At 42.6% G+C, this 143,746-nt stretch overlaps 3 protein-coding genes, 2 long non-coding RNA genes, 1 other non-coding gene and 1 pseudogene across 7 annotated transcripts; all 7 read right to left on the reverse strand.

Moving 5' to 3' along the window:
- Positions 1-2,191: 2,191 nt before the first annotated feature.
- LOC139562845 (cadherin-16-like) lies at positions 2,192-39,632 on the reverse strand (annotated as a pseudogene).
- A 4,490-nt stretch (positions 39,633-44,122) lies between these two features.
- LOC139563055 (GTP-binding protein RAD-like) lies at positions 44,123-47,078 on the reverse strand. Its single transcript, XM_071381313.1, has 5 exons — positions 46,974-47,078; positions 46,268-46,633; positions 45,686-45,759; positions 45,283-45,487; positions 44,123-45,090 (listed from the first exon to the last, which is right to left on the reverse strand). Exons 2-5 carry the CDS (start codon positions 46,620-46,622, stop codon positions 44,813-44,815), a joined length of 912 nt encoding a protein of 303 aa, XP_071237414.1. The 5' UTR covers positions 46,623-46,633; positions 46,974-47,078; the 3' UTR covers positions 44,123-44,812.
- Positions 47,079-62,346: 15,268 nt separating this feature from the next.
- On the reverse strand, positions 62,347-62,419 carry trnaf-gaa (transfer RNA phenylalanine (anticodon GAA)). The gene has a single exon. It is a non-coding gene; the product is annotated as a tRNA-Phe (tRNA).
- A 4,614-nt stretch (positions 62,420-67,033) lies between these two features.
- LOC139563061 (uncharacterized) lies at positions 67,034-72,651 on the reverse strand. Of its 2 annotated transcripts, none has more exons than XR_011672482.1 (3): positions 72,437-72,651; positions 67,589-67,692; positions 67,034-67,360 (listed from the first exon to the last, which is right to left on the reverse strand). It is a non-coding gene; the product is annotated as an uncharacterized lncRNA (long non-coding RNA). The 2 variants fall into 2 exon arrangements; XR_011672483.1 differs by lacking the exon at positions 72,437-72,651 and adding an exon at positions 71,795-72,231.
- Positions 72,652-75,498: 2,847 nt separating this feature from the next.
- On the reverse strand, positions 75,499-79,133 carry LOC139563202 (uncharacterized). Its single transcript, XR_011672504.1, has 2 exons — positions 76,079-79,133; positions 75,499-75,845 (listed from the first exon to the last, which is right to left on the reverse strand). It is a non-coding gene; the product is annotated as an uncharacterized lncRNA (long non-coding RNA).
- A 7,612-nt stretch (positions 79,134-86,745) lies between these two features.
- Positions 86,746-94,415, reverse strand: LOC139563060 (fibroblast growth factor 4B-like). The gene is made up of 3 exons (XM_071381321.1): positions 93,830-94,415; positions 90,963-91,066; positions 86,746-90,266 (listed from the first exon to the last, which is right to left on the reverse strand). The coding sequence occupies exons 1-3, from the start codon at positions 94,122-94,124 to the stop codon at positions 90,090-90,092; spliced, it is 576 nt and encodes a 191-aa protein (XP_071237422.1). The 5' UTR covers positions 94,125-94,415; the 3' UTR covers positions 86,746-90,089.
- Positions 94,416-100,743: 6,328 nt separating this feature from the next.
- LOC139563158 (fibroblast growth factor 3-like) lies at positions 100,744-105,779 on the reverse strand. Its single transcript, XM_071381480.1, has 3 exons — positions 105,249-105,779; positions 103,749-103,852; positions 100,744-103,174 (listed from the first exon to the last, which is right to left on the reverse strand). Exons 1-3 carry the CDS (start codon positions 105,523-105,525, stop codon positions 102,788-102,790), a joined length of 768 nt encoding a protein of 255 aa, XP_071237581.1. The 5' UTR covers positions 105,526-105,779; the 3' UTR covers positions 100,744-102,787.
- Positions 105,780-143,746: the final 37,967 nt, after the last annotated feature.

The raw sequence follows: 143,746 nt of genomic DNA on the forward strand, positions 1-143,746 counted from the left end.
CATGTCGTTTAGGCATTTCTAGAACTTTTTACTACATCAAAACGATTGCTAACCGAAACGGTATTAGCTGATAGCCGTTGTCATAGAGATGTATTGAGTTTAGCTTAGCTGTTTGCTAGCCACATTGAAATCTAGATATGTAGCCTCTGTTTTTTGTCATGCTAGTTAATCAGTATGTGTGTTTGTATGCAAATGTTGGGTATGTTCATATCGGTATATTTACCCGTTCGACTTACCTCTTTTGACATAAGAAGACTGGAGATCACTCTTGGTAAGATTAACATTGTTTATCAAATGTGTTTCTGTGTTGTCTTATGTGACCTCTGTTAGCAGATGATTGATAGTGGCTTATTATTGGTTGTCTCTTCTGCTTGTCTGTATTTTCTAAAAGGTGATGTGTGGCTGCAACTAAAAAGAGGATCTGAAGATAGTCAAGTCAAAGCTGAATGAAGACAAGGCCTCAAATGGCTTATCAAAAAAGTGTAAATGTGTAATTTAATATGTAATTAATTGAATACAAATAAAACATGTATACTGTATATAATTGTTTGATGATATAACTACAGTTAGCAACTTGAGGAAATAACACGTGCACTAGTCTAGTAGTGACACAGTAGTGAAACACGATCTCAATAGTGATTTTGAATAGGCAAACAGTAATACTTTTTTTCAAAAGGGTTTATGTAGGAAATGAAAAGGGATCCGGAGCAATTCGGTAGTGATCAGTAGTGACACAACACTACACACACAGATGGCAGTAGTAACTCAATAGGGTTGAGTAGGCATGCAGTACAGCAGTAATGTAGTAGATACCCAAAAGCTCAGAAGTTACACAGTAGTCGTTAAGGGAGAATTATGTCGTGATTTGAGTAGGAGATATTGTGTGTTCACCAGTAGTGAAATGTCCCAATGTATCACTCATTACTACTTAAATTACTACATAAACCACTACTGGTTTACTACACATCAATAGAAATCAAGTAGTAAAACCAGTAGGTTGTGTAGTAATTCAGTAGTACTTTTTCATGATGGGTCTGTAAACAAGCACAACAGAGCAGCAAATTTGTACAGATGTTTTTAATGATTAGCATTCAGGATCATGTGTATCCATGTCTTTACTGTGTTGTGGTGTCAACCAATTGCACATCTGCTTTCACTGGACATCTTCATAGGTTTAGAAAATAATCCAAAATAGACATTACAACGTAGATGCATCGATTATCACTTAGCAATGGCTATGGAGGAAAACGTTCAGAAAGAAATCACATTGGCCAAACTCTATATACAGTATACTGTATGGCTCTGGTTGTTTTCTGACATGTTTTTGAGGGTTTAGAGATATCTATCTATTATATTTACTGCTAGAAAGTAAACAAAAGTATTTAACATACTGTATATATCTATAAAATCAAAGTATGCTATTAAAATACAAATGTATTTACTAATATAATGTGTCCCTCAGTTTTATGTCATTGGTGTTACCGCCTTGAAAATCATTCATTACATAATGGATAATTAACGATCGGCATGCGTTCTATGCAAAATAATGAACGACTTGGAAGGTGTGTTCCACGACGCGCTAGCGGATTCCCTCCAAGGGCAAACTGTTAACGGGGAAGTGGTCTATATTAAATACAATTACAAGCTAATCATACCCTTTTAGTATATCATACATTTGAGGATTCCATTGACAATTTGGTGTGTATAAATCCAAAGTGTCACTTGGTGTTACTCTATTTAAATGAAGGGAAATTACATTGTGAGCAGAATTATTAATCATATCACTTTAGTAAGGGATTTTTAAAGGGGTAATGACCTTAGATTTTAGTATATGTGGCCTCCATTTCAGAAAATCCTCATTTGCCAAAAATGTATCATTGGTGTTATCGTCATTGGTGTTACTACTCCTACTGGTGGTATAATGTTATCATTATTGTGAAAATTATTTAAAGTCATTAACCTGCCATTAGTTGATTTAGACTGGGAAGATGTACCCAAATACATTTACTGTAAATACAATTTTAAAATCTAGACAAATTAAGTGGACTTTTCCCCCAAATGCACTGCCTAAATACCACCGCAATCCAAGAACTACTCACTAGGTAAATAATATGCAAATTACTGAATAAACATTCTCACTATATCATCGCTCTACTAAGGGCAAAGTCAGAGACATATGCAGGCAGTACCCTCACAGTGAGATCCTCAGGGGCTCTCTCTCCTGGTTGGTTTTGCACGGCGGTTTAGGGTTCTGGTAGGACAGCCTCACAAACACAACGATTAGAATGATTCCTGGGATAAATAAGAAAGATAAAATCAAGCCCACCGTACTAAAATCTCCCATGACTCACTCAAGTGTAAGATCCTGAAAAAAGATCCTAAGTGAACTCAGATCATCATGACACAAAATTACACAAAGGACCATATTGCTTCTACTTTAGGCTCGGTTTCTGTACAAGCACTTTGTGACAACTGCTGATATAAAAGGGGCTTTAGAAATACATTTGATTGATTGATTAACTTTGCCGTTTTAACTTGGTAGCTTAAAGGTGTTCAGTCTACAATCCAACAGCAGCTACTCTAACCTATGACCCCCAGGGTTCCCAGTAGGATGCCAACGGTGGACTGGACAATTGGCATGCCTTGCTGCTGCTTAACGGCGGTCCTGCAGTTTCCTCTCACATTTGACGGGCACACCGTCACTGGGATTTAAGACACAGTCAACACCACTCACACAGTACAGGGACATATTCAGCCCTCATAAGAAAATCACAGCTACCCTGAGCAGACCACGATGACAGGGAGAGAACGTCTCCATGCCCCTGAGGCCTCAGGGTTTTACTAAATCACTAAACCTGCGGCCCAACCTGCCCTGAGACTGAGTCAGTACTCTATTCCAACATGCTGCCATACATCAGGCGTATAAGGAAACAAATCGCCAGGGATCTATGAGATGTCCTTTTCTATTTACAGAGCAGATGCTGTCGACAAGATTGAGTTGTGGAGATATTCTGAGGGGAGGGAGGGCCAGGAGAAAACACATTTACATTTACATTTAAGTCATTTAGCAGATGAACACAGACCCAGCATATGCCCAACCCAGTCCTATTTGCTTTCAGAGAAAGGACAGACATTACAGAGTAATTACAGCTCCAATGGCCCAGTATGAAAGGAAAGCCCAGAAGTGACATTGATTGTAAACACTGCATGTTTCTTTTGATAGTTCAATAATCCATTGACAAGACTGTAATAACAGCACAGCTACCAGAGCGAACAATGGTGGTGCTGACAGAAATGTATATTCTACTGAAAGGAATGCACAACAAATAATGGCCATCTATTATTGAGTCCTCGGTTGCAACACTCACTACCGAGTTCCAAACTGCCTCTGGAAGCAACATCAGCACAAGAACTGTTCGTCTGGAGCTTCATGAAATGGGTTTCCATGGCCTAACAGCCTCAGACAATGCGCAATGTCAAGCGTCAGCAGGAATGGTGTAAAACACGCAGCCATTGGACTCTGTAGCAGTGGAAACGCGCTCTCTGGAGTGATGAATCACGCTTCGCCATCTGGCAGTCCGACGGACGAATCTGGGTTTTGCAGACGCCAGGAGAACGCTACCTGCCCCAATGCAGAGTACCAACTGTACCGTTTTGTGGAGGAGGAATAATGGTCTGGGACTGTTTTTCATGGTTCGGGCTAGGCCCCTTAGTTCCAGTGAAGGGAAATCTTAACGCTACAGCATACAATTACATTTTAGATGATTCCATTCTTCTAACTTTGTGGCAACAGTTTGGGGAAGGCCCTTTACGGTTTCAGCATGACAATGCCCCTGTGCACAAAGCGAGGTCCATACAGAAATGGTATATCGAGATCGGTATGGAAGAACTTGACTGGCCTGCACAGAGCCCTGACCTCAACCCCCTCGAACACTTTTGGGATGAATTGGAAAGCCGACTGCGAGCCAAGCCTAATTGCCCAACATCAGTGCTCGACCTCACTAATGCTCTTGTGGCTGAATGGAAGCAAGTCCCTGCAGCAATGTTCCAACATCTAGTGGAAAGCCTCCCAAGAAGACTGGAGGCTGTTATAGCAGCAAAGGGGGGACCAACTCCATATTAATGCCCATGATTTTGGAATGAGATGTTCGACGAGCAGGTGTCCACATAATTGTGATCCTGTAGTTTACTTATAAGACCAATTTGACTGACGATACACAGAGGTATTTTGTCCATTTTGGCTAGCGTCTAAAAGCAAAGTAAACATCAGAGGGAAATTCCAAAAGCTCCAAAGCCTGTGCGAGAACGAAAAACATTACCTCAAATATATTTTTAAACATCTGCTTGTACTCAGTAAAGAGTCCTTGGATACAGGCTAATTCATTGGAAATGTAATTCACAGCAATGTATAAATAACCATGGCTGATAGATTAACTAGGTTTTGGCAAACACGAGTAAAATACTGGCATGATCAACAGCCCACATCAACATTATTCTAACAGAGGAAAGACCTAGGTCTATTTATCATACACATACTGTATGTGTGAGGGACCCTGTCACCTGTGTGTGGTGGAGCCTCTGTAACTCAAAACAAACAAACTGGCCAAAGGGTGACAAAGGTTTGGAGGGGGGAGGGTTCTAGTACAAATGCTCTGATACTTTAACTAATCTATGAACGAATTCAAAATACAGCGGCATATAACATAGAGGCAGGAGCTCCCGTCTCGTAAACAGAGGGTTAGCTGTTATCTGGGTGTGCAAAAGCCCCAGGCTGGCCTCTGACACTATTCCCCTTCATGTGCCTCTGTTCTGAAAGAGATGGAGAGACTGTGACACACCTCTGGACCAACACAAAGAACATTTTTATCTTCTTCTAACTTCTACTATTATCACGACAGGTCCTCAGGTCTGACAGACATTATAGTATATTACACTTTACACAGCCTTACACAGTTTGACGTGTCATTATGTACCGTATGTAATGTCAGATGCACAGTGCATTCGGAAATTATTCAGACTCCTTCCATTTTTCCACATTTTCTCGTCAATCTACACACAATATCCCATAATGACAAAGCGAAAACAGGTTTTTGGAAATGTTTGCAAATGTATTACAAATAAAAAACAGAAATACCTTATTTACATAAGTATTCAGAACCTTTGCTATGAGAATCGAAATTGAGCTCAAGCCCATCCTGTTTCCATTACTCACCCTTGAGATGTTCCTACAACTTAATTGGAGTCCACCTGTGATAAATTCAATCGACTGGACATGATTTGGAAAGGCACACACCTGTCTATATAAGGTCCCACAGTTGACAGTGCATGTCAGAGAAAAATCCAAGCCATGAGGTCAAAGGAATTGTCTGTAGAGCCCCGAGACAGGATTGTGTTGAGGCACAGATCTGGGTAAGTGTACCAACAAAAAATTCTGCAGCATTGAAGGTCCCCAAGAACACAGTGGCCTCCATCATTTTTAAATGAAAGAAGTTTGGAACCACCAAGACTCTTTCTAGAGCTGGCACACAGCCAAACTGAGCAATCGGGGAGAAGTGCCTTGGTCGGGGAGGTGACCAGGAACCCGATGGTCACTCTGACAGAGCTCCAGAGTTTCTCTGTGGAGATGGGAGAACCTTCCAGAAGGACAACCATCTCTGCAGCACTCCACCAATCATGCCTTTATGGTAGAGTGGCCAGACAGAAGCCACTCCTCAGTAAAAGGCACATGACAATCCGCTTGAAGTTTTCCAAAAGACACCTAAAGGACAAACAAGAGTCTCTGGTCTGATGGAACCAAGATTGAACTCTTTGGCCTGAATGCCAAGCGTCACGTCTGGAGGAAACCGGGCACCATCCTTACGGTGAAGCATGGTGGTGGCAGCGTCATGCTGTGGGGAACGGAGCAAAGTACAGAGAGATCCTTGGTGAAAACCTGCTCCAGAGCGCTCAGGACCTCAGACTGGGGCGAAGGTTCACCTTCCAACAGGACAACAACCCTAAACACAGAGCCAAGACAACACAGCAGTGGCTTCGGGACAAGTTTCTGGATGTCCTTGAGTGGACCAGCCAGAGCCCAGACTTGAACCTGATCGAATATCTCTGGAGAGACCTGAAAATAGCTGTGTAGCGACGCTCACCATCGGACCTGACAGAGCTTGAGAGTATCTGCAGAGAAGAATGGGAGAAACTCACCAAATACAGGTGTTCCAAGCTTGTAGCGTCATATCCAAGAAGACTCGAGGCTGTAATCGCTGCCAAAGGTGCTTCAACAAAGTACAGAGTAAAGGGTCTGAATACTTATGTAAATTTGATATTTAGGTTTTTTGTTTGTAATACATTTGCAACCATTTCTAAAAACCTGTTTTTGCTTTGTCATTATGGGGTATTCTGTGTTGATTGATGAAGGGGGAAAAACAATTGAATCCGTTTTAGAATAAGGCTGTAACGCAACAAAATGTGGAAAAAGTCAATGGGTCTGAATACTTTCCGAATGCACTGTATATCATCTTGTTAGGTAAGGTTGCAGCCGGCAGGCGTCAGTGACATAAATAGTAGAGGAGCCCTTGGTCTGCCGCGTCCTCAATGGCTCTTATTGTGATGGTTATTATTTCCGGCGCCGAAAAGAGATGGCTGCCTCGCTTCGTGTTCCTTGGAAAATATGCAGTATTTTGTTTTTTTACGTGTTATTTCTTACATCGGCATTCCCAGCCGCGTCCTCAGAGCATGCGCAGACCAGCTGGCTGGTGTGTTTACGGACATATTCAATCAATCCTTATCCCAGTCTGCTGTTCCCACATGCCTAAATATCAATTTGCTTACCGACCCAATAGGTCCACAGACGACGCAATCGCAACCACACTGCACACTGCCCTAACCCATCTGGACAAGAGGAATACCCATGTGAGAATGCTGTTCATCGATTACAGCTCAGCATTTAACACCATAGTACCCTCCAAACTCGTCATCAAGCTCGAGACCCTGGGTCTCGACCCCGCCCTGTGCAACTGGGTCCTGGACTTCCTGACGGGCCGCCCCCAGGTGGTGAGGGTAGGTAACAACATCTCCACCCCGCTGATCCTCAACACTGGGGCCCCACAAGGGTGCGTTCTGAGCCCTCTCCTGTACTCCCTGTTCACCCACGACTGCGTGGCCATGCACGCCTCCAACTCAATCATCAAGTTTGCGGATGACACTACAGTGGTAGGCTTGATCACCAACAACGACGAGACGGCCTACAGGGAGGAGGTGAGGGCCCTCGGAGTGTGGTGTCAGGAAAATAACCTCATACTCAACGTCAACAAAACAAAGGAGATGATTGTGGACTTCAGGAAACAGCAGAGGGAGCACCCCCCTATCCACATCGACGGGTCAGTAGTGGAGAAGGTGGAAAGTTTTAAGTTCCTCGGTGTACACATCACGGACAAACTGAACTGGTCCACCCACACAGACAGCGTTGTGAAGAAGGCGCAGCAGCGCCTCTTCAACCTCAGGAGGCTGAAGAAATTCGGCTTGTCACCAAAAGCACTCACAAACTTCTACAGATGCACAATCGAGAGCATCCTGTCGGGCTGTATCACCGCCTGGTACGGCAACTGCTCCGCCCACAACCGTAAGGCTCTCCAGAGGGTAGTGAGGTCTGCAGAACGCATCACCAGGGGCAAACTACCTGCCCTCCAGGACACCTACACCACCCGATGTCACAGGAAGGCCATAAAGATCATCAAGGACAACAACCACCCAAGCCACTGCCTGTTCACCCCGCTATCATCCAGAAGGCGAGGTCAGTACAGGTGCATCAAAGCAGGGACCGAGAGACTGAAAAACAGCTTCTATCTCAAGGCCATCAGACTGTTAAACAGCCACCACTAACATTTAGCGGCCGCTGCCAACATACTGACCCAACTCCAGCCACTTTAAAAATGGGAATTGATGGAAATTATGTAAAAATGTACCACTAGCCACTTTAAGCAATGCCACTTAATACAATGTTTACATACCCTACATTACCCATCTCATATGTATATATACTGTACTCTATATCATCTACTGCATCTTGCCATCTTTATGCAATACATGTACCACTAGCCACTTTAAACTATGCCACTTTATGTTTACATACCCTACAGTACTCATCTCATATGTATATACCGTACTCTATACCATCTACTGCATCTGCCATGCCGTTCTGTACCACCACTCATTCATATATCTTTATGTACATATTCTTTATCCCTTTACACTTGTGTGTGTGTGTAAGGTAGTAGTGTGGAATTGTTAGGTTAGATTACTGTTGGTTATTACTGCATTGTCGGAACTAGAAGCACAAGCATTTCGCTACACTCGCATTAACATCTGCTAACCATGTGTATGTGACTAATAAAATTTGATTTGATTTGATTTGATTTGATTTGATTTGTGACTTTTCTTTGACGTCATCATTGACAGGAATAGTGTATGTGAGAGGGGGGTTTTTAATATACCTGGTTTTATCACGGCCCAGGAATAATGGGAAATATAGAGGTAAATGATTGCTGTATGATTAATTATAATTGACTGACTGTCTGTTCTGTGGTGGAAAGGAACAGTGGAGTCTACTGGTACCCTCTCAGAACAAGCACGGCACAGATGCTGCGTCACACCTCCGTCACTCTCTCCAGCCTCCCCAGTTGTCAGGGAGGAGGAGGGCGAAGCACCACAAAGGTGAGGTAAATAGGTGCACCATGGCACGTCTGCAGCAGGTGTTATTAGGGACAAGTCTTGCAGCTGCTAGGCACTGCTGGGAAAAACACACTTTTAGACTCTTAGCCTTTCAGCCCAGCGGGCCCCAGCTGTGACATCACACAAATTAAAGGGGAAATATAATTACGGCCAGCCTCCGCCGCTTCCATTAATAACGCGTCAGAGAGAAAGGGCGAGAGAAAGAAAAAAAAAAGAGAAAAGGTTGTCACAGTGAATCAATTAGAGACTATGTCAGCACAGCAAAGTGGACAAGTCTGATTAATGTATGTCAGCCTGACACATTACAGACAAGTACAGCGACAGGAAGAGGGCCATTAGGCGTATTACTGACACTGCCTAGTCAGAGCGCCTCAGAAGAAAGGATGGGGGCCATTTACTTCCACTGCCAGTCAGTGTCTCAGTGCCACTCACTCCAATCTTCTCTACATGTGACTGTGGATCTACAGGTGGCCTGAATGGATCCCTGAATTACATCCTATACCCCATTCATCACACTGTAGCAAAACACCCTGCATTGTTTTTACACGTACATTCTTTCTATTTTGAAAAGCATTTTATTGTCGGCGACGTCACCCGATACACAGGTAACCACAGTGAGAGTGTCAGGTCTAATATCACCACGACGACTCAAATAGAATGGTCTAATTTGTCACTTTAATTTAGCTGCCTGGTAGTGGTTCTTACACAGGCCTGACTCAACCAATACAACACCTCGATCTAGAATGGCGCCGGAGAGGATGGCTGACTTTTTACGTGCTCCTAACAAACTGTGCTATTTTGCCATTTTTTGGGGCGTTGTTTGTAACTTTTTTTTTTAAACGTATTTTGTACATAATGTTGCTGCTACCGTCTCTTATAACTGAAAATAACTTCTGGACATCAGAACAGCGATTACTCACCTCGAACTGGAAGAAGCTTTTTCCTTTAACGAGTCCGACGCAAAGGATATATTCCTTTCTCGGGAACAGGCCCAGATCCCCGTCATTTGCATGAAGAAAAGATGGAGAAAAAGGGTGCGGATGTTGGGCTGCCTTCTGAGAAATCATGGGCGAGCGAGTAAACTCCCACTGCCATCCGTTCTATTGGCCAACGTGTAATCATTGGAAAATAAAATTGACCTACAATCAAGATTATCCTACCAACGGGACATTAAAAACTGTAAAACCGTATGTTTCACCGAGTCGACACGGATAATATAGAGCTGGCGGTATTTTCCATGCACCGGCAGGACAGAGAAGCTACGTCTGGTAAGACAAGGGGTAGGGGTGTGTGTCTATTTGTCAATAACAGCTGGTGTGCAATGTCTAATATTAAACAAGTCTCAAGGTATTGCTCGCCTGAGGTAGAGTACCTTATGATAAGTTGTAGACCACACTATCTACCAAGAGAGTTCCCATCTATATTATTCGTAGCCGTCTATTTACAACCACAACCCGATGCTGGCACTAAGAGCGCACTCAACCAACTCTATAAGGCCATAAGCAAACAAGAAATTGCTCATCCAGAAGCGGTGCTCCTAGTGGCGGAGGACTTTAATGCAGGCAAACTTAAATCTGTTAAAATGTGCAACCAGAGGAAAAAAAACTCTAAACCACATATACTCCACACACAGAGATGCATACAAAGCTCTCCACTGCCCTCCATTTGGTAAATCTGACCATAATTATATCCTCCTGATTCCTGCTTACAAGCAAAAACTAAAGCAGGAAGTACCAGTGACTCGCTCAATACGGAAGTGGTCAGATGACGCGGATGCTATGCTACAGGACTGTTTTGCTAGCACAGACTGGAGTATGTTCCGGGATTCATCCAATGACATTGAGCAGTATACCACCTCAGTCATTGGCTTCATCAATAAGTGCATCGACGAAGACATCCCCACAGTGAACGTACGTACATATCCCAACCAGAAGCCATGGATTACAGACAACATCCGCATCGAGCTAAAGGCTAGAGCTGCCGATTTCAAGGAGCGGGACACCAATCCGGACGCTGATAAGAAATCCCACTATGCCCTCAGACGAACCATCAAACAAGCAAAACGTCAATACAGGATTAAGATTGAATCCTACTACACCGGCTTTGACGCTCGTTGGGTTTGGCAACTATTACGGACTACAAAGGGAAACTTAGACGCGAGCTGGCCTGTGACCCGAGCCTACCAGACGAGCTAAATGCCTTTTATGCTCGCTTCGAGGCAAGCAACACTGAAGCATGCATGAGAGCACCAGCTGTTCTGGACAACTGTGTGATACGCTCTCGGTAGCCAATGTGAGCAAGACCTTTAAACAGGTCAACATTCACAAAGCCGCGGGGCCAGACGGATTACCAGGACGTGTACTCAAAGCATGCGCGGACCAACTGGCAAGTGTCTTCACTGATATTTTCAACCTTTCCCTGACCGAGTCTGTAACACCTACATGTTTCAAGCAAACCACCATAGTCCCTGAGCCCAATGGAGCGAAGGTAAACTGCCTAAATGATTACCGCCCCGTAGCACTCACGTCGGTAGCCATGAAGTGCTTTGAAAGGCTGGTCATGGCTCACATCAACAGCATCCTCCCGGATACCGTAGACCCACTCCAATTCGCATACCACCCCAACAGATCCACAGATGACGCAATCTCAATCGCACTCCACACTGCTCTTTCCCACCTGGACAAAAGGAACACCTATGTGAAAATGATGTTAATTGACTACAGCTCAATGTTCAACACAATAGTGCCCACGAAGCTCATCACTTAGCTAAGGACCCTGGGACTAAACACCTCCCTCTGCCACTGGATCATGGACTTCCTGACGAGCCACCCGCGGGTGGTAAGGGTAGGCAACAACACGTCTGCCATGCTGATCCTCAACACTGGGGCCCCTCAGGGGTGTGTACTTAGTCCCCTCCTGTACTCCCTGTTCACTCATGACTGTGTGGCCAAACACGACTCCAACACCATCATTAAGTTTGCTGACAACACAACAGTGGTAGTCCTGATCACCGACTACGATGAGACAGCCTAAAGGGAGGAGGTCAGAGACCTCGCAGTGTGGTGTCAGGACAACAACCTCTCCCTCAATGTGAGCAAGACAAAGGAGCTGATCGTGGACTACAAGGAAAAGGAGGGCCGAACAGGCCCCCCATTAACATCGACACGGCTGTAGTGGTGCGGGTCGAGAGCTTCAAGTTCCTTGGTGTCCACATCAGCAACGAACTATCATGGTCCATACACACCAAGACAGTCGTGAAGAGGGCGCTACAACACCTTTTCCCCCTCAGGAGACTGAAAAGATTTGGCATGGGTCCCCAGATTCTCAAAAGGGTCTAGAGCTGTACCTTCGAGAGCATCCTGACTGGTTGCATCACCGCCTGGTATGGCAACTGCTCGGCATCTGACCGTAAGGCGCTACAGAGGGTAGTTCGTACAGCCCAGTACATCACTGGGGCCAAGCTTCCTGCCATCCAGGACCTATATACTAGGCGGTGTCAGAGGAAAGCCCAAAAATTTGTCAGAGACTCCAGTCACCCAAGTCATAGACTGTTTTCTCTGCTACCGCACGGAAAGCGGTACCGAAGCGCCAAGTCTAGGACCAAAAGGCTTCTTAACAGCTTCTAACCCCAAGCCATAAGACTGCTGAACAATTAATCAAATGGCCACCGGACTATTTACATTGACCCCCCCCACCCCTCGCTGTTTATTAACTATTATGCATAGTCACTTCACCCCTACCTACATGTACCCCCGCACATTGACTCGGTACCGGTACCCCCTGTATATAGCCTTCGTTATTGTTATTTTATTTTGTTACTTTTTTGAATTATTTTACTTTAGTTTATTTGGTAAATATTTTCTTAAGTCTTTCTTGAGCTGCACTGTTGGTTAAGGGCTTGTAAGTAAGCATTTCATGCTAAGGTCTACGTTTGTTGTATTCGGTGAATGTGACAAATACCATTTGATTTGGTTTGATTTGATTGATCCTGCAGAGAGGTTAATGTTTCCGGGGTCTTACTTCCTACAGTGTGGTGCTAGCCTACAATGTCATAGCGTTGGGTCACCCTGTCGCTACTACAGTGACTAAATCAAATCAAATCAAATGTATTTATATAGCCCTTCGTACATCAGCTGATATCTCAAAGTGCTGTACAGAAACCCAGCCTAAAACCCCAAACAGCAAGCAATGCAGGTGTAGAAGCACGGTGGCTAGGAAAAACTCCCTAGAAAGGCCAAAACCTAGGAAGAAACCTAGAGAGGAACCAGGCTATGAGGGGTGGCCAGTCCTCTTCTGGCTGTGCCAGGTGGAGATTATAACAGAACATGGCCAAGATGTTCAAATGTTCATAAATGACCAGCATGGTCAAATAATAATAATCACAGTAGTTGTCGAGGGTGCAGCACCTCAGGAGTAAATGTCAGTTGGCTTTTCATAGCCGATCATTACACCTATAGTATTGTCATGGTAATATACACAACTATTTCCACTCCTGGATTGGTTACTAAAATATCTGATGGGCTAAGAGGTTTGGTCTGAGCCTGTGTTGATTTTTCTGGGGGTCAAGATAAAATAAAAAATGTCTTAGTGAAAAAACGGAAGATGGATGATGAGGCAGACCATTGATGGTGGTGAGTTTCCAGTTGCCGCGCACGGTGGCGTCACTGCGGAGGGAGAAATTGAGCCTGCCACCGTGCTGGGGACCATCGCCGTCCCGGGATGCCAGCACCAAGAACTGGTCCTCCCAGCGAGGGGTACACAGGTACTTCCAGGAGTAGTCCCCCAGCAACACAGGACTGTTGTCATTCACATCCAGGATATGGACTGTCACCAGGGTGGAGGCTGACAGAGAAGAGTTCCCTGGGAGGCAAATAGTACAGTTTTAATAAACTTTATCATTGTTAACAACGGTCCTCGTGGTGTACCGTATTGGGTGGTGCTGGACTGGCTTTGACAGGCACAGAGAAGGACATTAGAAACCACAACCTCTCTGAACTACAAAGCAGATTTTTAAATGTTTCTGATACCTGTACACTTCGATCCAACCAACATAATACAGTATCTCCACCAATTAACACCACTGTTCTCTCTAGCCTCTATAGGTGTGGACTCAAGATGTGAGTCAGAGCCCCCATTCTTCAGGTAATGGACCAGTCTGAAAAGATTTTTCACTCGATGTGATAATAAGTGCAGGCGAGGGATAAGGGCAGCAAGGTAATTGGGGAGGTGCCGTGTGCAGCTCTCAGACCCTGCGAGTCTGTCTTCTGTTCTGTTCTGAGTCATGCCTATCTAGTGTGGGGGAGGATTGGATCTGAGTTTTCTATACAACATAAACCCCCTCCTCACTTCCCACTCTACACCCAGCAGCTAGCTAGCGACACACTGGCTGTCACTTCGCATGACTCACTCCCTGCTTATTACTTTGTCACTGAATACTGTCTGGTCTTGAATTGTCAATGGAAGTAATGCTTTAGCCTTGCCTTATTAAATTTGACACTCACTGGGGCAAACAGAAGGCCGAGGTCTAAGCTGCCCTGAAGCCTCTGTCTGGAAACATAGAAATATACATTATTCTCAGAAAACCATCTTCCGTCCATTTAGCCATGGCCTCCATGGTGTAGGTGCTGTTTTCCTCTCTGTCCAAGGCCTAGATGGTCTTCAGCTCACCTGAGTACTTCCCATTAGAGAAATACCTCTTTGTGTCTCCTCTGAGCGAGTATCTGGAGAAAAACAAAGTATAGGCGGGGTGGGATAACACCATGATTAATGCCTTTAAACTGTGAATTCACAGTTTAATTTGTTCATTGTTTCCAATGAATGATGTTTCACCTGATTGGGTGTGAGTCTGGGTCATATCCAAGAATAGTGGCAATAACCCGTCCTGGCTCCTCCCCCTCTCTGACGAGGTCACCGTCAGAGAGGGGGAGTTCAAATGGAGTTCAAATGTTCAAATGGAAGTGCATGCACTAACATACAGTTGAAGTCGGAAGTTTACATTCACCTTAGCCAAATACATTTAATCTCAGTTTTTTCACAATTCTTGACATTTAATCCAAGTAAAATTAACCTGTTTTAGGTCAGTTAGGATCACCACTTTATTTTAAGAATGTGAAATGTCAGAATAATAGTAGAGAGAATGATTTATTTCAGCTTTGATTTATTTCATCACATTCCCAGTGGGTCAGAAGTTTACATACACTCAATTAGTATTTGGTAGCATTGCCTTTAAATTGTTTAACTTGGGCCAAATGTTTCACGTAGCCTTTCACAAGCTTCCCACAAAAAGTTGGGTGAATTTTGGCCCATTCCTCATGACAGAGCTGGTGTAACTGAGTCAGGTTTGTAGGCCTCCTTGCTCGCACACGCATTTTCAGTTCTGCCCACAAATCTTCTATAGGATTGAGGTCAGGGCTTTGTGATGGCCACTCCAATACCTTGACTTTGTTGTCCTTAAGCCATTTTGCCAAAACTTTGGAAGTATGCTTGGGGTCATTGTCCATTTGGAAGACCCATTTGCGACCAAGCTTTAACTTCCTGACTGATGTCTTTAGATGTTGCTTCAAAGTATCCACATAATTTTACTTCCTCATGATGCCATCTATTTTGTGAAGTGCACCAGTCCCTCCTGCAGCAAAGCACCCCCACAACATGATGCTGCCACCCCCGTGCTTCACGGTTGGGATGGTGTTCTTCGGCTTGCAAACCTCCCCCTTTTTCCTCCAAACGTAACAATGGTCATTATGGCCAAACAGTTCTATTTTTGTTTCATCAGACCAGAGGACATTTCTCCAAAAAGTAAAATATTTGTACCCATGTGCAGTTGCAAACCGTAGTCTGGCATTTTTATGGCGGTTTTGGAGCAGTGTCTTCTTCCTTGCTGAGTGGCCTTTCAGGTTACGTTGATATAGGACTTGTTTTACTGTGGATATAGATACTTTTGTACCTGTTTCCTCCAGCATCTTCACAAGGTCCTTTGCTGTTGTTCTGGGACTGATTTGCACTTTTCGCACCAAAGTACATTCATCTCTAGGAGACAGAACGCGTCTCCTTCCTGAGGGGTATGATGGCTGCGTGGCCCCATGGTGTTTATACTTGCGTACTATTGTTTGTACAGATGAACGTGGTACCTTCAGGCATTTGGAAATTGTTCCCAAGAATGAACCAGACTTGTGGAGGTCTACAATTTTATTTTCTGATGTGGCTGATTTCTTTTAATTTTCCCGTGATGTCAAGCAAAGAGGCACTGAGTTTGAAGGTAGGCCTTGAAATACATCCACAGGTACAACTCCAATTGACTCAAATGATGTCAATTAGCCTATCAGAAGCTTCTAAAGCCATGACATCATTATCTGGAATTTTCAAAGCTGTTTAAAGGCACAGTCAACTTAGTGTATGTAAACTTCTGACCCACCAGAACTGTGATACAGTGAATTATAAGTGAAATAATCTGTCTGTAAACAATTGTTGGAAAAATCACTTGTGTCATGCACAAAGTTGCCAAAACTATAGTGACTTGCCAAAACTATAGTTTGTTAACAAGAAAGTTGTGGAGTGATTGAAAAATGAGTTTTAATGACTCCAACCTAAGTGTATGTAAACTTCCGACTTCAACTGTATATGTAGTGTTCGAATAGCTGTAAAACATGGGAACATAGTGTTCTACGGTGCAAGAATGAACACCAGGAAAATAATCACGGGAGGGCTTTACTAACATTTCCCAGAAAACAGCAGACTTAATCTAAAAAGCAAAAAAGCAATCAATGAATCTGTTGTGAATGTGCCATTTCAGTACTCCATGAGACACACAGCTCATTTAGACTGAGCAACATATCGAACCGCCCCCTCCAACAGAGGCATGGGATTGTATTACGCTCACGGAGCAAACACAGGAGGTCAGAAAGAGCCTGCATATGTCTGCTGCTAATCGGCGTGTTCCACAGATTTACAGACTGATCCTACTGGAAAGGAGAGGGTTGAGGAACAATACACAGTGACTCTAAACAAGGCCTCTATAATACCGTCACCTGCATAATTCGGTCAGACAAGCTGATTTTCCGGCAGAGAGGAGTTTTATTCCCACTGTAAAATGGAAACTGGAATGACAGGGACGGCCATTTGATTCAAGTGTCACCTGACATGAATCCTGAGTGTGACGGAGAATCCCGTTAGTGGACAGCCGTTGCTATGCTTACTCTGTGAGGTCACAGCCCAGGATTGTATCCCCTGTGTTGTCTACGTTCGGGTGAAATGAAGTGATTGCTGTTGCTCATAACACGTCGATTGGCCCAAATAGCTACCTCTGTTGCTAGAGAGAAAACACAGACAGTGTTGATCAGTGTTGGAGTGACTAATGGTGCTGACTGGAAGTGAAGTGCAGGTTTGTATCAGGCAACAACCGGAAGAATCCAAACACCACTCAGCTGCTGTTGCTGGCCTTAAGTTGCTGTGTGGAGGGTGGCCCACTGGGTTAAATGGGGACACTTGAAGCATGAGAGTCTCCAGCTCAATGGGTATAAAAGGAGGAGACGATTACTAGTGATCCCCTCTTTCATATCAAGATCGTAATAAGATCAAAGAAGAAGTCCTGTGTGTGTGTGTGTGTGTGTGTGTGTGTGTGTGTGTGTGTGTGTGTGTGTGTGTGTGTGTGTGTGTGTGTGTGTGTGTGTGTGTGTGTGTGTGTGTGTGTGTGTGTGTGTGTGTGTGTGTGTGTGTGTGTGTGTGTGTGTGTGTGTGTGTATGGCATGTGTTCGTCTGTAATCTCTATTCTTCCCTTCTGAAAATGATTGAATCAGCTACAGTATGTGCACCTGCCACCTAGCACACGGCCACCGACCACGCACTTTTCGACGCCATCCTCTCTCATTCACCATTCATGACGGCAGGTACTGTATGTACGCGTGTAGGAGACATTTGAACAGAACACATGCTTGACATGGGTCTGGTAAAAAAAGGCCTGGAGTTTTTCCTGACCAGGTCACGTGGATTAGCATGCTACACCCAACCTCAGACACATCCGCCTACAGCACAGCAGGAGCTGAATATTCTAATTGATATTATCCTCACGCTATCAAAACAACCGTAGCACAACACCAGAGAGACAGATTAGCTAGTGTTTAGTTAGCGGTGCCCTTGCCTGTGTGGTAAACAGGTAACTACTTTCTACAGACTAATGGCACTGTGTCATTATTCAGTTAGACGTTGTGCAAGCTGCTGTTATTGAGACAACGGGACGACCCTCTGGGTTGTCTCAGTCTTGCCACAAGGTCACGTGTTAGTGAGCGTGCTCGGATGTACTAACAAGCTATTTTATCAGACGGACGGTCGTTGGCTGGCTTTAAGCCTGTAACTCCTGCACTAAATATACACCGTATGTGGTGCTTCAAAATTGGATACAGTAGGCCTATGTCAGAGCCATACATTTGATATCATTACTGTATGGCAGGGTTCATCAGAGACAAAGGGGTTGTGCTCCAGTCCTGTATCAGTTTAGACAATACCGGAGGCAACTCCTGGTTTACCTCTGCGGAATATAGGTAACATTCCTCTACTCCCATAGAGAAGTAGAACATAGTTGCCCCGCTTCCAGAGAATGGGGACACAAACAATGACAAACACCCCCTCTTTGTCTCCAAAGCCCTCCTGTCCAGACCAGGGGAGAGAGCTGAGGCAGGGCGGTGCTGGGGCGGGGCTGGGATTACAGGAGACCAGGGAAGAGCCAGAGAAACACCCCAGGGATGGGCTGAGATTATTTTGCGATAAACTATTGTTTGTGTCATGGCTTATTTTTGGGACACGTGCCGTTGAAATACCCACATGTGAGTGTATGAAGAGACACAGAACGTGATATAGAAAGCAAGATTCAATATGCATGTATCTTTTCCTTATGGTTACTTACCAAAATGCATAATTATTAGAGTCAATATTGAATATTTCTACGTAGTTATTATTACCATGTTGAGATCATGTTCAAATGCATCCTATTCATCGACGTCTAGGGCTCTCTGGGTTGTGTCTTATTTGTGAATGAACAAGAGAGAATAGAGACGGTTGAATGAAGGAGATTGCCGTACCTTGGAGAGGATGAGTGAAACCTCATTGGTCTGCTTGTCTGTGACCGGTGTGAACACCTCCTCATTGCCAGACTCCAGCCTGTAACTCACCTGCCAGCTGTCTCCTCCCCTCTCATCAGCATCACATGCCAACACCGCTGTTATCGTGGCTCCCAAAGGAGCATCCTCTGCCAGGTGGAAGGGGCCGTACTAAGAGAGAGGGGGAGGAGGTAGAGAAAAAGGTGAGAGGAGAAAGGGGGAGAGGAGGGGGGATGAGAACATGGAGAAGAAAAAGATAATGAAGCAGGGGCTACTATCTGCATATTTTTCTCTCTGGGGTTTTAGGCTGGGTATCTGTAAACCACTTTGTGACAACTGCTGAAAAGGGCTTAATAAAATAAATGTGATTGATTGAGAAATAGTTTAAAAGTATATTATTTAGTATTAGATTGATTTATCTTGGAATTTGCATTTTTAGGACTACTCCATTGGTTCCGTTGTTCCAGGCAAACCACATCAAGTGCAAAAATTTGAACATATTTGACATAATCTAGGTTATGTATTTGACCCAGGTCTGGTGTGTGTATGCAGGCATGTCCCGTGTGGTCCTGTGTTGTTGACCTTCATTCACACACCTCCTATCTCTCTGCTTGGGAGTCCTTTAATCAGCCACTCACTGTGGCCCTCCACTGAAGTGGCTGAGTCTCTGATCTGCCTGCCCGGGCTAGAGGGTCGCTGATACCATGGGTCTCACCACTCACCTGCCAGCTCCCTACAAACCCGTTCACATGTTGCTGGAAAAAGCAGGGGCACTCTGGCGTGACCCACTCAAGAGCTTTTTCCACCTCAGTGTGTGTGTGTGTGTGTGTGTGTGTGTGTGTGTGTGTGTGTGTGTGTGTGTGTGTGTGTGTGTGTGTGTGTGTGTGTGTGTGTGTGTGTGTGTGTGTGTGTGTGTGTGTGTGTGTGTGTGTGTGTGTGTGTGTGTGTGTGTGTGTGTGTGTGTGTGTGTGTGTGTGTGTGTGTGTGTGTGTGTGTGTGTGTGTGTGTGTGTGTGTGTGTGTGTGTGTGTGTGTGTGTGTGTGTGTGTGTGTGTGTGTGTGTGTGTGTGTGCGCGTGTGTGTGTGTGTGTGTGTGTGTGTGTGTGTGTGCGTGTGCCAGAGTGAGAGAACATGAGCCTGAGGCTGGCATCGACTCAAAACATGATTGACAGCATTGTTGAGGTGCATAGAGAATCCAAAATGAGAATCCAAAATGAGCTGTAAATCTTGTCATGGCTTGCACCCAATGAAGAAGACACTGGATGACTCTGGAATGACTCTAGAATATGAAGGCAGGGCACGTCTACTGTATCTTAACAGTACCTTCTCTCACTCCGAGAGCATCTGAACTTAACAAGCACAGTTGGGGTTTACATTGACTCAGTCTTGCACCAGTGAGGACAACGAGAGCTTTGTGTTCCATTGTCACGTCCCCATCTTAAGATGACTATCCTGTCTCCTGCATTATTCAGGAGGTGTGGGTGTAGACTGTTTTCTGTTCCGTAACAGTGTGTGAGAAAAGGGTCTATCTTTGGCCCGTATACTGCATACCTTGAGGCCAGCGCTAACCCAATGTTGTCTCATGGAGACCTCAGCGGTGACTTCATTATTCATGAGGACCGACTATGGAAAAGACCACTGGAAACACTAACTGTCCCCAAAGATGCTCTCATAGATCAGAAATAGCCTTTATGTTAAGACTAAGGTCCATTTCATTGGTCGGTTCAGTGACACTCCCCCCGAACCAGAGGAGATGACAACACTGTGCGGCTAATGAGAGCTCTTATGAGTCACTTCAGAGGCTTTTTTATTGACAAATTCCAGAACGATGCAGTTCATTTCTGTACTAGAAGGGATGCATTTTTTCACTTTTAACAAAGTATTTCATATTTCATTTAAAACTGCTTTTTTTTAACCAGTGAGCTCAGACATAATAGTAAATATTGCTCAGTGCAACGATTTTCCTATAAAGATGTGAAATGTTCTGACTGCCGCAAGTGTCAGGGATATCATTTAGAGCTTTCTTATGGTGACGCTGGGGATTTGCCTATTCTATAAATAAAGGATTCTCACAGGACTCATCTGAGGCTTATTCAGATTAACTCAGAGAACATTGTCCATTTTGGAACACAATGAGAAATAAACCCTACAATAATATGGTTCCATCTCCACAGATGTAGCATGTTAATTTGATCACCCTGTTGTAGGAGAACTTTCCTGCAATGCAGGAAATGTAAAACGTGTCGTGTATTTGAGATTTTTTTTAAATGCTTCTGAAGTTTGTAACTTCCACTTTTACATTTCAGACTTGACTTAATTCATTGTCCATTAATTATAATCCACGTAATAATTCACATGTTCTGTTGCTGAAGGATTAATTTACTGCTGTAGCAAACTGGCTCCAATGAAGGTCCTACATTTGTATAAGCCTGAGATTAAAGCTTGGATCCCCCTAAAAGCACTCCATCTCTCTCCCCTCTGGGAAATCAAATCAGTGACCTGGAGGGAGAGTTCACACAGCAGCCGTCCAACAGAAAAGAAAAAACGAATATACTGTATAAGCAGATAGATTTGCAATGAGGGCTCTGAATCACTTCTATCCCCCAAACCAAAAATCACGCTGTCAGTCGTCAGCCTGGGTAAAGGTACCTCGTGTTGATTGAAGATGGTTGGGTTGTTGGTCTCGTCCTGCACGGTCACAACCACAGTGCAGGAGCTGTTTAAGCCTGCGAACTAAATCATCATCAGAGAGAGAAAGGCTCCGTTAGTGAGTCACTTAGTTTGGCATGCCTCTGTCATACTGATGCCTTCAGTCTTAATCATGATCATCAGTCACTGCAGTGTCATATTTAAACAATATTCTCCTCAGAAGAAGCAGAGGGAAAATCTCCAACATTACATCTGCCAGTCTAAAACTAATTTACCCTACCACTGCACCCGTCTACATATCACAATAGGTTACTACTATAGAGTATCTCTGGATTATCTTTACATTGTACTATGTATACATTATCTTTGTGGAAGTAATCCCTCAACCCTCTCCCTAACACCACAGAACCACATTGCCATGCAGTACTGTTGGTCACCTTTAGCGTCCTCAGCAGTGATGGTCAGTGTGTACTGTGGGGCAGCTCCCTCCAGGTTGCCTGCCTGCACTGAGATCACCCCAGAGTCACGGTCCACCTGGAACAAGGCACGAGAGCTCTCTAGGATCTGGCCAACCAGCCGGTAGAAGATTCTCACGTTATCGGTTTTCGGATCATCGTTGTGGGCTGCTTGAACTGTGAGGATTTCTGTCCCTGGGAAAAGAGCAAAGTCCTCACAGATTAGTGTGTGGGCAAAAACAAATTTTCTTTGAACCCTCAAGTGAGAAACACAGAATCCTATTTTGAGCATCCTGATGAATTTCTCCATAGTTTTTTTATTTCGGAGTATTTCGTTTTAAGCGTAAACAAAAGGCCTTTGTGATCCAGTATGTTCCAGAGTTGTCTGTAGGAGTGTGTCATATGAGTGTTCCGAGGGTTGCGCCTCACCCCGTGGGGCGAGCTCCTTGACCACGGTGTGGTACTGTGTGGTAGGCAACGTGGGCCTGTTGTCGTTGGCATCGCCCGCCATCACTCTCAGCTCCACAGGCTTGGCGATCGCCCTGCCGTCCGGACGCTCCACCACGATGCTGGTCTGGAACTATCAGCCAGAGCCACATGGGGTCATGTGCTTTCACAAAGTGTCCAGATCAAATCTCCCTGTGTGGACGCACAATGAGACCACAGACAGTCACACTGGAATAACACAAAGTGCCAGTTCTCAGCCATGGAAAGAGCTTCGTGTTCTGTATTGAGCGATGCACAATTACACACTGGAACCCCAGTCTGAGATAAAGCCCCAACGATTTTGTATTCATTATTTATTGAGCTTTCTTAGAATAGATAGGGGGATGAGAGGTGTGTGGGGTGTATGTGTGTGTGAATGAATGAAATTGCTTTTTTAGAGTGCAGATTGCTCACCCCCCTCTCCCCTTTCACTCTGACCTGTCTTTAGAAGATGAAGCCATTAGGTGACCGATAGGCAGTGACAGTGCTAACACTCAGTGTGTCCATTGATTCCTGGACTGCTATTCAGCTCACAGCACTGAGCCATTTCGCTTGTGTAGCGCCTTCTTTGACACGTCCAGAGATGATTCATCATACGGGCACGCAACTCTGTCAACACCAAGGCGAGAGGTACTGTACATGTGCATGCATCCACTCCTCCTCTCCTCCCTCTTCCCTCCATCAGCTGTAAGAGTCACATGGCACTGACATATGAGTCTCAGTCAGTCAGCGTGGAACCGTCTCAATCAGGGAACCTGGAGTGCCTCACTCGTGTTGTGTTGCGTGAGGAGGTGGATCAATAGGCTGTGACTCATGTGTGATGCATGCTGGAACATGACAGCTCCATCATGATAGGTGACAGTCACTGCCAGGCAGGGAGAGAGGAGAAGGAGGGGAGAGGGGGTGTATCTGGCTTTATAATTACTGTACTATAGGTATAGTTCAGACAGAATAGACTCTGAGGGCTTTCTGTAGAAACAGAACATCCAATAACCTGATGGATTTCTCCTTACTTGTGTCAGACCAGTGAGCAGTTAAGGTCTCTGGCCAAACACGTTGCTTGCTACTCTGCAGAATGACCCCAAAGTCAACCTGTGCCAAACAAATGGATGTTTATCTAATCCTGTACAGCTTTGGAGCTTAGCTTTTTGGAAAACTGCCGAGGAGGAAAAAAGACACGTTGTGATTTGAGTCATGATCCTCCTTTTCTTGTTTACCCCGATTTTCCTCTGTCCTTACAGTGTAATGCCGTACATCACAGGACATGACTATGCTTTCACAGCCCTAACAAGTCCTTACTATATGTTAAAGACAAGGAGGTACGATACAATATGAATGAAAACTCGCCTAGTCCTGAGCCTCTCTGACTAGTGGGGCATTGAGAGAGATGACTCCCTTTCTGCTGGCAGTGAACAGCATCTCTGGGAATTCCCCCTCCAGGCTGTACCCTACCAGACCCCCCCCCACTCCACTTCACATAGACACAGCACAGGGAAGCAGGGAAGGCACAGAACAGCTCAAACTGAACATAGGTCTCTCTGCACTGCAGGATTGTAGGATTGAGCCCCCCTTCAGCTGTTCCCACTCTCTCCTTCTCTCTCTCTCTAGTAAAGTATAGATACCTAGGCTTTACTAGAGAGGGAAACCCCTGACATTTAGTAAAAACCTGTGAGGTGTTTAAATTATAAAGTGCTGAGTCAATGTACAAAAGCTCATACATGTTGGATGGGGGGTGGGCTTCCACTGATTTAAAGCACAGGGCCGGACAGGGAGCTGTATGATTAGCTCAGAGGACCCCATGAAACAGCACCCAAGAAGGAGCAGTCACCGGCAGAGACACAGGGGGCATGTGCATCTCCTCAACCCACTGTCACACTCCACTCCATTGTTTTGGAGATGGCTCCCCAAACGCCAAGGCTGTGTATACACAAGTCCCTCTTCTCACGGCTTCTCATAACCAGTGTTATGGTGTTTCTGGGCCTCAGTGCTTTGAAGAGATGTAGTATATAACAGCGTGATTAATGACTTGGTTGCTCTAAAAATGGATGAGTAGAGTACACCGTAGCCGATGTAATGTGTTGCTTTCATTGCTTTTTTAACAGCTTGCAGTGCACGCTCTGTCTTCTATGTCACCTTGTGAATAAGCAGTCTTAAAGGGCAATTCCGCCACTTTTCAACCTCATGTTCATTAGCTCCAGCACCATACCGGTGTCTACGTATGTGAAAACGGCGCGTTTCTATGACCTGTAGTTAAAAAGACGAGAAGAAATGTAAAGAAAAGTCCTACATTTTCTTTTTTTTAAATCAGTGATTTTCAAAACCTACAACGAGTTTCTAGCCAGATGGAGGGTATTTTCTTGCTCATCACGTCATCAAGAAATTCTCATAGTGTTTGAAAATCACAATTTTTAAAATGTTTTCACCTTTGATGATGTCATCATGTAGAACCTTTTAACTTTGTATAGGAATGCGCTGTTTCCACATTTGTAGACACTGGTACTGTGCTGGAGATAATGAAAATGGGGGTGAAAAGTAGTGTAATTGCCCTTTAAGTGCACAACAACTGTATTTATAATACAGCAATTTCATTTTACAAATCTGACTTACATGTTTAAGAAGTATCCACAATGTGGAATTCTCCTGCCTTGATTTAGCATAATTGTTCTTTTGGAAAAAGACCAAAGATGAGCAATGCTTCTTGAGATCAACAACCAAAGTGCACCTACATCAATATCAATGACTGAAGGAAAATATTTTGAAAGAAAAATGCATAATGGAAGAAAAACCCATCAGCATAATGCATACGTGTTGCACAACATTTCACTGAGTAGAGAAATGACTTTCCATACTGCCGATAGTAAAGGGCTCCCAGCTATACTCAGAGTCTTTCAACATGACCCCCCATCTGTTTGGTAACAGCACAGCTGTGAGTCCTACCACCTACATACACATGGTGGTAAAGGCAGAGTGGGTGGAGAGAGGCTTTTCCCATCATGTAGGCACAGTCGACCAGTGGTGGATTCTATACTGTTACCTCTTTACATGGACATGCAGATATGGTGTTGTGTTCTGCCCCTACAATACAAGTTATAGCCTAATTAATTGTAATATAGTAATAGCATTTTGACAAGCAGATTATATTTTTTATGAGGGTTTGAGAATCTCAAGGACAAAGTAGTCTTGTACTTTAAACATGAGGCACGCACTCACTCACTCACTCACTCACTCACTCACTCACTCACTCACTCACTCACTCACTCACTCACTCTTATGTTCCGGCAGAGATTTGTATGACTTGTTTGAGATTTTGCCTGTCCATATTTTAGGTTGGTAAATTGGCATTGAAAATGTGAAAAAAAGATCAAATCTGCCCACGTTTTGATACCACATGTTTTGAGTCCACACGTTTTCAGTGGGCGGATGGAGCTGGCGTGAGTGAGAGGAGGAGAGGAGGAGGAGAGGGGGAAGAGGAGGAGGAGGAGGAGGAGGAGGAGGAGGAGGAGGAGGAGGAGGAGGAGGAGGAGGAGGAGGGGAGTTACTGTGGCGACACCCACAGACCACAATGCAATGTAGAAATACACATTTTCACAGCAAATCATGACTTTATGTTCTCGAGTTTGCATTACTGTCTTGAGGTCTTGAGTTTGCATTTCTGACCATGTTCCATTGTTGTAAGCCCCTATAACTAGAAAACAGACTATTGTTCCATTGTCGTAAGTATCTACATATAGAAAACAGACTATTGTTCCATTGTTGTAAGTATCTACATATAGAAAACAGACTATTGTTCCATTGTCGTAAGTATCTACATATAGAAAACAGACTATTGTTCCATTGTCGTAAGTACCTACATATAGAAAACAGACTATTGTTTTCCAGACTAATAAATGTTGATGGAGATGCAGATAAGATCCATACCACTGAGCAGTAACAGAACTTCCTGTTTTCCTCTTTTTGATCATGTCAGATGTTTCCAGTTATTTACACAGCTTTAGTGATTTGATGCTGATGCAAGCGCTAGGCCGTGGCTAATATTATAAATGTTGAATAACAAGCTAAAGGTCCGACTGTAAAAGAGGCCAGGTGGAGATACAGAGACGCTGGCCCGGCACAGAGCACAGAGACTGATCCCTGATTCAATAACAACCGCTAAAAAAAAATAGGTTTGATTGAACAATCTTCGACATTATGGACACACACACACAGACACACACACCAACAGCGGGAACGGAACCTCAGGCTACAGGGACTCAGGCAGGGGAAAGCCTAGGGGTATGAGTGACATTAATAATGCACACCTTGGTCGCTTAGGAAAGCCCAGGGGGGGACTAAAATGACAACAGCAGTATCCTGATGCTTCACCCATTCCATTACATAATGACATTTTACAATGAACAGTCAAATAAAACATTGGATGAAAGTTCGCAGTGTTTGAAATTTGTCAGATGACCGCTTTCCATTATTCTAGACTAGAGGCAAAGGACACCTGGGCAGGGACACATGTAGGAATACACAGGACACCTGCAGGAATATACAGATATCTCTGTGATTCCTGAAAGCATCACTGTGTGTTACGTATGAGATGGGGATGGAGATGGAGCATGATACTATGTCACCTGTGAGATGGGGATGGAGCAGGGGCCAGGGAGGTTCTACCTGTGAGATGGGAATGGGGTAGGGGCCAAGGAGGTTCTACCTGTGAGATGGGAATGGGGTAGGGGCCAGGGAGGTTCTACCTGTGAGATGTGAATGGGGTAGGGGCCAAGGAGGTTCTACCTGTGAGATGGGAATGGGGTAGGGGCCAGGGAGGTTCTACCTGTGAGATAGGAATGGGGTAGGAGGCAGGAAGGTTATACCTGTGAGATGGGAATGGGGTAGGGGCCAGGGAGGTTCCACCTGTGAGATGGGAATGGGGTAGGGGCCAGGGAGATCCTCCTGTGAGATGGGAATGGGGTAGGGGCCAAGGAGGTTCTACCTGTGAGATGGGGATGGGGTAGGAGCCAGGAAGGTTATACCTGTGAGATGGGGATGGGGTAGGAGCCAGGAAGGTTATACCTGTGAGATGGGGATGGGGTAGGGACCAGGGAGGTTATACCTGTGAGATGGGGATGGGGTAGGAGCCAGGAAGGTTATACCTGTGAGATGGGGATGGGGTAGGGGCCAGGGAGGTACCTGTGAGATGGGGATGGGGTAGGAGCCAGGGAGGTTATACCTGTGAGATGGGGATGGGGTAGGAGCCAGGAAGGTTATACCTGTGAGATGGGGATGGGGTAGGAGCCAGGAAGGTTATACCTGTGAGATGGGGATGGGGTAGGAGCCAGGAAGGTTATACCTGTGAGATGGGGATGGGGTAGGGAACAGGGAGGTTATACCTGTGAGATGGGGATGGGGTAGGAGCCAGGAAGGTTATACCTGTGAGATGGGAATGGGGATGGGGCCAAGGAGGTTCGACCTGTGAGATAGGAATGGGGTAGGAGCCAGGAAGGTTATACATGTGAGATTGGGATGGGGTAGGAGCCAGGAAGGTTATACCTGTGAGATGGGGATGGGGTAGGGGCCAGGGAGGTTATACCTGTGAGATGGGGATGGGGTAGGGGCCAGGGAGGTTCTACCTGTGAGATGGGGATGGGGTAGGAGCCAGGAAGGTTATACCTGTGAGATGGGAATGGGGTAGGGGCCAAGGAGGTTCTACCTGTGAGATATGAATGGGGTAGGAGCCAGGAAGGTTATACCTGTGAGATGGGAATGGGGTAGGGGCCAGGGAGGTTCCACCTGTGAGATGGGAATGGGGTAGGGGCCAGGGAGATCCTCCTGTGAGATGGGAATGGGGTAGGGGCCAAGGAGGTTCTACCTGTGAGATGGGGATGGGGTAGGAGCCAGGAAGGTTATACCTGTGAGATGGGGATGGGGTAGGAGCCAGGAAGGTTATACCTGTGAGATGGGGATGGGGTAGGGACCAGGGAGGTTATACCTGTGAGATGGGGATGGGGTAAGAGCCAGGAAGGTTATACCTGTGAGATGGGGATGGGGTAGGAGCCAGGAAGGTTATACCTGTGAGATGGGGATGGGGTAGGAGCCAGGAAGGTTATACCTGTGAGATGGGGATGGGGTAGGGGCCAGGGAGGTTATACCTGTGAGATGGGGATGGGGTAGGAGCCAGGAAGGTTATACCTGTGAGATGGGAATGGGGATGGGGCCAAGGAGGTTCGACCTGTGAGATAGGAATGGGGTAGGAGCCAGGAAGGTTATACCTGTGAGATGGGGATGGGGTAGGGGCCAGGGAGGTTATACCTGTGAGATGGGGATGGGGTAGGGGCCAGGGAGGTTCTACCTGTGAGATGGGGATGGGGTAGGAGCCAGGAAGGTTATACCTGTGAGATGGGAATGGGGTAGGGGCCAAGGAGGTTCTACCTGTGAGATATGAATGGGGTAGGAGCCAGGAAGGTTATACCTGTGAGATGGGAATGGGGTAGGGGCCAGGGAGGTTCCACCTGTGAGATGGGAATGGGGTAGGGGCCAGGGAGATCCTCCTGTGAGATGGGAATGGGGTAGGGGCCAAGGAGGTTCTACCTGTGAGATGGGGATGGGGTAGGAGCCAGGAAGGTTATACCTGTGAGATGGGGATGGGGTAGGAGCCAGGAAGGTTATACCTGTGAGATGGGGATGGGGTAGGGACCAGGGAGGTTATACCTGTGAGATGGGGATGGGGTAAGAGCCAGGAAGGTTATACCTGTGAGATGGGGATGGGGTAGGGGCCAGGGAGGTACCTGTGAGATGGGGATGGGGTAGGAGCCAGGGAGGTTATACCTGTGAGATGGGGATGGGGTAGGAGCCAGGAAGGTTATACCTGTGAGATGGGGATGGGGTAGGAGCCAGGAAGGTTATACCTGTGAGATGGGGATGGGGTAGGAGCCAGGAAGGTTATACCTGTGAGATGGGGATGGGGTAGGGGCCAGGGAGGTTATACCTGTGAGATGGGGATGGGGTAGGAGCCAGGAAGGTTGTACCTGTGAGATGGGAATGGGGATGGGGCCAAGGAGGTTCGACCTGTGAGATAGGAATGGGGTAGGAGCCAGGAAGGTTATACCTGTGAGATTGGGATGGGGTAGGAGCCAGGAAGGTTATACCTGTGAGATGGGGATGGGGTAGGGGCCAGGGAGGTTATACCTGTGAGATGGGGATGGGGTAGGGGCCAGGGAGGTTCTACCTGTGAGATGGGGATGGGGTATGAGCCAGGAAGGTTATACCTGTGAGATGGGAATGGGGTAGGGGCCAAGGAGGTTCTACCTGTGAGATAGGAATGGGGTAGGAGCCAGGAAGGTTATACCTGTGAGATGGGGATGGGGTAGGAGCCAGGAAGGTTATACCTGTGAGATGGGGATGGGGTAGGAGCCAGGAAGGTTATACCTGTGAGATGGGGATGGGGTAGGGAGGTACCAACTTCCGGCGCCGACCGAGATGGCCGCCTCGCTTCGCGTTCCTAGGAAAATATGCAGTATTTTGTTTTTTTATGTGTTATTCCTTACATTGGTACCCCAGGTAATCTTAGGTTTCATTACATACAGTCGGGAGGAACTACTGAATATAAGAGCAACGTCAACTCACCATCATTACAACCAGGAATATGACTTTCCCGAAGCGGATCCAGTGTTTTGCCTTCCACCCAATACAATGGATCTGATCCCAGCCGGCGACCCTAAGCGACGCCGAAAAAGGGGCAAACGAAGCGGTCTCCTGGTCAGGCTTCGGAGACGGGCACATCGCGCTCCACTCCCTAGCATACTACTCGCCAATGTCCAGTCTCTTGACAATAAGGTTGATGAAATCCGATCACGGGTAACATTCCAGAGAGACATCAGGGATTGTAACGTTCTCTGCTTCACGGAAACATGGCTCACTCAAGAGACGCTAACGGAGTCGGTGCAGCCAGCTGGTTTCTTCACGCATCGTGCCGACAGAAACAAACATCTTTCTGGTCTGAAGAGGGGCGGGGGTGTATGCCTTATAATTAACAAGACGTGGTGTGATCATAACAACTTACAGGAACTCAAGTCATTCTGTTCACCTGATCTAGAATTCCTCACAATCAAATGTCGACCGCATTATCTACCAAGGGAATTCTCTTCGATTATAATCACAGCCGTATATATCCCCCCCCAAGCAGACACATCGTTGGCCCTAAACGAACTTTATCTGACTCTTTGTAAACTGGAAACCACACACCCTGAGGCTGCATTCATCGTAGCTGGGGATTTTAACAAGGCTAATCTGAAAACAAAACTCCCTAAATTCTATCAGCATATCGATTGTGCTTCCAGGGCTGGTAAAACCTTGGATCATTGTTATACTAACTTCCGCGACGCATATAAGGCCCTCCCCCGCCCTCCTTTCGGAAAAGCTGACCACGACTCCATTTTGTTGCTTCCAGCCTACAAACAGAAACTAAAACAACAAGCTCCCTCGCTCAGGTCTGTTCAACGCTGGTCCGACCAATCTGATTCCACGCTTCAAGACTGCTTCGCTCACGTGGATTGGGATATGTTCCGCATTGCGTCCAACAACAATATTGACGAATACGCTGATTCGGTGAGCGAGTTCATTAGAAAGTGCATTGACGATGTCTTACCCACAGCAACGATTAAAACATTCCCAAACCAGAAACCGTGGATTGATGGCAGCATTCGCGTGAAACTGAAAGCGCGAACCACTGCCTTTAACCAGGGCAAGGTGACCGGAAACATGACCGAATACAAACAGTGTAGCTATTCTCTCCGCAAGGCAATCAAACTAGCTAAGTCCCAGTATAGAGACAAAGTAGAGTCGCAATTCAACAGCTCAGACACAAGAGGTATGTGGCAGGGTCTACAGTCAATCACAGAATACAAAAAGAAAACCAGCCCCGTTGCGGACCAGGATGTCTTGCTCCCAGACAGGCTAAATAACTTTTTTGCTCGCTTTGAGGACAATACAGTGCCACTGACACGGCCCGCTACCAAAACCTGCGGGCTCTCCTTCACTGCAGCCGAGGTGAGTAAAACATTTAAACGTGTTAACCCTCGCAAGGCTGCAGGCCCAGACGGCATTTCCAGCCGCGTCCTCAGAGCATGCGCAGACCAGCTGGCTGGTGTGTTTAAGGACATATTCAATCAACCCTTATCCCAGTCTGTTGGTGTCCTGTGGGAAGCTGTTCCCACATGCTTCAAGAGGGCCACCATTGTTCCTGTTCCCAAGAAAGCTAAGGTAACTGAGCTAAACGACTACCGCCCTGTAGCACTCACTTCCGTCATCATGAAGTGCTTTGAGAGACTAGTCAAGGACCATATCACCTCCACCCTACCTGACACCCTAGACCCACTCCAATTTGCTTACCGACCCAATAGGTCCACAGACGACGCAATCGCAACCACACTGCCCTAACCCATCTGGACAAGAGGAATACCTATGTGAGAATGCTGTTCATCGACTACAGCTCAGCATTTAACACCATAGTACCCTCCAAACTCGTCATCAAGCTCGAGACCCTGGGGCTCGACCCCGCCCTGTGCAACTGGGTCCTGGACTTCCTGACGGGCCGCCCCCAGGAGGCGAGGGCAGGTAACAACATCTCCACCCCGCTGATCCTCAACACCGGGGCCCCACAAGGGTGCGTTCTGAGCCCTCTCCTGTACTCCCTGTTCACCCACGACTGCGTGGCCATGCACGCCTCCAACTCAATCATCAAGTTTGCGGACGACACTACAGTGGTAGGCTTGATTACCAACAACGACGAGACGGCCTACAGGGAGGAGGTGAGGGCCCTCGGAGTGTGGTGTCAGGAAAATAACCTCACACTCAACGTCAACAAAACAAAGGAGATGATTGTGGACTTCAGGAAACAGCAGAGGGAGCACCCCCCTATCCACATCGACGGGACAGTAGTGGAGAAGGTGGAAAGTTTTAAGTTCCTCGGTGTACACATCACGGACAAACTGAATTGGTCCACCCACACAGACAGCGTTGTGAAGAAGGCGCAGCAGCGCCTCTTCAACCTCAGGAGGCTGAAGAAATTCGGCTTGTCACCAAAAGCACTCACAAACTTCTACAGATGCACAATCGAGAGCATCCTGTCGGGCTGTATCACCGCCTGGTACGGCAACTGCTCCGCCCACAACCGTAAGGCTCTCCAGAGGGTAGTGAGGTCTGCACAACGCATCACCGGGGGAAAACTACCCGCCCTCCAGGACACCTACACCACCCGATGTCACAGGAAGGCCATAAAGATCATCAAGGACAACAACCACCCAAGCCACTGCCTGTTCACCCCGCTATCATCCAGAAGGCGAGGTCAGTACAGGTGCATCAAAGCAGGGACCGAGAGACTGAAAAACAGCTTCTATCTCAAGGCCATCAGACTGTTAAACAGCCACCACTAACATTTAGTGGCCGCTGCCAACATACTGACTCAACTCCAGCCACTTTAATAATGGGAATTGATGGAAATTATGTAAAAATGTACCACTAGCCACTTTAAACAATGCCACTTAATATAATGTTTACATACCCTACATTACTCATCTCATATGTATATGTATATACTGTACTCTATATCATCTACTGCATCTTGCCATCTTTATGTAATACATGTATCACTAGCCACTTTAAACTATGCCACTTTATGTTTACATACCCTACATTACTCATCTCATATGTATATACTGTACTCTATACCATCTACTGCATCTTGCCTATGCCGTTCTGTACCATCACTCATTCATATATCTTTATGTACATATTCTTTATCCCCTTACACTTGTGTGTATAAGGTAGTAGTTGTGGAATTGTTAGGTTAGATTACTTGTTGGTTATTACTGCATTGTCGGAACTAGAAGCACAAGCATTTCGCTACACTCGCATTAACATCTGCTAACCATGTGTATGTGACAAATACAATTTGATTTGATTTGATTTACCTGTGAGATGGGGATGGGGTAGGATTCAGGAAGGTTATACCTGTGAGATGGGGATGGGGTAGGAGCCAGGGAGGTTATACCTGTGAGATGGGGATGGGGTAGGAGCCAGGAAGGTTATACCTGTGAGATGGGGATGGGGTAGGAAGGTTATACCTGTGAGATGGGGATGGGGTAGGGGCCAGGGAGGTACCTGTGAGATGGGAATGGGTTAGGAGCCAGGGAGGTTATACCTGTGAGATGGGAATGGGGTAGGAGCCAGGGAGGTTATTCCTGTGAGATGGGGATGGGGTAGGGGCCAGGAAGGTTGTACACGTGAGATGGGGATGGGATAGGGGCCAGGGAGGTACCTGTGAGAAGGGGATGGGATAGGGGCTAAGGAGGTTCTCCTGGAGGCAAACAGGGTTTGTTCACCATGACAGCGCAATACACAAGTGTTTCAGGTGTTTCCCGTCACCTCCACTGTCATGATGCCCGTGGAGAAGAAAGCGTTGGGTTTCCCCCCCATGTCCTTCACCATCACTGACAGCTTGTAGCGGCCACAAATCTCTGGGTCCAGGTTGGAAGCCCCTGGAACACACACACACACATCAATATATTAAAATCAGACATTTAGACACATGTACACAAACACACACAAGAAATCCCTGAGGTCAGCAGGAGCATACGCCATGATTATTATCATATATAACGATGACCGGGGGCTGTATGGTATAGGCTATATATAGCAGTTGAATATACAATAACCTCCACAAGTGGGGCAGGAGGAAATAAACAAGGAGAGACATTGGGTTGTTGAATGATTGTGGTGGCATATTAGGTGTTAAACTGAAAGTGTTTTCCGTCTGATTTTATAGGATACGTGTCAGTGCCCAGAAACACACAGCTGACCTGTAAAATGTAAAGCCCTGCTTTACGTTGTTCACAGACAGCACGTTGGGAAAAAAGCGGGGAAACGTTGTTAATAACCCTCAAACAAGGCCATCAGAGTCATAAAGACGTAATTAGACCATTTCACATTTAATGGCCCTATGGTGGCAGCCAATGGGGTGGATTGGGGTTGTTAGTGTTGTCTAGCTTCAGTCAAGCTGTAACATAGGGGCACCATGGTAACCAGAAGTCCAGAAATAGCACCAGCACTGCCCAAATAGGGACTTTTGTATCAGAGTTACCTGGTGTACGTATGTGTGTGTGTACGTGCATGTGCGTATGTACATGCGTGTGTGTGTATGTGGATTGAGAAGGGGTGTACTAAGTAATATTTTTAACAGGGAACGGAGAAACGTAAGACAATACTATGTCGAATTAAACAGGGCAGTTGAGTTAGGGGCCTGTAACTCACCGTCCTTAGTGAGAGACACCTCGCAGGTCACAGAGTCTATGAAGAACATGTGACCGGAGGGGATCCTGGGGGTCTGGTCCATCAGGCTGATGCGCAGGTCAGCACGGGCTGTGTTACGGTCGTCACGGTCAGATGCCCCCACTTGCATGAATGAGATCCTCAGCCAAGAGAAAGATAGACAAGCTTCTGTACAGCTGTGTACATTCACACTGTGACTTGACTAGTCAATCATAAGCAAGGATGACAATAGCTAGTTCTTATAGTTAAACATCCTTACTCAGTTCAAACGCTAGTATTCCTCCTGGACAATCTTGATTTAATCATGATAACCTTCTGGCTTTATTCTAACAAAATTTTACATTTGGATAAAACATGAGTTGTTTAACATATTCATATCTACTGTTGTTCATTTGAATAGAGGCACACTTTATAGGGTTATTACTATAATATATTCTCAACGTGAAGTCTGCTCTATCATTTCCTGAAAGTCATGTCACAATGTAATCGATGGTAACCCACGATTATCTGGTGGCGTGATGCTCACACACGCACACAGCTCCCTCTGTTCATCCACTCAAACGCGAGTCCCCTCAGTCACATAAATCCAGACGCTTGAGTCATCTCTGACGCAAAAACTCAAAGAACTAACCCACAATAGCCCAAGGTCAGACTGTAGTAAGACAAAAAAAAGGAAGTACTGTTCATCACCTCTACTTCTAATACACATAGCGTGTATGTCCTTCACCAGAGACATGTGGATAGTTCAAGTGATGCTATTTCTGTACAAGTCATGAAGATTCAGACAATGCAAACATCACTCATCAGGATGTATTGAAAAATAAACTCACTCACACATAAACTGTCATCAATTACAATCCCTTCTGTGAACTAACAATGTTTTCTCCTGAATGGCGAATTACCTGGATTTCTGCATAAGTTGGTCATAATGTTTGATCTGATCTTCGTCTAAGTCACAACAATAGACAAACACAGTCTGCTTAAACTAATAACACACAAACAATTATAATTGTTCATGTCTTTATTGAACACACTGTGTAAACATTCACAGTGCAGGTTGGAAAAAGTATGTGAACCCTTGGATTTAATAACAGGTTGACCCTCCTTTGGCAGCAATAACCTCAACCAAACGTTTTCTGTAGTTGCGGATCAGACCTGCACAACGGTCAGGAGGAATTGTGGACCATTCCTCTTTACAAAACTGTTTCAGTTCCACAATATTCTTAGGATGTCTGGTGTGAACCGTTCTCTTGAGGTCATGCCACAGCATCTCAATCGGGTTGAGGTCAGGACTCTGACTGGGCCACTCCAGAAGGCGTATTTTCTTCTGTTCAAGCCATTCTGTTGTTGATTTACTTCTGTCTTTTGGGTTGTTGTCCTGTTGCATCACCTAACTTCTGTTGAGCTTCAATTGGCGGACCGATATCCTTACATTTTCCTGCAACATGTCTTGATAAACTTGAGAATACATTTTTCCGTCAATGATAGCAAGCTATCCAGGCCCTGAGGCAGCAAAGCAGCCCCAAACATTGATGCTCCCTCCACCATAGTTTACAGTTGGGATGAGGTTTTGATGTTGGTGTGCTGTACCTTTTTTTTGTGTGTGTGCCTTCCAAACAACACAACTTTAGTTTCATCTGTCCACAAAATATTTTGCCAGTAGCGCTGTGGAACATCCAGGTGCTCTCTTGCAAATTTCAGACGTGCAGCAATGTTTTTTTTGGATAGCAGTGGCTTCTTCCATGGTGTCCTCCCGTGAACACGTTTCTTGTTTAGTGTTTAACCTATTGTAGACTCGTCAACAGAGGTGTTAGCATCTTCCAGATATTTCTGTAAGTCTTTAGCTGACACTAAGCATTGGGCATTCTGCAATGTGCTTTTGTAGTCATCTTTGCTGGGCGGCCACTCCTAGGGAGAGTAGCAACAGTGCTGAAATGTCTCCATTTATAGACAATTTGTCTTACAGTGGACTGACTTTTAGAGATACTTTTGTAACCCTTTCCAGTGTTATGCAAGGCAACATTTCTTAATCTTAGGTCTTCTGAGATCTCTTTGGTTAGAAGCATGGTTCACATCAGGCAATGCTTCTTGTGAATAGCAAACTCATATTTTGTGAGTGTTTTTTATGGGGCAGGGCAGTTCTAACCAAAATCTCCAATCTCGTCTTATTGATTCGACAGGTTACGTCGATATAGTGCTCGTTTTACTGTGGATATAGATACTTTTGTACCTGTTTCCTCCAGAATCTTCACAAGGTCCTTTGCTGTTGTTCTGGGTTTGATTTGCACTTTTCGCACCAAAGTACGTTCATCTCTAGGAGACAGAACGCGTCTCCTTCCTGAGCGGTATGACAGCTGTGTGGTCCCATGGTGTTTATACTTGCGTACTATTGTTTGTACAGATGAACGTGGTACCTTCAGGCGTTTGGAAATTGCTCCCAAGGATGAACCAGAGTTGTGGAGGTCTACAATTTTTTTTCTGAGGTCTTGGTTGATTTCTTTTGATTTTCCCATGATGTCAAGCAAAGAGGCACTGAGTTTGAAGGTAGGCCTTGAAATACATCCACAGGTACAGCTCCAATTGACTCAAATGATGTCAATTAGCCTATCAGAAGCTTCTAAAGCCATGACATCATTATCTGGAATTTTCCAAGCTGTTTAAAGGCACAGTCAACATAGTGCATGCAAACTTCTGACCCACTGCTATTGTGATACAGTGAATTATAAGTGAAATAATCTGTCTGTAAACAATTGTTGGAAAAATCACTTGTGTCATGCACAAAGTAGATGTCCTAACCGACTTGCCAAAACTATAGTTTGTTAACAAGAAAGTTGTGGAGTGGTTGAAAAACGAGTTTTAAAGACTCCAACCTAAGTGTATGTAAACTGCCGACTTCAACTGTAGGTCTGTCTTCCGTTCCTGTAATGACTGGCTATGCCTGTCACTCAATTCTGGGCTAATGTGTGTGACATTCATTGACTTCCTGTGCTAATTATTTTCTTGAGTGGCAATTACAGCTGAGAAGCTGGGGGGAAAAACTTACTTCCAGCTAAAAATAAATGCAACTGTAAGTATGAATGGCGAATGTAAGTGAATTAAGACACATACGGTAGCCTAAAGATCTAATCGGATTGTAATTAACTAAGGATACTGTGTCTCATTTGGTCTTGCTAGACAGTACATTGTTTGAGGACAAGCCAGAGATAATACACCCCAATTAAAACAAATCATTGCAATATATTGCATTCAATTTTATGGTATTTTTGTTACAGTATCGTTCCATCCCATCCAATCTCATAGGTCACATTGCATTTCATCTTTGCCAATGGCCATAATAACCGCATGGATGACGAATCACATGTATTGTAAACATATCACTACATGCATAGATAATGCCATAAATGTGTGATTGTCAACCTGCAGAGAGTAAGATGGCTGCTTCTCTCTGTCCAGAGGCTTCAAGGAGTAAAGAAATCCTGCCTCAACAAAGATCCCCTCACCGTCCCCTGTCACCACCACGTCAGTGGAGGGAGCTGGGAGGTTAGGGAGCTGTGTTGGACAAGGACAAAATATGATTTCAATCTACAATTCCCCCTTCATTACAATTAGACTTTTAGTTTAGTATTCTCGGCAAGAGTAAGATTGGAGTTAAAATAAAACTTCTTCTTACTGTGTGTTGGCAAATGTTGACCTTTCACATCAAAGCTGAGAGGATAACTATATGTCGCTGCAAGCACACGAGATCTCTGGGCCTTGTGTAATGGATTTTTGCTCTGCTCATTTAAAGTCAATTGAACATTCACCCATTCTATGATGTGTAAATGGTTGAGTATATGTATAGCTCCATCTGGCAATCCTTTTGAATCTTTTGAGTGAGCGGTTATGTGTCAAAATGGCCGTTGATATTTTCCCCCTTATGGAAAACGTGTTCACCGCTGACAGTTTTTTCTCAAGGATGTCACAAGTTGCTGGCAGAGGGGCTGTCACGAAACAGACACCCTTCTGTTCCAGATCCACAATGCCCGTGTCTGGCCCAGCCGTGGTCAGGTGTGAATGGTCATGGTATCCTAGTCATGGTGCTGTGTGACTGAATGTCGTAGAGGACTGTCATGCAGCCTGGCTTGGCATGGTGTGACTGTGGCATGGCTAGAGCAGCCTATGAAACAGGAACATGCTGGTGATCTCGTGCTGCCACTCAGCACTGCATGTTTTACGGCTTCACATACCACATAGCAACTGGCTCTCAGCTGCCACAGCCGTGCCAATGATCTCGGCATGCGTTCAACTCCTGAGAACCAAACATTTTGATTTGGTCTGGGAAACTTATTTTTTGACTGCTCCATAACCTAATTTTAGACCAACAGGCTGAAAAGTCTATATTTAAGGCTGTGCCGTGTTTGACAAAGTAGCTAATCGTTCACACCAAACATTCTTCTCTTGTTATGCCTCTAATGCGTTGACATGAAATGCAAATGTTTTCATAACAAAAAAGTATCTTTGTCATTCTTAGGCCGGTAGCCTAGTGGTTAGAGCGTTGGACTAGTAACCGAAAGGTTGCAGGATTGAATCCCCGAGCCGACAAGATAAAAATCTGTCGTTCTGCCCCTGAACAAGGAAGTTAACCCACTGTTCCTAGGCTGTCATTGAAAATAAGAATTTGTTCTTAACTGACTTGCCTGGTAATTTTTTTAATAAAAAACATTCATGGTATGATTAAACACCAGCTATCATGTGCCAGAGCAGAATACCTGAGAAGTTCAGAGTCATTCAAAAAGTCAAGCGGGTGAGAAACCAACTCTGACTCATAGACCTGTCTGTCAGTGCCGTTTCTGCTCAAGAACACACATTTTTGAGTAATAATGTTGTCCTTTCCACCCGAACACAAAGTAGTGCCAATCATCCGACCTCCACACCTTCACCACGTCCGCCATTAGAGTGAATCTGAGGTGTGTTTTGATCATACATCATGCAAAAAGGAAGAACATTGACTGGACCGCGGATTTAATTTGACAGCTTCAAAAGGCCTCCAATTACATGTGTCAAACACATGCGCTGACAGGACAAACCTGGTGATTTCTAGGTGGCATTTCGAAAAGAATCCCCCTGCCATGAATGCAGTGCTGGCGGTCTAGCATTGAACAGACAGCCAGAGGCGCTCCAATTTTTGTTTAGTGATGAGGGGGCTGTGCGGGAGTGGTTCCGTAATAATTATATATTGAGCGCTGAGAGCCGTGCAACAGCGAAACGTAGCTTTTTTTATGGCCCTTCTCCCTCTTTCATTTGCATATAGCCATTAATACATCAATCTCAGCAGGACCAGGGTATGATGCATCACATAGACTGGCAGAAATATGGAGAGAATTATTCCTTCGTGATTATTTCCCGATAAGCGAGCTGCTTTGATGTAAATGTAAAAAAAAAAAAAAATGTTCAAACTAACTGAAAAGTCTTACCTTGGCCAGGTACCATGGGAAAATACCATTGTAGTTTTCAGGGATGCCAATTTTAAGATTGGCCCCTGAGCACTGTGCAGGAGTCTGAAGTACCACCAACCACACAATTCCAAAGAGACAATGGACCGCATGAATTTCAATCATTTAGTTGAAGTTTGTTTTCCCAAAAACAGTATAAATAATAATACTAATCTGAGATTGCTGTAATAACTTGTGAAGGCCACATTAAAAGGAAGCATACTTCCAGTCAATGTAATAATAAAGATGAACATAACTTATCTTCTAGTCATGTGTTTCTCTAACTGTATATCTGTAAAGTCAGGATGCGCAACATTTCCAGTCAAACAGTGGCAATCTTTTACGTTTGGGAACACATGGTTTCTATGATTTCTGTCTTGTTACTGATTGATTCTCACTGTTATGAAGCAGAGAAAGAAAGATGGAGAAAGACAGAGAAAAAAACAATGTGAATGCTAACTATTCTATTTTATTCATCTTTTAAATTGTTTTAAAAAAAATGACACCTGCCAATCTGCGGAATCAACCATCTTTACACTGTAAAGACAACTTCAATAGGCCTACACTTGTGCAAGAAAATGTTGCATTTAAAATGCCTGTTAGGTTGAACATATACTCAGTAACCACAGGCAGTAGGCCTACATGGTACATTAATGTTGCAGCATATTCACAGACTTAACAGCAGAACTAGCCCTGCAACCTGGAACCTGGGTCACTCAAATTAGTATGATATGTTGCAAATTACAATTTGTACATGCTACAAATTACAATTTGTGTGATATGTTATGAATTGCTCATTTGTACAATATGTTACAAATTTGAAATACATATGACATGTAACGAATTCCAAATTTGTTTCGGCTAATGTCAGCTAGGTGGCTAAAATTAGCTAGGTTATGGGTTAGGGTTAAGGTTAGGAGTTAGGTTAAAGGGTTAAGGTTAGGGGAAGGGTTAGCTAACATGCTAAGTAGTTGCAAAGTCACAAAAAAAGTAGTAAGTATTTGCAAAGTTATACACCTGACCAACCACCCTCCTTTAGTTGTTGCCTTAATAATTAAGTAACCTTATGTAACCATACCAAATCCATACTATTTTGAGTGCACTATGTTACGTCTAGTCTATGAGACCAGGGTGCACTCTATGTTTCCCAGCACACGATTACACCTGCGACGCAAAACAGCCTAGCAATGAATTCTTCTCTCTATAACAAGAATACATAAATAAATATTATGACTTTATAGTATGTGTTAGATGGTCACAAAAGACAAGGCAATAGGCACAAGAAATAGTTAATGATGAGATTTGGCACTCCAATAAATCCCCCCAAAATAAAACAATGCTGGGCACAAGACGCGGGAACCTCTGGGCCTCACTGATGGCCCATCGAGCCGCAGACAGCAATTCACAACATCCATAGGCAATTCGCTTGCAACAATATTTACATGTCTCATTATGATTTACAAAGACCAGCGAATGAAAACAAACTCACTCTCTGAACCTCAACCTGTAGGCCAGAATAAGAGCCTATACCTCACAAAAACTGAATCAATGATTGGCAAACATCACTTATTTACCTAACACTCCACGATCATTTTTATAATAAAATGTTCATTCGAAAACGTTGTATTTATTTTGTCTTACCTTCTCTCAACCATATGCGTGTTCCCTATGAAAGTGGGAGAATGGTTTGAATAGTGTGGAAATACGAAGTGCGTTTGCAGGACTCTCCAGTTTAATGTTTTTCTACCTTTTTTCTTTCCAGTAATGCTGTTAGTCAACAAGACTCCAGTCCACTGAACAATCTAATGAATTAATATTTATGAGAACATTACATTTACATTTAAGTCATTTAGCAGACGCTCTTATCCAGAGCGACTTACAAATTGGTGCATTCACCTTATGATATCCAGTGGAACAACCACTTTACAATAGTGCATCTAACTCTTTTAAGGGGGGGGGGGGGGCTAGAAGGATTACTTTATCCTATCCTAGGTATTCCTTAAAGAGGTGGGGTTTCAGGTGTCTCCGGAAGGACAGTGTAACAGATGTATAATGTACTCTCCATGCGTTGTGTTTTCACAAAATAAATAACTTCGGCCAGTAGTCCCAGTTGAGCATCATTTATTTCTGCTGTTGTTAAATTGGAAACAGCACGTTAGTTGTGCAGGGCTTAACAGTGTTGATGGCTGTCGATGGCAAAATCCCTTGCATCACATTTTCATACTAAATACTAAAACATAAATCAAATAACAAGGAAGTCTGTTTTATATATACACTTCCGTTCAAAAGTCTGTGGTCACTTATAAATGTCCTTGTTTTTGAAAGAAACGCACATTTTTTGTCCATTAAAATAACATCAGAAAAGATTTATCAGAAATACAATGTAGACATTGTTAATGTTGTAAATGACTATTGTAGCTGGAAATGGCTGATGTTTTTATGGAATATCTACATAGGCGTACAGAGGCCCATTATCAGCAACCATCACTCTTGTGTTCCAATGGCACGCTGTGTTAGCTAATCCAAGTTTATCATTTTAAAAGGCTAATTGATCATTAGAAAACCCTTTTGCAATTATGTTAGCACAGCTGAAAACTGTTGTGCTGATTAAAGAAACAATCAAACTGGCCTTCTTTAGACTGGTTGAGTATCTGGAGCATCAGCATTTGTGGGTTCAATTACAGGCTCAAAATGGCTAGAAACAAAGACCTTTCTTCAGAAACTCGTCAGTCTATTCTTGTTCTGAGAAATGAAGGCTATTCCATGCGAGAAATTGCCAAGAAACTGAAGATCATGTACAACGCTGTGTACTACACCCTTCACAGAACAGCGCAAACTGTCTCTAACCAGAATGGAAAGAGGAATGGGAGGCCCCGGTGCACAACTGAGCAAGAGGACAAGTACATTAGTGTGTCTAGTTTGAGAAACAGACACCTCACAAGTCCTCAATTGGCAGCTTCATTAAATAGTACCCGCAAAACACCAGTCTCAACGTCAACAGTGAAGAGGCAACTCCGGGATGCTGGCCTTCTAGGCAGAGTTGCAAAGAAAAAGCCATATCTCAGACTGGCCAATACAAATAAAAGATTAAGATGGGCAAAAGAACACAGACACTGGATAGAGGAAGATTGGAAAAAAGTGTTATGGACAGACGAATCTAAGTTTGAGGTGTTCGGATCACAAAGAACATTCAGGAGAAGCAGAAAAAATGAAAAGATGCTGGAGGAGGGCTTGATGCCATCTGTCAAGCATGGTGGAGACAATGTGATGGTCTGGGGGTGCTTTGGTGGTGGTAAAAAGGGACTTGTACAGGGTAAAATGGATCTTGAAGAAGAAAGGCTATCATTCCATTTTGCAACGCCATGCCATACCCTGTGGACAGGGCACTTAATTGGAGCCAATTTCCTCCTACAACAGGACAATGACCCAAAGCACAGCTCCAAACTATGCAATAACTATTTGGGGAAGAAGCAGTCAGCTGGTATTCTGTCTATAATGGAGGGGCCAGCACAGTCACCGGATCTCAACCCTATTGAGCTGTTGTGGGAGCAGCTTGACCATATGATACGTAAGAAGTGCCCATCAAGCCAATCCAATTTGTGGGAGGTGCTTCGGGAAGCATGGTGTGAAATCTCTTCAGATTACCTCAACAAATTGACAACAAGAATGCCAATGGTCTGCAAAGCTTTAATTGCTGCAAACTGATAATTCTTTAACGAAAGCAAAGTTTGAAGGACATAATTATATTTCAATTAAAAATCATTATTTATAACCTTTTCAACATCTTAACTATATCTCCTATTCATTTTGCAACTCATTTCATGTATGTTTTCATGGAAAACAAGGACATTTCTAAGTGACCCCAAACTTTTGAACGGTAGTGTATTTAACTTTCGTTTATGGTGTAGTCTCATTGTTTTATGATCTGGGCAAGAAAAAATATGGAATAGTTGTATTTCATTTTTTTATTAGAAAAGTAAACATAACAAAATGATTGAATATTAAAAGGAAGTGAAAATCAACTGTATTTGAAACAAAACATTAAATTCACATGACAAATATAACTTATTATTGCTTTCTTCATTCACATCTGGACTGAAGGTTAGGACAATAGAATAATATATTTTTCCAAAACCTGACCTAACCCCCAGTACACATTATTCCTGTCCTTAGTATCATGGCCAAAGTACGAACCTGCGTACCCAGTTTCAAGTAAAAATGACTCCATGTGACAGAATGCAATGACATCACTCATGGTGCTTACAGTTCCATTGCTTTTCAGGACCATAATCTAATCTTTAATGAGGGCTATATACAACTCTACCAACACTAAATGGAGTAGAACCAAACACACTGTCCCCCATTATCAAGGCAATCTTACAACTCATGGTTGAAAATAACAAGCCTTGTGGATTGAATATACATACACAAGAAGTATCAACATCTATACATAATCAAGACAAAAGACTAAACTGAAACCTCATGCAGATCATTAACATAGACATGTCTGTTGTGTTTAATGAATATAATAAAATATATAATTTCTGTACAGCTCTATCAGTCCTTGGGGTTAGTGTTAAAAACACACAGCGTCTGGTCTTGAAGGCCAAAGAGAGAACAGCAGTCCAGATACTGTACTCTCAGAGGACCGAGAGGTCATGGCAGGACTTGGACTTCTGTCTGAAGGCCATCTTCTTGTTCTTCCGGGCCACCATACGGCCCAGGAAACGCTTGGCCTTCTTGCCGATGCTCTCGCGTCGTTTCCAGTTGGCCATACGGCGAGCGTTCTCCTCCTTGCTGTCTTTGCGCAGTCGGATCTGCCGGACGATGCCATCGAACAGGTCCCTGACGTTGTGGTGGAGATTGGCTGAGGTCTCGATGAACTTGCAGTCAAACACCACAGCGCAGGTGCTGCCCTCTGCAACAACAAAAAAGGAGGGGAGGCGCATGTGAGAATCTATAGTGTTCCCTGGGGACAGTGACTTCACCCTCATCATTATGCCTTCGCATAACACCTTGATACTAGCTTTAACTACAGCAGTCATTCTTAAAGAAGTAGCACTATGCAAATACAGAGATGCCTTGGACAGAAGAGATCACCGTCACTTACCATCCACAGAGACTTCTCTGGACCGCACCAGGTCGCTCTTATTGCCCACGAGGATGATGGGAATGTTCTCAGACTGGCGAGCTCTGCGTAGCTGGATGCGTAGCTCTGACGCCTTCTCAAAGCTGGACTTGTCTGTCACTGAGTAGACGATTATGTAGGCGTCACCTATCCTCATGCACTGTTCCTTCAGCCACTGACTGTTATCCTGTAAGCAAAGAGAAATATAATTTGATTAGTTACAATCCTTATCTAATCAAAAGCTGCAGGTGCTCAAATTAAAGTTATTATAGTGGTATTTTATATTATACACCAGCATTAGAGCACTACACATTACATCAAATGATATGCTACGACTAAGACCAATTTCCTGAGGGTCAAACTGAAATTGCATTATACGCCTCACCTGTTCCCAAATGTCGTACAACAAGATGGACGCCTCCTCCTCGTCCACCTCAATCGATCTGTCATACGTGTTTCCTGAAACAAAAGCAAGCAGACAGATAAATACTCCTGGCCAAAATGATATATACCCACTAACTGGGTCAAGTGTGAGGTCTCACTCACTATTGCCCATTTCATGATGCCTTTAGTACAGCTCATTAACTTTCAATTAACCTATATCTGTGATGGGTACTACTGTGCATTACTGTCTCCTTCCCTCGGTCATTAATTTTCATATCTCCCATCCACTATGTCTGTGGCTGTATATGTCAACAGCAGTACTTTGATATGTGTGGCGCCTTACTGACTGGATGGAAATAGCAATAATCAATGTACTTCAGCCTGTGTGCCAAGATGATATGGAAACCAATCCTATATTTACTTAGTTTGGAGCCTATGTGCATTAGCTCTAATGGGGTGCTGAGGACAGCCACAGTCAAACAGTTATTGTCTTTGCTTTAAAAAAGTATTGCTTTGTGGTGGATTCTCAATGTCATATAAACTTCAACGCCACCATCATCAGCAATGGTCGTCAGACACACACCTGTCTCGTCGCAGTCGTGACCATCCTCGACTCCACCGAAAATACGTGCCAGGCTAGACTTGCCGACACCCTGCTCGCCGAGGAGAACCACCTTGTACACCTGTCCCTCGGAGTCGCTGCCGGAGGATATAACCGAATCGGACGAGTCCGATACACAGCTGTCTCTGTGAGGGTCGCCGGGAGTGTAGGACATGCGGCGCATGAGGTTGGACAGCTCTCCAGTTTGCGCCTTGCGCATCTCGCGGTCGTCCACTGGCATGCTTCTTCTGTGCAGGTTCTGCAGGTGCATGGGAAATGGCATGCTCCCTCTTCTTTTGTCCATGTTCCGCAATTTGTCACTTTTGTTCAAAGTCATTACTTTTTTGTCTGTGAAATAGATGCACTCTTTAGTAAGATTGGGCTGTAAAAATGAAAAGCAACCAACTCCGACAAAAATAAATGCATTTCGCATCACTACGCCTAGCTGTTGATTTTTTTTTTTTAATCCTTTATTAGGCCACAGTTTATATGAACTTTTGTGTCATATTTATTTGAACAAAGTCATTTAAGACAATAATGTGCCTGTATCCTATAATATTAATTACGGTTTGATGGAGCATTGAGCAATGTTAAAATTGAAGTTGAACTCAAATGATTTGAAACAGTCATAGCCTAATTAATGTATTATCACGACTGTAAAATCATTAAATTCCATAAGAAAACTTACATTTGATGTGGGTCTGACGTATTCCAAAATCCTGAACCAGGCAATCCACTTGCGATCTATCCTTCAGTGAAGAGAAGTTTCGGTTTGATCCAGTGAAACGTACGGATCCCCATATTTATCTAGTAGCCGAGCGAGTGACGTCACCACGAGGCAGGGTTTGCCTCTGGAGAGTCACGTCTCGAGGAGGAGAGGGAGTGTGGACCGCTCTACAGAGACGTGATTGAAAATGATGCGCAGGCGGGCTGAGGGATTCTCCTCTTCTGCAATGCAATGCCATCATGCCAGTGATGTAATTATTTTGCCGAATAAATCGGCCATTTACTCTCCATAAGTTATAGCCTACCTGCGTTGAAGGGGTTGGCTAACTAGCATAGTTTTAACACTAGTTGGCCCAGAGCCATGGAGAGTTGGTGATGGAGGGCGCTAAAATTAATTTGGACAGGTGAGGTTTTTACCAGCCATTCGCAAGGCTGACCATATTCAATCAATCCTTTTAAATAACACGATTTGTTTGTAATTGATAAGTTATGTGCTACAAATTGTCAGTGGATTAGCCAAGAGCATCTGAGACATCAAGCATTTCCAATAGATGCTTCTCAGCATTTCGGCCCATAGGTCGCGTAGCCTTGGTGACACGAGTTGTGAATGAGGCTAATGTGAGAAAAAAAAGCAGCTGTTCACCACAGAAACAGGACACATTATTTCTTAAAACGACGCCTAGACATTTCACTGGGGACACAGGTATCCCACAAGACTCAGCAGGCGACAGGAAAGAAAGACCATGAAAGAAAACCATTGCGATCCAAATGAATGATGATTTCACCTGCATCAGTCTGATTGAGGTTATTTAACCTAGTCTGTAGTCGCCATCTGGTGGTGATTATGTAGTAGGCTGCTGAGAAGGAGAGAAGACCAGTGACAAAGGAAGAGTTACTTAGCTTGCTTCATTATTATCTCTGGCGAGTTGGCAAGCCTCATTCCTCATGACAATGCTCAATGCATAAAGTCAATTGGGTGGTGTATTGGTGGACAGACTAAAGTTAAACACCTTCTCAAGTGACATTAACAGTAACCCAGTTTCCAAAGGTTTTCAGTTGAGTAGCACAATGTTTCCAAAAACATGTATTGATCAGATCTTTTCATTGATAGATTTTTTTATTTGTTGCCAGGGCTTCTTTAGGTGCTCTATGAAACGTGTTTGACTCACTGGGTTGCTCTGATTCAGTGGTAGCCTGTACTTTCTAAATGGATCAGACACTGCCATATATACACTACTGAAACAGTTATTTACAGGAAGAGAAGAACGGGCCTTCCTCCCCCAGGGTTGGATAAGCGTCTCTGGTTCCCCATTAGCGGGAGGATCAACATGACCTGTCTCTTTAACAAGGAAAGTGACCTTGCATAGGGGCTCTTTAATCAAAAATCCCACTCTGTGTATGTGTTCAGTACATGTTTTTATCTTCTGTCTCCATCACTCACATACACATGCAGAACAGTCTGGAGGAGGAGATGTTTTTCTCCATTCTTATAAACAGTCCACATTAAGCTACCAGCTGTTTTGTCCTCAGTGACTCTAGCTATATTGGGTTGCTCCTGTAGTTTCATTAGCATAACATTTTTAACATTGAATAATAGAACAGTCAGTGTTTACGTAGCCTGCTGAAGCCTGCTGAGTGGTGTCAGTGGTGATCACTGATTGTGGGCTATATAAGTATGAACACCTCAGCGTGAGAACCCAGGGTGTAAGCTTGTTGTTATTTACAGAAGTACATTTGCATATTTCCGTTAGGGAACGCCTACTCTGTGAAGTGCGCGTGTGCAATAACGGAATTCGCCTTTGCACTCCTTCTAAACAACGCAATTTAAAAAAAACTTTGGCGAAGGAAGGGTAAAGTCTACAAATCTTAGTCCACTCTGTTCGGAACAGATTCTAGATTTGGGAACAGAAATCTGTATTGAGATCAAATGATTCATCGATGAGAAAATGTGCGGAATGTTGGCCAAAATCCATCTCGTTCCATCTTCTCCCACTGCCGCCCACTGGGTTTCCCCTCACTACCATATTTGGCATATTTTATTAATAAATTATTTCATCAGTTGTCTTCCTCAAATGAATGAAGCGGATTACGACGCAATCTTTGCGAGAGGGAGGGAATCTGATTTAATTGGTCCTCAACTCGCGGCTCAGACACTTAATTCATGATAAATGTAGTTAGGCCTGAGTTAGCCTGCCTTGGAGCACGTTAGATCTGAAGATTTCGGTGACATGTAAATGTACCTGGCTAAAAGGAGAGCGACTTCATTGGTAGCAGTTATCCCGAGTTGAACTCAGAGTTGACCAAAGTTACCTCGCTAACTTCTCAAACTACATTCGTAGAATAAGGGTCTGCAGGCTGGCTCTGGCATTTTCAGGTATTTACTTTAAAAATAAATGGTAAAATGGTAATAACACAATAATAACCTATGTCACAAGGAATAGTCTTATGTACTTAAATGTCCCATAGGGAATGAAGCGGAGTAAGTTAGTAGTTGTGCAAGGAATAGTCAGCTCCACTGAGACATGCTGTATATAAGAAATCTTCATGTTGCTTTTGTACAATACTACTCAACCAATGCAGCTCGGATAGTCTACCCCGTCACCTCCAATGCAATGAGGAGACTACTTCAGAATAGGCAGATTGTATCTACAGGAGTCTGTAACAACTCTTCTCTAGCCCCCAATCTAAGACACCACATGTTAGCTGGAAATGCAATGGTAACTTTTAAATTAGCCCCAGTGTTGCCAACTCCTCAGTAAGGAATGTAGCTATTGGCTGTCCTAAAAGTCGCTGAATGACGTCATCGCCTAATTTGCATAATTGGCCATGTGCATGTAATTGTGATGGACGCTGTAGGAGAGAGGAATAACGTCGTGGGAGAGACAAAAAGTGAGTATGTTTAGAACTACAAATGAGCAAGCTGCAAAGCGTGGCACACACAGCGAATAAGAACCAGATATTTGAGACCAGATATTAGAGGCCAGATATTTGTTCATCCCCGTCATAACAGAGGCATTGTCAGTCCCTATCCCCAGGAGTTTCTCTTTTTTAAGACAACACTTCTTGAGGAAAGCCACAACAGCACGGGCTATAGATTTGGCAGCTTGTTTTGGGTGGAACTGTTATAAGGCTTTGCCTTTTGAGTATGTTTTTGAGTTGGCATGTGTTTTTTTACATCACTAAGTTTGGCGTAGAAATCAGCCTTACAATACAGGCAGTAAGTATGCCTGTGTATCATCTCCAATAAACGACTTCAACCAGACTTTGAATTCAGGGTTTGATTCCCACTCCTTTCTGTATTTTTGAGTGTACAGTTAGGCAGCTAGATGTTTAGCTTATGTCACATAGAGGCACACACACAGTGGACAAGGTGAGTAAGTGACTGAGGCTGTGTGAGTCAAATGCAGTGATTTATTTTTGTGCAGTGATTTATTTTAGACAAAGAACATTTTACATTTACATCCCGCCCTGAATGTAAGCCAGGGCGGGATCAGCCAGCGACGGCTTCCCGCATGCGCGATTCATTTGCAATCTGGACGCGGAGGGGTGAACATCTCTTGCTCTGACTGCAGCTGGGAGGGACTGCTGCGCGAGGACTGGGCCGCCTGTGAGTGCTTTGGGACGGGGGTGGGGACCACGGCAGCACCCGCTGCTCATTGAGAAGAGTAAGAACGATACGTGCTTTCACGTCAGAGTCTCAAAGTCTCCAATAACACCAGAAAAAGTCGCTATATTTGTCGCCAGTCTATTTTTTTTGTCGCTAGAGGGGTCTGAATACTTGCTAAATATAGCGACAGTTGGCAACACTGTGTAGCCCATCAAACTGACCCCCATTCTGACCTCTGATGACCATTCACACAAAACAGCCTTTCAGGTGAACACAAACTAGTGGACTTTTATATGGGTAAATTACCTCAAATAGCTAACATTTACATTTACATTTTAGTCATTCAGCAGACGCTCTTATCCAGAGCGACTTACAAATTGGAAAGTTCATACATATTCATCCTGGTCCCCCCGTGGGGAATAAACCCACAACCCTGGCGTTGCAAGCGCCATGCTCTACCAACTGAGCCACACGGGACCGCTTGGTTGTTGTGCATCGGTAACAGCATAGTGTCACACCTGCTCCCGCTCCCCCTCTCACTCCAGGCTGCCCATCATTACATACACCTGTCACCATCGTTAAGCGCATTAGCGCTTCATTGGACTCACCTGGACTCCATCATTTTATGATTGCCTCCTCTTTATTTGTCTATTCCTGTATTCCTGTATTCTTGTTATGTTTCCCATGTCCAGACACTGTCCGTGTTTTGTTTCATGTCTGTTATGAAATTTTCACTCCCTGTACTTGCTTCTCGTCTCCCAGTGTCTGTCCTCACACATAGATTTGGTGCTATTTTGGTGGAAGGCACTGACAACCCTCAGGGAATTGGAGATGGTCTTTAAATGGGCAAAATGGAACAAGAAACCGTATCACTCATCCATTTTTAATGCACAGCAATGGCAGCAGATTCGAGTGGTAACAGAGAAGTCTCAGAGGAAAATAACTCTAGAATATTTCTACAATTTTATTTCATTTTGCTTTGTTTCAAACAAATTATAATCACACATTTTATTAATCACAGTAGGCTAGTCCTAAATTAACTACCGCATTTAACTCTAAAAAAGGTAGCATGCAATGTTAAAACTTCTTATGGCTGCATCCCGCTACCGGGATCGATATGACAGCAGCCAGTGAAAGTGCAGGGCGCCAAATTCAAACAACAGAAATCTCATAATTAAAATTCCTCAAACATACATGATGTGTCTTATATCATTTTAAAGGTAATCTTGTTGTTAATCCCACCAAAGTGTCCGATTTCAAATATGCTTTTCAGCGAAAGCACTACAAACGATTATGTTATGTCACCACCAAACCACAATAAGCACAGCCATTTTTCCAGCGAAAGATAGCTTTCACAAAAAGCAGAAATAGAGATAAAATGAATCACTAACCTTTGATTATCTTCATCAGATGACACTCATAGGTCTTCATGTTACACAATACATGCATGTTTTGTTTGAATAAAGTTCATATTTATAACAAAAAATCAGAGTTTACATTGGCGCGTTACATTCACTAGTTCCAAAAACATCAAGTGATTTTGCATAGCCACATCGTTTCAACAGAAATACTCATCATAAATGTAGATGATAATACAAGTTATACACATGGAATTATAGATATACCTCTCCTTAATGCAACCGCTGTGTCAGATTTCAAAAAAACTTTACGGAAAAAGCAAATCATGCAATAATCTGAGACGGAGCTCAGACAATAGCCAAATTAGCCGCCATGTTGGGGTCAACAGAAACCAGAAAATACATGATAAATGTTTCCTTACCTTTGATGAATGCAGTCCTAGGAATCCCAGGTCCACAATAAATGCTTGATTTGTTCGATAATGTCCGTTATTTATGTCCAATTAGCTACTTTGGTTAGCGCCTTTGGTAAACAATTCCAAAGTCACAAAGCTCCTCCACTATAACGTGACGAAATGTCCAAAAGTTCCGTAACAGTCAGTAGAAACATGTCAAACGATGTACTGAATCAATCTTTAGAATGTTGTTAACATACATCTTGAATAACGTTCCAACCGGAGAATTAGATTGACTTCAGAAGAGCGGTGGAACGGACGTCCTCCTCATGTGAAGGCGTATGGTGAATGTGTGATCAGCTCGTGGCAGTGATTACTCATTCCTGTCTCCTTCGGCCCCCTTCACATTAGAATCATCAGACAAAGTTCTATTGACTGTTGACATCTAGTGGAAGCCGTAGGAAGTGAAAACTCATCAATATCTCGCTGTAATTTCAATGAGAGCTTGGTTGAAAATCTGACACCTCAGAAACAATTCAAACAGGAAGTGGAACTTCTCAGGTTTTTGCCTGCCATATGAGTTCTGTTATACTCACAAACATAATTCAAACAGTTTTGGAAACTTCAGAGTGTGTTCTATCCAATACGAATAATAATATGCATATATTAGCAACTGGGACTGAGGAGCAGGCAGTTTACTATGGGCACCTCTGTGCACCTTTCATCCAAGCTACTCAATACTGCCCCTGCAGCCATAGGAAGTTAAAAGGTATGGTTTACTTTATCCTCAGTTTAACATGTTTAAAGAAGAATACTTTATTGCCCATGTTTACAGAAAACAGAAATTTGTCTTGTTTTACGTTTCAATTGTCAGGAGATGGCATCTAGGTCTAGGATCGCTCCCCACCAGATTTTCCCATTGGACCTGGGATTCAAAGCCTTACCACTAACCTTTAGGTTGCTGCTGCCAGAAAAACGCTACCTGCCGAAACCGAAGCAGAGACCATTAGATTTTCAGTCTAACTCTTTCCCTACTGCATCAAGGATATCGCTCATTAGATGAGGTTGTGACACCAGGAATTAACAAGTGAAGGGAATTCGGGGGGGCATTTTCTACCAAGAAGGAACATACTCGCCAATGCCACCCCTTGTTCGAATCCCGACACGGCTGCTGTATTTAGCCTTGAATCTTAGTTTTTTATGCTATCTTTTCCTACTGTGAAAATCTGACAGTAGAAAAGCATCGGGCTTCTTCTGACAATTCTCGCTCCTCTTACCCCGTAAATCTGTCATCATCACCCATACATTTTTAATATGAAAACCTGTTTCTTTTTGTCAAACCGCTCTCCTTCGTCAGGATTGAAACTTGTAAAAGGGTAAATGTGTTAAATCAAAACACCACAGGAGTTCAATCTTGTTTATCTCTATTAAGAGAAAGGGCTTAATCTATACATTTAAGTTCATTTTCACACCGAAAACCTAATGTTAGCTAAATTGTTTTGAGTGTAAATCAAGGAAGTAATTGAAGCCGTGAGAATGACAAATCTACCCGTATTGTTTGAAATCAGTGCACATAGCACACATGTTGGGGAAATGAAATACACCGAACAAAAATATGAACGCAACATGTCAAGTGTTGGTCCCATGTTTCATGAGCTGAAATAAAACATCCCAGAAAAGTTTCATTTGCACAAAAAGCTTATTTCTCTCAAATTCTGTGCACAAATTTGTTTACATCCCTGTTAGTGAGCATTTCTCCTTTGCCAATATAATCCATCCACCAGACAAGTGTGGCATATCAAGAAGCTGATTAAACGGCATGGTCATTACATAGGTGCACCTTGTGCTGGGACAATAAAAAGCCACTCTAAAATGTGCAGTTTTGTCACACAACACAATACCACAGATGTCTCAAGTTGAGGGAGCGTGCAATTGGCATGCTGACTACAGGAATGTTCACCAGAGCTGTTGATAATTAAATGTTAATTTCTCTACCATAAGCCGCCTCCAACGTCGTTTTAGAGAATTTGGCACTACGTCCAACTGGCCTCACAACTGCAGACCATGTGTAACCACGCCAGCCCAGGACCTTCTCGTCCGGCGTCTTCACCTGCGGAATTGTCTGAGACCAGCCACTGTGGGTTTCCACAACCGAAGAATTTCCACACAAACTATCAGAAACCATCTCAGGGAAGCTCATCTGTGTGCTCATCAAACTCCCCAGGGTCTTGACCTGACTGCAGCTTGGCGTTGTAACCAAATGTTGTAACCAAAAGTATGATATGTTACGAATTCCAACTTGTTGTGGCTAACGTTAGCTGGGGTGGCTAACGCTAATGTTAGCTAGCTGGGGGATAGGATTCAAGGTTAGGAGTTAGGTTGAAGGTTTAAGGTTAGGGTTAGCTAAAAGGGTTAGGTTAGGTTTAGGGTAAGTAGCAAGAAAATGGTAAGAAGTTACAAAGTTGCTAAGTAGCTAAAGTTGTCCATAATGAGATTCAAACACCAACCTTTGGGTTGGTAGACGTTCGTAACCTTATGTCTTATGTAACCATACTAAATGTAACATACTCATGGGGCCTCCCGGGTGGCGCAGTGGTCTAGGGCACTGCATCGCAGTGCTAGCTGCGCCACCAGAGTCTCTGGGTTCGCGCCCAGGCTCTGTCGCAGCCGGCCGCGACCGGGAGGTCTGTGGGGCGACGCACAATTGGCATAGCGTCGTCCGGGTTAGGGAGGGTTTGGCCGGTAGGGATATCCTTGTCTCATCGCGCTCCAGCGACTCCTGTGGCGGGCCGGGCGCAGTGTGCGCTAACCAGGGGGCCAGGTACACGGTGTTTCCTCCGACACATTGGTGCGGCTGGCTTCCGGGTTGGAGGCGCGCTGTGTTAAGAAGCAGTGCGGCTTGGTTGGGTTGTGATTCGGAGGACGCATGGCTTTCAACCTTCGTCTCTCCCGAGCCCGTACGGGAGTTGTAGCGATGAGACAAGATAGTAATTACTAGCGATTGGATACCACGAAAATTGGGGAGAAAATGGGATAAAATTTAAAAAATAATAAAAAAATAAATAAATGTAACACTCATTTGAGTGTCCCTGATTTATGTTTACCATGTTATGTCTGGTCTATGAGACCAGTCTGCAGACAGAGGCCCAGCCGGGCACAGATGTCGAGGGGACGGACAGAGCCCCATCCAGGCACAGGTGTCGAGGGCTTGGACACAGGCCCAGCAGCGCACAGGTGTTGAGGGCACATACAACAGACAAAGGCTGGTGTCTTTCAGGCTCCTATCTGGCAACTTTTTGAAGATGGGCCGCTTCATGTCTGGAAAGTTTGTAATTATGACTATAAGATGTAACATTTAATCACAGTGACCAGATCGGATGTATAGATGGAACATTAAATGAATAGTGTTTAACCTTTAACATCTCAACTTGCTCAGCACATTAGAACACACACAAGCATAAGCAAGTGCATGTTTAAGTGCATATCAACAACTAGTTAGCTGTAGCGTTTGTTGAGTCATTTCAAAGTATCTAATGTTAGCTAGCTGGGTGTGACAATACATAGGCCTAAAATAAAATCACACAATGATTTCAGCCCAGTATGGAAATATTGGGGCTGACAGATTATTTTGATGATGATGTGACAAACTATTCTAACAACCTGTCAAAACACGCAGCTAGCTTCTGTTACTGTAAATAATGTACAGTGATACTAAGTTGTTAGCCAACTGTACTAACGTGATGTTGCCTAATGCACTGATCTTACCTGCTGGTGCTAGTTATTCCAATCGAAAACAGCAGACAACAAAACTTCTGATTTCAGAAAAAGATCACATAAGCCGCGAAAGTTTTAAAACGTATCTTCTATAGTAGTTCCGTGAATTTATATACCTGTGTTCTCATTGGTCAATTCTTGGTTATTGCTTGGTTGCAGACACCGATATGTAGCAACCAGAAATTTCCTTGACTCACCATTGCCAGGGGGACTGCAATTACTGAGCTCTGTTGTCCATGTTTACAGAGAACAGAAATGTGTCTTGTTTTGCAATGCAATTGTCAGGAGATGGCATCTAGGTGTAGGGGAGATTCTCAATTGGTTTGCTCAACTCCTCCATCCTCTCCTCGCCTCTTTTTGAAAAAGGTCAAACGTAACCAAGGAGAGGAGGGGAGGGGAGGAAATGTGGAAACAAATGCGCTGGAAGGAGATGAGACTCCTTCACTCAAGCGGCATCGTTCAAATTACATTTAGGCTACAAGGGTTTAATCACAATTTAAATGTGTAAAGTAAAAGTAGTAGTTGTGCTAGACATTTTATAGAGAAAAGGCTAAGTAGCATAATGTTTTGAAATATGTGCATGCTTTTCTCCTCCCAGTAAACAACAGCTGTTTCAAATGTGTTGTAGCGGATCTCAAAACGCTTCCGTGAAGGACAGGTAAGATACTATTGCGCTTCCTCTCTGTGAGGAGGCTATCGCGCAGGCGAGGGCACTCCTCCGTTCGCCTGCTAACTAATTGGCCCTTTCTCAGTTATGGAACGCCGTTTGGGTCTTAAAGCACGTGGTCAAAACGCGATAGTTTTAATGCTGCGTGTGTAAAGTAAGCAGATGCAGGCGCTAAATTAACGTGTGCACGCGTTAAATTAACTTCTTCACGCGCTAAATTAAGTTCTTAGGGCCCTTCTAAGTTCTACTTAGAAAGCAGGATACGGGATGCTCTTGAGTAGTGAGTTTCCATATTTCTAAGGAATCTCAAGTTTAGTTAAATTCTTCAGGGCAAATTCATTGACTTTTTTTACTTTATAGATTCAAAAAGGGTCTGGAATGTCTAGGTCTCCTGCCTTACATGAATAGACACTCAAGCCTCTTCAGAGAGGTTTTCAACTATGCTGAGAAATCTCTTTTGGCCAAAGACATAGCTTCTCTCTTTAAAGCAGAGCGCTCCCCACCTGGTACCAATCAAAGAGCAATAGAGAGAAGAGTCATATGTTTCTGGAGGGACTGACTTCTGGAGGTGGAAGGTTAGATGCAAAACCATGATCATTGAAGTAACACGGCCCACATCAGTAAAACATCACCTAATCACTCACACAACTGTGGGACAGCATTTTATAGCCTTATTCTTCCATAGGCCCCCTAAGAATGTAATATATTAAATCCCAAACTACTTTCACTTAGAGTATTGTGTTCTCCAATAAGTGTTACTTATGGACTTTAATGTTCCCCCCTTCCCTTTTTCAGGGGGGAACACATACCCTTTAACCATGGAGAAGGTTTTCATTTTCACGTCAGGGGCTTCAGCATTCCTAGGCTGGGATTGCCAGTGGAGACACAGCTACAGTTCTCTCTGCTACTGCACGGCAAGCGTTACCGTAGCGCCAAGTCTAGGTCCAAGAGGCTTCTAAACAGATTCTACCCCCAAGCCACAAGACTACTGAACATCTAATCAAATGGCTACCCAGACTATTTGCTGCTACTCTATCTATGCATAGTCACTTTAATATCTCTACCTACATGTAGGTAGACATGACTAACCGGTGCCCCCACACATTCTCTGTACCGGTATCCCCTGTATATAGCCTCGCTATTGTTATTTTACTGATGCTCTTTAATTATTTACTTTTATTTTTATAAGTAAGCATTTAACTGTAAGGTCTACACCTTGTATTTGGTGCATGTGACAAATACAATTTGATTTGATTTAAAGAATTCATTTAAGGGTAATTATCCTAAACGTTTATTGCATGACTACCTAGTAAGTTCGCAATACTGCAGCCGATGTTAATTGGTGAAAAATAATTGATATTATGAAAGTTTCCGACAGGATTGTCCATCAGCAAAAAAAAGTTATGTGGTGAAAGTTTTCAAAAACATTACTCAAATCAAATCAAATCAAATTTTATTTGTCACATACACATGGTTAGCAGATGTTAATGCGAGTGTAGCGAAATGCTTGTGCTTCTAGTTCCGACAATGCAGTAATAACCAACAAGTAATCTAACCTAACAATTCCACAACTACTACCTTATACACACAAGTGTAAAGGGATAAAGAATATGTACATAAAGATATATGAATGAGTGATGGTACAGAACGGCATAGGCAAGATGCAGTAGATGGTATAGAGTACAGTATATACATATGAGATGAGTAATGTAGGGTATGTAAACATAAAGTGGCATAGTTTAAAGTGGCTAGTGATACATGTATTACATAAAGATGGCAAGATGCAGTAGATGATATAGAGTACAGTATATACATATACATATGAGATGAGTAATGTAGGGTATGTAAACATTATATTAAGTGGCATTGTTTAAAGTGGCTAGTGGTACATTTTTACATAATCTCCATCAATTCCCATTATTAACCATTACAACCAACCAGAATCAATTGGACACAGTAATACATAATGCAGCTTTAATATTTTAATACAAGTATGATTTCTTAGAGTGGGTAAACTGAGCATTATGCAAAGTAGTTAAGTCATGTATGTCAAGGGACTATGTTACAATATGTTCAATGTTACCATAAATAAATCTTACAGTAAATATGAACATTTCATTTACATGTGTTATGGCAATAAAATACACTGTAGTTGGTATATAGGTCGTGGTGCAGCAAGTTTAAGGGTAGTGGAGAAGCACAAGTGGGACTTTGAGTGAAGTAACTGAGGGCAGAAAAGGATATCGGGGTGCCCAGGAACTTGAAGCTGCTGATCATCTCCATGTCAATGTACAGTAGATGGGAGAATGGTCAAGTATCACCATCTACTTTGTTTTGTTTACGCTGAAACTGTTGACGTATCACCATTATGTCAGGTCCCACAGCTCCTTCATGTACTCATGTGTACCATGGTAGTGTCGGGTCCATTCTGGGGATTCAAATTCTTATGATAATGTAAAAAATCTAAATCTGTTATTACAGGATTTACACCCAGAGCCCTGAGTCTGCTAACCAGTTTGTGGGTAAGGATGGCGTTGAAAGCAGAGCTATAAAATAAACTGCACTCTGACGTATGTAAAAATGTATAATTGACATTTGTTGGGACAATAGGCAAACTGGAGTTGTACATTGTGCTACACAATCTATTGTTCCAGTTTTTTTAAATCGATATCGACTGGGCTGCAGTGGAAATGGTAAGAAGCTTCGATATCATGGGGCCCTAACTTCTAACGTCCTTTCCTGGTACACCCACAGACACTGCAGTCACATGCCAACCAGCGGCTATCCGTCCTACAGTGGCTGAAGACATTTTGCCTGACGTCAAACATTAACAAGAGTGTCAGATTGAAGTGTCTGGAAAAAATGTAAACAGAACCATAAGAGCAGATTACTTTTTTGTCATCTTTACTGGCACAGTTTTAGTATGTCTAATTGTAGTCACTTTCAATTGATTCATTGACTCCAAGAACCATAGATTGCCTGTAGTTCATAACATTAACACAACTGACAAACGTTGCTTGACTGTAAATTGGAATACATGTTTTAATAACATTGGCTATTTGATTGGGCTTAATGTTGCATACCTTGTGTTGTGCATGCATGCCAACCAGGTAAGAATCACCAGAATTAATTGATACTCGATGAATCAGGTCTTCTCTGCTGCTTTATCAGCCTCCTCCTTGCCCACTCCAAGCTCCTCTTCATGGTTCCCTTCTGCAAGACACAATTGTGTGAAAATAAAGCGGAAGGAATGGGAACCCTATTCCTTTGAAGAAGTACTGGGTATATGCCTGAAGTTATTCTACCCTAATAAGCTTCGATGTAATATAAATATTCAAAAAGTGAATGTGCACATTAAAGTCTACTCTGTTCGAAAGCTGACAAGTATGCTAACTTCTAAGGTTTTACAAGGTTGTCACTAGCCAAATTTGCTTGATGTGAGCTTTTCTGTGTTTTCATGCTAATCATGAGCTAGCGCGACTAACGCTAGCATTTAAATGAAAGCCAGTCAGGCTGAAGAAGTTGCCTAGCTTAAGTTGTTTTGCTTAAATACACAGCTTTGGGCTAAAAACGTAACTCAAAACCATGTCCTGCTTCAGTACTAGCCGATAAGTCACATTTAGGTAGCTTGTCTTCCTTAAGTCAATGATAAAGCAAAATAAAGACAATAGTCCAAAAATCGAGAACTACCAGGATTTTGAGCATCTCCGTTGTCTAATCTACGTATGCCTGGCCCTGCATTCAAGCAACAATCTTGCTAGTATGTAATTTACCTTGTTGTGTGAAAAAAGCAATTTTCCCACACAACATCTCTCCTTCTCACTACCACGCATTAGTTTCGCTTCCCCACCCGCCATTAAAAAAAAAAAAACAACGGGGCGCATTGCCTTCTTGAATCATGCAGAAACGGGCAGTGTGGGGGTCATGTAATTGATTCTGTTGGAAAGGGGAGAAATTGTGCTTTACAATGGTATTGACATTACAGTTGATCTGGAAGTATTACGTTTTTGGGGCGCTAAAATAAGGTAAATTGTACTGACCAAGGCGATGTACAAAAGTGAGTGAGTTTACGTTATCTGACTTAGCTTATGCTAAGCACTGCTGATCCTGGTGCTAGATTAATGTTAGCTGCATTTTATAGCCAGTGATGAGAAACAGATCCTTCCACTGTAAACTAGCTGATAAACTTTACGATTCAGTAACAACAAATTTCAAAGACAAAACTGTTACCTTGTAAAGGTTCAAACTGCTTGCAGTGGAAAAGGAAGTTCCTTCAAACTGAAATCTGGTTGAAAGGAGGAGCTAGGGAAATTGGCTAGTAAAATTAGCATATTAAAGAACGAGTTAAATTAGCCTGTGTAGGTGTATATTTAGCAGCTGTAGGCCTTAACTTGACGTGTGCAGGACCGCTTGAAGCCGCTTACTTGGCTTACTTTTGAATCGCCTGCAAGAACATTTGCATATGCTTATTTGACGTGTGAAAACGTTAATTTAGCGCCTGCACCTCTTTACTTTACACATGTAGCATTAAAAAGATTGCATTTTGACCACGTGCTTTAAGACCCAAACGGCGTTCCATACTCAATTACATTTGCTCAAGTTTTTTTAATTTTTTTATTTTTTTATTTATTTTTAAATTTTAACTTTAATTTTTTTATTCATAATACAAAAATCTACTTACATTGCTACATCAAACATGTCTAGCAAACCAAACACAGGTATTAACAATACTCAAACATAGAAAAAATATAAATAAAAATAAAATAATACAAAAAGTAAACAATTGAAGTGCAATTATATTCACTCTGAAAATATCTTATTATAATGATTCATGAAGATGTTATTCTTGTTGTTATTCACTAGGGTTAATGTTTTAATAAGATAATTAAATTCAATTAGAAAAACTACTCATGGTAGTACTCACAGTTCCAATTTGGTTAATGTCAACAGAGTTACCCAGTAATCATTCTTCCTTCGATAAACATTTGCTCAAGTCCTGCGTCCTCTTTTCTGGGTCCTCTCTCGCCTCCTTTTGAAAAAGGTCAAATTTAATCGAGTTACGGCGGCAAGGAAAGTCAACGTGGACGAAAATGCGCTTGTATGAAATGAGAAGCTCGTGGGTCATAAGGAAAATTACGTTTACAGGGTTGGATCCCAAAATAAATGTGTAAAGTCATAAAAGCAAATTAAGTCAGTTGTGTAAGACAAATTGGAATTAATAACATATCATATGTTTTTCAAAATCTTAACATATTTGGCTTATTTGGCTAATTCGTAATGTATAGTAAGTTTTTTAAATTCGTAACATCATACGAATTATAATTCATAACATATCATACGAAATGGATAATGGACATTCCCAAATATTACTACAATATGAAACGTAACATATACTAAATGTATATTTGATATACATACAGATGGAGGAGTTGAGGAGAGGATGATCTTTGTCCAAACGATAATCTCACTACAATCACTTCCCTTTCGTTTTTCAGGCCAAATTTAGATTTTACAACTCTCGCAAAAACAACACCTGCCGAAACCCGGGATCGAACCAGGGACCTTTAGATCTTCAGTCTAACGCTCTCCCAACTGAGCTATTTCGGCTGCACTATGTAAACGTACCAAAAATCACTACATAAATAGACATCAAAACACTTTCTCATTATTTTCTAAGGTGTGTAGTTGGCTGTTCGATGTATTCAGTTGACTTCGGGACCATTAATATTTTCTAACAGGGAGTGACAAATGCCTCCACATTAATTAAATAATCACGCACACGTTCTTTTTCAAACTGCTAGAAAGACAATGCTGCCACCTCAAAAGCACTCACAAACTTCTACAGATGCACAATCGAGAGCATCCTGTCGGGCTGTATCACCGCCTGGTACGGCAACTGCTCCGCACACAACCGTAAGGCTCTCCAGAGGGTAGTGAGGTCGGCAGAACGCATCACCCGGGGCAAACTACCTGCCCTCCAGGACACCTACACCACCCGATGTCACAGGAAGGCCATAAAGATCATCAAGGACAACAACCACCCAAGCCACTACCTGTTCACCCCGCTATCATCCAGAAGGCGAGGTCAGTACAGGTGCATCCAAGCAGGGACCGAGAGACTGAAAAACAGCTTCTATCTCAAGGCCATCAGACTGTTAAACAGCCACCACTAACATTTAGCGGCCGCTGCCAACAAACTGACTCAGCTCCAGCCACCTTAAAAATGGGAATTGATGGAAATTATGTAAAAATGTACCACCAGCCACTTTAAACAATGCCACCTAATATAATGTTTACATACCCTACATTACACATCTCTTATGTATATGTATATACTGTACTCTATATCATCTACTGCATCTTGCCATCTTATGTAATACATGGACCACTAGCCACTTTAAACTATGCCACTTTATGTTTACATACCCTACAGTACTCATCTCATAGGTATATACCGTACTCTATACCATCTACTGCACCTTGCCTATGCCGTCTGTACCATCACTCATTCATATATCGTTATGTACATATTCTTTATCCCTTTACACTTGCGTGTATAAGGTAGTAGTTGCGGAATTGTTAGGTTAGATTACTTGTTGTTATTACTGCATTGTCGGAACTAGAAGCACAAGCATTTCGCTACACTCGCATTAACATCTGCTAACCATGTGTATGTGACTAATAAATTTGATTTGATTTGATGGTCCCCTGACAAGTCTCACATACTTTTAGTTTGAACTTTTGTTAAAATTAGGCTAACCTTTTACCGACTACATGTACGAAAAGGAGCCTTAGTTGATCTGGTCTGGAGTCTTCTTGCTAACAGACACAGCCTCTCATTGTGTAATGAAAGTTCTCGAACTGCTCAGATAAAATGACCTGTTATTTCATCCATTGTCCATGAGAAGGTGGTAGTGAGCACCTCAAATGTGCACTTAACCTTCAGGATGATGCAATATTAATGTGGTCTAACTCAACCATTCTAATAGTTATAGTTTATGTATTATATATATATATATATATATATATATATATATATATATATATATATATATATATATATATATATAAATAAAAGGAGAGATTTGTTTTCAAAGAATGTGTTAAAATAGTGTTCGAAAGCAAGACTATATATATATAGTCTTGCTTTCGAACACTATTTTAACACATTCTTTGAAAACAAATCTCTCCTTTTATTTTGTCTAATCATAACTGCGTAGGTATCATCTCCATTGCATAAAGATGTTTTATATTATCTTTTTAATTTGTGTTTTTTTTTCCTTGCTGAATTGTCCACATGTAAAAGACATAGCAGAGGATGGTTTCGATCCATCGACCTCTGGGTTATGGGCCCAGCACGCTTCCGCTGCGCCACTCTGCTGTCTGGCGAATACGAGATGAAATGTAGCATTTGAAATGTATCCTTTGAACTATCCTTCTTTCACTGCTATGGTACAATAAATATAGACAGTTATAATGACAAAATGTATATCATTAAACTAAATTATCGCTACACTCACATTAACATCTGCTAACCATATGTATGTAACTTTTAAAAAATGTATAAACTAAGACCTTTCTTAGTATGTGGTTAAACTCAAATATACTAATTGATTACAAAATACGTATTTTTCGATAAAAAAAAAGGTATAATCTTTGTAAATCATATCATAAATAGTACTGGTGGAGTTATGTCACACATGCAGCTAACACAGACATACGGAAATGTCTGCTCTACCCAAAATTAAAACCAACTAATTGTAGCATTACCACAAAAATGGAAGAGGCAAGTGGAAGGTGCAACCAATAGAATGTTATATGCAGTTGAAGTCGGAGGTTTACATACACCTTATTCAAATTCTGTTTTTATTCACCTTTTCCTGACATTTAATCCTAGTAAAAATTCCCTGTTTTAGGTCAGTTAGGATCATCACTTTATTTTAAGAATGCAAAATGTCAGAATAATAGTAGAGAGAATTATTTCTTTCAGCTTTTATTTATTTCCTCACATTTCCAGTGGGTCAAAAGTTTACATACACTAGCCTTCCACAAGCTTCCCACAATAAGTTGGGTGAATTTTGTCCCATTCCTCCTGACAAAGCTGGTGTAATTGAGTCAGGTTTATTGGCCTCCTTGCTCGCACACTTAATCAGTTCTGCCAACAAATTTTCTATAGGATTGAGGTCAGGGCTTTGTGATGGCCACTCCAATATCTTGACTTTGTTGTCCTTAAGCCATTTTGCCACAACTTTAGAAGTATGCTTGGGGTCATTGTCCGTTTGGAAGACCCATTTGCGACCAAGCTTTAACTTCCGGACTGATGTCTTGAGATGTTGCTTCAAAATATCCACATAATTTTCCTGCCTCATGATGCCATCTATTTTGTGAAGTGCACAAGTCCCTCCTGCAGCAAAGCACCCCCACAACATGATGCTGCCACCCCCGTGCTTCACGGTTGGGATGGTGTTCTTCGGCTTGCAAGCATCCCCCTCTGTCCTCCAAACATAACGATGGTCATTATGGCCAAACAGTTCTATTTTTGTTTCATCAGACCAGAGGACATTTCTCCAAAAAGTACAATCTTTGTCCCCATGTGCAGTTGCAAACCGTAGTCTGGCTTTTTTATGGCGGTTTCGGAGCAGTAGCTTCTTCCTTGCTGAGCGGCCTTTCAGGTTATGTCGATATAGGACTTGTTTTACTGTAGATATAGATACTTTTGTACCTGTTTCCTCCAGCATCTTCACAAGGTCCTTTGCTGTTGTTCTGGGATTGAATTGCACTTTTCGCAAAAAAGCACGTTCATCTCTAGGAGACAGAACGCGTCTCCTTCCAGAGCGGTATGACGGCTGTGTGGTCCCATGGTGTTTATACTTGCGTACTATTGTTTGTACAGATGAACGTGGTACCTTCAGGCATTTGGAAATTGCTCCCAAGGATGAACCAGACTTGTGGAGGTCTGCAATTATTTGTCTGATTTCTTTTGATTTTCCCATGGTGTCAATCAAAGAGGCACTGAGTTTGAAGGTAGGCCTTGAAATACATCCACAGGTACACCTCCAATGGACTCAAATGATGTCAATTCGCCTATCAGAAGCTTCTAAAGCCATGACATCATTATCTGGAATTTTCCAAGCCGTTTAAAGGCAGTCAACTTAGTGTATGTAAACTTCTGACCCACTGGAATTTGTGATGCAGTGAATTATAAGTGAAATAATCTGTAAGTAAACAATTTTTGGAAAAAATTACTTAATTAAGTAGATGTCCTAACCGACCTGCCAAAACTATATTTTGTTAACAAGAAATTTGTGGAGTGGTTGAACAAGTTTTAATGATTCCAACCTAAGTGTATGTAAACTTCCGACTTCAACTGTATACATTACCTGAATTACCTCGACTAAACATTGCCCCACACATTGACTCTGTACCGGTACCCCCCTGTATATAGCCTCGCTATTGCTATTTTACTGTTGCTCTTTAATTATTTGTAACTTTTATTTCATATGTATTTTTCTTAAAACTGCTTTGTTGGTTAAAGGCTTGCAAGTAAGCATTTCACTCTAAGGTCTACTACACCTGTTGTACTCGGCGCATGTGACAAATAAAATTTGCTTCTTAACTACGAAATAAAAACAATTTCAATAATGTATAAAAATTTGACAAGTGCAAGTATTCACAAGAACTCCGAATACAAAAAGGGATAGTTTGATCATTTGTTTTGATTCGCTTTGTAAACAGTGGGCTCCCGAGTGGCGCAGCAGTCAAGGCACTGCATATCAGTACTAGAGATGTCACTACAGACCCTGGTTCAATTCCAGGCTGTATCACAACTGGCCGTGATTGAGAGTTCCATAGGGCGGCTCACAATTGGTCCAGCATCGTCTGTGTTAGGGTTTGGCAAAGGTAAGGCTGTCATTGTAAATAAGAATTTGTTCTTAACTGACTTTCCTAGTTAAAGAAAACAGTGATGTGAGAATATCCTCACTCTCTGTGTTTAACTGATCATGTCTAGACTGTCACCCAGCTGTAAGATTATCACACTGAGAATGGGGTCAAGCCATTCAACTGTAGTCCCTCAATCAAAAAGACATCAAACTATGCACTTCAGAATAAACTTTAACAGAACTAATCTGTGGTACTTTTACAAGAACGTCTGTCATGTGATGACTTTTCCCTGGAGTTTGAAAATGTTTCATTTGAACAGTGAAAAATATAGAGTCAAAGGAAATACCTTAAATCTTTATTTTTACTTTCTGCCGAAGAACAACCATGTCCATGCAGTACTCATTGGTTTGCATTGGTTTTAAATCGCAACATTTATTGGAGGCCAAGCTCCCCTCCTCCCCAGTATACAGGAAGTGAAGGGGCTGCTGCTGGCTGAGAGGATATGATTATTGACAAAAGAATAGAAGACACAGTGCCCAGACCCCAACCCATATCCTGATCACAAACGTGTCGTAGGAGAACTTGTGCCGGTGGAGCAGGTGCTGGAGGAAGTTGGAGCTCTTGTAGCTGGGGTCCCCCCGGCATGGCTGAACATACAGGACACACCTGGAGGCACACCAACCAATCAACAACCCTGTCATTACCTCACCAGTACACCAAAACAGAATGCAGTAGAATCTCTGTTGGTTTAGGATGCACTCTCATGCAGTTACGTCAACATTGCGTAACACTTCATATCAGCACATACATGCTTGAGGAAATTCATACTAGGACAGTGTCCATGTTCAGACTAGGACAGTGTCCATAGTTCAGGGTATCACATAGCATACTAACCACTATGTTGAGATCGTTGCGGTGGTTCTCCATACAGCTCCTGTTGGTCCAGATTGCGGGCTCCACAGAACGGGCATGAAAAGGTGGAACGGTTTGGAATATTGCTGCAGGCAGGGAGAAAACACACATTTAGTAGGAGCCATAATGGAAACAACATGGGTATGCACACACACTTTGCCAGACACACATTGATGGTGTGTTGTTGTGTGTGTGAATTTAGCTCCAAAGTCTGAGGTCCAGTTTCCAGACATTAGCAGGATGCCAATCATGTCTAGCAGCACACCTGGAAGGACAGCTGGTCTGTGTGGACATGAGGGTCAGAAAGCAATGTGCTGCAGTGACATTTACGCTAGCTGAGCCACACACACGTAGAATAGGGTCCTTAACAATGTGTTCATTAACTCACTGCTCCATCAGCACTACACCAAGACAACAGGGCCTATTCACACACTACCGTCCACAGCTGACCAGGGGCAGCCCATTAGAGTCCCATCAGACTTAAGGTTGACAGGTCTCTCAGGTAGGACAGTCTACTAGCTAATGGGAAATGTCTAATTTACAGACATGTCTATTTGAATAACTGATAAAAAGGTACACACTGTACTGTAAACTGGAAAAAATCCAAACATTATTTCAGCCTTGGTTTAGAAAAACTGTCAGTTTACACGGAACCCAAACCGGCTGCGCGCGTGCGCCATCGTGCATAAATGTACACTGCTCAAAAAAATAAAGGGAACACTTAAACAACACAATGTAACTCCAAATCAATCACACTTCTGTGAAATCAAACTGTCCACTTAGGAAGCAACACTGATTGACAATAAATTTCACATGCTGTTGTGCAAATGGAATAGACAAAAGGTGGAAATTATAGGCAATTAGCAAGACACCCCCAATAAAGGAGTGATTCTGCAGGTGGTGACCACAGACCACTTCTCAGTTCCTATGCTTCCTGGCTGATGTTTTGGTCACTTTTGAATGCTGGCGGTGCTCTCACTCTAGTGGTAGCATGAGACGGAGTCTACAACCCACACAAGTGGCTCAGGTAGTGCAGCTCATCCAGGATGGCACATCAATGCGAGCTGTGGCAAGAAGGTTTGCTGTGTCTGTCAGCGTAGTGTACAGAGCATGGAGGCGCTACCAGGAGACAGGCCAGTACATCAGGAGACGTGGAGGAGGCCGTAGGAGGGCAACAACCCAGCAGCAGGACCGCTACCTCCGCCTTTGTGCAAGGAGGAGCACTGCCAGAGCCCTGCAAAATGACCTCCAGCAGGCCACAAATGTGCATGTGTCAGTCTGTTTCTGACCGTTTGAGCAGACACATGCACATTTGTGGCCTGCTGGAGGTCATTTTGCAGGGCTCTGGCAGTGCTCCTCTACTACCTGAGCCACTTGTGTGGGTTGTAGACTCCGTCTCATGCTACCACTAGAGTGAGAGCACCGCCAGCATTCAAAAGTGACCAAAACATCAGCCAGGAAGCATAGGAACTGAGAAGTGGTCTGTGGTCACCACCTGCAGAATCACTCCTTTATTGGGGGTGTCTTGCTAATTGCCTATAATTTCCACCTTTTGTCTATTCCATTTGCACAACAGCATGTGAAATTTATTGTCAATCAGTGTTGCTTCCTAAGTGGACAGTTTGATTTCACAGAAGTGTGATTGATTTGGAGTTACATTGTGTTGTTTAAGTGTTCCCTTTATTTTTTTGAGCAGTGTATTTTGTCCCCCCACACCAAAAGCGATCACGACACACAGGCTAAAATATCAAAACAAACTCGGAAACAATTATATTAATTTGGGGACATGTCGAAAAGTATTAAACATTTATGGCAATTTAGCTAGCTAGCTTGCACTTGTTAGCTAATTTGTCCTATTTAGCTAGCTTGCTGTTGCAACATCGCCCAATTAAATTGTGTTTTGGAATGTGGTAAAAACAACAACCTTGAAAAGACACAGATAAGCTGTTCTGTGTTCACCTGTGAGTTCCAGATGGTCACTATAGACGTCACAGAACCTGATCACAGACTAGTAACTCGGTGCTTCTAGCACATGTTGGGAGTGGGACCTCCTCTGGCTGAGTTGTTCACAGACCCTCCAGACAAATCAGTGAACACCTTCCCGCTGCCCTTTGGTCCCCTGTCCTCTCCGCTGCCTTCCTTCAATTGAAAATGAATGGGAAGCGGTGTTTCACCGCGCGGCACCACGTGGTGCATCAAATGAACACAGGGCAAAAAACTTTTCTCATATTCAAATCACCAGCGGCGACCGCTGGGCGAGGACCAATCATATCGAGTGGTTCCCCATGACGAACTCGACGCTATGCGACCCAAGGCTGGAGACTTTCTTCAGCAAAGATGGCTGACCAAAATGCTATGACGGAAGCACATGTAAATGACTATAACGTCATAACGAATCATGCAAAAAATTTACAATTAAGAGGAATATGTTAGTTAATGTAGAGACAAACGATTATGCATATTCTTGTCATAAAGTTAATTAACGAAAATCACGATTTAGCAAGCTAGTCATGTTGTAACATGAGTATGAAATTGTAATTCTGGCTGTTAGGGACTCCTGAAACAACCAGCAAACCAGGCTGCCATCTTGTGAAACAATGGATGTAAAGAATCTAGTTAGTGCAAATTGAACGTACAATTTCGTAAGCTTGCCTTGCCAGGCTGTATCACAACCAGCTGTGATTTCTAACGCTTTTTTCTGATAAAAACTAGTTAATTGCATCCGTAGTTTTGAAGTAATCGCGAAAAACAGGTCTTATTTTAGGGGATTTTTTCACGCCTTCAGAACGTTATATTCCCAGCCCATTGTTCTACGTCACAATGACTGCTTCGGTGCTATTGGCAATGAGACACGTTGATCTTACCTCAAGTAATGTATCATTAACTAAGTTACAGCTACTTAATGAGTACGCTCATTGTTTACCTAGGTACATGTTATGATTGGCAGTTTTAATTAATGGTTGGCGCAATGCCATCAAACGTTAAACATTTTCTTCTGATGGTTAACCATATTTTCATTCAGAAAAAGGTGTAAACCTAAACAAAACTCATGTCCCTGTCCTCTTTTTCAAGATGTGGCCGATTTAAACAGACAGAATACAGTTTTAAATTAAGAAATAACCACATTTTTGGACAATTTGTTGTTTTGAAATGGCTGCTGGGTAACTTGATATGCGTCGAAATCTGTTTGTTAGTAGGCATCGAATGAAGCGAATGCTGCGCAAACTAAATGGATCGGTCTAGCTCATTGATTTGTAGATCTGGCGCAGTTGCTACCTCAGATTATGAGCCTAGCAAGTGTCACGAATGAGTTATGTAGTACCCACAGAAGTTCACAGAGCAGAGCAAGAGAGCTATAAACCCATACTGTTTTCCCCCCTTAATTAGCCTTAACCCTAACCCTTATTTTAGCCCTAATAATAGGTATAACCTATTTTAACCTTAACCCTAATTATTGGGTAGGGTAGCCTAGAAACTTTTAAAAACGATTTTAGTAATATTATGTTAGTAAATACCATTATAGTACTAAATAGCATTTTGATTGTTCTTTTTTTAATAAAAACATTTAGCAATTTTTTTGTTATTAGTTATTTATGATATTTATGATTGCAAGGCAGAACACTTGATAAGCCACATTTTATTTTTCAAATGTGGTTTGAACTGGGTGTGACCTAGTAACCTATATGTGAAAGTCCAGTCTCAAACCTGCCCCACCTATCCCAGCCAATTGCTGATCTCAGGAATTAATAAGAAAAATACACTTTATTTCTCAGCTGCTTCACCAATGTCTTTATGTGAATTAATAACTTTGAATTGCTAAATATTTCCAATAGATGGCAGCATAAGACCACGAAACATCAATTATAGGCTATAGCAGCAATATGATTGACATAAAATAGCAATGCAACCAAAGACTATGTCCCACGTTACTTATCTCGTATTAGGCCTGTGTTGCTTTTGGGAGAGCAAAGAAAGTGTGACTATAGCACGTATTGAACCGCGGCCAAATAATCACCAGACAGGTGCGCTAACCTCAACACTAGTAGACATGTATTATAAAAAAGTTCTGAACTAGAAAATTATATTATGAGTATGATATGAGTAAACAGCCTCGAATAGAAAAGACGAGTGATTCTTCCAGCCCGCCAATAAATAACATCATGCAACCTTAGCGGTTAGCAAATTTACCTCAAGATGCCCATCGCTTGTTCGAGAAGACAGAGTGCTCGCTGCCGCTGACAGCACAAGCTTTTGGCGGGTCTTGTAGAGTTGGCTACTTTTGCGAGAAGGCAGAGCCGGTCGAATGCTGGTTGATGAATTTGACAATGAATGTGCGAGGAAAATACGTTTTTGTCGACCAGAGGTGACTGAATTAATGTTCAGGCTTATTGATAATCGTTATAGTAATGAAGTATAATTTCAAAACATGAGCATAAAAACAGGTAATAATAAACATGAATCATCATCATTATATTACTTCACAGTAATCTGTTAAATGCTTTTTCAGGCCTTCTTGCGTTTGCAGCGTGGAAAGGGACAGGAAAAAGGGTGCACAGAAGTTTTCCTGTGACACGGAACCCAAACCGCCTGCGCCATTGTGCGTAAACGTATTTTGTCCCCCTACACCAAACGCGATCACGACACGCAGGTTAAAATATCAAAACAAACTCTGAACCAATTATATTAATTTGGGAACAGGTCGAAAAGTATTAAACATTTATGGCAATTTAGCTAGCTAGCTTGCACTTGCTAGTTAATTTGTCCTATTTAGCTAGCTTGCTGTTGCTAGCTAATTTGTACTGGGATATAAACATTGAGTTGTTATTTTACCTGAAATGCACAAGGTCCTGTACTCCACCAATTAATTCACACATAAAACGGTCAAATGAATCGTTTTCTAGTCATCTCCTCATTCCAGGCTTTGTCTTCTCTTGACTTTATATTGCGATTGGCAACTTTCATAAATTAGGTGCATTACTGCCACCGAGCTACTTCTCTTTCAGTCACCCACGTGGGTATAACCAATGAGGAGATGACATGTGGGCACCTGCTTCTATAAACCAATGAGGAGATGGGAGAGGCAGGACTTGCAGCGCGATCTGCGTCTGAAATAGAACTGACTTCTATTTTAGCCCTTGACAACTCAGACGCTCGTTTGCGCGCTCGAGCAGTGTGGGTGCAATAATTGAATAACATGGATTTCTAAATTTATTTTGCAACGCTCGTGCACACGACGCGAGCTGTGTAGTCAGCCTGTGAGGGGAGTGGTGTATCCAGGGAGAAAACTAATCTTCTGAAATGTCATTTGTGATCTTATGCTGCCATATATTACAATTATTTAGCAACTGCAGTAGTACTGAATAAATTGTATATCCTTACTAAAGTGGTAATTATTCCGAATTGCAAAATATAACATTTTCTAGTTCATTTTATCACTTACAACCATAAAATAACCATTTAAACCATAACAAACAATGAAACTGACATAAACACCATACATTTAGTTAATTATTTTACATTTAAAAAACTATTTATTTAGATGGGTGACATTATCTGCCAAAGTAACACCCCCTTAACATATTGTAACGACCCTGGGTTTATAAGAGCAAGCTCGAGCGGCAGAGTCGATATCCGCGCTTATAAACCCAGGGTCGTTACAATATAAACACAGACACTGGACACAGACAGTAAAATTTTGTTGTTTTTAATTATAAATCTGGTAGCTCTCAAAAGAGCCTTTGCTTTGCTAAGCAGTTCGTTTTCGTGAGTGTGCTGCCTGCCTGTCATCAGAGGAGTCTGTCTGCCAACCTGCCTGCCATGACATCAGAGGAGTAGATCTGTGAATAATGAAAAGTTAATAAATTATTGCCACGCTTTCACATAGAGGCCTAGTTTACATATTAGTCATTTAGCAGACGCTCTTATCCAGAGCGATGAAGGTTAAGTGCCTTGCTCAAGGTTTTGACAGATCTTTCACCTAGTCCGTTTAGGGACTAGCCACCTTTCAGTTACTGCCCAACGCTCTTAACCGCTAGATTACAAACCACAAAATGTTAAACACAAAAAGACAAATGGTAGTAAATAAATGTTAAACTGGTTAAATAAAAGACTGTTCTTAGAACTTTCATACTGCCATTGTTTTGGGGAAATAGGGGTATGTATGTCTATTTCGCCAAATATCTCTCAATGTGTATACAGTATTTAGATTTTTTTCAAGTAGGACACCATTTGAATCGGGAAAATCTCTTCTTTCTAATTATGTAAGGCTGGGCAGTGTATCTCGTTGTCATCGATCGCTAGCCCCGAAATAGTTTTTGCACTTGGAACGCTGAGCTTCCCCCATTGTTTTCCTACGGAGATGCAAGCCGGTATATTTCGCCAAATATCTCGCAATGTGTATATTTTGATTTTTTTCAAGTAGGACACCATTTTAATCAGGATAATCTCTTCTATCTAATTATGTAAGTCTGGGCAGTGTATCTCGTTGTAATCGATCGTTAGATCAAAAATAGTCCTTAGTTGCAATTCGTTTCCTACTTCCTCGTCATGCAGACATGAACACAGTTGACACCATCGAGGTGCGTATGTTTACTTTCTACACTAGTTTTTGTTTTCTTCAGTTTCGTCCAAAGAACAAATTGTAGTGGTATCGCTCTGGATAAGAGCGTCTGCTAAATGACTAATATGTAAACTAGGCCTCTATGTGAGAGCGTGTAAATTTTTTTGAGCCATTTAGGCGACATGGAATTCTAAACATAATTCCAGTCAAAATAGGGTCTGCGAACGCTCGTTTCAATTAATTTGCTATGGACTCGCGTTAGTGTTCCAGTTTAGCCAACGTTCTATTTCCGTTTTTCAGCCTTGGGTGAATTTTGACTCGTTCTATTGTCCAGCCTGCCATAGCGCGGCGCACAATTGGCCCAGCGTTGTCCGGGCTTGGCAGGTGTACTGTAGGCGATCATTGTGAATAAGAATTTGTTCTTAACTGAGTTGCCTAGTTAAATAAATGTTACATTTTATAAATATAAATAAATAAAAATCTTTGCCATGCTATGCAGATGGATGAAGTAACGTAGCTAGCTAACTATTTTCTTGCTTATTGTTCAGTGGAGGATAAAAATACCTGTATGCCTATGGATGTGTAGCTAGCTAAGTAGCCGATATGTGTATGGAACAGAACACGTTTGGTATACATATTAGTTCAGAACCTAGCTATGAATCTCAGCTATCATAGCCAGTTGTATCAACTTCAAAACAGTCTGAATGACATTAACGAAGCCTATGGATTGAATAGAGTATAATATAACTTTGTGCCAAGGATGCAAGTCGTATATACATGAGATCCCCACATTGTAGCCTGTACATTTAATATATTCACTGATCATGCACTCTACTTTGGCAAATAAAGGTGCAGTTCAGGTATGAATGTATATCATAAGGTGAATGCACCAATTTGTAAGTCGCTCTGGATAAGAGCGTCTGCTAAATGACTTAAATGTAATGTAAATGTAATGTCTTTGAGATTATTTTTCAGTCATATCCATTACCAGGAGTGTCAAATTCCAGTCTTTGAATGATGCTGTGTCTGCATGTATGTATTACAATTATACACTTCAACAGTGTTTACCAATCTTGGTCCTGGGACATCAATGGTTACACATTGTAACTATGCAATAAGCTAGAAACAGGATTTAACTAGTTAAAGGCTGATTTGTAATTCATATATACAGAAGCATAATTTAAAAAACAGTACACTACACTTTCTATGCATCATGTAAATACTCTAAAACCAGTTCATCTCAATATCTAATTTCCTTCATCTGCATTGATCTGATAAACACAGGAAAGGTGTAGCATTTCATCAAATGAGAGACTTAATTTCAACCAGTAGAGAATGTGAAATGCTTTATTGAAAGAAGTTCATTATCCAAGTGTTATAAATACATAATACATGTATTTATAATATAATATTTATAATGCAAGTTCAAACTGAACTTCAATGCACATCTGTTGTGCATTATAAAATCAGAGGAAGAAAGAGGAGGTGACGAGAGAGGTGTAAAAGACAGAAGGGGAAGGCAGCATATGAATCACAGTGCTACCCTAATATTCTCTGTTCATCACAATTACATAATAGTGTCTCTAGTGGTGTCTCCTAAACAGCCTTGGGCTCCCAGTCAGCTCGAAGGTTATCTTAAGAGCGGGTGAGGTGGCGATGACGGGACTCGGGGTTGGCATCCTCTCTCACATCAAAACATACATGCAGATGAGAAACAGATGGAGAAAGAGAGAGCATGTTTAAGCCTTGTGTTTTTTCTTTATTCTAACACTGTCAGTCATCAATCATCAGGAGGTGAAATGCAAACTGACCTTGGATCATTAACTCTGGGTCTACTGCATCTCTATCTGTATTTCAATGTCAAGCATCTCTTTAATAATACTTCCTGTTGACCCGACCAAGTGACCTCTCACCTCTGATCATGCTGTGCCCTCTATGTAGCAGGTTCAGATGCAGGAGGGGTTCACCGACACAGCTGATATAACCTAGAGGATTTAGGGAGAAGGGGGGAGAGAGGGATGATGTGAAGGAGAGAGACTGTTATTGAGAAAATAAGGTAGTTAAAGAGACAGTGTTCAACAGGAATCTGTGTGTGTGGCCTCACCTGGTGTCCACGCTAAGTGGCTGCAGAGTACTTTATGCTGAAAAACATGCACAGACACACGAGGACAAACAATATAGCATAATTATAGAAATAATGAAGTGTCTTACTTTTCTCCATGGTTGGCCCTCTTGCCTATTCTTTGAAGGTGGAAGGAGCCACAATTCAAATCAAATTCTATTAGTCACGTGTGCCGAATACAACAGATGTAGACCTTACAGTGAAATGCTTATTTACGAGCCCCTAACCAACAAATACGGATAAGAATAAGAGATAAAGTAACAAGTAATTAAAGAGCAGCAGTAAAATAACAACAGCGAGACTATATACATGGGGGGAACCAGTACAGAGTCAATGTGCGAGGGCACCGGTTAGTTGAGGAAGTATGTACATGTAGGTAGAGTTATTAAAGTGACTATGCATAGATGACACCGCTCCGGTACCACTTGCCGTGCGGTAGCAGAGAGGACAGTCTATGACTAGGGTGGCTGGAGTCTTTGACAATGATGCAACCAGTCAGGATGCTCTCGATGGCGCAGCTGTAGAACCTCTTGAGGATCTGAGGACCCATGTCAAATCTTTTTAGTCTCCTGAGGGGGAATAGGTTTTGTCGTGCCCTCTTCACGACTGTCTTGGTGTGCTTGGACCATGTTAGTTTGTTGGTGATGTGGACACCAAGGAACTTGAAGCTCTCAACCTGCTCCACTGCGGCCCCGTTGATGAAAATGGGGGCGTGCTCGGTCCTCTATTTCCTGTAGTCCACAATCATCTCCTTTGTCTTGATCACTTTGAGGGAGAGGTTGTTGTCCTGGCACCACACGGCCAGGTCTCTGACCTCCTCCCTATTAGAGGTCGACCGATTAATCGGAATGGCCGATTAATTAGGGCCGATTTCAAGTTTTCATAACAATCAGAAGTCTGTATTTTTGGACACCGATTTGGCCGATTTTTTTATTTAAAAAAAGAATATTTTTTACACCTATTTAATCTCTATTTAACTAGGCAAGTCAGTTAAGAACACATTCTTATTTTCAATGACGGCCTAGGAACGGTAGGTTAACTGCCTCGTTCAGGGGCAGAACGACAGATTTTTACCTTGTCAGCTCGGGGGATTCAATCTTGCAACCTTACAGTTAACTAGTCCAACGCTCTAACCACCTGATTACATTGCACTCCACGAGGAGCATGCCTGTTACGCGAATGCAGTAGAAGCCAAGGTAAGTTGCTAGCTAGCATTAAACTTATCTTATAAAAAACAATAAATCAATCAATCATAATCACTAGTTAACTACACATGGTTGATGATATTACTAGTTTATCTAGTGTGTCCTGCGTTGCATATAATCGACGCGGTGCGTATCGTTGCTCCAATGTGTACCTAACCATAAACATCAATGCCTTTCTTAAAATCAATACACAGAAGTATATATTTTTAAACCTGCATATTTAGCTAAAAGAAATCCAGGTTAGCTGGCAATATTAACCAGGTGAAATTGTGTCACTTCTCTTGCATTCATTGCACGCAGAGTCAGTGTATATGCAACAGTTTGGGCCGCCTAATTTGCCAGAATTGTACGTAATTATGACATAACATTGAAGGTTGTGCAATGTAACAGGAATATTTAGACTTATGGATGCCACCCGTTAGATAAAATACGCAACGGTTCCGTATTTCACTGAAAGAATAAACGTCTTGTTTTCGAGATGATAGTTTCCGGATTCGACCATATTAATGACCTAAGGCTCGTATTTCTGTGTGTTATTATGTTATAATTAAGTCTATGATTTGATAGAGCAGTCTGTCTGAGCGGTGGTAGGCAGCAGCAGGCTCGTAAGCATTCTTTCAAACAGCCCTTTCCTGCGTTTTGCCAGAAGCTCTTTGCTGTGCTTCAAGCCTATCAACTCCCGAGATTAGGTTGGTGTAACGATGTGAAATGGCTAGCTAGTTAGCGCTAATAGCGTTTCAAACGTCACTCGCTCTGAGACTTGGAGTAGTTATTCCCCTTGCTCTGCATGGGTAACGCTGCTTCGAGGGTGGCTGTTGTCATTGTGTTCCTGGTTCGAGCCCAGGTAGGAGCGAGGAGAGGGATGGAAGCTATACTGTTACACTGGCAATACTAAAGTGCCTATAAGAACATCCAATAGTCAAAGGTTAACGAAATACAAATGGTAGAGAGAGAAATAGTCCTATAATTCCTATAATAACTACAACCTAAAACTTCTTACTTGGGAATATTGAAGACTCATGTTAAAAGGAACCACCAGCTTTCATATGTTTTCATGTTCTGAGCAAGGAACTTAAACGTTAGCTTTCTTACATGGCACATATTGCACTTTTACTTTCTTCTCCAACACTTTGTTTTTGCTTTATTTAAACCAAATTGAACATGTTTCATTATTTATTTGAGGCTAAATTGATTTTATTGATGTATTATATTAAGTTAAAATAAGTGTTCATTCAGTATTGTTGTAATTGTCATTATTACAAATAAAAAAATATATATATAAAAAAAAAAAATAATAATAAAAAAATCGGCAGATTAATCGGTATCGACTCTTTTTGGTCCTCCAATAATCGGTATCGGTATCGGCGTTGAAAAATCATAATCGGTCGACCTCTACTCCATATAGGCTGTCTCATCGTTGTTGGTGATCAGGCCTACCACTGTTGTGTCAAATTGAATGATGGTGTTGGAGTCGTGCCTGGCCGTGCAGTCATGAGGGAACAGGGAGTACAGGAGGGGACTGAGCACGCACCTCTGAGGGTGGCGGATGTGTTGTTACCTACCCTTACCACCTGGGGGAGGCCTGTCAGGAAGTCCAGGATCCAGTTGCAGAGGGAGGTGTTTAGTCCCAGGTTCCTTAGCTTATTGATGAGCTTTGAGGCCACTATGGTGTTGAAGGCTGAGCTGTAGTCAATGAATAGCATTCTCACATAGGTGTTCCTTTGTCCAGGTGTGAAAGGGCAGTGTGGAGTGCAATAAAGATTGCCTCATCTGTGGATCTGTTGGTGTGGTATGCAAATTAGGGTTGGTTTAGGGTTTCATGGAATGATGGTGTTGATGTGAGCCATGACCAGCCTTGCAAAGGACTTCATGTCTACAGATGTGAGTTCTACGGGTCAGTAGTCATTTAGGCAGGTTACCTTAGTGTTCTTGGACACAGGAACTATGGTGGTCTGCTTAAAACATGTTGGTATTACAGACTCAGACAGGGAGAGGTTGAAAATGTCAGGGAAGACACTTTCTGGTTGGTCAGCGCATGCTCGAAGTACACGTCCTGGTAATCCGTCTGGCCCTGCGGCCTTGTGAATGTTGACCTGTTTCAAGGTTCTTACTCACATCGGCTGCAGAGAGCGTGATCACACAGTCTTCCGGAACAGCTGGTGCTCTCATGCATGTTTCAGTGTTATTTGCCTCGAAGCGAGCATAGAAGTAGTTTAGCTCGTCTGGTAAGCTTGTGTCACTGGGCAGCTCTTGGCTGTGCTTCCTTTGTAGTCTGTAATGATTTGCAAGCCCTGCCACATCCGACGAGCGTCAGAGCTGGTGTAGTACGATTCGATCTTAGTCCTGTATTGATGCTTTGCCTGTTTGATGGTTCGTCGGGGGGATAGCGGGATTTCTTATAAGCTTCCGGGTTAGAGTCTCGCTCCTTGAAAGCGGCAATTCTAGCCTTTAGTTCAGTGCGGATGCGGCCTGTAATCTATGGCTTCTGGTTGAGGTATGTACGTACGGTCACTGTGGGGACGACGTCATCGATGCACTTATTGATGAAGCCAATGACTGATGTGGTGTACTCCTCAATGCTATCGGAGGAATCCCGGAACATATTCCAGTCTGTGCTAGCAAAACAGTCCTGTAATTTAGCATCTGCTTCATCTGGCCACTTTTTTATTGATCTTGTCACTGGTGCTTCCTGCTTGAATTTTAGCTTGTAAGCAGGAATCAGGAGGATAGAATTATGGTCAAATTTGCCAAATGGAGGGCAAGGGAGAGCTTTGTATGCATCTCTGTGTGTAACGATCTTCGTCTTCATCGGATGAGGAGTAGGAAGGATCGGACCAAAATGCAGCGTTGTAAGTGTCCATGATAATTTATTATATCAGAACACGAAAAATACAAAATAACAAAGTGAATGAAAGAAATGAAAATCGAAACAGTTCTGTATGGTGAAAACACAGACACAGAAAACAACCACCCACAAACAAAAGTGGGAAAACAGGCTACCTAAGTATGGTTCTCAATCAGAGACAACGATTGAGAGCTGTCTCTGATTGGGAACCATACCAGGCCTAAACATAGAAAACAACACCTAGACATACAACATAGAATACCCACCCACATCACACCCTGACCAAACAAAAAATAGAAACATACAAAACAATCTACGGTCAGGGCGTGACAATGTGTGTGGAGTATAGGTGGTCCAGAGTTCTTTTTCCTCTGGTTGCACATTTGACATGCTGATAGAAATTTGGTAAAATGGATTTAAGTTTCCCTGCATTAAAGTCCCCGGTTACTACGAGCGCCGCCTCTGGGTGAGCGTTTTCTTGATTGCTTATGGCGGAATACAGCTCATTCAATGCTGTCTTAGTGCCAGCCTCTGACTGTGGTGGTATGTAAACAGCTACGAAGAATACAGATGAAAACTCTCTCGGTAGAGAGTGTGGTCTACAGCTTATCATGAGATATTCTACATCAGGCGAGCAATACCTCTAGACTTCCTTAGATATCGTGCACCAGCTGTTATTTACAGAAATACATAGTCTGCCGCACCTTGTCTTACCAGACGCTGCTGATCTATGCTGCCGGTTCATCGTATAACTAACCAGCTGTATGTTGATATTGTCTTCGTTCATCCACGACTCTGTGAAGCATAAGATGTTACAGTATTTAATGTCCCATTGGTAGTTTAATCTTCCGCGTAACTCGTCAACTTTATTCTCCAAGGATTGCACATTTGCTAGCAGAATGGAGGGAAGTGGGGGTTTATTCAATCGCCTACGAATTCTCAGAAGGCAGCCCGCTATTCGGCCCCTCTTTCTCAGCCTCCTCTTTACGCAGATCACGGGTATCGGGGTCTGTTCCCAAGGAAGCAGTATATCCTTTGTGTCGGGCTTGTCAGAGTCGTGAAAGGAAAAAAAGGATTCTGCTCGTCCGTGGTGAGTAATCACAGTCCTGATGTTTAGAAGTTATTTTCGGTCATACGAGACGGTAGCGGCAACATTATGTACAAAATAAGTAAACAAACAAGTTACAAACAATGCAAATAAACAAACAAAAAACACAATCAGCTGGGGGCACGTAAAACATCTGCCTTCTCCAGCGCCATCGTATACACCTGAGCCTGCCCACCTGAGCCTGCTTATTACTGCACAACAAAATCCATCAATCAGATTGATACATGAGTGTGTAGGTGTGGGTTATGTCTAATAGTTCTACATTTTTTCAATGTGGGTGACTTAAAATAGCCTGTTTTGTTTTTGTACAGACATCACACCCTTACCTAAACAGCACCCTCACCTGAGAAGTAGAAATCAAAGGGAGAGAAATTGGGAATTGAGTAACTGCAGTTGACATAGCTAAGTAAACGGTAGAATACTCTTATTGCATTGTGGATGGCTCTTAAAAGAGGCTTTGGTTGTGCATAGTGTAGCCTATGGTGTTGCCAGGGAACAGTACCCTCGTTGAAGAAGTAGGAGGTGAAGATCTCCCGCACACGGATTGCCTCGCTTGCTGCATTGTTGGACCCCATCCTTGAAACATCCTGCAGAGCAGCAGACTTCTCCTCTGGCACACAGCGGCGAGCTGCAGATCCCCTCCTGGTCCTCGTGTCCATCCTTATAAAGTTATGCAGGAAACAGGTAGCCTTCACACGCCTGAATTCCTCCAGGAGGCAGTCCCAGATGGCCCCGGTCACCCAACCTTGCAGTGCCCTACACGGTAACTGTAGGCAATCGTTTTGAAGGAAATCTCCAGTGACAAGGTATCTGTAGGAATATGGAAGATAATGTCATTATTAGACTTACATCATGAGGTCATTGTGGATTACTGAAGTATAATATCCCTTATAACAAATCATGATAACATTGGATTGGAAGATGCATGTGCAAACACATGTGCATGTGTAGCATGTGACAATAGCAGGATCATATCAAGGAAAGCATCACAAATGTATACATAAATACCACTTGAAGCTTGATGATGAGTTGATCATTTGAATCAGCTGTACAGTGCTAAAGTAAAAGCAAAAATGTGCATACCTTTGAGTCCCCAGGACCAGGACTGAGAACCACTGCTCTTCATTGGGACCTCTTCATCTGCAGACAAGCTTTCACAGCTCTCTGTATCTGAGGACAGAAAACCTCACAAGAAACAGACTTCAGTATACTCAAATTAGACCACACTGAATATTATGTTACTTTTATATCTGTCCTCACTTCTAGGGACTTTAACTACACAAAAGTACCTGCCCTATCCAGAATAGCCTACTCTCACTTTGACAGTTGGGGCTGCTATCCTTTCACCCTCCTCCATGTCTGTTAGCTAGCTACCTACCAATGCATTTGGGATTTCTTTTTTTTTACAGTATTAAATACACCAAGATAGCTAGCTAATATTAAGTTAGGTAGCTAGTGATATTTAATTCACTTAGCTAGCTATTTATACAGTATGTAAAGTTGGCTAGATAGTTAACAAGCTATGTTAGCAGATAATTTGAGTTAGCCTGCACTGTAGCTAGTTAGCTAATAACAAAAACTTTTTTTTTTACATTTTCGAAATGCATTTACTTACTTGAATAGGTTCTCCCAGCCATGTGGACAATTGGAAACAGGGCAGCAAAGTTTGTTTGTCACCAGAGGGTTTTAGAGCATATTACTATTTAACTATTTACCCATTTAATAACCAGACGTTTGTACAAACTTGCTATGCTGAATTCTTGACGCACAATCGAACGTGCTGCCATATGCTGCCAGCACGCCCACAAGCGAGCCACTCTGGGCGGCCTAAGCAGCACGAGGCAATTTACTTTGTGCTAGTGAACACGAGCCGTAAGAGTCAGTTGGCGTGCCTCGATCAATGGCCTCCTCAACAATAGTGAATTGAAGGCCTGCATGGCAATCCTGTGCTGTGACCTGATGGTGACATTTGAAAGAACGCCTTCATGCTTTGGATGAAGGCGTTGCACTGCTTGAGTCACAGTTAAACTAGGCTCTCTTGCCAGGCCAAACTGTCTGGTGAAAGACTTTAGAAAAATTATGTCATGCTAAAATGAATGCATGGCTTCTGTGTGATGCAGTGCAGAGGATGTGACATTCATAGGCCTACTGATGTACAGTACGATTGACCTATGTGGTCATCCTGATGTCCCATCAAATGAGAGTCGATTGCTCTGCTAATGCACTCACTGGCAGGCAACATCCACCTGTCATTATACATACATTGTAGTTTTATTGTAGCATAGGATAACATAGTGTAACGTAGTGTTGATCACCTGTTGCCCAAGATTTATTGAGGCCACTCCTCTTGGGGCTCATTCAAATAGACCGTCTTACAATATTCCGAGAGAAAAGAGTAGAACATATAAGAGATACCATCGTCCCTCCGTAAACTGCAAAACATGTTGACACACACAGAGTGATGTCATAGGCTGCATAATAGGTGTTACTAAAAGTCAAGTTCTAGTTTCCAAGAAGTAGGCTTTTCTAGAGCTCCAGGGAAATGTGTTTGTGCATGAACTAAGGCAATTGGCCCATGGCCTCCACTGTTTCTGCTGAAATGGTGACCGTAGGCTCCATGGTTACAGGGCAATGGTCCATGTCATTTCCTAAATGCCCCAGTACAGAAAGCATTACACAGCGTGGAAGTGAAAGGGGGGGGGGGTCTTTTCAGCACCTTTTGAAGTAACTTGTCTTTATAGGAAAACATCTGGAGGATCTCAAATAGACACCTCACAGCTGGCCCTACAAAGAGAGTATGGGGTACAAACACCCTCTCTAAGTACCCCTTTACTCCCTCTGGCCCAGACCCCCAGGCAGATCAGCTGATATGAGTCGAAAACGTACCTCAATCCCATTATCCGAAATGACAAATCAAGAAGATTTAAATACTGCTTGTTTGTAATTAATCTGACTCGTCCTCATGCTAGTAAATGCTTAAGGTAGGATGGAAAAAAGCAGTTTAATTTTAAAAAACGAGCAGTATTTTAATCTTCTCGATTTGTCATTTCGGATAATGGGATAATTAGGAGTACAGCGACATCTTCCATCCCTGGATTGAAGTACGTTTTCGAGCCATATCCTGCGCTCGTCACCGCGGTGCAAACATGGGTGGAGTGCATTTCGACTTGTAGAAAAGTATTGAACTTCAAGTCGAGTTTTGGCTAATTCAAGCCATAGATTTAGCCATTTAGAACAAAAAGATTACTCAGTCAGTGTCATAGTACATTTCAAGTGAGACACTATCAAGGTTTTAATAACTGTGTTACACTGTAACATTATGTGATATAATAATGTCTCTGAAATGTGCAGCAGTGTGACACGCCTCGGCTCTGATGCCCTCCCGTGTGCCAAGTTCTGCCAAACACACTCGGTTTGCCAAAGATGCCGCCTACTATCATGGCTGAATAAAGCTAAACCAAGGGTAACACTGAGGAGCCAGTCACCTGATAGTATACCAGGTGTTTATTAGCACAAACAGTTGTTTGCATGTGGTTTTGGCCAGGTGTGGCTATTTGAATATCCTTGCCTGGCTGATGTGCTTCAGCGCCTTGCTGTTTTGTTTTGCTCTGTCTGAGCCAATTAAAAGTGTCATAGTGCCATAGATCAAAACTCCACGCATTTATTTCTTGGAAGAAGTTAGTAAATCTGAAGCATCTATATTGTGGTTGAAAAGCAGGGAATAACCTTAGTAAATGAAAACATCCACCAGAAACATCCCCATTGCATCCTCTCTGTTCTGCGCTTATGAGGGCAAGCCCCACACAATCTAATTTTGTTTTGACAGTAGGGAACAATTGAGCCCCGAGTCGCTTCATCCATCTCCTCTCATTTCCCCTTTTCCCCAGAGATGATGATCCAGGCTCGCTGGCGTTAAAGACTCAGGCTTCAGTTGTGTTTGCCGGCAGGATAAAGCAGCAAAACCCTATAAGCTGGGGCTTAGGAGGTGCGATACCCATGGAATCCAGGGACTCTGTGAGAGGGCCTAGATAACAAAGTGATCAAGGTGCCCCTGCCAGTCTGCAACACGCCTGGCCTCATCCCACTGCAGCATGTTTTAATCTTTACAACTGGTATCTACACGGATGGCTTTGGACACTGTTGATGATCTTGGAGTTAAAAATACTGATTTGTGTGTATAATGTGTATGTTAGGGGTGCATGCGTGCAGGTGTCAGTCTTAAATAGCTTTTGGCAGTGAAAAACATAATTTGTGGAGATTGCCTGTGCCGTTCACAATTCTGCATGTTCACTTTTATTTTGCGTTTCTGCAAAATAAATGTTTCGTTTTGCTGTTTGTTTAACAAATACTTTGATACTCTACCTCATATCACATGCCTTGTGTCAGTTCCCCAGTGCTGAACCCCTAGTATTCACTGAACTCTGTTAGGGCAGTGTGGCAGAGTGACGAAATCACATTGGAAATTCTACCTCGCTGGAATCCTCTAACACCTTGCGGCCTATTTACATAGGACCATCGAACAACCACTCGAATCAAATCAAATTGTATTTGTCACATGTGCCGAATAGAACAGGTAGACCTTGCAGTGAACTGTTTACTTTACAGGCCCTTACAAGCTCAAGTTTCTTACCCATCTCTGTTAGCGAACACATCGTTGCAAGTTTCCCTGGCTGTCTCGGTGAAGTCTTTTGTGTTTTACAGAACTTGAAAGGCACATCTGAAATAGAAAGACGTGCTGGCCAATGGGTGGATGGATGATTATTTGGTTGACAGACAATAGAGACAAGGCACATAGATGGAGTGCAGCCACTATTTTTAGGGATAGTTTTACAATCCATAAACATTGCAGCCTCAGTTTACTTGAGCAGAAAGCGGTCATTCTTTCAGGCAAAGACAAGGCTCCATTTAGCTCGAGCTACCCAGTGGACAGAAATACATGTGTATTGAGTGGCCACACCTGTCTCACTCTTCCAAGGCTATTTTTCTTTGAGGTATTTATCAAAATGGACAGTTCGACAAAGAAATAACTTTGAATTTACACAACTTGCTCTCCTCTCCTCAGTTTGACAAATATATTTCTGGTTTCTCTATTGAATAATGTGTATTGTAGTACGATAGTTAAAATAGAATTTGATGTAACAGTTTGAAATTCTGTGAGTTAGAGAACCACTGGAATTTTGAACTCCTATGTAATCACACTTCATTCCAAACCGTTCAGTCAAATGATTGTACAATTGATGTTGTCAGAAACCAGTATTAATCTGTGAAGACTTGTACCAACAAGGGTTCAGACATGAAAAAACAACATTGGGAGTTTTATTAACTTCAAATTTAAGTTAGGCATTAGTCATGTGCACAGCACATACATCAAGATATTCAACAAGACCTGTATAAAACTACAGATAATATCTAGTAAATATTAAAAAAAGACAATGGAAACAAGAGTAACAAGACCACATGACTCAAAGACACTTGTTACTTGAGACCCAAGAGCCCTCCCCTGGATGCAGAAACAGCACAGCAATGGAAGAAATGAGCACCCATAGAAGACCATAGATAATGAACATTTTCACACTGAAACATGCTCATTATTCTGCATTTTACGCTATTGTCTCTGTAGCATCAGGGATAGATTTAAATGTCTGAACAATTGTTCAAACTGTCTGGGATAAGGTGCACATTTCAGAACATTGTGCCGTGTTGCTTGTACACTTGCTGTATACGCAAATGAGGTGACTCTCCTGGGGTTGGAAAAGGGTTGAAGGGAGAGGTCACAGAATATTTGCCCGTGGCTTCTCAGTCTTTTGTAAACATTATGGTGAGCCATGCAAAACAGTCTATTGGGGAACGTTTGGCACAGCTGTGGCAAAGGAAAATAGTTATGAGATTGGCAGTGCAGCCTGGTGTCTCGGGTGACTAAATAATATTCCCAACAGGTGTTTGAGCATCCAGGTCATATGTGACAATATTAAGTCAGGTACAGCATTGGCTAGCTCTCTGACTAGTCAGTCTCAGGAGCTGGATGGTATGCTAGAGCATCATAGTCTTGACTCATTTTGGCTGCCATGTGCTCGTGTCTTTTTGAAGGGGAAGACGGGATCCAGGATAGGATTGTTTTACGGGAGACAGACTTCCACAGCAGGTGTTTAGACGTGGACACAGAGAGTTCACCAACGACACACTGAGATATTTGCTGGCGCTCCAGCCATTCTATTATTTACTACTACCCAGTGATGTGTTTTCCCTTGACTGCATTTAGCAAAGCTATTTGCTGTGTCAAAGTTACGCCTCATTAGATTTCTCAGGATTTGGACGTTATTGTTACCATTGTTCTATTGAATATAGAACAATGGGCCATCGCTTCCAGTTTGAGTTGTCTAAAATCAGTACTGTACATTGTAAACTGCCATGGTATGTGGAATGTTGAACCTGAGATGGAACCCTCTCAGAAGAGAATGAACACCATCGTACAATCTAGAACTATTCTAATAGTCCCAGTCGGTACTAGATAGAACGTTGCAGCCCTGTCCGCTTGTGGGGAAAACAACCGGTGGTTACATAGGTTACCCTATTGGCTCAGAGTAAAAACTTTACATTTTCAAACGCAATTTTCTTGTCTGCTTGTTTTAGTCAATTACAAAACTGCCTTTAAGAAAAGTACAACATGCCTCAAGATAACTTTTCAACATGTAATATTGTAGTTCTTCCCTCATGACACTTTTCATGACAGTGCTTGCAGCCACGTGAGTGAGTGCTAGCTAGCGAACGTTAGCCAAGACCAGCAACACAAACAAACGGACTACACAGCTACAAGTAGTGAGTGGAGTTACAAACAAACTATACTAAGCAAGTTAAATCTTACCTGTGATGAAATGTTTTCCACACATATAGCTACGTGTAGCCTACCTGGACAACAGGTCCCCACATTTCCCACTCCAACGCCAAATAGCCTGAAGCCACAGCACAGGGCTCTTCTCGCAGGCTCTATTTCCCTACATGGGAGCATTGCAAACCATAGGTCAGGGCTTTTGACCTGGTTACATTGAACAACACAGCAGCTTTTCAGCAATGTTTCGTTATTTCTGTATGACAAAAAAAGTTGCCTCTTTTACAATGGGGGTCAATAGGAAAGAATGAGGGTTTTCCCCAATTTGTGGGCGTGGTTGAGGGAAATCCTTATTATTATGTGAATACCGACTGGGACTATAGAGAGAAAGAGAGAGACCCTCTAGCATGGGCCATCTCCTGGTCAAACCCCTTCGTCTGTGAATGAATGTTCCCAAAGGCGGAAAAACAGACTTTGAAGCAGCATCGCTATGCTCTGCCAGTTACCAGGGGTTATATTTACAAAATATATAAAGAAAAATATAGGGTTACTGGTTAAGCATATAGTGCAGTCTAACAGCTGTCTGTAAATATTCCCACCATGATCATCCTTTCTAAAAGTAAATCACAGGGTAAAGATAGCTCAAACGTGACAAGGCGCAACTGGGACGAAATGGCTGCCTGAACTTCTGCCTATGGCATGGTGCTCCGAGAAGAGATTGGGGCTAATCTCAAACTGGTTCAATAAAATTACTTCAGGACAAACTCTAGAAAAGTTTTTGGGGGGTGGGGTTTGTTGGTTATGTGAGGTAGAGGATAGATAACAAGGAAAGTTTGGCAATGGGAAGAAATAGGCGGCGATACATGTCTCCCCCCAAAAATAATGTATAGCTTTTCGGTGTACCAACTGGGGGAAAACATAACCTTTGACAATCTTTACATTATCTTGCCTTCTTTTTTTGCACTCAGTGAGGAGCTCTGATGCTGAACTTGTGATGATTTCAATGAATCCTTTTGAGATCCATATATCCTCCATACTGCTGAGGACTTTGATTTTTTACTTCCCATCATAAAAGCTGTATGTTAAAGAGCCATGGCTATGGTTTCTGCCTTGTGTGTCAGCACACTGACCTTGCCTTTAAACTCTCAAATTCTCTGCTTATACAATGTCAAGAAGATGCCTCTCTCTGTCCAGAGTCTTATAGATGTGACAAAGATTGACTGCAGAAAAGTTCAAAGTTCAACCCCCTGGCAGAGCTAAAAACAGATTTGAGAGGGTAGGACTTCACCGTGGCTCTTTCTGTAACCAGTAGCAAGCTGATACTGTTTCAATTAGACTCCAAAGCCATACAAAGAGTCCTGCCATTGGACAATTGCTTCTGCTTCTAAAACCAATAATTTGATCTAATTTCACTTGTTTGAACTTCGGTCTAAGACTTTAAAGTTATTTCCATAGAAGAAAAAGAATATAAAAGTATCCTTTGCTCTGTCGCTGTAGAATATTTTGTCTATAAACAATTCAAAGAAAAGCATAATTCAACAAAGGAATCTCACTTACCCAAACACTTAATAGCAGCAGACTTCTGATAAATTAAAAAAAACTTAAATAAATGTGTTGATTTCTGAAATTCCCCCTGAAGTGAGGACCTGTTTCCCCCAAATACAAAATTGTTTTTCATAATAAATAAACTGATATACAAACGTATACATACAATTTCAACGGGATGATACACTTAGTCTTGCATAAAACTCCAGTTGAAAGTGCATCATTTTGAGTCCCCCTCACCCCACATTGAGGTTAAGTCTATTTCTGAGTGACTCAGATTCTTGGCAAGAAATGCGTCACCGTCATGGCTGGTGACACTCGGTTTCCTCTTTTTGTTTTACCAGTCTTGCTTAGTCCAATGTACATCGTCGGGTATGCCACCGATTCGTAAGCATTGTAATTATTTGCCAGGAGAGTTTCTTTGAATTTGCAGTCGTTGTTGTAATGAACCTAAAACAGAGAAGATTAGAAAGATGTTTAATTATAATTATAGGCTATATGTTTAGTGTGAGCAGTATAATGGCATAGACGTGACCTAGACGTGACCCACTTTGTGGATATTGAAACTTGACAAAATATTTGATTATGTCTCTTAACAGTTATATTCCATATATCCTTAATGAATGACATAGGGGTAGGCTAGTCCATTTGACTGCTTGGTTTTGTCTTTGATGTTGATGCTTTTGTGTGGTAGGGATAACCGGGGCAGGTGATAAAACCGATTCTGTAAGAGCCGCAATCCAACTATTTAACTATCCCATCAAGAACATTCATGAATGTGCTGTGTTGTGGGGTCTATAGGCAGTGTGTGTGCGTCGTCTTTTTGGCCAGTTCATCTTTACTCTGGGAAGGACAGTAGGTGCATGTGGTGGCTGGCAATGCTAAGAATGGAATGTGCAGTCTGAATGATCTACTGCGCTACCGTTCCTGGGTTTATCCGGCCCACAATGAAAACACGGCCAGGCACTGGAAACATGCCATAACCTAGTCCAACAACGTGACACGGAAAGGAGCTGCCGGGGGTGCTGTGGTGTATGTAACAGAGGAAGTGGTCGCTACAGCTCAAGTGGTAGCATGTCATCGAGTAGGCTACGGATAAGAACATCTACCGGCGGAAATCAACCGTAAATCCTCTCGTGCACTCACAGATCCGTACAGCTTCCCTTTGCTGTTCATGGCCACGAATAGACCGCGTTGGACGCCAAAGATTGTCACAACTCCTCTCTCTACTGGAGATATCTCAAGGAGACCTGGAAAGAAGAAAACAAATAGTCTTGTATGTGGTTCACATGCAACTAACTTCATATCACGTCGTCAGTTGATTTCACTCATGTCTGGAGACAGAAACAAAGGTTCAAGTTGCACAAGCATGCATCCTCCAAGAAAGAGGCTTGTACTCACTGTCAATTTAGAAGCCTTTGTTAAGGCCTAAAGTGCACGTGATATAAAACACCAAATATCAGTTGGTATAGTGTAATATATAATGAAATATTCACTATTAGCAATTGTGAATATTAAATATTCAATGCAATTCAACAATAAAGTACTGTATTGCTGTTTTGCTATGTATTTACTGCAGCATACTATAAATTATTGTGCATTGTGGAGAAATATTGTGGGAGGAAAAAGAATCGCTGGCTCATTAACATATTTTAAGGCTGTTGTGGCTATATGTGTTGCATCTGATAGCAAGAGTCGTGTACCAATTTAAGTGATATGTGGTAGTAGATCCCTAACAATGAAATGTATATAGGGAACAGATCAGAGTGGTAACGGGTCTTAAACCTTTTAATGGTTGAATATTTACCCATGTCCATGTGACCTGTTTTGCCCTCTAATCATGGCCAGTTTGGAAGCCTTTGTTTAGGCCTCTAGAAGTGCAAGTGATAGAAAACACCAAGTGTTCATTAATATGCAAATGCTTACAGCCAACTTGCTTGCTCTAATCCCTTGTAAAATACTGTCTAAATACTTGTCTTACAGTTTAATAGTCACTTTTAACGTATTGCATTGTGATGCATTGCTCTGCCAACAAGTTACCATGAATATCTCAGTATTGGGGCGGCAGGTAGCCTGGTGGTTAGAGAGTTGGGCCAGTAAACGAAAGGTTGCTAGATCGAATCCCCGAGCTGACAAGGTAAAAATCTGTCGTTCTGCCCCTGAACAAGGCAGTTAACCCGTTGTTCCTAGGCCGTCATTGTAAATAAGAATTTGTTCTTAACTGACTTGCCTAGTTAAATAAAGGTTTAAAAAAAAATACAAAGTTGTATTGGCACTATCCAGAGATAGTCCGAGAATTATCATAACATATCTTGATGTAATTACAATTATTTTGAAGACCAATGTATCCTCAACTACAACAACATTTCCAGTAATGGTTACAGAAACGTTTTACTTGCTATGACTTTTTACTTGTTATCAACCTCGGTTGAATGCACTGTAAGTTGTAAGTTGTTAAGGACAAAAGCACCGCTAAATTAAAAAAATGTAAATGTAAAAATAAAAACTTGCAAAGAACACTGTGTCGCTGCATTGGTACTTACAGTAATATACTGTAGAGTGCAAGTGATATGCTGTAAATATACTGTAAAGTATATTACAGTAACATTTGTGGTACCGTAAAATGGATTACCATAAAATTGATAACAGTAGCTGTACTGTAAAATAAATTAGAGTAACCTACTGGCCAATTGCTGCCAGTAGGTACATTTTACAGGAAATGTTTGACAGTGCATTAACAAACATTGACATAATTTGTTACAGATAAGGTCAATCAAGCAGCCTATGGACCTCTGATGCTGTTCTTGTGCTTTTTTATTAAAAGTGTCCATATGTCACCTTATGTCCAATTTAAGTCCTCACTTGAACTTTAGTTCCTGGACTTTTGAGTCCAGAATGATGTCTGACTCCCTTTTTTTTTTAATGTTATGGCGACTAGAGCTGTTCAAACAGAACCTATGTAATGTATCTCACTTGAATTTTATGTCATGTCTCAAAATAGGCCAAGGGAACACAAAACAACCTTTAAGTTCACAGGCAGACCTTGTCGATATAGGCGATAGGGGCGTATTTGTCACATTATATCGTTGAAGATACAGGTTCATATTTGCAATGACAACTGTTAGACAAATAAATGCTTGTTATTCTTGGTGTCTGCAAATGTAATTGAATATGACTTTGTCTCCAGTGGACATTCATTTGACACGCAAGGCCAAGAGGTTAATTTACCGTAACAGATGGGTTTATCTCCGTCCTAACGTTAGGACGTATTGGATATTGGCTTGGTTCCTAGAAATCTCTGATTTCAGACACTGGTTTCAGAGTGGAAAGCACCCACACGTCATTTTTAGCCTCCAGATGTTCCAACGCATGCCCACCTTATTCGCTCCTTTGACACAAGACACTTATGCCTATTTATTTAATAGGAGCATCGCTTTTTAGCTAGCTAGCATAGCACTGCATGTCACGGATGCCACACAGACAACGTGCTTCATCAGCAGTGAAATAAGAGGCACATTCTAATCCTCCAAACAAGTCATATCTATTCCACGTTCAAATTAAGCAGATTGGTGAGGCATTTCAAACAGTTCCAAGAGACCCCTGCCCCGACACTGACACTATCACATAATATGCCATATATTCATATCGCGATAATATGTTTATGAAGACACGATCTAGCAGTCTCTTCAAATAAGTATAGGCTAATTGGAATACCCAAGTGGCACATAAAAACGTGTTTTTATACATTTAACAAAAAAAACATTTGCGTAAGTCACTAAAGTTCTTTAGAATTGATTGCATGAAATATGTTATAATATATGATTTTTTCCCTTCATTTTATGAATAGCCTAGGCCTATTCTAATACCAATGGCTCGCACGGGAACGGGATAAGTGCATGGAATGACCAGGCAGGCCAGAGATCAGGTTGGGAATGCCAGCACAAGAGGCGCATGCAACTAATGCGAGAAGTCAATCTTATGCATAAAAGTGCAAATAATCATTTTGAACTTACTGTAACGGTTTTCATTGTGCACCCCTGTTATTCTCCCATCGGGTGAAACTTGAATGTGAAACCCAATTCCTACATTGCAATAAAGGCGTCGTAGCCGTTTAATGCCCATAAGATAGTCGCTGTCCCGGTTTATCTCTCTCTTCTCCCCAGGGATCCGAGCCAAGGACCGCGAGTACAGTGTCTCCCAGCGTCGTTCCACCGTGCCATTCAGCCTGCCAGTGAAGGGGGCACAACGCACCAAACTAGTCATCAGTCCCAAGACCAATATTGGTAAGAAGGCCGATTGAAAGGCCATCCTTACCAACACTGCAGTAGCCTACAGTGTTTGTTGAGGGAGTTTAAGGGACTATAAATATCACCCCTGTGCCGGCCTTTACGTTGAACTCCGAATAAGACAAAATGAACGAATGACAAAAAGCAACGAAAGAAGCTCATTCCAAGACAAAGATGACGAGTTCCCTTTGGTGCGACATCAATTCTTGCTTGGTTTGACTGTCCTCTCCGAAGTAACGTGTATAGATTCGAGTCGAACTTGTCCAAGGATAAGTTGAGAAGCGTTGGCCGTCTAGGCAAGCGCGGCTCAGCCATGCCGCATTTCCCTCGACGACGATATTTATATCTTCTGCGAAATTACATCACGCACTACCTACTGCATCACGGGACAGTATTCTAAGCCACTCTAAACAGACGGATCCCTCATAATGTACATGCTGTGCCGGGGGGGGGGGGGGGGGGTTTAACAAATGTCAAAACTAGACTTGCCCAGATAACAAAACAACATTTGCCAGTGTACACTCATATTGAAACGAGCAAGACTGCGGGAAGTTGTCTATACAAATAATGCCCTTATCAAATAGTGAAAATTAGAATAAAGACTTTGTAATAGGGTTTATTTGTGTAAAGCTTCCTTCATTATCGGACTGAAATGAAATAATTTATGTATGGGAGGATGTAAAATAGGAAATAGCCAAGTTTACAGACTGCGGTGTCAGACAGGAGACAGTTCTATAAATGAACAATAACAGGAAAAAACAAAAGTTGAATTCAACGAGTTGGAAACACTAATTTAAGACTGACACACACAAAAAATGACCCCGGTTCTTAAAGAGAACAATGGTGAGACTAAATATAATATGAAAAAGCATGATAAGTAGACGCTCCGGTTGATAATCTGCACAGTGAAGATAGTGGCACAGAAAAGCCATTCACGACTATTTCAGTTTTTATTGCCTACCTTGTGGAGGATATCGCGACAATGTCATTAAGCTATTGCTGGCTCTAACTCTGTCAATGTTCTGAAGTTATAATAACATCAATAAAGTAGTAGACTATAACATAACATCACTGATAATGATAAACTATTATTACTCAATTTACGAATTAATTTGCAGTGCCAATGCTTCATTAGGAGAAAGATCCTTTTGAGAATGTGGACAATGCAGAATTTTTGGTAGGGTTCAATGTGGTTTCATGTGGTGTTACATAGTCAATATCAGAGTGTCCTAAAGCAATGAAAGTGTGGTTTTCTTATTTTCAGTTACTGCGTTCGTCTGTGTCCAAATAATGGCCAAATTCCATCAGTGACATGCATGAACTGTCTACTATAAGCCACCAATTTGCTTCTACAAGACTTAAGTTACGTACATCTCTACACGTTGGTGAAATTGATTGGGGAAACAACATTTTCATTGGGCTAGTCAAAACGGTTAGGTAAAATATGTTTCAACTTGAATGGCACTGGTGCCGTATAAGTACTCTACTTCATCTCTGATAAAAAAAAATGCTTTTTTGCCTTTTCGTGTATCTCTTGGAAATCATTGGTGGGTTTACAGGCGCCCTTTTGTGGACCCTGAACCTCCCAGTCACAAGCTGATGATTCTCATTCTCATTCTCATGTTCACGTTTGGGTAATCCTCAATGTATAGGCTAATAAAATGTCCCCACTCTATGCTGCAAAGTTGAACTTTGAATGCAGTCAGATCTTGGAGCCGTACCCCGAGTTGCTCAACCTTTAGCTTGGCGACCCCTCTCTCCTGGGTTCGCTAGTTCAGTAAACGCTGCCTACTGATGACACAGAAGACGCGTCTTTTTCAGTCGGTTCATTTGATCTTTTTCTGTGTCTCACAAGTGGATTGTTTGTTATCTGCCTTATGGATAATCAAATAGATCGGGAGTGACATTTTTTGTTGCGTTGGCAGCGATCACTGAGGTACTCCATGGATTATCATTCATTACCATTGTACACATCCAGTACAACTTTGGTCTAGTTGTACACGTTTGAGCATCGACTATGGAGGTTTCCCCCATGTCAACTGAGCTTCAGGCCTATACTTTCCCCTGGTTTCGTTTTGGATCAATTCCTTATAGCTGATGGGAAATAAACTATTGTGTAGATGAAACAGGTATACATCAAAAAGCTTTTTCTGGACGAAAATCGAACAACAAACAAATGTATTTAATAACTTGCTGACTTTTCAAGCAAAGATAATGGACTTACACGGTTTATAACTGTCCTTTAAAGATGCACGGTATTAGCCCATACTTCAACAAGTGACGTTTTTCCTTTCACGTAGTCCTGGGGTGCCGCTCTCCATGGTACTGTAATTTGTCTCTGCATTTTTAAGTAGGCTACACATCGCGCTGCATAGCGATTCACTATCAAAAGGTAACGTTTTGTTTTACTTTTTAACTGTGTTCGGTTGCTCAATAACTTTTCACTCACATATTTGACTGAATATATTTTCGACGTTGCTGTCTTGATTGCTTGAGATTACTCCACGTTTAAGTCTGTAACTTTTGAGCATGTCTTTAAACTTGTTAAATAAGGACAACATTAATATGTAAAGAGGATGTTTGCGTCAGACCTTGAATCAGGCAGCACTTTCATCATATGGCAGGTGGTTGTAGCCTGTTTTGGTCCAAATCTATTGTTCCATTGGCTCAATCTCTCCTGGTCAGCAATCTCTCCTGGTCACCCTTTACCTGACGAAATCGAGGGACACCGTAAACTTAAATTGCCCTCAAGTCTGCACGTGAAAACACACCCCTTGTCCCCTTACAAAAGACAGCTGGCAGAGACCTATAGTGTATTGTGCAAGGTACTGTTCACAGTTCCATTCCCTCAACTTTAAACCTTTTGTTTTTGTTGTAATCGTTATTAATCGGTATTTATACATAGAAATGTGCGCGCTTTAAAGGACATTGACCCAACTGCATGCAACTGTGATCTATACACTCAAATTGTAGGCTATGCGTTGATAAACTGTGATAGTCACACTTCCGTGTTTTGAGTTTAGGTGTTGCTGTTAACCATAATAACCGCACATTAGTCGTAAAACAAACAGATACAACCCGTACACTCGATAGCCCTATTTGAAATCTGTTTTGTAAAAATGTACATGATGACAACATTTTAGCATGCTCTAGGTCTAGGATTATGCATTTTGCATATAGTGCACCACATGACCTAAAGTCATACTCGACTATGTATTTTATGAGTAAAATTATTCAAAGCTGTATTAGTATTGTTTAATATTTCCTCAGTGCTGAAACGTTGAGAATTTTCCCAATTGTTAATTTGAATACCACCCACTTGATGATTTTCAAGTTTGATTTGGACAGTGTCAATCTTTTTGCCTATAAAGGGAGAAATCATCCTGGTTTGATCTTCTTTGATGCTTGCTACTGGCAGTTACTGCTGATACCAAACTCGAAGACCTCCTATATCACGTGGGTTGCGTCAGCCAGGGTAACTGGCAGTAGCCATTTCAGTGACTATAATTTCTTTATATTTTTATTGCTGCTGGTGAAAGAAAATGAAATTGAACGTGAAATTCACAAATTGTGTCAAATGTATTTCCGAAAACAATTATATAACATCATTTTGGTATAGACTCAGAGGTAGGCTACGTCACTTTTATTTTAAAGTTAATAGATCAATAGGCCTTTAACGTAGTCCTCTCACTCTTGTGGGATAGAAGTCGTGATTTTAACACTGTTGCTCATTATTTTATGGCATCTTATAAATACTGTCTGATGTGCACCAAATATTATTTGAGACAAAGAGCCTCACAATTTGGAAATTGTGTCTATATTTATATTTATACAAGCACAATTTAGATCACATCAATATGTCACTTCTCAGGCAAGTTGTTATTTGACCATTAGGGGAAGATGCTCAACAAATAAAATATTTGAAAACCAAAACAGTGAAGTGTCAATTTGGCTGAGAGGTCATGGTAAGCAGTGCAGACGGCCTGCACAGGACAGACACAAAAGCCTCCAAGGTTCTGTGAAGGCGGAATTCCTGGCCACACCAATTTGGCAGGCATGAGGGCCTGTCTCCTTTTGGAGAGACACTCAATACCTGCGGTTTTAATTTGGTGGGACACATTTCACTGATTGTTAAGATTACATGTTCAAACTACAATAGCAGCAACAATAATAGTAGCTTATTCAAATTCTTCGATTTCATCATCTTTGCATCATCACTCCTCTTCTTTTTAGCATTATTCTGATGATTGCTTGGTATTATATTGAATTTGCTCAAATTATAACTTGCTGTTCATAAGCTCATTATTGATTTATATAGGTCACATTCTGTGTCATATATGCGTATATAAGCGTTTGACGTTTCAAAGAAAAAGTATTTGCACTCCATGCATTTGCTGAAAAATCCAATTTGGTGCCACATTGATGTGCATTGTTTCATTATTACAGTCGTTGTTTGGCAGAAAAGTGTAAAACGTTTAATGTTAATGTTTCACGTTATAAACTTTTGGCCTATTTTGTAATTTTCTGTAAAGCGTTTGTCTTATTAGAAAACCACTAGCCTAATACCCTACCCCTAGGGTGCAGTGTCTACAAGTTAACACAAGAGATGCTTTCCATAGATGGGAAAAGAGAATCTGCGCTTGCTTACCTGTGATAGCCTATGGTTGATCCCGCCGTCTGACGTAGTTGTGGAATAAAATGCCTTCAATCACTGGATGTCATTACAGGTTTTACCGTGTCGACTGTGGGAGGGGAAGTTTGCTAGTGCACTAATGAGCATCTCCCCTTGACATGGCGACAGCCAGACACATCATTGTGTTGTGCGGGTCAACAGAAGTCGCCATGTCGAGACTACTGACTTTTTGTTTACTTGCTTGGTGCCACTGAACTAATAAGAGTGTCATGTGCCTGAATAGATGTTCTGCGGGAGCACGGAGGGGAACAGGAGAACAACATGATCTGTGTGGGAATATGCAGAAGGGGCCAAGCTGCATGCTAGCCTCAATTTCTATCAGTTTTAACTCCCGATTTCTGTATGCTTCCTATTAAGTTGAATGAACATGTCCCATAACCCCCAATTAAATATTGATATCGCTTTATCAAAATAGTAAATTTCATACCTTGTTTCTAAGCTGGATGTAATTGTGGGTATAAAATAGAGGCCTAGTGAATAACCCAGTTACAGTTATCACGTCAGACTAGGCTACAACCTTTACACGCAAGTTAAATTGATCCTGTCTTTTCCTCTTCAAAAATGCCGGGTGGTCACACATTGATGATGGGTTAAGATCCCAGAAATGTTCCATAGAGTTCAAATAACAGTTACATCTCAACATCATCTGTTGAGAGGAGACTGCATGAATCAGGCCTTCGTGGTCGAATTGCTGCAAAGAAGCCACTACTAAAGGACCCCAATAATAAGAAGAGACTTGCTTGGGCCAAGAAAGACGAGAAATGGACATTAGACCGGTGGAAATCTGTCCTTTGGTCTGATGAGTCCAAATTTGAGATTTTTGGTTCCAACTGCCGTGTCTTTGTGAGACACAGAGTAGGTGAATGGATGATTACCGCATGTGTAGTTCCCACCGTGAAGCATGGAGGAGGTGTGATGGTGTGAGGGTGCTTTGCTGGTGACACTGTCTGTGATTTATTTAGAGTTCAAGGCACACTTAACCAGCATGGCTACCACAGCCTTCTGCAGCAATACTCCATCACATCTGGTTTGCGCTTAGTGGGACTATCATCTGTTTTTCAGCAGGACAATGACCCAAAACAACTCCAAGCTGTGTAAGGGCTATTTGACGTGAGATTAGACGAGATGCAGCTGATTGTTGAAAATAAGACAGCGGGCGGGGAAACACAAAGGCTAATTCAATACTTCCACTTATCAAAAGTCACACATTCCGGTTAAGTAATATTAGAGTTTGGCATTCATAACAAACTATAGCAACATGTTACACTTTCTATGACACAGTTTCTTTTTCAGGAGGGATTGCCTTGTTTATTGGATCTGAGGCTTTGGTCGTTTTTGAAAAAAAGCTGAATGTCTCGGGCGACAGCTTCCCAGGTTCCCCCAGAGACGCTCTATTGTCATGCTCAGGAAGCTTTCAGACCCTCAAGGTATAGGATAACACTTCTTTATATGCTCCTATAGATTTAGCAATACACCGTTAGTGGTTGGTTGCTAGGTTCAGTTTTTCATATAAACTTTAATTAAACATTCAATGACAGTGCTTGCAATTAAAAACATATTATTGTATCCCTAACACTTTCTCTGTCATTAAAACAGGTGCAGTCACTCTGAATGAGCGAGAAGGGTACAGTACAGCAGAGAAGGGATTGGTTCCCCTGAGAGAGTTCCATTCTGCTGGAAGGCCGTGAGAGCCATTTTACTTCAGGACCGTGGGATTACAATATTGGGGTTGATGAAGGCTAGCACAAAGTCATGGTACTTGGAAATAAAGAAACAACCATTCAGCTTTTAAAATGTACATCTTAGCCTATATTATTTTGAAACTGTGTAATAATCACCTCACCTTGACAGAGGTAACTCAGATGCTAACATTAGACCTTCCTCTTAACCCCAAGAAGCCTTTTTAAACACAACGTCCACAGGTTAAAAATGTCCGTATGACATTAAAACAAATACTTGATAGTTTATTGTTTACATGTTACAGTGTTCACTATAGCCTCATGACTCAACATTCACCATAAAATAATTGATTGGTGGTGAAAAAAATCATGACAATTACATAGTTGTGTTAACATAGATGAGCAACATGGAAGGCCAAAGCTAGGCCTAATTGGTGTAGGAACAGTGGTGTCAGAACTGACAGAGATTATCCCCACCTGGGTTGAAGTACAAAACATGGTCATGGGCAGGACAAAATGGAGTCAGTTGAGTGTGATCTCATGTCCAAAAATGGACAAAGAGGATTTGGTAAGAAAATTTGATGTATTTTGTCTGTTCAGTTGCACTAACTAGTTACACCAATTAACAAAACAAAGTAATGTTTGACAAGCCAGATTGACCATTTGTTTTGACAATATCTCTTGTTACCATACATTTGAGTGAGGGGTACGCCTGTTTGGTTACAGCAAAGTAAAAAATAATAACATTGGTAAATGTAGAAACAATCTCATCAATAATTTAAAAAACACAGGTACCAAATAAATATTCATATCATTAGCAATATACAAAGTACTTCTCGCAGTTTACAGACAGTGCACTATCACATCATAAGTACATTTCAAAATAAATGTGTTCCCATGTTTTTATTTGTTTTCTTTTTATGTTAGTTTGAAAAAGTGCTTTGCTGTATTTTTATTTCTCTGGAGCATACCACCTCCTTGGTATATGTAAGAACTTGAATGATGGAGCATACCACCTCCTTGGTATCTGTAAGCACTTGAATGATGGAGCATACCACCTGCTTGGTATCTGTAAGCACTTGAATGATGGAGCATACCATCTGCGTGGTATCTGTAAGCACTTGAATGATGGAGCATACCACCTGCTTGGTATCTGTAAGCACTTGAATGATGGAGCATACCACCTGCGTGGTATCTGTAAGCACTTGAATGATGGAGCATACCATCTGCGTGGTATCTGTAAGCACTTGAATGATGGAGCATACCACCTGCTTGGTATCTGTAAGCACTTGAATGATGGAGCATACCATCTGCGTGGTATCTGTAAGCACTTGAATGATGGAGCATACCACCTGCTTGGTATCTGTAAGCACTTGAATGATGGAGCATACCACCTGCTTGGTATCTGTAAGCACTTGAATGATGGAGCATACCACCTGCTTGGTATCTGTAAGCACTTGAATGATGGAGCATACCACCTGCTTGGTATCTGTAAGCACTTGAATGATGGAGCATACCACCTGCTTGGTATCTGTAAGCACTTGAATGATGGAGCATACCACCTGCTTGGTATCTGTAAGCACTTGAATGATGGAGCATACCACCTGCTTGGTATCTGTAAGCACTTGAATGATGGAGCATACCACCTGCTTGGTATCTGTAAGCACTTGAATGATGGAGCATACCACCTGCTTGGTATCTGTAAGCACTTGAATGATGGAGCATACCACCTGCTTGGTATCTGTAAGCACTTGAATGATGGAGCATACCATCTGCGTGGTATCTGTAAGCACTTGAATGATGTCCAGTTCTTACTCGAACTTGAAGCTGCTGATAAATGAAACGGACATGAAAAATAACTGTACACATATATACATACGTTATTTATGATCTTTAAAAAGTTCCACAAGAACACAAAAACAACAGCAGAAAGAGATCCAGCTGTGTTGACTTTAGTCACATTCACACGTGTATGTACAAAACAAACACAAAACCTATCATCCTTTCATACTTGTGTAGTGGTAGATCTAACTTTAGATGTATGTGCCTGACTCGAATTCCCAGGCAAATCTTGTGTTGGTATTGCAATAGTTGTGGGGGATGGTTCGAGTTGCATCCATCTCAAGCAAGGATTATGGCGGGAGCTTGTACAACGAAGTATAGTTTGCTGCCACTGACTGATCCAAGTGAAATTTTCTCCTTCTAAGATAGATATTTCAGTAAGTCCGTTTTTGGTCAGTTTCATGTGCCGTGAACTGGTGCTCCTCAGCGGGGAAATAGGGCCTACTGCTCTCAGGCAGTGGCGAGTGTCAGTCAGTCACCAGGCCTCTTGGTTCTGCCCTTTCTGCCCCGGGCCCGGTGTCTCCGTCTCCGGTGCTCAGCCCGGCCCATAGTGGGACTCTGCTGTCCAGCTGGAGGCCTCTGGCTGTCACGGAGCTTTCGCACCATCTCATGGTCCTTATTGCCTAGCACCCGAGGCAGGAAAAGGGAGGCTTTGTCAGTGCTGCGTGTCTTAAAGCCCCTCCTTGGCCGGCCTTTCCCATTGATGGACACATACCACTGCCTCTTGGCACTGGCTCGTCGTTTGCCACTGCCACCCACTGCAGGGGGCTGCAGGGTGGAGTGGTGTCGTGAAGCATATGTGTTGTAGCCCAGCTCATGAATCCGCTCCAGGAACTCACACTCCTGGTTGAACACATCCTGAAAGATAACACAATGTCAATCAACCTTTCATTAATGGCATTGGACCAATACTCAATAGACCTGAATCTACGAGATCACAATTTCACATGAAAGCTATTCAATTAGGCCTCCTTGATTCACTGACATCCACACACACACACACCCCTTTGTTTTGCTATCCTTGTGAGGACCAAACAATTTATTCCCATTCAAAATACTTTTTCCCTAACCCCTAAGCCTAAAATAGCATTTTTCCTTGTGGGTACGAGCGAAATGTGAGGACTTTAAGGCCCCACAAAGATAGTAAAACCAAACACAGACACCCACACAAACACAATCCATGTGATTGATCATAATGCCTTGCATTGATGATAGGTTGCTTCAAACTCTTGAGAACTAGAGCAGTGACCAATTAGTTGGAGCAGTCGCACAAGCCTCATATAAGATATGTTGTTTCGGGAAATCCCTACAGTCTGGTGCAGTTTTAGCAAGATAAACACCCCAATGGATAGATGGAATCAAATAGCCCTCCTTGTTACCCGAATCCTCTTAATGCATATCTAGGTATCTTGGCAAATGTGACAACACTTACCGAGGCGTATAGACGTCCTTTATCATTCATGGCCAGATACCTCCCGGAAAATATCCCCTTTATCGCTACCACTCCAACATCCACTGCTGTGATCTCCATGATGCCTGAGAAGATGAGACCAAAGGTTATGCATTGATGCATTCTGAAGAACGTTTACATCGAGCTATAGTAGACTATAGGAGTAGTAGTAGTAGTACTGTCCTTCATGACGCTATCATTTGGATGACGTGCAGAGGCTTCGCGGTTCTCGGGCTCCATTACGCACAGAAACACGTTGGGCTTTATCATGATAATAAACGTTATGCGTTTTGGTTAAGTGTCGGATGTAGAAACACAACGTCTATGAAATGTTAATAAAAAATAGCTTTACTGTGTATCTTTTTTTCATTGTTGGTTGCAATGTCATCAAAAAAAGTCAATTTTCTCACCAATAACTTGGATAAATTAAGATCTAATTGGATGTTTAGAAGTTGTAAGATTAAAAAATATTACATTAGGGTTTATTTGCTCTTTCGTCACCCATTGATTAGTCTATGTAGGGTATTCAGTGGTTTCAGATAATCGTCATTGATTGGATAAATACATCCGCTACGACCCAGCTTTTGTGTCTCTCATAGTCTGTTAATTATGATGTTCATATGTAAAATAGGCCTCATTTTACTGTTTGGGTTTGGCTAATGGGCGCTCTATTGCCTGATAAGTGACTATGCCTAAGTGTTTAAATACAACAGTTAATACGTGTCCTCTGGTCACGTTTTCAAAGATATACAAACATGATTACACTGCCCAAGTCAAATGTGCAAGAGGAAACCATTCAGTATACCAATTATCTGTGAACACCGTAATTGTGACCCTGATGAAGTAGCCTGGGGGGCAGTTTATATGGGAAACAGTGGGAAGTGATCCGTTTGGTATATATTGCATCACATGTATGACAGCTTACCTACCGGTGTTGTCGTCTATATGATCTACTGTACCCCATAGGCGAATACCGTTTTATAAAGAGCATGCCTGACCTAATGCAGCTATGAATGAAAATATAGTCCAAATCGCATGGAATGATAATCCCAGCGCCACACAATTAAAACATAAATTATTAAATTCAACAGATATTTCCGTTATAAATAAGTTTTTCAAATGCTTATGAAACAGTGTTCTTTAACCACATGAAATCTTCAATATAAAATAAAATATATACGCTCTTAGAAAAAAAAGGTTCTGTATAGAAACAAGAAGGGTTATATTGCGTACGTCATATATTATGGTACCCTAAAGATTCTATATAGAACCCTTTTATAGGGTTCTTTGATCAGAACCCCGGAGGGTCTTCACTCAAACAAAATTGGTTCGATATAGAACCCTTGGTTCTTGGAAGAACCTTAAGGGGGGCCATATATAAAGCAAGCATATAACCATGTTTGGTTCTACCCATAACCTTTGTTTCTACGTGTAGGCTACACATATAAAGGAAATACAAAATGTATTATAGCCTATACTTACTAAATTGGTTGTTTTCCTCAAGAGAACCGTCTATTTTCCCGCTTGGGTGTATTTGCAAATGATATTTAGTTGCACAGTAAAGTTTTCTGCATCTTGGTGCTCCTCCGAGGTGCTCGTAGACTCCACCACGTCCCCCAGCATCTCTCCGCTGCCTTGGGTCACACGCCTGGCCCCTGGCACAAGGCGCCCCTGAAGTCCTAGCAAGCCTCGGAGACAGATAATCCTGCTTGCTTTGGTCCAAGAAACTCAGCAACAACAGGAGCTGAATTATAACCATTGTGGCATGGCTGTATATCGTATGATTCTGACAAGAATGGATAGAAATGGCCTCCGGGGTCCCATTAAAGAGTTGGCGTATGCCTTTGCCGTAGTGTTGGCAAAACGTAATGATCCTGCCCACGAAACATTGGCACGCAGATGTGTTCCTCTGCCGTCTCTTTATCTGACGTGATCTGGTGAAGCCGTGGTTGATTAGGGCCGGTGCGTTGACAACCGTGTGGTCTCGTCCTGGCGGTTGTCGTCTCCTTTGCTCTCCCTACAGTGGACTGTAAAAACTTCTGGATACTACAAGGAGCCTATCGTGAGATTTCGCTGATCGACAGCGTGCACAGATCTAAAAGAACCTTCCAGTGACAATAGCCTGAACTCCGACCAATTGATACAAAGGAAAGGGGGAGGCAAGGTATCAGCCTTGCGTGAATCAAGAGAGTGCAGCGTGGATAAAATTACACAGCATTACACACAGTGGCTTATTGCGGAAAACCGCATCACAAAGAGCGAGCCATCTGATGGCAGTTTCCCTCTGAACTCCTCTTTTGAAATATCCCAAAGACCAAATTATACACTGTGGTATAAGACATGTGCGCCTATCCAAGTGCCCTATCAATTCAGTTTAACAGGTTAAGGTAGGAGTCTTAAACAAAACAAAACATGTGGGTCGTGGCTCAAAGATAGGGTTATTTGAAACATCTGCAAACTTTTATATAATTTAAATTATCCTAACCAAGCACTCCCAGGGATCAGTAAACCAACTTTTAGGGTTTAGTTTCTTTCGCCTATTAGGTCCATATTAAAATAGTGTCTCACATAATATTATAAATTAGGCTACGGGTTGTCTAAGTGGTTTGATAGATGACATGTAACTGAGCATTTCAGAGCATTTCATTTGTTTGCCCAGGCCTTCGGTTTGTGTAAATTATTTTCATAATTATGTTACATTTCAGACTTTTTCCTATTTGATTTTGATCAGATAATCTAACCAGCCTAACATATATGAGGTGTTTCCACTATCACACTCTCAAATAGTTGAAATGTATTTATTTAAATATTAATTTCAGTCATTTTTAGGGTGGTCCAAATATCTCAGAGTGACTGTCCTACCAATTTATTAACCCTAGCAGGTGTCATTAAAGATTACGAAATAAATATATTATTATAAGCTTTAGTATTTTTTAATTTGCCCGAATCTTTCTTTTGGTGAGATCGTTTCACAACGGAATCTTCAAGCAATGTGCCTCTGATGGAGAGCATCGCCTATCTCCAATAAGGCATGAAACGCACGGGGACGGAGCGTGGCAAGCCACAGAACAACTTTAGGGAATCTTCCTTTTGTCACAGACGGGTATCCTCAGAACTTCAAATCATTACCATCCCGGAGAGCAAACCGTTAAATTCACTACTGACCTCAAACTATCGACTTGTTTTTCTATAATCAAAAGATGAAAAGTTTATTCGCCATGATACATTTCCAGCATATTTGAACAAGCAGAGAAGCACCATTATTGGCATTAAGCCAATGTTTGAGTCCCAGTGCTCCACAATTGTATTGTCTCCTCCTGCACAATATGCGCATTCATTCCTCTGTCTGAGATTGTGAAGTCCTAGGCTATTCTATTCCTAATATTAAGGCTCGGGCTATGTTGCAGCCGGTGGGCGGAAGAGTAACACGGAAATTACTACTGCCTAAATTGCTTCCATCTTGGTCACATTATGGTTACCATTCTCGTAATTAGCACCATCTACACATCTCTCTGCCCTTTGGCGCTACTCCAGAGAATGCGACGAAGGCCATGGTTAAAAACTCCCTAAGGAGTGAACTGTTCATTTGTCTTCCCTTCCCATACGTACTGTGGTACCTCTGTCTGTCAAATATAAGAGGTTTACTTGAATCAATAGAAAGGTGACCATAACATACTCAGCATTGCGCATCGTAGACGCCAGCGAGTCAGACAACATACCAAAACATTAGCCAACCAATGTATGTCATACGTTGTGCTGGTGACCATTTCTGAGAGACTGTCTTGATGTGGCTTGATTCTGACAGACGGTGGGTTGCTGGGGCTTAAGATGTGGTCTGCTGTTTCTTTCAGCAAGTATTTTAATTATGGCCTATAGCAGCCCACAAAGCATCTCAGTAATAATCAGTATGAACAGTCTGATTTGCGCGACACACACACACACACACACACACACACACACACACACACACACACACACACACACACACACGGAGGGAGAGGAAGGATGAGATAGACTGAATGGTTGATGCTTAAATTATTCTTAGTGACAAACTCACTATTGATTTTATACGACCTACTGTAACTTTCACAGTGTTTGACCTATCTTTCATCAATCCTTTTGGAATAAAGACCCCTTTAAGTTGGGCATAATCAGGTTTTAACAACTGAACCAAACTGTAAATGTCCGGCTTGATTATATGGCTTGATTTGGTTGTTTAGAGTTGTGTTTTGGTTATGGTTCCCCAGTTTTATCCTCAAGTAACTTAAAGGAATAATCCACTCAAAAACTGTATTTTGGTATGTTTTTCATTCGTCCACTGTTGATACAGTCCCAACATGTTTTGCATGTCTGCAATCAATCTTTCAAGATATAGGACTTTCAAAAAGCAAATTGTAACTTGCCGTTTTGCATCATATGATGCAAAACATGACATGTAAAACATGTTGGGAGTGTGTCAACAATGGACTAATTAAAAAAAATATATATATATAGTTTTTACGAGTGGATTATTCCTTTAAACCACGTGTCATCTCCATGGTCCATTTGGTTAAATGGGTTAGAAAGACTGCTTCATTAATTACCACACTCTTAGAAGAAAAGGTTCCGGATAGAACCAAAAATCATTATATTCTTGCTTCATATGTGGCATCCCTTAAGGTTCTATATATACGTAGAACCGAAATTGGTTGCATATAGAACCCTATATGGAACCCAAGGGCTCTAAATGGAACCAATTTTGGTTCAGTGAAGAAGTACCCCTTGGGTTCTGATCAAAGAACCCTGCAAAAAGGTTTTATATAGAACCTTTAGAGGTGCCATATATGAAGCAAGCAACTAAACCCTTTTTGGTTCTATCCAGAACCTTTTTTTCTGAAAGTGTACACCCAACTATTGCAGCCAAGTGTGTTATCATTCATTTGACAAATGATTAAAAACTATTCTATATCAAGTGCAACCAACACATACATATGAACCTTTTTACTTGAAGAATGAAAGCAAGAATTTCAGGGCTTCTTTTTTAATTGACCCCAAATTCCCCCCAAAAGTGCACAATAGGGTATTTTCTGACATTACAAAGGTTATTAGCCACAGGTCCTTTGCTTGGCCTCTTTGCAGAAAAAGGGAGTTACCAATAATCCAGACCAAATCAAAGTGACCTTTGAACCTTTTTTGCTGTACTTTTTCTCATGGCATGGTTTCTTTAGTGAGCTAGTGATCTGAGGGTCTGGCCAAGGCTGCAGCCACTTTCCCAGACGGGAATGCCTCTCGTCCCCTGACAAATCACCGCTGAGCCTCTTTTGTCCACTTTTACTTTGATCTCACCTGCTTGTCAGAGACTAAGAAAGAACTCCCGTACAGTTCGAATGCATTGCAAACAAATTGGCAACAATTTTCTTCTCTCATACCCCTTTAACCCAAGTTGGTTTGAAAATATTAACCCTAGTTTCGCATCCACATTGATTTTCTGCAACACTTTTAGTGATTGTACAATGATTTTTAAACGAAACATGATTTTGGCTTCCCCATTCAAATGTATCTTGTAATAGACTGTGGGAAGTTATAGTCATCTACTATATATATTTTCTGATGGAGCTTATACACCAAATTGTCGTATATATTTAGATAGTATGGTTGTCGTCCTATTTGTATTAACTGGCTCCATTTGAAAATGAATGTGAATGTTAGACAGCATAGAAATGACATCACACCCAATTGCTGTCATGTATATGGCCAGATATTATAGCAGTATAAACATATTTTTTAACCACAGAATTATCAAAATCATTTGATCTAAAATAGTACCTGGCCCCTTAGAAGAAGAAAAAAATAAAATAAAAAAATATATATATTAAATAGTACCTGGCGCACTGTAACAAGACACATTGCACGTATGGTTGCCACAGCATCTGTGCTGGAGTTTTGCATGTGGATATCAACCTCTCTCTCACTATCTATGTTTTCTATTGACTTACTACAGGTAAAGCTCTGACAATCTCTGTATCTATGTCATATTGGTGCTCAGGTTCAGCGGTGCACCTTTGACATGTATTTGTTTATTTGAAGGACAACAAAAGGGATGTTATTTTTATTATGAGAAGAAGGTCTATTACAAAGTCACCTCAAACTGCACTTTGGAGATGTAAAATCATAATATCATGTCACCTTCATGCACATTTTCCCTTGTGCAGGATAGCTCTGATATAGTGCACTGGATATGTTTGCACTATGTGAGCATGGATGGCTTGAAGGGTGAGCAGACTTCATCCATGGACCTTTTGTGAGAGACAGGTACAAATCTGTATGCTGTGCCTGATTAAACAGCAGTACTTCAAGTTGTGTCCTGGTAAGAGGGTTCTCTCTCTCTCTCTCTTTCTCTCACTCTCTCGCTCTTTCACTCTGCTCCCCTTGAAACTGGATAGGGCTGTCCTAAACTTCTAGCCCTTTGATTCCTACCTGCAGATCTCAAATACCTTTCGGTGGGACAGTGGAGTGCACTGCACCTTCCAACAGTAAAATGATTGTGGTGGGTTGTAACTCTATAAGCCATCAATGGCTGTCACACACCAAACAGTCACCGGGCAAGGGTTAGCTTGTGGGAGAGACAAAAACATTAGCCCATTTCTTGTCACAGGTTGATAACAAGTACTCCAATACAGATGTCCTAAAATCGTTAAACTCACTCAAACGGTATCAGTACAGCCAACGGTCATAACACACCCACAACCATTTCTCCATTCAAACCCATTCCTTTTGCAAATACAACTAGATGATGATCGGATTTAGTTTATCTGTCAAACAGCGCTCCTCTCAACGGTTCTAGATAAGTTCCCCTGTGGTTGCCACCCTTTGCTCCCCCTCAAGTGGCTGAACTTACCATCAGGGCTTGGGAGGTGGGCAATGCCGTCGCCTTGTCGCAGCGAGACGAATGGTTTGGAGTGACAGCGACGGAGCAGATGTCGGAAACTCATTTAAAACTCAATGTCACCTAATTTCGCTTTAATATAAGGCCATTGAAACAAGGGGTGGGGTGCTCCACAGGGGCCGCTGCATAAGAAAGCTGCATGTTTATAGTGTAAAAGACGGATGGCAGAGGATTGTTTACAGCATGGTGTATTGTTCTCAGGTCTCCTTTTCAAAGCGTCACAGTGACATTTATATGGACCCTAGGTGGACTTTTACTCTGGGCTTCTTTTGTGCCCCCCTCCAGAGAGACACACGATAGAAACCCAAGAAAATACCACAGAGGCTACATGAGTATAGCCCTAGCTTCATGCTTAGATGGTTAAGCTGTTGTACGTCATTAAATTGATGTATGCATCATTACATTTTAGATATATGAAATGATTAAAAAAATGTTTGTGTTTGTATTTGAGGATGGAAGAAGCTTGATGAGGCTTGATCATGTTTCTGTGTGTTTTTTTATGGATGGGAATTTTGATAATCGGTGTTGGCAACGAATCAACCCAAGTGTGAAGGTGATGGCAACATAGAGCAGTTGGCTGGCGTGTCTGTGGAGTTTGCATTGACCTGTGGAGGGCCACGTGTTGCACGGTTTCTGGGTGGACTGGTATCCATCAACACCTGGCTGATCCAAGGAAGAGACCAGGATGACCTATGACATGACTCAAGGATTGATGATGGTTGTGATTTTTGTCTTCACGCAATCCAATTCAATTCCGAAGAGGTTTCTATATGGAACCCAAAATAGTTATCCTATGGGGACAGCCAAAGAACCCTTCTTTCAATGAGTATACCCATATGTACAGTAGGCTTCTGCCCTAGAACTGGGCCATCTTCCTAGAGTGTGTCTCCCTGGCCACATTCTCTCTCCTCAGACAGCTCTGACTGTCACTATTTGAGCAAATTGGCCCACTGACAGATCTCTGTCCTGCAGGTACTTAACACCACTGCGCTGTTTGCTGATGTCTTTCAGCCGACAAGGCTGAGCTATGTTAATACCATTCTTTCTGATGGGTTCTGAGTGACCCAAAATAGCACCTTGTGTGTGAAGTGGTTCCACATAATTCACCACCCTGCTGGATATAGTACCTTTAAGAAGGGGAGAGGGTATGTGGTGCTGTTCCTAGGAATCAGACAATAGTTACGGCATACATGGACACAAGTGGATGATTACTCTTCTCTGTACTCACAGTCATAGTATACATCAGGGAAAAAAACTGCCACGTACAAGCAATTCACTACACCCGCAATAACATCTGCTATGTATGTGTATGCAACCAATAATTTGATTTTGATGAGTCAAAATTCTGAATAATATGTAGAAGCATACCAACTCAGGGACTGAAGTTGATCCTCTATTAGAAGTGGTTGTGGGAAAGACTGCCAAACGAGGGGAAGTGTCACATATTCCTTGCATACTTCCAATTGTATGCTCTGCAATTGATGTAAATGTTGAGGCCATTATAAAGGACATCATACAACAATGCAATTAGTGATAACACTGAAGCATGCGGTAAGGGCCTGGCTTTTGCTCTCTCTCTCTCCCCCTCTTAACTCTTGTTTGTGAAGAGGGGATTAGGATTATCATTGAATTCACCATACAACAAAGATTTAACCTAGAGCTCTTAGAGGGAGCGTAAACTCTTGTCAAAAGCAATGGAATTAGCGTTTCTGCAATAATGCACTGACAACATGTATGAATACGTAACTTAAAATGGGTTTGTGTAGTAGTATATTATAGCTTATGCAGTATTGTGATGGTCCTAAATGAAACGCTTATTGCAGGGTTTGGCCTTGGATCTTTTGTTCAGTGTGAAAAGAAAACGACTATGATTCTCCATAAAATATAGAATGGTATGTATCAAACAAACAACACAAACACAAGGTTTTAGTGATGAGGCACCTTACAACCTGTTTAGACTTCTGGACAAAAATTACAACCTGGAGCGTGCTACGTCAATTTACAGTGTCGTAAAAGCATTCCTGGCACCCGATTTTGCAGGAATCGTTATAGAAAGGATCATGTAAATTCAATGCTAGATTGGGGTTAGGGGCAAGACTGGTTGAGGGGGGTGCGGCCGGTCGGCCTAGCCGGTTGGCCTAGCCAGTTGGCCTGGCTTCTTTAGTGATGAATAAAGACACAATTGTTTGTCAGTCAGACTGAGAACAGGTGTTACGGAGCTGCAGACTGTAAAGCTAGAGGCCAGTGGTCTTGCTCTCTGATTTCAGGGGACAGAAGAGGGGGGGGTTCCTATTATGTGGCCCGGCACAGCCTATGGCCACTGAGAGTGTATTGCCTGTCTGAATGCGGAGACTGTCACTACTTCTGACATACTGGGTGGTAACTCTAGAATACGTATGTGCGCACACACATTCTTCCTTCGTGGTCAGAGAAGCTACCCAGCTTGTATCCACCCCCTTAGGGAATAACAACCATTTGTATTAGGAGCAAAAAAGGGTTCTTGGTTTCTATTTCAACGTTCTACCAATTTTTCATGGAAATGTCACAGATGTGTATGGTTTTGCCATAATGATAGTTAAGAGTACTTATATTTACTGAGGATGCACACATCAAACAAAGAGTTAAAAAGCTGTAGCTGGTTGCAGGAAGCTTGCAGATGATATTAGAGAGTACAGCTGGAAACCACGGCAATGCTAACATTTTCCATTTACAGCCTTCTCCTCAACCTGGTCTCAGAGCATTTCATATTATTCTGTATGTTAATCCGAGAGGCTCCATTTTGTATGATATGTTATGTTTCGTATGGTAGGTATTAATTTGTGGATGTCCATCACCCATTTCGTATGATATGTTACGAATTACAATTCATATTATATGTTACAAATTTGCAACAAGTACAATATTTTATGAATTTTCAAAATGTACAAAATATTACGAATTTTCAAAACGTATGATATGTTACGAATTCTAGCTAGGCAGCTAGGTGGCTAACGTTAGCTAGCTCACTAACGTTAGCTATGCTAGGGGTTGGAGTTAGGGTTAAGGTTAGGGTTAAGTTGAGGAGTTTGGTTAAAGGGTTAAGGTTAGGGAAATGGTTAGCTAAAAAGGTTAAGGTTAGGGTTAGCCAAAGTGTTAGCAAAAAGGGTTAAGGCTAGAGTTAGGGGAAAGGTTATCTAACATGCTAAATAGTTGCAAAGTAGCAAAATGTAGTAAGTAGAACAAAAGTTGCTAATTAGCTAAAATACTAAAGTTGTCCGGGATGAGATTCGAACTCGCAACCTTTTGGTTGCTAGACATTCACGTAATCCACCCCGGCCAACCATCCTCCTTTCGATTTTGCGTTAAGTAATTATCTTTCTTATGTAACCATACCAAACGTAACATATACTAAATGGAGTGTCTCAGATTTACATACAGAACAATACAAAATGCTCTGAGACCAGGTTGTTCTTCTAGATATTTGTCACTGAAAACACTCCATGATTTATCAATCTCGCACTGCCCAGACTACATCATCATTGATTCTAGATAGATTTTTTTCCCAGGCAGAGAATAATGTGCTTTGTAATGACATGAGGTGACGTTGTGGAATTGTCGGTGCTAACGGTAGCCAATCCATCAAAATAGTAATTTGCACTGGTGAAGGGGTTGTAGTCGGCGATTTCCAAGTTCTCAGTTGGCATTAGAGAAATTATGTGAGACTAATTTGAAATTGACTGTCATAGCCCCACATTAAAAGTATGTGATCGTGATTTAAGAAGACAATCAGAAATACTGTTAGAATGTTTTGCAATTGACTGCCATAGCCCAAAATAAAAAAGTTAACATTGACTGTTAATTACATAATTTTTTTCACATGGTTGGGTTCTCAAGAATTTTCAGATATCTAAATGGGGTCGTGGACGAAAAAAGTTAGGGAATCTGACTTGGGCATTCTCTGGTCGAATTATATCTTTTAGATTTCAATCATTTTCATTTAGATTTTTAAGGTTTGGTGGGATTTTGGAAATTCTCCAGCGACCCCATTTTCATATCAAGGGGTTGTGACCCCTAGTTTTGGAACCGCTGGGTTAAGTATGGTTGTTTCTCCCATAAATAGATACTAAGATGAGAGGTTTCCTTGAACACCGTTTCCTTGAGAATGTAGATGTTGACATCCAAAGCTTGCTTGTTGCTTGTAGAAATAATCACAAATGGTCCACTGACAAGTGATGGCAAATTATATACAGTACCATTCAAAAGTTTGGACACACCTACATATTGAAGGGTTTTTCTTTATTTTTAATTGATGACAGCTTTACACACTCTTGGCATTCTCTCAACCAGCTTCATGAGGTTGTCACCTGAAATGCATTTCAATTAACAGGTGTGCCTTGTCAAAAGTTAATTTGTGGAATTGTTTTTGTTCTTAATGCGTTTGAGTCAATCAGTTGTGTTGTGACAAGGTAGGGGTGGTATACAAACGATAGCCCTATTTGGTAAAAGACCAAGTCCATATTATGTCAAGAACAGCTCAAATAAGCAAAGAGAAATGACAGTCCATCATTACTTTAAGACATGAAGGTCAGTCAATTTTGAAAAGTGCAGTCACAAAAACCATCAAGCACTATGATGAAATTGGCTCTCATGAGGACCACCACAGGAAAGGAAGACCCAGAGTTACCTCTGCTGTAGAGGATAAGTTCATTAGAGTTACCAGCCTCAGAAATTGCAGCCAAAATAAAGTTCAAGTAACAGATACATCTCAACATAAGCTGTTCAGAAGAGACTGCATGAATCAGGCCTTCATGGTTGCATTGCTGCAAAGAAACCACTACTAAAGGACACCAATAAGAAGAAGAGACTTGCTTAGGCCAAGAAACATGAGCAATCGTCATTAGACCAGTGGTCTGATGAGTCCAAATTTGAGATATTTTGTTCCAACAGCCGTGTCTTTGTGAGACGCAGAGTAGGTGAACGGATGATCTCCACATGTGTGGTTTCCACCGTGAAGCATGGAGGAGGATGTGTGATGGTGTGGGGGTGCTTTGCTGGTGACACTGTTGGTGATTTATTTAGAATTCAAAGCACACTTAACCAGCATGGCTACCACAACATTCCGCAGCGATACGCCATCCCATCTGGTTTGCGCTTAGTGGGATTTGTTGTCATTTGTTTTTCAGCAGGACAAATGACCCAACACACCTCCAGGCTGTGTAATGGCTATTTGACAAAGAAGAAGAGTGATGGAGTGCTGCATCAGATGACCTGGGATGAGTTGGACCGCAGAGTGAAGGAAAAGCAGCCAACAAGTGCTCAGCATATGTCAGCATACTCCTTCAAGGCTGTTGGAAAAGCATTCCAGGTGAAGCTGGTTGAGAGAATTCCAAGCGTGTGCACAGCTGTCATCAAGGCAAAGGGTGGCTACACTTTATTATTATTATTCTACAATGTAGAAGATAGTAAAAAAAATTAAGAAAATCCCTTGAATGAGTAGGTGTGTCCAAACTTTTGACTGGTACTGTATGAATGCTATTTTGCTGTTCCTTATGCATGAATTAGAGAGCAGATGTATCATCATGTTATTGACTGAATTTACAGTTCTGTCCTGAAACTAAGCATGGAATGCCCAATCTCAGTAATTGCTAACCCCGCTCATTGTATCTTGGCTACATATTTCCCTCTCGTATACTTTGATAAATCCCGACTCAATCGAGTGGCTTCCAGACTGAGTGGTGTGAAATTAAAATGTCAGATGGACTCACAGGTTAGCTTTAGAACACTTCTCACCCAAACACACACTCAAACACACTAATCATGCAGGAGTGCTAGTCTCAGAACTGAATGGGTGCAGCAGAGGAGGGTGGTCGGCTGCTTAATGAAAAGCAAAGCTCCGCTCAGTGTGCTTCAGTTAGGAAGTGTGATGCTACAATGCTTAGCATACCCCAATAAAGCCAAAGACATCCTGTTGGAAGACTCTCTTCCCAGTTCCATAGTGTGTTTCCACCTGCATGGCGACAGCCCAGGCAGAGGTAATCATCGATGCACAATGTTCAGTGTTATTCACCATATATGGATATTCACCCATTTTTTATTGTGAGTGTGCTATAAGCACACCTAGAGGGGTATCCAGACATAACATTCATGAGGCCAATATGGCACCCAGACCTTCTGGAAATTGATAACTTTTGTGGTATGTGAAAAATGTTGTGTTAATCTCTAGTTTCTCCCAAACAGACATTTTACAACAACAAAAATGTAACACACCGTCTCAAAATTGTTATCAGATTGATACATTGACTAATTGGGGGATCCTCCATTGGGAAATGACACCAGAAGTTAATCTTTTAAACATGATCCAGTTGGCAACCTTGGTGAGTTGGGAGGGGAATCTAAAGCACAGGCTCCCCTTGACTTGCTCTACAGATTCCTCTTCTAATCCCTGGTGTGAGTTGAGGTGGCAAATTGGCAGGCTTCCAGGTCAGTCTAGATCAGACTGATTTGTTGAAGAGAGGTACTAAGTCCCAGGATGACGGTAGTCCTCTGCTCCTCATCTGTGTTTTGGGATATGTTTGGTGGTGCAGTATGTTTTGTGGTTTGTTTGATGAGCTGAACCTCATAGGTTTGTGCGTACATTATCTGATCAAATGCCTTTTGAGAGAGCATGCCCCACCTTCAAATTGTATATATTTTAGATATACATTTTAGATATTCAGAAGTGGCCTCAGTAATGGTTAAGGCTTGGTATACAGGTATACACGAGTCAGAGATGATCAATCTTATCATAGATTTAATAAACAAAGAAAAAATGACACCCTTCCCTGAACAATGTCTCGGTGGTACAATAATATTTTGCTGAGACATTGTGTTAGAGGGCAACTTTCAAATGCAAGGTTTTTTCTCGGGAGATAGGAAAGATACACATAGAATAGCCTGGAACTGGTTATTGAAGGCGTAACATTTACAGAACATAGCCTGTCAAATTAGCTAAGTATGTGAGGTTTGGTTGGTTGCTATGTTAGTCAGCGGCCCCTCATAACACAGGAAAAATGCCTGGATGTTTGTCATGCAGAGGGTAGCCCGGTGTAACCGGGAGGAAGGATGGCCCTCCCCTTGGAAACCAAATAGGACCCATGGGACAGGGCTCTCCTTTCGGGGCAGATCTGCTCTAGAGGGCCTGAGCCATTAGCAGCCTTAATATTCTGAATTACCTTTCCAGCCATTTGTTACTCCTTTGTTGTGATACCTACTTAAAATATCAAAGCAGCGAGAGGCTCAATGAAACATTTGAAAACGGAGAAACTCAGGTTTTATGTGTCAACGCAGAGTCCCCTCCCTCCCTCTCTCGCTCCCACTCTTCACAGAGCTCTATGCAGGTATCCCTGGATAAAAAGAGGAATCAAAAGAAGAAAAAAAAAACTTTGGGTGGGACATCAATGGCTGACATGGTTTAGGCAGAACAAAAAGGAAAGCTTTGTAGTAGAAAAAAAAAATCGGAAGCGCCCAAACAGAGGGAATGGAGCCAGAGAGATTTTTGAATCACGGCATACCCAGAATACAACCATTTTCTACTTCCTGCTCTGGTAACCATTGGGAGATGAGCTATGTGGACTGGATTGGCCAGCCATTTCCGTTTAGACTGACCAGACCGGGGTTGAGCAAAGCTGCAGTGGGCTGGGGGAGACCGGTGAAGGCCTCAGGCCATTCACAGTGTCAGGCCCACTCTAGTTTCAAAGTGTGCAGGAGTGTGTGCAGTCGACAAATTAATTTCCCTCCCCGAAGGCAAACGGAACCCCTACAGACACCACAACTCAAAAGAAAGAGCACGACATCCCTCCCAAATTGGTCCCCTCTCCTGCTGGGTACACACACAAACAATTACATCAGGGCTGGAGGGGGAGGGATCTGTGTGCTACTATTGTAGGCTTGACATGGGCACATATATAATGAGAGGATGGTGAGGAACATGTCGGGAGACCGTCCCAAGCTTACCTGTTGCTTGTGTTAGACAGCACGCCTATGCACTGGAGAAGTAACAGAGAATTAGTATTTCAGAGAATCTTACCCTAAGTCATTCAGAAACCAAATAGTATAGGTGTTTGTTTGGATGTAATACATTTTATAGGAAATATTACTTTTGGGAAAAGATATGACCTACTAATCTGTTCTGATTTGAATCTTGGCCTGTAGGTGACCAGTGTTCTAAGGTGTTCTAGGTGAACATGATTAAAAACGTTCTCCTGTATTTGTGTGGACTCCAGCAGTCTGTAGATACTGTAGATAGAGGCATACTGTACTGTATATAGACACGGTTGTTGTGAACCTGCTGTGTTACTGGGGCACCTTGTGGAGCGTTAATCACTGTTGTCTCGACTCCCTTTGCGGCAGCACTTTGTTTGGAGTTGGCTGTCTGTTGGCCTCTTGATGTGGTCACCGCAGCGCTGTACGAATGTGTGTTCTGATGTCTGCAACGTGACCTTACTCTTCATGTGTGTTTGGGTGTGTATATGTGGTGTCTGTTTGTGTTTTCCTCCCCAATGACTTCCTGTTGAAATTAGAGTTTTTCCCCCAGTTGAAGAATACTGTTTAATTTGTTCTCTCATGTAAAGTGACTTGATGGGATGAATCTTACAAGGTGAGGGCTGTCAACTAAAGACTGTAGACAACCTCATAATAAGTGCATCAAGTAGGTTTTTCAGGTATACATGGCTTTGTGGCCTCACTGTGGAGTTGGTGTGTGCATGCTAATTGGCCTGATTGTGTGCTGTGACACCTCAAACGGGACAGGACGTGGCCAGCTAAATATAATCATATGAACCTCACGTAGCAAGGTGTTTGGCCCCTCACCCCTACTTTTAGTGCCCCTCCAGTTGTAGATAACCTAAGGTCTACACCCTGTCATCACCCTTGTGCTGTCCCGTTGGTTTCAAAGTTATTCCAACGCATAGATCTCCTGTGGTTGCCATTGTTGTTGTTGACGTTCAAAGGTTTATGACACTACATATCCCATGAATAATCTAACTTGCTAAATACTTGTTTCAACCCTTACTATACGTAACATGGAAATAGAAAACGATTGATTTCTATGCTTTGTAAAACGATATGGCTTCTCTTTTTGTGGGTGTGGCACTGGGTGCAGGACACAGTGGACTGTTTGAAGTGCACTTTTTGTGTGTGCTGTTTCGTCTGTGCACCAGGAGTGAAGAGACAACCACTGCAAACAGCAGGTGTGGCTTTTGAACGTAGCCACGATAAGGCAGGTTCTCTTTGCTCTCAATTGTCTGATTCTTGTTTCCATCAAAAGAAGAAAAGCCTTCTCGGTGGCGTCTTTCATCTCCAGGAGACAGCCTCTCCCTCTCTCTCTACCTTTTGTTTGTGTCTTGTCCTTGGGCCTGAGCTTTGTGGTTTATAGCAGGTGTTACTGTTTTTAAGTTCGGTCTGCCGCTAGCAGTCATCCCATATTGCTACACCACACAGGGTTTTTTAACCAGACGATGAGACAGTTTGATTAGAAGGTGGGCTGAAGTTTATGCTCTGGAATGACTTTTGGGTATTCATGGTCGGGCTATAACAGTTCCTATAGAGCTACAACAGTATCTGTTATTATTGATATTTCCGGCAGTCGCTGTTGAGGTTACACACTTAAAGGAATAAATCCTCCCAAAACCACTAATTCATATAATTTACAGTGTTTCATAACACTAATATGTGAGTGTGAACAAATGTTTAACTTCGTCATTATAATAAGGTTGGTAGCAACGTGAACATTGTTGTGGAAATCTGTTGTAACTCAAGTCGACTACAAACCCCACAATGCAATGCTCTCTCTATGGGCTGGCTGGCAATCTATGCTTTGTAAAAGTGTGTAGTGTTTTAGCTAGTTAGCAAACGTGGCTACACACAATATTACCAAAGTCAATATCAGCATGTGAAGTAGCGAGTTAGTTGTAAAATCGGCTGAACAAACTGCACTATCAATTTAGGAGTCTACAGTCTCATCATGTTCAACCTGCAGATCGATGTGCCTCAAAGAGTGGATTCTGACATTCGCAATGCACCATGCAATTTATCTTGGACTGAAGAGGCAGACAAATAGGGGAAATGTGTTAAACCCTCTGTTAAATTACACATTTCATGGGGTAGCAATATCTCAAAAATAAGATCAATGGCTCATTCGAGAGAAAGACAACCTACCACGTTATGACATCGGCCGGTATTGAAATCTGATATGTATGATCGATGTTTTCGCGATCTAACAATCGTATTCCTAATAACCTCTAGTGTAGTGAGAGAGACTTTATCACAATGCTACGTCCCACCGGACAAATTTCTTCCTGCTCGGACGGCAATATCTCAGATACACATGAAAACATGAATTGACCCAGGGAATCAATATAACATTGCTCAGAGATGCACAAAAACAATAAAACATAACAAATGGGTGAATCTTTACTTTAAGAGGTTAAAACGGCATGAATGTATAGGGTCAGAGACCACACCGGTTCTTTAAAAGTGCATTCCTCACCATCTTAAATAAGCATGCCCCATTCAAAAAATGTAGAACTAGGAATAGATATAGTCCTTGGTTCACTCCAGACCTGTCTTCCCTTGACGAGCACAAAAACATCCTGTGGCGTTCTGCATTAGCATCGAATAGCCCCCGTGATATGCAGCTTTTCAGGGAAGTTAGGAACAAATATACACAGGCAGTTAGGAAAGCTAAGGTTAGCTGTTTCAAACAGAAATTTGCATCCTGCAGTACTAACTCAAAAAAGTTCTGGAACACTGTAAAGTCCATGGAGAATAAGAACACCTCCTCCCAGCTGCCCACTGCTCTGAGGCTAGGAAACACTGTCACCACCGATAAATCCACTATAATTGAGAATTTCAATCAGCATTTCTCTACGGCTGGCCATGATTTCCACCTGGCTACCCCTACCCCGGTCAACTGCCCGGCCCCCTCCACAGCAACCCGCCAAAGCCCCCATCATTTCTCCTTCACCCAAATCCAGATAGCTGATGTTCTGAAAGAGCTGCAAAATCTGGACCCCTACAAATCAGCCGGGCTAGACAATCTGGGCCCTCTCTTTCTAAAATGATCTGCCGAAATTGTTGCAACCCCTATTACTAGCCTGTTCAACCTCTCTTTCGTATCGTCTGAGATTCCCAAAGATTGGAAAGCTACCGCGGTCATCCCCCTCTTCAAAATGGGTGACACTCTAGACCCAAACTGCTACAGACCTATATCTATCCTACCCTGCCTTTCTAAGGTCTTCGAAAGCCAAGTTAACAAACAGATTACCAACCATTTTGAATCCCACTGAATTTTCTCCGCTATGCAATCTGGTGTCCGAGCTGGTCATGGGTGCACCTCATCATAAACGCCATCGATAAGAGACATTACTGCGCAGCCGTATTCATCGACCTGGCCAAGGCTTTCAACTCTGTCAATCACCACATTCTTATTGGCAGACTCGACAGCCTTGGTTTCTCAAATGATTGCCTTGCCTGGTTTACCAACTACTTCTCTGATAGAGTTCAGTGTGTCAAATTGGAGGGCCTGTTGTCCAGACCTCTGGCAGTCTCTATGGGGGTGCCACAGGGTTCAATCCTCGGGCCAACTCTCTTCTCTGTATGCATCAATGATGTTGCTCTTGCTGCTGGTGATTCTCTGATACACCTCTACGCAGACGACACCATTCTGTATACTTCTGGCCCCTCTTTGGACACTGTGTTAACTAACTTCCAGACGAGCTTCAATGCCATACAACTCTCCTTCCGTGGCCTCCAACTGTTCTTAAACGCAAGTAAAACTAAATGCAGGCTATTCAACCGATCGCTGCCCGCACCTGCTCGCCCGTCCAGCATCACTACTCTGGACGGTTCTGACTTAGAATATGTGGACAACTACCTAGGTGTCTGGTTAGACTGTAAACTCTCCTTCCAGTCTCACAAGAGTTGAGACGTGTACGCTCTCGTTGGCTGGCCCTCGCTTCATACTCGTCGCCAAACCCACTGGCTACAGGTTATCTACAAGTCTCTGCTAGGTAAAGCCCCGCCTTATCTCAGCTCACTGGTCACCATAGCAGCACCCACTCGTAGCACGCTCTCCAGCAGGTATATCTCACTGGTCACCCCCAAAGCCAAATCCTCATTTGGTCGTCTTTCCTTCCAGTTCTCTGCTGCCAATGACTGGAACGAACTGCAAAAATCTCTGAAGCTGGAAACACTTATCTCCCTCACTAGCTTTAAGCACCAGCTGTCAGAGCAGCTCACAGATTACTGCACCTGTACATAGCCCATCTATAATTTAGCCCAAACAACTTCCTCTTCCCCTACTGTATTTATTTATTTATTTATTTTGGCTTCTTTGCACCCCATTATTTCTATTTCGACTTTGTACATTCTCCCACTGCAAATCTACCATTCCAGTGTTTTACTTGCTATCTTGAATTTACCTCGCCACCATGGCCTTTTTTGCCTTTACCTCCCTTATCTCACCTCATTTGCTCACATTGTATATAGACTTTTTTTCCTACTGTATTATTGACTGTATGTTTTGTTTATTCCATGTGTAACTCTGTGTTGTTGTATGTGTCGAATTGCTATGCTTTATCTTGGCCAGGTCGCAGTTGCAAATGAGAACTAGCCTACCTGGTTAAATAAAGGTGAAATAAATAAAATAAAAAAATAATAAAAACACCACCTCCTTAGCAAATATTGATTAATTTGGCCTGATGGTGGCTCTATACCAAGTTTCTGAAATAGCAAACTCCCACGATTCTTCTCCCAAGGGTTATAGCAATAACTAATTGAATTTCAAATAGTTTGACCTGATAGTGGCACTATAACTTTGTGAACTTTGGTAGGCATGTACAGGGGTTAGGCAGTAGTTCACCGCAGGCTACATTAAGCTAAATGGTGGCGCTATAACAACTAGATATAATATATTTTGTGAGTGGGCTTAGACTCTGGTTAAGCTTTAGTTATTCTTACCACAAACACGGTTTATATCATTATTGTTACAAGTCATAGTAGTAGCAGTGACAGACTGCATGGTCTAGACATCATCAGACCTGGTTGGGTCCAGACTGCAGTAAATAAGACACAGGGGACGGAGTTTCCCTACATCAGGAGAGCAGTCACTGTTACTGTATGTACTGAGTCATGCTTCTCCTCCAAAGTAATCAACTTTTTTCAGACATAAACATTCCCATGCCAGTCATTCACATTTCCCAGGACAGATGTTGTTGGTTGACGGTTAGTTGGCATATTGTTAGTGGATCAACCTGGTCCCATTATCTTCAATTGGATAAAATTCCACCTCATTCTACAAATTGCAAATATTTAGGATGGGAGATGTTTATGATTCTGGATTCTGCTTTAACGGGACATAGAATGATCTGAAAAGTATTGTTATAACATCAATGTGCCAACCCTTGCTGGCATACTATTAAATTAATGATTTCATAATGTACAAGACGTTATAAAATACATTATAAAATACATCATAATATGTATATATATATTCTATATTGGTAGGTTGTGTGGAGACTTTATGGGAGAGTTTTAGTGTAAGAGGGGGAGCCTCACTGTAAACCCACTATGCCACCTACAGGGTGGCTACAGTTACAGAGCCTTACAGTTACATGTTCTTGTTTTTTTGCAGCCAGACTTTGCTCAATAGCTCAATCAACGAGTCTCCCCTGCGTTTCCTTGCTCAAACAGTTAGGAGAAAAAACGCCTCACTTGGCCACTCTCAGTAGGGACATTTACTGATTCTATTTATGCCAAACGTGTGCTTTTGAAAGGAAACCACTCTCCACAACAGTTTGTCTAGGTCGCTGGCTCTGTGGTTCAAGTGTGTAGTGTTTTCTTTCCCAGTGCCGTAGATTCCACAAATGGCTCACACTGGAGGCATAAGGGTGTATTTTTAAAATGTCAACAAGAATGTTGGGAATTGCTTGGGCTGGTGCCAATCTGACACACACACACACACACAGACACACACACACACATACACACACACACACACACACACACACACACACACACACACACACACACACACACACACACACACACACACACACACACACACACACACACACACACACACACACACACACACACACACACACACACACACACACACACACACACACACACACTCATAGAAATCGTCTCCAAAACATCTTTCATCCCTATTGTTTCTTCATCTGTTTTATTTGGTCATTTTAGATGTTCCAACATGCTCCGTACTGTAAAGAATGGCCACACTTGGCTGATTGTAAAAGGCGTTTGGGCTTGGGAGCGCTCTTTATGGTCTCTTTATGGAGTTAGAAATGCACTCAGACGTCATCACTTCACAGGAAATCCCCGCGTCACTGAAGAGAGGTACATGACATTTGAAGTCACACGTATGAAGAAAATCTTAGAGGAAGAAAAGTGGCGGTAGGGGCTGTTTTTAAAATAATTTTGCCGACCCACATGCAGAATGGTTGAAGTCTACCATGTGGGTTTTTCAAGTGAAGCAGGGTGACACAACTTTTTTTAATCATCACCACACAATCTTTCTGATATGCCCTAACACATCCCTCTTTGGTCTCCGTTACTTCTAATACCCAACACGTTTGATAATGCTAATCCTGCTACATCCCCAGACAAAATAAGTTATCCTGTTAGACATTGAGGGGGGCTCTTAGGCAGCACTCCTCAAAGCAACATCCCTGGCAGGATGAGCAGCGGGCCCTGCCTGCTGCGTTTAGGCGCTGTGTAATGTGATATAAAACAACTTCTGACTCGGCCCTGGACGCTGGCCAGCCTACTGAGGGCAGAAGTCTCTCTGGCAGCCGCCCGCCAGCCCGCCGCTTAAATCACAAGGCCCTGATCCAGAGATGGACCCTCCCTACCTGCTCCTCCCGCTGCCAAACATTTCTGCCGAGACTGTGTTTGTCAGCGGGGAGTGGGGGGGGGGGGGGGTGTCATACATCGACAGTAAACAAATAGATTTTAGCAAGTGAAATAGATAATAAACTAAAGTGAAATAAACAATACAAAATGAACAGTAAACATTACTCTCTCTCTCTCTCTCTCTCTCTCTCTCTCTCTCTCTCTCTCTCTCTCTCTCTCTCTCTCTCTCTCTCTCTCTGCCTCTTGCTCCCTTCCTCCCTCACACTCTTTCTCTCTGTGGGTGGTTGAACAGGGAGTATAAGGTGTTCCTTAGTTTCATTATTACTCATATTGAAAGGTGCCTCTTTCCTGTTGACAAATAGTATGCTCCTTCTGCCATATCAGTTTGCTTGGGATGTGTTGTTCACGATCAGTTGACCTGGTAGTTGGAGTATAATTTGCTCATGGAAGTTTCATTGAGTATTCTAAGCTTTGCATAATATACAGTGGGGTGCGAAATTATTGACAACCCTGATAAAGATAAGCAAAAATGACTGTATAAAATAAATAATAAAAATTCTGATCTATATTGTATGCAATAAAATAGTTTGGAAATGATATTATTGCTCACAGAAAGAAACCCCTGTTTTCAATGCGTTTCAACACCTCACTTTGCGAGGATTCCGTCACTAAGCCTTTTTCTAAAATGTTTTATGAGTTAGGCCATTAGATCATTCCTCCATACAGAATCCCGATCTTTGATATCCTTCGTGACCCCTAGAATCTCCATCATTTTTTCTCTATGACCACCTAGAAAATCCATCCAGAAAGCCTGACCTCTAACAGAAAGCCATCTAGGAATGTATCCAGGAATTTATTCATCCACTCAGACTTTGGGGTCATGTGTCCACAAACGTGTTGCTTGACTGAAAATCCCTCTTCCTCCCTGTGTTTCGCTTACCTATTTACCGTGGCAACAAACTGACACGGCTCTTTGAAAGTGAGGGATCCGAGATCTTTGTATAAACATCTACAGAGAAGTGAACAAATACACAAAGGAACAAGGGCCGCCGACATGGAGAGTACTCCATCACTGGGACACTGTGTTATCTTACAGAGAGAAAGACGAGAAAGACACAGTGTGGGACACCCTTCAGTGACATGCCCTTAACTGCTCTGTCGCACAGCTCTTGCTCTGTTTCGAGGTGAGGGAAGGACAGAGAATTGTTCATGGAAAGACAATTGATTGGATCTGTTTACTGATGGATTGTGTCAGCTATAGATCATTTAGCTTTTCATTCAATTGTACTCTGACATCAAAAAAATCACTTTCAAAGGTCGTGAATAGTTAAAACAAAGTTGGATCACTGACTGATTTCTGTGAGTGTCACAAGATGCGAGATACTATAGGGAGATTCATTTCCGTCCCCTATTGGTGTCTGCTCTGCACATCTTTGTCTCATCTGGGGATCAGAGCACATCGTTTAAGAGGATCATCATCTCCCCACTGTGACAGACAGGCTTCTCCAACCAGCAGGGTTTTGTTTCTCCCTGGCAGCGTACTGAGGTAATTTATTTTTATTTAACCAGGCAAGTCAGTTAAGAACAAATTCTTATTTACAATGACGGCCTACCCCGGCCAAAACCGAACGACGCTGGGCCAATTACGCGCTGCCCTATGGGACTCCCAATGACGGCTGGATGTGATACAGCCTGGATTCAAACCAGGGACTGTGGTGACACCTCTTGCACTGAGATGCAGTGCCTTAGACAGCTTGGCCACTCGGGAGCCCATGTGTCCCACGCCTGTGGCCAGGCGCTAAGCGCCCCCCACTTCACCATGCAACAATGGGGTGGTATCCGTCTGTTTAGCTTTTAAATGTATAGACCACATAACCCGACCTCCTTCACAAGTACACAGTTAAAGACCAAGGCAGAGAACAAGGCCTTTTTTCTCTCCTGTTGGCCTTGCAGGTTGACGTTTATTGTCATGAGTCTTGTTCTGTAGGCAGAATTGAGTGATTGGCCTTAGCCAGGCAAGCTGCAAAGTCAAAATTGGCTATATTGTAAAATTAGCTTTTTGTTCTTAATTTAAGGTTAGGGTTAGGCATTAGGGTTAGCAGTGTGGTTAAGGTTAGGGTTAAGGTTAGATTTAAAATCCAATTTTATGACTTTGTGGCTGTGCCAGCTAGTGACCACTGCAGAGCTGCCTCCAGAACAAGATTCATGACGAAAACGCTAACCTGCGTTGGCCTCCCTTGTGACATCCAGCCTCTATGAAAACAATGCAGTATTCTGCTTGAACGCAGTCAGCAAGTGAAGCCAACGAAGAAGGGGTGGGATTGGCAGGGAGATCCCATGCTCAGCTTGTGTGCACAAATGTCAATGCACTATAAGTGGTAATTGGTTATATTCCTTTTAACCCATGAGTATCGTACCCACAGTTATCACCTCTAATGTTGTTGGAAATGCTGCACGCAACCAAGCAATGGATGCAGTGAAAATCTCCAAGACCAAAGGCCTGGAAGTAAGCACCACTGATTTATAAAACATGTTCACACACACAGTACCCTAGCCAACAGTATATCCCAGGGTCCCACTCTTTCTATTTTCCCCTCTCCCTCTCCCAGTGGAGCACAGAGGAGCACATTCTGCTATGTGCTCCTAACTTCTGTGGAGAGAGGTCATTTGCAGGGAGGCAGTTTGGTATCGCGTTGCAATTTTGCGGCATGTGTTTGATGTCGCCGTGTTACAGTTTTAGCGATGAGCGAGCGCTAAGCAATGCTAACCAGCCGAGCCTGGGAACGCAAACTTGATCTGCTTTGCAGCCCGAGACCACAGCCTGCAAAAAAACAAGATAAAAAGGGGTGGCATTCTGTACACAAGCTTAGAAAAACGTTTAAAACATACCTTTGCTCCTCTGTACTGCATAATAACGACTAATCAATGCTTATTAGTCCATAGGCCTTGCGAATATTTGATTTTAAGGACATTAGTAGTACTTGAAAAAAAAGTAGTTTTTAATAATTCATCATTATGATGTGCATTGGATATTGACTATTGTATCTGTTTAAGTATATTGATTTGTTAGAGTGGAGTATAGTGCAGATACCAAAGAGGAGTAGCTTTTATTTTATTTTTCCCATCATATCATTTTATTACAAAGCCCTCACACATTTTCATTATGATAATCAGTGGTGGGAAAAGTACCCAATTTTCATACTTAAAAGTAAAGATACCTTAATAGAAAATGGCTCAAGTAAACGTAAAAGTCACCCAGTGAAATTCTACTTGAGTAAGTCTAAAAGTATTTGGTTTAAAATATACTTCAGTATAAAATAAAGTGTAATTGCTAAAATATACTTAAGTATCAAAAGTAAAAGTAAAAATTATTTCAAATTCCTTACATTAAGCAAACCAGATGGCACCATTTTCTTGTTTAAAAAAAATTAATTACGGATAGCCAGGGGCACACTCCACATTCAGACAAAAGGCCTTCTATCTCAAGCCCATCAGACTGTTAAAGTCATCAGTAGCACCTTAGAGGCTGCTGCCCTACGTACATAGACTTGAAATCACTGGCTACTTTAATAATGCAACACTAGTCACTTTAATGACGTTTACATATTTTGCATTATTCATCTCATATATTCTGTATTCTATTCTATTCTATTCTACTGTATCTTAGTCTATGCCGCTCCAACATTGCTCATGCAAATATGATATATTCTTAATTCCATTCCTTTACTTTAGATTTGTGTGTATTGTGTGTATTGTTGTGAAATTGTTAGATATTACTTGTTAGATATTACTGCACTGTTGGAGCTAGAAACACAAGCATTTCGATAACCCCGCAATAACATCTGCTAAACACATGTCATTTGATTTGATTTGATTTGACATGATTTACAAACGAAGCCTGTGTGTTTAGTGAGACCGCCAGATCAGAGGCAGTAGGGATGACCAGGGATGTTCTGTTGATAAGTGCGTAAATTGGACCATTTTCCTGTCCTGCTAAGCATTCAAAATGTAACGAGTACTTTTGGGTGTCAAGGTAAATGGAGTAAAAAATACAATATTTTCTTAAAGAATGTAGTGAAGTAAAAGTAGTCAAAAATATAAATAGTAATGTAAAGTACAGATACCCCCAAAAACTACTTAAGTAGTACTGATGGTAGTCCTTTGAAGAGAAATGTTAAGCTGCAATGGTAATTGAGTGCAGCTTTATGTCTGGTCTTTATGATTTAAGGATGTTTACTTCATGTGGGATTGGTTTGTATGTGTGAGAAGGATGAGATTGTGTGTGTGTGTGTGTGTGTGTGTGTGTGTGGTGGGCGAAGGGTCCTATAGACAGTTGAGTTGGTGTGCCTCTTGTTTCACTAATCGATCAGCAGATTGCATTGAAATGGGCTGAATGGAATGGTCATGGTGCACCCCATATCCTCTCCCCCACCCACCCTGGTGCCCCTCGCCGTGTCATCAGTCTTGTCCTACAAGATGCCTCACACCCAGCTAGCATGGGAGAGTGACCGTTGCAGCCCACGAAGGGTCCTCTCTCCACATCAATGGAAGAAAGAAAGAGGGGACAACAAAGTAGGAGATTCCTGACATAGCTTCCCATTTTCATGCACTACTGCCAATGGAGAAATGAGTGTGTCCCTTTTTGGCACCCAGCCAGATATCTCTTCTCCTTTTATCTGCGTTCAAAGGTAGCCCTATACTTACTGTTCATCAAAGGAGTTTAGATACGACCACCTGTAACTCGATGCCATTTTTTCCCAAACTTCCATTGTCTGCTGTAGAAAGACCTGGTGGGATTATTCAAGCAGTACTAGAACATACTGAATGACCTCACACTTCTTTATTGGAGACAGAGGCCACATTTTGAATACTGAAATGTACAGAAATTAAGAACAGAAAGGACTCCTAATGTGGGTCACGTGGAGATGGATTTATCTGCTTTGACTATTACCCCAGTAAAGTCCTCTTTTGACATGTAGCTCTTCTGTTAAATGTTGGCTATTGACATGACATGAACACACAGATAGTATCCTACAGCCGATAATTCAGTGACTATAGCAAAATATGAACTGAAGACAATGAAAATATAGAAACATGGGCGATACTCCCATAGTTCTCCCTTGGCCCTATAATCAGCAGCTTCTGTTGTTAAGGGGGAGGAACAGTAAGACGGACTAACTTGATGTAATCAATGCCTCTATAACGCGTTTCCAGCTGTCCTTAACTGACCTCAGATGTAAAGCAACTTAAACCTCAGAACCAAACATGCATCACGGGGACCAAACAAAACAGCCAAGATCCAGATATCTCATGTGTGTGTGTGTGTGCTCAGCACTCGTTTGATGTGAGCAGCCACCAGGCCCACTCAGTCTATGTACTCGTCCATCTCATAATTTGAGGAAGCTGTCATACTGATGGCAGTGCGTTGGTTGCTATAGAGGACTATAATTCGAAACTTCCGTATGTTGTCCTGTCAACCCCAGCATGTCAATATCCTGTTACATCTAAGGACGTCCGTAGTGCAGCCACGAGAGCTCGGTCTTGATTTATGTGTGCATCATTTCATGTGAAACTCCCGTGACTCCCAATTGAGGATCCTTTTCTTTCGACATCTCAGCAGCAATAATATAATTCAAACCGTCGTCTAACCTTATCATGTTTAATATTTACACTGTATCCATAACAAGCCAAAGGCCAAATCATTACTGATTTGATTTAAGTTAAAGCTCATTGCAAAATCTGTTTCATGTCATTTCCCAGTGTGCTGTGCACATTTTCTGATCCACGTGTGTTTTGCCATGCCCATAGAGCCTCTGCTGTTGTAGCTGTTGAGAAAACACTTAGGGGTAAACTTGGGATCATATGGCCCTCATTACAGATGCTCTGATAGGCTCAATCATGTTCTTATTCTTCCAGTCCTTCATTTACTCTTGTATCCTGCCATAGAAGAATGCCAGCCACTTTTAGTGGAGTGCTGACTCTATGTTGAAAATGTAGAGACCGCCATGCTTAATTCGTACTGATGATGGACAGACTTTGGCGTCTGCTGGCTACTGCTAGTGTATTGAGACGACGGCTGTATTGTGGCTGCAAGTGGTCCACTATTCTTGTGGCCATGCATTATTACAGCGCAACTGTAACAGTTTTTGTTGTCTGAAGAACAGGAATCGGACCAAAGCGCAGCGTGGTAAGTGTTCATGCTTTTTATTAAAACTGAACACTAAATAACAAAATAACAAAGAGAATGAACGAAACCGAAACAGTCCTGTCAGGTGCAGAAACACAAAACAGAAAACAACTACCCACAAAAACCATGTGGGAAAAAGCTACCTAAGTATGGTTCTCAATCAGAGACAACGATAGACAGCTGCCTCTGATTGAGAACCACACCCGGCCAAACACAAAGAAATACAAAACATAGAAAATGAACATAGAATGCCCATCCAAATCACACCCTGACCAAACCAAAATAGAGACATAAAAAGCTCTCTAGGGTCAGGGCGTGACAGCAACACTACCATTGAAATCAAGGCATTATTTACAGAAAAGTCTTAGATACACATGCAGATCTCACATTATGATTCGTGAGCAGAAAAATACAGTACAGTTTGTTAAAAAATAATAACACTTTCTGCCACTGAGAACAGTGCTATTGTTTGTGTCCAGACCCTCCACATGCTCCGTGGCTGCCATTGTTGCAAAATTCTATTGAATTCACTGAACTATATTGTACCTATTTTGCACCAAATTCCTATTGTATTTTTGCATTTTGCAAGGGGGTGGCTGCTGAGAAGTGTTTTCGTACGTTTCCTGTACAGCAAAAAGGAAAATGAATCAACAATGTACACTGTAGATGCAAATTGCTTGGCTCAAAACCCTAGTGAGCATTATTACTGCTAAAAAGTTGAATGTATGCTATGTGTTGAATGTTCAACGTATGTTATGTGTTATGAACACAAAGTACTGCAGGTGAGGTCTTACATCATCATGATATTCAACCCTGTAGTTATAGGCTATCATAAATATGTTCGCGTTTAACTTTCTCATTGAGAAATGAGACATTTCCATCTATTTTCAGAAGAAACAGCAGGATAAGCCTCAGGGCCCATTGTTAAGCATTGTATTATCCCTCCTTTTCAGTCATCCATCATGGGAGCCAGAGAGAGGGATAAGACCGCTGGACAGCCAGGCCCAAAGTGACAGACATAGAGCAGTATAGAGTCAGTCACACACTGTCTATGTGAATCCAGCTGGTAATGAGGTGGCAAATTGCTGTCCTAAATCACGCTGGAGAGGCTCCCTGCAGATATCTCCTTGTCAATGGTGTTAAAGGCCCTGCCCCCCTCCCTAACCCCCTGCTAACTGTAAAACAACAATGCTGCAACCCACTTTATTGATCAACCAGGACAAGTTTTCACTGACTTTCCATTTCCCTGAAGCGTTTTGAAGACTTGTGTTTCTCCTCTTTATTGGGCTAATAACTGACAGTGTCTGTTTTCCTCACTTACAGTAGGTCAACATTTCTGAATGAATCTCCATAGGAAGGAGGTGGATTCAATGAAAGCATCTATCAACAGGTTCTTTAAAGGCCCAGTGCAGTAAAAATTATGTTTTCCTGTGTTTTGTATCATATTGTACAACAGCTGATGAAACTAACACTGTAAAAATATGAAAATAAATAAGTACAATCTACACAGTACCTTCTAATCAGCCTGTTTGCATGAATTATATTTGCCATAATATGTACTTGGTATTTTACCAAATAGGGCTATTTTCTGTATACCACCCACCTTGTCACAACACAACTGATTGACTCAAACGCATTAAGAAGGAAAGAAATTCCACAAACAAACTTTTAACAAGGCACACCTGTTAATTGAAATGCATTCCAGGTGACTACCTCATTAAGCTGTCTGAGAGAATGCCAAGAGTGTGCAAAGCTGTCAGCAAAGCAGGGTGGCTACTTTGAAGAATCTCAAATATAAAATATATTTTGATTTGTTTAGCACTTTTTTGGTTACTACATGTTTCCATATGTGTTATTTCATAGTTTTGATGTCTTCACTATTATTCTACAACGTAGAAAATAGTAAAAAGAAAGAAAACCACTTGAATGAGTAGGTGTGTCCAAACTTTTGACTGGTGCTGTATATTTTTGTCAATTTGAATGGAAAACAAATGGAAAACAGTAAGGTACTTAATTTTCCATTTAATGGAAAACAGTAAGGTACTTAAATGTTACAGAGAAAATATTTGATATTGATATAAACCGGCTGCAATGGGCCTTTGAGGTGTTTGCTGTTATACTCTAAACATCCATATGAAATGGTTCAAACTACTTAGTTTGTACAAATCACCAGGCAGTTTCATGAAAACCATGCAAGGACATTCATCAGACTTCGAGGTATTATGCACAGTAGATGCTAATAAATTCCAAATAAAGGATTGCCTACTTATTGTAAATTATACTGGTATTGAAGCAGTGATAATGTCCTCTCTCAACAAGAACATTAGAAATAGTGATGTTAGAGCTACAAGTGCCTTCAGAAAGTATTCATACCACTTGACTTGTGTTACAGCCTGAATTCAAAATGGAAACTCATTTTTTCTCACCCATCTACACACAATACCCCATAATGACAAAGTGAAAACATGTTTTTAGAGATTTTTGCAAATGTAGTGAAAATTAAATACAGAAATATCTAATTTTCATAAGTATTCACACCCCTGAGTTTGTAGAAGCACCTTTGGCAGCGATTACAGGTGTCAGTCTTTCTGGGTAAGTCTCTAAGAGCTTTCCACACATTTGCCCATTATTCTTTTCAAAATTCTTCTAGCTCTGTCAAATTGGGTGTTGATCATGGATCGACAACAATTTTCCGGTCTTGCCATCAATTTTCAAGTAGATTTATGTCAAAACTGTAATTCGGCCACTCAGGAACATTCACTGTCTTCTTGGTAAGCAACTCCAGTGTAGATTTGGCCTTGTGTTTTAGGTTATTGTCCTGCTGAAAGGTGAATTCATCTCCCAGTGTCTGGTGGAAAGCAGACTGAACCAGGTTTTCCTCTAAGATTTTGCTTGTGTTTAGCTCCATTCCATCTATTTCTTATCTGGAAAAACTCCCCAGTCCTTAACGATTACAAGCATAACATGATGCTTGAAAATATCTAGAGTGGTACTCAGTAATGTGTTGTATTGGATCTGCCCCAAACATAACACATTTTTTGCAGTATTTCTTTAGTGCCTTATTGCAAGCAGGTTACATGTTTTGGAATATTTTTTATTCTGTACAGGCTTCCTTCCTTTCACTCTGTCAATTAGGTTAGTATTGTGAAATAACTCTCATGTTATTGATCCATCCTTAGTTTTCTCCTATCACAGCTATTAAACTCTGTAACTGTTTTAAAGTCACCATTGGCCTCATGGTGAAATCCCTGAGCGGTTTCCTTCCTCTCAGGGAACTGAGTTAGGAAGGACGCCTGTATCTTTGTATTGACTGGGTGTATTCTTACACCATCCAAAGTGTAATTAAAAACTTCACCATGCTCAAAGAGATATTACATATCATTTTTTTCATTTTTCCCCATCTATCAATAGGTGCCCTTTGCGAGGCATTGGAAAACCTCCCTGGTCTTTGTGATTGAATGTGTGTTTGAAATTCACTGCTCGACTGAGGGACCATACAGATAATTGCATGTATAGGCTACAGAGATGAGGTAGTCCTTCCAAAATCACGTTAAACTTATTATGGGACTTGTTCCGCAAATTTTTACTCCTGAACTTATTTAGGCTTGCCATAACAGAGGGGTTGAATACTTATTGACTCAAGACTTTCAGCTTTTCATTGTTAATTCATTTGTAACAATTTTGAAAAACAATTCTACATTGACATTATATGGTATTCTGTGTAGGCCAGTGACCCAAAATGTTTAATTTAATACATTTTAAATTCAGGCTGCAACACAACAAAATGTGAAAAAAAAGTCAAGGGGTGTGAATACTTTCTTATTACACCAACGTCTTTCACTCTCATAATCACCCGCTATTACATTGTGTGTCCATTAACAAATCAGTTTTACAACGAGCAGAACACCCAGTGGTAAGAGAACACACACACTTCTGACAGCTGAAACAAAGACAGGGAACATGTTCTGTGTGTTGTGAATTCTCAGGAGCCAAATGAATCTTTCAGGATGTGCCTCTGTGGCTGTAATTGGATCCAGAGTGATTGAACAACTGGGACATCACTCACGGAAAACAACTACTGTCACATTTTTAGAAACTTAGACCAGCTAAATAGGAGTTAGGACGCTTTGATATAATATAGATACTTAATATTACATTTTTGGTCATCAAGTATCAGTCAATAGATGCGGAGTTTGAGATACATTTTCACATGTAGGCTACAAGTATCACAGTTAGTTGGCCTATTTTATGAATTTGTGTCCAGTAGATCGTGGGCAGAGGTGCAACTTGTGCCTTTGGCTATATGAAAGATCACCTCCCAGTTTGAGCCAGTGAAAGCATGGCCTCCAACAGGGCTCCTAATGGCTGTTATTGCTCAATGGGTCCATTAAAGCGAGGCAAAATCAAAGCAGCAGGCAGTGATGGACTTAGGTGCACACAGAAATGGGAGCACCCTACTGTCTGGAGGTGGGCGCAGACCATGGGGACCCTATGATGTCACTCTGCTAACCGACAAGCTTTCTCATGGGAAAAGTAACACTTCTTCTTGTCATCATAAAGGACAAGAGAGCCATAACAGTAACAGCGTAAGCGGTTTGCTGTTTGATGTGAACATGTTATCTGTCCTCTTTGGTTTTTTGTTTTCTATTCAGAGCATAAATGTGATCATTGAAGTGGGCCGCTCCATCTTCACAGAGCACAAAAGTCTCTCACTAATTGCTGCCACATCAAATAAGTAGGAACATCCCAAATGAGAGCCTTCGAAACTAATGAAAAAAATCTAGCTATGCTTAAAGCTGGTTACTTTTTTTGTCATTTCCCATCAAAGATTAGGTTTCTGGTTTGAGGAGGGAGGGTTGAATGGTTATCACACAGGAAAGACCTCTTCACAGATTAGTTCTGCATCGACGGCTGTTCGCTATTTGATTCGGAGGCAGCCAATCCAATGGCTGCCCCCTTATTGTCTTTTTGCGACGAGCAGGAACAGTGGACCGCAACCAGGAACAAAAGCCAGGGCCGAGGACCCTGTGTGTGTTTTCAAAGTGTAACTCCTCTCTCTACCGTCACACCCGAGTGATATGAGTGTCTCAGGGCTGGCCTGAACCACACAGAGCGAGAAAAAGCTGTCAATTCAGAGCCTTTTCAAAGGTGCATCACTTCTGTGCAAACAGGGCCTGAAAGTCACAGTCCATATACTCCTCAAAGCATGCTCTGAGTTAAATAGCCATTGACCAACTTTGCATCAAATGGGATTTGTTTCTTACCCCCCCCCCCCCTCTCCTTTTAGCCCCTGCATTCCTGTTTTCCAATTGTGTCGTCTTTGTTGAGCGGCGAGTCTTTGTCGGGGGGGTTAGTACCTTGGTGAGTAAGGGTTGTGATCTGAACTCTCAGTCTTTCGTCGGATCTTGTCAAGGTCGTGACCTGTTAGTATTTGGTGGTAGCCGGTGCACGCGGTGCCACCTTCATCCATGTCAGCGGGTCAGGCGGATGCTTTGAAAGCAACAAGATAAACATATCCGGTGAACAAAATCCAATCCATCACCACGGCTTACATTATTATATCAGTGAACCATGCAGTGTTGTCACTCACAGATACGTAAGTAAGCTGTTGGTTGGTAGTGGTGGTTCAGGGGAGGAGGAGGGATGCTGCAAATGATCCCACAAGAACGTCAGCTTACCATGTTTGTACCTCTGTCTGTGTCTTGTTCTCTGAAGACATTTTAGTTGTTTAATGTTAGGTTGCTGACTTGACATGTTCTAAATGTTCATGGGAGGATCAGCGTCAGTTTGTTACAGAGATCTGAGGGCCACCATCGCTGGGGTTCAGTGATATACTGTCTGCCAGTGCTCAGAGGGAGGCATTTTTTCACAGCCCTCTCTAAATTTAAACACCATAAATATCCCAGCAATGAATATCCCGTGATGAAATATGTGACTGCTTTTATGACCAACAGTTCAATAAGGAGGAATAAAACATTAGTGCCCCTCTTCATGGAAATCCGAATGCTCACTCCACAATCTGGGGCGATAATCAATCTCTCTCCTTCATGGAGCCTCCTATAATGTCAACCACAGCCATGACATACCTACACTCAGTCTGATGCCAGCTCCAGTGATCCCTTAGCTGAGAAAATATCTGTGGGACACCTTAAGTTCCCTCTGTAATCCTGAAAACTGTCCTGTGTGCTGCCTGCTGCAGGACAGACTGACAGCATGCAGGGCGGCCGGCCAGCAGTGTTAAAATAAATAAGACAGATGCTTTTACAGGCCCTGTCCCGTCCTGTCAGAAGGCCTATAGTGTTTTAACGTGTGAAGCTGGCATTTCTATAAATAGTAATTTTACCACCAGGGAAAACAAAGTTATCTTAGTCTGGCGTTGTGGGACAAGAAGCCAGTCCTTGACCTGGTCAGTCACTGGAGATGAAACTGACCAGATGTGAGACAGGTGGATCTAGAGCCTAGGATCATATAGATGGGAACTAGAAACAACGGGTTAAGAACCCTACCACACCGACATTTATCCTATTTGAGGTGGTTGATGCAAGTCAACCTTTCCCAGACAAACCGGCTGCAACAGAGAATCACAGCAAAACTATATAGTCACAGAGGGTAGATTGGTCAGCTTTCCTAGACAAGGCATCTGACATCACATCTATTTATATGTTCAAACTGGGATAATGTAATGATTTCCCTTTTACATTCCCAGGTTAGTTAATTTTAGACAAAATCTTTATTTAACAGATGGGTTCTAATATGGCAGTCAATAGTTTTACAATTTTGGAAAAGGTCATTCAATTATGGTTTGTATTTGGGGCGGCAGGTAGCCTAGTGGATAGAACGTTGGGCCAGTAACCGAAAGGTTGCTAGATTGAATACCCGAGCTGACAAGTTAAAAATCTGTCGTTCTGCCCCTGAACAAGGCAGTTAACCCACTGTTCCCTAGTAAGCCATCATTGTAAATAAGAATTTGTTCTTAACTGACTTGCCTAGTTCAATAAAGGTCAAATAAAATTGTAAATACACTCATTTAAAAAGTAAGTTGTATCACCAACGAAGGCTCTTCTCTCAGGCATTCCTTAAGAGGGGCCTTGGGTTGGGTAAGACCACTGAGCAGAGTGTTGCCTCCCATCTAGCCCCATGGAGGCCTATTGCAAGAGGCAGGGGGTCATTTTCCCCATAGTCTAGCCGTTAGTACTCCCTCACCAGAGTTGAGGACACGGCCCTGTGGGGAAAATTATCACAAATCCCCTAACACTAACTGCACAGCTGGCAAGGGGCAGACAGACAGTGTCTGAAAGGCAGGTTCACCCCAGCTATAACAATTGTTCCCTTTCACCCACCTCCCAAGTTCTCCATTCAGTTGAACAGGAGAGCCAGAGAGAGGGAGCAGCGGATTATAGGTCACACAGGAGGAGCATTAACTCCCTCTAAGCTTTAACCCAACCATCCACAGAAACACTAGGTGATGCTGAACAGCACTGCACAGCAGCCTGGGCCATGCAGTGGTCTGATGCCTTTCTTCCTTTAGGGCATAATGTTTGGACAATGTTTTTATTGGTGTTGTCTTGCTCAGTACACATGTCTACATCGTAAAATATAATCACAATGAGTGATGAGGATTTATCTAATGAGTGTAGAGTCTGGCTGCCCTGTCGTTGGCCTCCCCTGCAGCAGAGATGTGAACGGGGGTCATGGGGGTGGGAGTTGAGGATTAGAGGCACACAATGGGTTAAAGGTTCCTCCTTAGACGACATCGGAGTTGAAGGATCCCTCAGTGTTGATAATTTGTCTAGAATAACTGCCGTGAACCGCTCAACTTAAAAAAAGCTTTGGCTGAACCTCACATTGCTGTAGGTTGATCATGAATGAGCACTGGAGAGTGCTTTAAGTGCCCTCGCTGTCAGAATGGAATTTGAAGTGACCATGGAACAGTGGCACAACCATTCACTGGTTCCCTATTAATAAAGATAAGAGGGGTATTTATACATTGTCATATATAGCGCACCATTTTTGTGTTTCTAAATGTTTCAGAAAGCCGCACATGGAAATGTGTTACAATGGCATTGTCTCTTTTTTCTCTGTCCAGGTGGACATGTTCTCCTTGCAATGATATAATAATATATTCCTGGTGTGCACAATAAGATTTCATATAATATATCTATCTACCATGATACTGTCACTGATGAAATATTTATCAGGTATACATGCAATGTCAGTGGTAATCAAAAATATTAAAATGGTGGGGATTGAAAAGTTGCAAAGAGTTTAAACCTCAAGAAGAGAACTAAGATACTGCCAAGTATTGGTGCTGAGATTCTTTCCAAGCTGTGTTCTCCACTGATTAAAACATATTTATTCTTAAATGTGACAATAGAGTGTTTATAATTGCAACAATGCTATCATGCATGGTAAATTAATAGTCTCTTGTGAAAAATAGGAACACTGAACAGTTAAGCTACAAACAAAGAATACTGACATCTGGTGGGGTAGAATCTAACTACATAGAAACGTCAGAGGGCAACTATTTTTATTCTCAAACTTTTGCCCTTCTACTGCCAAGAACTCTAATGTCCATTACAGTAGATTCATAAAGTGTTCATTAGCACTATATATATATATATATATATATATATATATATATATATATATGCCTCGCAAATCATTTATAAGTCATAGAGCATAATGGGGGATTAAAGGTGCTTACATTTGGTGCTTTCCGAAAGTGACATCAGCCCTTTGCCACCCTTTATAGTCTCATCCACTTACCCTCTATATAGTATGATATATGCTTATAAATTATATGATGCATAGGCCTTAAAAAACTGTTTATGAATGCTTCATTAAGCCTGGTGCTGTTGTTTGTTTAAAGTGGGACTGTCACGCCCTGGCCTTAGTATTCTTTGTTTTCTTTATTATTTTAGTTAGGTCAGGGTGTGACATGGGTATTTATGTGGGTTTTGTAGTGTCCAGGGTGATTGTAAGGTTTAGGGGGTTTATTTAGAATAGTTGGCTTTATGTTTAGTATAGTTGTCTAGCTGTGTCTATGTTGTGTGTAGTTGTCTAGGAAAGTCTATGGTTGCCTGAATGGGTTCCCAATTAGAGACAGCTGGTTTCTGTTGTCTCTGATTGGGAGCCATATTTAAGGTAGCCATAGGCTTTAGTTTGTTGTGGGGAATTGTCTATGTAGAACGTTTGTAGCCTGTGTGTGTGTGTGTGTGTGTGTGTGTGTGTGTGTGTGTGTGTGTGTGTGTGTGTGTGTGTGTGTGTGTGTGTGTGTGTGTGTGTGTGTGTGTGTGTGTGTGTGTGTGTGTGTGTGTGTGTGTGTGTGTGTGTGTGTGTGTGTGTGTGTGTGTGTGTGTGTGTGTGTGTGTGTGTGTGTGTGTGTGTGTGTGTGTGTGTGTGTGTGTGTGTGTGTGTGTGTGTGTGTGTGTGTGTGTGTGTGTGTGTGTGTGTGTGTGTGTGTGTGTGTGTGTGTGTGTGTGTGTGTGTGTGTGTGTGTGTGTGTGTGTGTGCGCACTACGTTATTTAGCTTCACGATCGTTTGTTGTTTTGTTTGTTTGTATAGTGTTTTCGTTTCATGTTCATCTTCGTTCATTTTATTAAAAAGAAGATGGCTTATTTTCCTCATGCTGCGTTTTGGTCCGAATCTCTTCCACACGATCGTGACAGAATTCCCCACCACAACAGGATCAAGCAGCATGATCGGAACCAACAACAGCGGCAAAGTAAACAGGACTCATGGACATGGGAGGAGATCCTGGACGGCAAAGGACCCTGGACTCAGCCAGGGGAATATCGCCGTCCCAAAGCGGAGCTGGAGGCAGCGAAAGCGGAGAGGCGGTTTTATGAGGCAAAGGCAAGGCAGAGTGGCTGGAAGCCCGTGAGTAACACCCAAAAATTTCTTGGGGGGGGGGGGCTAAAGGGGAGTGTGGCGAAGCCGGGTTGGATACCTGAGCCAACTCCCCGGGCTTGCCGTGGAGTAAGAGGGCGTCGTACTGGTCAGACACCGTGTTATGCGGTAAAGCGCACGGTGTCCCCAGTACGCGTGCTTAGCCCAGTGCGGGCTATTCCACCTTGCCGCACTGGGAGGGCTAGGTTGGGCATCGAGCCGAGTGCCATGAAGCCGGCCCAACGTATCTGGTCTCCAGTACGTCTCCTCGGGCCGGCGTACATGGCACCAGCCTTACAGGTGGTGTCCCCGGTTCGCCTGCATAGCCCAGTGCGGGCTATTCCACCTCGCCGCACTGGCAGGGCTACGGGGACCATTCAACCTGGTGAGGTTGGGGAGGCTCGGTGCTCAAGAGCACGTGTCCTCCTTCACGGTCCGGTATATCCGGCGCCACCTTCCCACCCCAGCTCAGTACCACCAGTGCCTACACCACGCACCAGGCTTCCAGTGCATCTCCAGAGCCCTGTTCCTCCTCCACGCACTCTCCCTATGGTGCGTGTCTCCAGCCCAGTGCCTCCAGTTGCGGCACCACGCACCAAGCCTCCTGTGCGTCTCCAGAGCCCTGTACGCACTGTTCCTTCTCCCCGCACTCGCCCTGAGGTGCGTGCCCTCAGCCCGGTACCTCCAGTTCCGGTACCACGCACCAGGCCTAGAGTGCGCCACGAGAGTCCAGTGTGCCCTGTTGTTGTTCCCCGCACTAGCCTGAAGGTGCGTGTCCTTAGCCCGGTACCTCCTGTTCCGGTACCACGCACCAGGCCTATAGTGCGTCTCAGCCGGCCAGAGTCTGCCGTCTGCCCAGCGGCGCCTGAACTGCCCGTCTGCCCAGCGGCGCCTGAACTGCCCGTCTGCCCAGCGGCGCCTGAACTGCCCGTCTGCCATACGCCGTCTGAACTGTCCGTCTGCCATGAGCCTGCAAAGCCGCCCGTCTGCCATGAGCCTGCAAAGCCGCCCGTCTGCCATGAGCCTACAGAGCCGCCCGTCTGCCATGAGCCGCTAGAGCCGTCCGCCAGACAGGAGCCGCTAGAGCCTTCCGCCAGACCGGATCAGCCAGAGCCTTCCGCCAGACCGGATCAGCCAGAGCCTTCCGCCAGACCGGATCAGCCAGAGCCTTCCGCCAGACCGGATCAGCCAGAGCCTTCCGCCAGACCGGATCAGCCAGAGCCTTCCGCCAGACCGGATCAGCCAGAGCCTTCAGCCAGCCATGACCGTCCAGAGCCGTCCGCGAGCCATGACCGTCCAGAGCCGTCAGCGAGCCATGACCGTCCAGAGCCGTCAGCGAGCCATGACCGTCCAGAGCCGTCAGCGAGCCATGACCGTCCAGAGCCGTCAGCGAGCCATGACCGTCCAGAGCCGTCAGCGAGCCATGACCGTCCAGAGCCGTCAGCGAGCCATGACCGTCCAGAGCCGTCAGCGAGCCATGACCGTCCAGAGCCGTCAGCGAGCCATGACCGTCCAGAGCCGTCAGCGAGCCATGACCGTCCAGAGCCGTCAACCAGCCAAGAGCGTCCAGAGCCAGCCAGCCAGGATCCGCCAGTCATTCTGGTGTTGCCCCTCATTCTGGTGTTGCCCCTCATTCTGGTGTTGCCCCTCATTCCGGTGTTGCCCCTCATTCCGGTGTTGCCCCTCATTCCGGTGCTGCTCCTTATCCTGGAGATGCCCCTTAATTTAGGTAGGGTTATTTGGAGGGTGGTCATTGTGGGGAGGCTACAGAAGCTGGGGTTTGACTATGGTGGGGTGGGGACCTCGCCCTGAGCCTGAGCCACCACCGTGGTCAGATGCCCACCCAGGCCCTCCCCTAGACTTTGTGCTGGTGCGCCCGGAGTTCGCACCTTAAGGGGGGGGCTATGTCACGCCCTGGCCTTAGTATTCTTTGTTTTCTTTATTATTTTAGTTAGGTCAGGGTGTGACATGGGTATTTATGTGGGTTTTGTAGTGTCCAGGGTGATTGTAAGGTTTAGGGGGTTTATTTAGAGTAGTTGGCTTTATGTTTAGTATAGTTGTCTAGCTGTGTCTATGTTGTGTGTAGT

Source organism: Salvelinus alpinus, chromosome 33 (genome assembly GCF_045679555.1).
Source record: "Salvelinus alpinus chromosome 33, SLU_Salpinus.1, whole genome shotgun sequence".
NCBI classification, from domain to species: Eukaryota; Metazoa; Chordata; class Actinopteri; order Salmoniformes; family Salmonidae; genus Salvelinus; species Salvelinus alpinus.

Coding starts and splice junctions, on each gene's coding strand:
- LOC139563158 (XM_071381480.1), bottom strand. CDS start 105,525: ATGGTTATAATTCAGCTCCTGTTGTTGCTGAGTTTCTTGGACCAAAGC. Junction 103,853..105,248: donor TGAGGAAAACAACCAATTTA/GTAAGTATAGGC, acceptor TCATCTTCTCAG/GCATCATGGAGATCACAGCA. Junction 103,175..103,748: donor AAGGACGTCTATACGCCTCG/GTAAGTGTTGTC, acceptor GTTATCTTTCAG/GATGTGTTCAACCAGGAGTG.
- LOC139563055 (XM_071381313.1), bottom strand. CDS start 46,622: ATGACTTTGAACAAAAGTGACAAATTGCGGAACATGGACAAAAGAAGA. Junction 45,760..46,267: donor TCACGACTGCGACGAGACAG/GTGTGTGTCTGA, acceptor CTTTTGTTTCAG/GAAACACGTATGACAGATCG. Junction 45,091..45,282: donor CAGAGAAGTCTCTGTGGATG/GTAAGTGACGGT, acceptor TTGTTGTTGCAG/AGGGCAGCACCTGCGCTGTG.
- LOC139563060 (XM_071381321.1), bottom strand. CDS start 94,124: ATGGCCTTTCAATCGGCCTTCTTACCAATATTGGTCTTGGGACTGATG. Junction 91,067..93,829: donor GCACAATGAAAACCGTTACA/GTAAGTTCAAAA, acceptor TCTTCTTTCCAG/GTCTCCTTGAGATATCTCCA. Junction 90,267..90,962: donor AAGGGAAGCTGTACGGATCT/GTGAGTGCACGA, acceptor TCTCTGTTTTAG/GTTCATTACAACAACGACTG.